At 42.9% G+C, this 144,179-nt stretch overlaps 2 protein-coding genes across 3 annotated transcripts; both read right to left on the reverse strand.

The window, feature by feature from the left end:
* Positions 1 to 16,713: 16,713 nt before the first annotated feature.
* Positions 16,714 to 51,060, reverse strand: GRK7 (G protein-coupled receptor kinase 7). The gene is made up of 4 exons (XM_060149161.1): positions 50,455 to 51,060; positions 48,910 to 49,347; positions 26,056 to 26,330; positions 16,714 to 17,050 (listed from the first exon to the last, which is right to left on the reverse strand). Exons 1-4 carry the CDS (start codon positions 51,058 to 51,060, stop codon positions 16,714 to 16,716), a joined length of 1,656 nt encoding a protein of 551 aa, XP_060005144.1.
* Positions 51,061 to 75,156: 24,096 nt separating this feature from the next.
* On the reverse strand, positions 75,157 to 81,722 carry RNF7 (ring finger protein 7). Of its 2 annotated transcripts, none has more exons than XM_060149714.1 (3): positions 81,450 to 81,708; positions 77,706 to 77,753; positions 75,157 to 76,096 (listed from the first exon to the last, which is right to left on the reverse strand). In XM_060149714.1, the coding sequence occupies exons 1-3, from the start codon at positions 81,622 to 81,624 to the stop codon at positions 75,978 to 75,980; spliced, it is 342 nt and encodes a 113-aa protein (XP_060005697.1). In that variant the 5' UTR covers positions 81,625 to 81,708; the 3' UTR covers positions 75,157 to 75,977. The 2 variants fall into 2 exon arrangements, with proteins under 2 accessions (XP_060005697.1, XP_060005698.1); XM_060149715.1 differs by having other exon boundaries at positions 76,040 to 76,096; positions 81,457 to 81,722.
* Between the last annotated feature and the right edge of the window lie 62,457 nt (positions 81,723 to 144,179).

Raw genomic sequence — 144,179 nt, forward strand, 5'->3', positions numbered from 1 at the left:
TCTTCTGGTGGCTGTCTTGTTCTTTAATGACTATGTTCTCCTTCAGAATTCTAAGTGTAGGCTAGGTCTGGAAGGGGGAAAACCGTTGAAGGGAAGGACTCTTGTTATAAGTGGGTCCTTCACCTCTGCCTTCCCTTTCTGTGAGCGCTGTGTCCATGACCTTGTTGCCAGCCTTGCAACCCTGCCCAGGTGATGTAATTCATTAGGTTTTGCCACCTTGGAAGGCGTAAGGTGGAAAGAGCTTTTAAAATTCTGCCTTGGTTTGCTCCAAAGAGACCTGGGGATTGTTTGCAGGTTACTTGCTTTCCCTGTCCAGTAATGTTTTCCCCTGCTATTGTGAGCGCTTTCATTGTTTTAAGCAAATAATAGTCCAGGAGCTGCCAGGACTTTTTCTTTTTGACAGGAAGACCCCAGGAAGAGCTGTCCATTAGTAACCATTCACAACATACAATTGCTGCGTGTCTATCGTCGTTTCCAGTGCTGCGGAAGAGCTAAAAGTTTGGACGTCCAGCTCTAACTAGATTAAGGAGGGGGAAATCACAAACATTGTCCCCTCAGATTCTACCCGGAGAGGGTTTGCTTTGAGAATAGTAGTTTCTGGGACCTCCTTGGCGGTCCAGTGGTTAGGACTTCGCCTTTCAATGCAGGGGCGGGTTTGATCCCTGGTCGCGGAGCTAAGATCCCACATGCCTCGCGGCCAAAAAACCAAAACATAAAATAGAAGCAATATTGTAACAAGCTCAATAAAGACTTTAAAAATGGTCCACATCAAAAAACTCTTGAAAAAAAGAAGGAATAGTAGTTTCTGTTATCGATCAGAAAAGAAGTTTAAGGAACATGAAGTTCCATAAAAATCCTTCCATTAGGAGGAAGTGAGCAGTGACAGGCGTGAGGGGAGGTGGAGGTATAGAATGGCAGTGACAAGATTCCAGTCACATGTGTGCTCCTGGAAAACTGGGTGGGGACCAGCCTGGCCTAAAGGAATTTAATTAATTAATTAAGTTATTTATTTATTGGCTGCATTGGGTCTTCGCTGCTGCACGCAGGCTTTCTCTATTTGCGGCGAGCGGGGGCTACTCTTTGTTGTGGTGTGCGGGCTTCTCATTGCCGTGGCTCCTCTTCTGGTGGAGCACGGGCTCTAGGCGCGCTGGCTTCAGTAGTTGTGGCATGCGGGTCAGTAGTTGTCGCTTGCGGGCTCTAGAGCCCAGGCTCCGTAGTTGTGGCGCACGGGCTTAATTCCTCCGTGGCATGTGGGATCTTCCCGAACCAGGGCTTGAACCCGTGTCCCCTGCATTGGCAGGTGGATTCTTAACCACTGAGCCACAAGGGAAGTCCCTGAAAGGAATTATTGGTTCAGTTTCCCTTCCAGGATTAAAAATAAATGATGTGCTGGTAATCCATGGTTAAATTCGGGTTTTGGACGTTATTTGTCTGGATTTGAATCTGGGATCTTCAAAGTATTTGCTGTGTGTCCTTTGTCTAGTTACTTCACCTCTTAGTGCCTTTGTTTTTTTCTTCTCTGTCGCTTTAGCTTTTATTTTTAGTAAAGTGGTACATATCCATTATTTTAAAAAGTCAAATTGTTCTACAAGGTCAATTGTGAAAAACACAGCTCTCTGGTCCCTTTCTCCCTCTATTCCTACTTCCCAAAGATAACCCATTTCATCTATTTTAGCTGCTTCTTTGAGTGTATCCATATTGCTAAATAATTTTTTTTTTTTTCGGTACGTGGGCCTCTCACTTTTGTGGCCTCTCCCATTGCGGAGCACAGGCTGCGGACGCACAGGCTCAGCGGCCATGGCTCACGGGCCCAGCTGCTTTGCGGCATGTGGGATCCTCCCAGACCTGGGCATGAACCCGTGTCCCCTGCATCGGCAGGCAGACTCTCAACCACTGTGTCACCAGGGAAGCCCTAAATAATTTATTTTTAATAAATCTTTTTTTTCTGATTGAATACCCTGTGTGAAGGATGAAGATTTCGTCCTCTTACTCGCTCCTTTAAACCACATACATACATCCCTCCCCCAGCCTCCTGTATATAATTTTTAGTTTGATCTATATTCAGTTTTTAGATTATTGTGGCTGACAAGTGCCTTCTCAAATGTAAAATGGGGAGGGACCAAATAATGAATCATGAAAAACATGGAGTAAGTGCTCAACAGATATTAGCTACTGTTATTAGGCTACATCATTGTAATAAGCCTTCTGTAGCACAGAAATTCCAGAAAGTTTTCGATTAACTGTACGACCTTGGGGCTGAATTTTCTCATCTGTAAAATTCAGAAGCTGGATCAGATAAGGCCTGAACTGACCTTAAAGATCTCAAATTACATTCTTTGCATTTTCCTAATGGAAATACTGAATCATACATCCTAGTAGTACCTGTTCCTGATACATGGCAACCTAGCAACAATCAGGCTGAGGAGGTGACTGGCCACCAAGCCTTTGATTCTAATAGTTTTCTATTATCTTATCAGAAGATCACAGCCCATGGTTCATGAGAGTGCAATCTGGTATAACATTCCTGGAAGTCAATCTGGCAATATTTATCCAAAGCCTTAAAATTATGTATACCCCCAAATTCCATTTCTAGGAGTTTATCCTAGGACAAAGATAAATAATAATTAGAGATGTTGCAAGATAGCTACAAGGATGTTCATTACAGGATTATTTATAATAAGGAAAAACTAAAAAAATAGTGATAATCAAAACAGAGGATTGGTTAAATTATGGTGCATCTATGGAATGAAATGCAGTTGTAAAAATGATTAACAAGGAATTTTTTGACACGGGAAGATGTTGATAATGCATTGTTAAATGGAAAACACATTCTCAAACAATATATATACTGTGACCCCAGAGTGGTTAAAAACCAATGTTTATCTGTCCACCACAGTCCACCAAATCTACCAAATATATAACCAGTCCGCTAAATGTATCCACCAAAATCTACCAAAATATAAATGGTTTGCTTAAGACAGTGTTTCTTTTTTGTATTTGGTTTTTTACTAATTTTATCCATTGAATATATTTTTTCTGAACTTTTAGTTTTGGAAAAATTAAAACATAAACAAAAAATAGAAAAAATTGTGATAGCCCCCCTCTTCACTATCTACCCATCACTGAATTTCAGTAATTTTTAACCCATGATCAATCTTGCTTCATCTTGTATTACTTTCTAATAGAAAAAAAAAATGTTACTTAGACTTTTTTTCAAGACTCTCACCTTATAAGAGGAATTACTGTTCATTTCACCCCAACTACAGGACAAATAATAAAGAAATTAGCTCAAGATTCATAGTGGTCCAGTGGCATTTTTAATCATATCAGGAGCAAGTAAGAGCAATTCTGCACAGACCTAGGCCGGGTCTTTACCAGGCAACCATACCAGTCAAGAGTAGCTTCTGGTACAAGTACAGAAACCCACGGCTACCAAGTGAAGTGGGAAGCAATTGGCTTTTGTGATCCCATGCGAGTGGGAGTGGGGGGCAGACAGAGGTAAAGTGTCCCTGGGGACTTAGGGAATTTCCTGGCGGTCCATTGGTTAGTGTCTCAGGAGCCTAATGCTCCTCTCATGCCTCTGACCTAAGTCACAGGAGCAGCAGCTCACAGGCTCTCAGCAAATGATAAGGGGAGTCCCGCTGCTGTCAGTCACACAACCTCGAGTGGCCTCTGTCTGGTAGGCCTTGGGTCAAGTCACTTCCCTATGACCAGAGGGCAGAGAGCCGGGGCCACACTGAGATCGTTAGAGGTTCTCACTATAATATTAACAGCAACAGCTTCTCAATGTAAAGCACCTGCTCTGTGCCAGGCACTGTCTAAACACTATGTATAGATACACTCATTGGAGCCTCACAACAACCCTAAGATGTAGGTGCTAGTATTAGCATCATTACCCTATTTTAGAGATGGGAAAAGCGAAGGCAAAAAAAAGAAAAGAAAAAATCAAGCAACTCGTCCAAGGTTGTATAACTAGTAAGTGACAGAACAGGATTCAAACCCAAGCAGCCTGGCCCTAGGTGCGGTGAGCCCCTCTGTGATTCTATCGCTTGAGATTCTGAGCACCAAAAGCATTGTGCCTCTGGCCATATATAATCCAAATCCAAATCACACTAAATTCTGAAGGAGGGTAAGAAATTAAAAAAATTTTTCCTATGACGACTATGATTTTTTTTTTTTTTTTTTGCGGTAGGCGGGCCTCTCACTGTTGTGGCCTCTCCCATTGCGGAGCACAGGCTCCTGACGCGCAGGCTCAGCGGCCATGGCTCACGGGCCCAGCCGCTCCGCGGCATGTGGGATCTTCCCGGACCGGGGCTCGAACCCGCGTCCCCTGCATCGGCAGGCGGGCTCTCAACCACTGCGCCACCAGGGAAGCCCGACGACTATGATTTTTGCTATTGCATGTTTTTCTCATGGTTCTGGTGCTGGTGCCCTAAGTAAATAACGCTTTGTCTGTCACTTGGATAACCGGCCTCAAGGTTTGGAAAGGGATTTCAGGTGGGCAGAGTGCACAGATGTAGTTCTACCAGCCAAAGTTGTGTTGGGTGTCTCCTGCCCCCCACAGGGTGTCCTCCAGTCCCCTTTGGGGACTCACTTTGGAAGCTTTGGCAGCAGCTGTAGGCCTGACAGCCCACTTTTTTTTTTTAAAGGGTGATTCAGGGAATTCCCTGGCAGTCCATTGGTTAGGACTCAGCGCTCTCACTGCTGTGGCCCGGGTTCAATCCCTGGTTGGGGAACTAAGATCCCACAAGCTGTGTGGCGTGGCAAAAGAAAAGAGGGTGATTCAAATGTTCAATGTCTTTATTGGGGTGGTGGTTACACAGTTTTATACCTAATACAAAATTCATCAAGTTGAACACTTAATGGTGAAGTTTCAACCATTTTAGATTTATTTTTTACTGAAGTGACATTGGTTTATAACACTATCCAAGTTTCATGTGTGCAACATTATATTTCTACTTCTGGATACCCTGCAGTGTACTCACCACCAAAAATTTAGCTTCCATCTGTCGTCACACAGTTGATCCCCTTTACCCATCTCACCCTCCTCCGCACCTCCTGCCCCTTCCCCTCTGGTAAGCGCTCCTCTGTTCTCTGCTTCTATGCGTTTGTTTTCTGACAGCCCACTTCTGTAAGAGCATGATATGCATTCCTCTGGATTTCCATCTATTTCCAACTTCTCTCTTGTATTCTTTAAGTGCGTTTGGCAGCAAGTAACCAGAATCTTGACTATTTGTGCAAATCTAAGCGTTAAGAGGCCTATTATCTTCTTCTGAAGTCTGAGGGTGGTAGCTTTGACAGCTCAATAGTATCATCAAGAACCCAGGCCCTGGGAATTCCCTGGTGGTCCAGTGGTTAGCACTCTGTGTTCTCAAGGTCAAGGGTCTGAGGCAAGGCTGGAAAAAAAAAAAAAAAGAAAAGAACCCAGGCTCTTCCATCTTGCCACTCTGCCTCATGTGTTAGCAGTTATCTTCAAGCTCATACACTATGGTCTCAAGATGGCCACCTAGGGCAAGGCATCATGGTCCTCTTCTAACTTAAACATTAAAAAAGAAATGGGCAGGGCTTCCCTGGTGTTGCAGTGGTTGAGAGTCCACCTGCTGATGCAGGGGATGAGGGTTCGTACCCCAGTCCGTGAAGATCCCACATGCCGTGGAGTGGTTGGGCCTGTGAGCCATGGCTGCTGAGCCTGTGTGTCCAGAGCCTGTGCACCGAAACGGGAGAGGCCACAACAGTGAGAGGCCTGCGTACCGCTAAAAAAAAAAAAAAAAAAAAGAAGTGGGCAAAAGGGCTTCTTTTTCATGTGGTTCTTTTTATTTAGAACAATGACCAAAAAATCCATCCAAAAGCATTTCAACAGGCATCTGTTTACTTCTCATTGGCCAGGAAGAGGTCACATGACTGTGCCTAGACCAATTATTGGCAAAGGGGATGCTGGGCTTAGACCAATCATGATTCATCCCCTAGGCAAGGGCATGCAGCTTCCCTGAGCGATATTTGGCATCCGTGTGCAATGAAGAAGAAGAGGTGGCTGTTGGGTAGGCTGCCATATAACCTCTTTCTCCTTCTTCTCATGTCCTTCCTCCCAAAAGTCCTAAAAAAAACCCCTGCCCTCCCCTAGGGCAGGGTCGAGGTCAGGATTGGAGAATAGGGGGCATTGTTTGCTAATTAACACAATTTATAGTTATTCCTTTGCAGAATAATTGACCTCTGTATTTTCCTAATTCTCCTAAAGCCTCAGAAAGTTCTTTAATTCCAAGGCCAGAAAAAATATGTTGTACCTTGTATTAGTTTCCTATGTCTTCTGTAACAAATTACCACAAAGTTGATGACTTAACACAAATGTATTCACTTATAGCTCTGGATTCCAGAAATCCACAATCTGTTTCACTGGGCTAAAAGTCAAGTTGTTGGCTGGACTGGTTGCTTCTTGAGAATCCAGGGAGAATCCATTTCCTTGCTTTATTCAGTTTCTGGTAGCTCAGTGCCCCTTCCGCCATCTTCAATGTGGGTAATTCCACCAATGGCATCTGCTTCCCTATATCCCACAGCCCTCTCTGACGGACTCTTGCATCCCCCTTAGAAGGAGGGTTGCAATTATTAATGCAGGATAATCTCCGTATCTAAAGATCCTTTTTTTTTTTTTTTTCCACTTTGTCTCCAAGACCTAAAACTGAAAGCCACCAGTCAGTCAGTCACGTGGTGCTGGAACTCCTGTAGCACTGGAATGGAACTGACAGCCACAGGCAGACTCGAGATTCTTAATCACATCTGCAAAGTCCCTTTTGCCATGTAAGGTTAACACTGACCAGGAATTAGGACATGAATATCTCCGGGGGCTATTAATCAGCCTACCACCCACCCTAATACCTGATCCTCCAATCTTAACAGTTTCTGAAGGGGGAACTTACTAGGCAGGAGGGAGTTCTAATGTCTTCTTAGTGACATTCAGCAGCCCAGCAGCTCATAAGTGTGGTCTTGGGGTCTATGGCTTAAGTTTGTGGCAGATGCTTGGGGTGATGTTTGTGCCTGAAGGAAAGAACTCCTAGCAGAAGGAAGTCTCTCTTGGGAACCTGTGGGGGACACTTTTAACTCTGTGCGTCTTGTATTTTTGCAGATGAATGAATCACATTTGCTTTAAGTCAGTGCACGTGGAAGAGGTGGCAGATCCCATTAACGTGAAAAAACTTCCATCAAATCACATGCCCACATTAGCTTCGTCACATTTTTAATGAACCCTTGCTGTGGAGTGATGATTCCACAGGACCTCTTAGGACGTTAAGTAAAGTTTTGTAGTGAACTTACAGACCACTTGGACCATTTTCCTCTCCCTGCCTTTCTTTCCTTTTGTTCTGGTTTTGGTGGTTGCCCCTCTTTCACGTTCTCTTACGGTCCTCTTTCAGATGTTGGTAGCCTTGCATCCAGCTTTTCCTGGCATTTCTCAGCTTCTCTGGCTGGTGAGTATCTCCCATGGGCAGTGGCTTGTGACTTTCGTTGGTTTCTCCCCTACAGCCTTGCTCACCCCCTGCAAATGGAAGCAAGTCTTGGGGCAGAACTTGTGGGGTGCCGGGCAGAGTCATAACTTAACCAGACACAGTATGTTCCAGGGACAAGTCAGTGAAAAGCTGATAATGCTTAACAACCCTCTCCCCAGAAAAAAACAAACCTGATTTGTAGGATTTGCCAATTTTCGTGACGGCAGATACACCCACTGCTGTCCAATCCAAGCTACTGAGGTCACCTAGACCGTGGAGTTGGGGAGAGATGCACACACCACGGGGCCAGTGCAGACATGTCCTCCTGACACAATATTTCAATAGTCCGCCTCTTCCGAAACAGGGAAGAACTAGTCAAACACATTCTCTCTGGAATTTTTTCTAAAGGAAACCTTCCATGCTCTCACATTCTCCCCGAGTTAGTCTTTGGTGCAAGGGTATGATTAGAAGTAAGCTTTGATGTGGAATTGCACTTTGCTTTTAGTCTTTCCCACTGTCCCTCCTTCTTCCTTGTGTCAAGGGATGCTGGCTTATAGTCACTTTTACTGGCAAGATGGTCACCATGCCAGGGAGGAAAAGGGCTAAATATAGGCGATCCAGCTCCTGTGTGTCTCACGTGGTACACACAAGAAAATTCCAACTTAATGTAAATTAAGGTGAATTAGCTGAGCTATCTTTTCATAAAAGAAAGGGGGGTGGGTGGGAGATGTGAGCAGATAGAGTACATCATTTAAGTGCTAAGAATCCAGAGACCACTTAATGGCTTTGGCCCTCTTCTTAAATTCCTGTTCCAAAATGGAACGGATTTATTTCTTTTCCTTTCTGCAGCCCTGCACACAATGGGGTAGGGCACAGTGAGTGACAAAGTGACCCCAAGTGCACGGTAGGAGGGAGAGGCAAGGTGGCCAGAGAGTCTACAAACCGCAGGTGAGTCTTAAGTGACTTAGAATTGATCAAGCACTCAACTGTGACAGGAAATGCCAACATCGTCATAAAGTAATCATAATCATGAAAACTCCACATGTCTGGGCCAAGCTCTGCCCTGCGGTATGTGCTGTGCTGTTTTATGGGCCTAGCCCGGAATACAACGAGGCAGAGGCCAGGGCCGGAGGGCACCCCGCTCCCTGGGAAGAGAGGTGCAGACAAGGGCATCCGAATGTTTGTTTGGTTGAGCTGCTGTTTCACCATTGTTCGCCTCGTTACCAGTTATGACACGTGCCAGAGCAGGCTTTGCCCCCTTCATTCCACTGGCATTTGTTAAAACAACATTCACCAAGATCTGATCCGGATGTGTCTTTTGGCCTGCCTGTAACTTTCCACTTTCAGGGAGAGGTAACGAGGAGTTTACAAGTCTTGATTTCACAGCTTTTTAAGGACAAGGATTTTAAAGCATAAACCTGGGAGAAATTTTATTTTTTATTTTTTTATTTCTTGGCCACGCCGCGCAGCATGTGGGATCTTAGTTCCCCGACCACGCATTGAACCCGTGCCCCCTGCAGTGGAAGCTCGGAGTCTTAACCACTGGACCACTAGGGAAGTCCCTGGGAGAAATTTCTTAAAGAGGAAAGGAAGAAGGGAAACTGAATTTCAGGTCTTAACTACCTACCCCCTGGGCATTGTGCTTCCGAGTCCTTGGCATCAGTTAAAGTATGATAAGAGAAGGAAGAAAAATTACTGATCGTGGGACTTTCCTGATGGTGCAGTGGTTAAGAATCCACCTGCCAACGCAAGGGACGTGGGTTCCATCCCTTGTCTGGGGAGATCCCACATGCCGCGGAGCAACTAAGTCCCTGCGCCACAACTACTGAGTCCACGCACCACGACTACTGAAGCCTGCACACATAGAGCCTGTGCTCTGCCGCAAGAGAAGCCACCACAGTGAGAAGCCTGCACACTGCAACGAAGACCCAACGCAGCCAAAAATAAATAAAAATTAAAAAATATATTGATCGATATTGCCTAATAGAGATCCAGCCAAAAGGGGACATGTTCTGGACGTGCGTGGTCTGTCTTGGGTGGTATTCCCATCTCCTACAACAAGGCCTAGCATATGGTAAGGCCTCAATTAGAATTTGTTGTATGAATGAATGTAGATGATTGTGAAGATGCAGAGAAATAAAGAAATGTAGCTTCGAAAGGATTTTGCTAAGCATCTACACCTGAGCTGTCTAGGACACAGGCCCAGAGTTAGGGTGAGGGGAATGAAAGGTCTAAGGTACAGAACTGAAGGAGGCACCCACTTCCAGTTTTATGCAAGTTTCAAGGCTGCACTTACTGGCATGATCCTGAGAGTGAGTGCCATCTTACATGTCCTAAATATTGTGCCCTACTGCCTCACTCACCTCACTCCTATCCCCGCCCTGCTAGTCCATTTAGAACTGACAAAATATATTTAAAAAAATTATTTCCCCTTTGGGCTTGGTCCGCTAGCTCTGCTCTGAAACACAGGAGATGTTTTAGGGAATAGGAACAGAGGCTGTTCTTACCTAGGAAACCAGTGACCACACAGCCAAGAGCTGTCAGGTAGACCCGGGTTTACTCAGCACTTACTGTGTACTTAGATAAGTCCGTTAACCTCCGGAGCTTTCCTTCTTCATCCATAAAATGCAGATAAGAATACCCACTTCACAGGATGATTGTGAGCATTGGGAGTAATATACAAAAAGTGCCAAGTGCAGCACCCGGCACATAGTAAGTGCTCAATAAATGGGAGTCTTTATTGTGTTACTATTGGTGGTGATGCTGGCGATGCCGCTTAGCCAACTCTTTAGGTGAAATACAGCACACATATGCACTCGTCGAAAAAGATTCAGGTGGACTTCTGAAGCTGTCTTTGGTTCTTGTGGCTCCTGGCTCTCTCCTCTCTGCTTCTTCTTCCCTGATAGCATCCCCTGCTGTATGCAGGAACTGTGGGCATGGCAGGAATGTGTGTGACAGCTGGCCATGCAGACAGGAGAGGCAGGGTGAGGAGAATAGGTTTAAAAATATAGACTAGTCAGCTGGCCCCATGCACCTCAACCAAACTCCCTGGGAAATGCTAGTGGCTTTCCGGCCTCACCACCGCTCCCACCAGCCCTCTGTTTAGGGGCTCTGCTCTCTGCTGTGTGTTTCATAAGAGAACAAAAAGACAGAGGGCTCTTGCTGAGAATTTTGCTTATGGAAGCAGAATTTTTAAAATGTGCCCCAGGTTCCATGATGGCATTGTGACATTCTGCCTTGTGTTAATGGATAATTCTCCAAAAAAAAGGGTAAAATCATGACTGTCATACAGAAATAAAAATGAAAACATGTTAAAGATTTTATTTAACTCTTTAAGGAGGAAACTGGCATTTCAACCAGTTCAGAGAAGCAATAAAACCCACAGATTTATATGGGGTAAAGGAATGTTGGAACGAACGAGCAAATGGACATAAAATTGGCTTAAGGGGAGTTATAGGCTGAATTGTGTCTCCCCAAATTCATGTGTTAAAGTCCTAACCCTCAGGTACCTCGGACTGTGACTGTATTTGCAGATAAGTTCTTTAAAGAGGTAATCAAGTTAAAATGAGGTCATTAGGGTGGGCCTTAATCCAATATGACTGTTGTCCTTATAAGGAGAAGAAATTAGGACACAGACCCACACAGAAGGAGAACCCTGAGACAGAAGGTGCCCATCTAGAAATCAAGGAAGGACAGAGGCCTCATAAGAAACCAATCCCAATGACACATTGATCTCAGACTTCTAGCCTCCAGAACTGAGATAAACTTCGGTTGTATAAACCACCCAGCACTTTGTTATCATAGCCCTAACAAACTAATTCAGTGGGGAAGCGTTATTTGAACATCTATAGACAAGAATTAATTAACATCCCAATTAGTTATCTATAATTTATAGAGTTGTAAAATAGCTCTGTTTGAATCAGATAACCCAGCCAGTTTAATAATGAGACTTATTTACAACTACAATCAGTAAACTACAGCTTGTGGGTCAAATCCAGCTCCACCACCTGTTTTTGTAAATAAAGCTTTATTGGCACACAGACAGAGTTGGTCCTTTCCCTTGTCTGTGGCTGCTTTCCCACTACAAAGGCAGAGTTAAGTAGTTGTCATCTGCAAAGTCTAAAATATTTACTATCTGGTCTTTTTCAGAAAAAGTTTGTAGATCTTCCTCTAGAAAATGCATCATTTCCCACTGAAGCACAATTTCCTTACAGTTGGAATGTCCTTCAAGGTCATCCAGTCCAGGGGGTTCCAGATTTTGAAATCTCATGCATCAGTAAAATTTCAAAAAAATACTTGAGGAATAGTCACTTGTCTTCAATTTTTACTTCTGTCAAATATCAACTACTTCATAAAAGAAGACATTTCAGCTATGTGATAAAATAAGATATTTTGAAGAGCGTAGCGCCTGAAAGACTCACTGCATTGTCCTTTCTTTTTTTTCTTTGAGGTTTGGTAAAACCTTTGCCACCAACTAGCCACAGTTCATGGTCTGGATTGTGGGACCACGAATCTGGCTCAACCTTAGACACCAACTGCTGGCTTTGTCCAGGGAGACTCTGCTGGCTCAGACCAGGAGTCCTGGACTTACTCCTGGTACCCAGGCTAGTTCATGTCTTTCGGCCAGGAAGGAGGTCCTCAGGGTCTGGTTATTGCCAGAGCCAGCCTGGGCACACATCCAGCTCCAATTATGACAGGGCCTGCCTTGCTTTAAAAAATATATTTTTTCTTTTTTTTTTTTTTTACATATTTATTGGAGTATAATTGCTTTACAATGGTGTGTTAGTTTCTACTTTATAACAAAGTGAATCAGTTATACATATACATATGTTCCTATATCTCTTCCCTCTTGCATCTCCCTCCCTCCCACCCCTTTAGGTGGTCACAAAGCACCGAGCTGATCTCCCTGTGCTATGCGGCTGCTTCCCACTAGCTATCTACCTTATGTTTGGTAGTGTATATATGTCCATGCCACTCTCTCGCTTTGTCATAGCTTCCCCTTCCCGCTCCCCATATCCTCAAGTCCATTCTCTGGTAGGTCGGTGTCTTTATTCCTGTCTTACTCCTAGGTTCTTCATGACATTTTTTAAAAAATATATATTTTTTCTTGATTTTTAAAAGAAAGATATGTTCAGTGCAGAAAACTTAGGAAAAAATGGAAAGAACAAAACTCATCTCTACCCAGAGAGATATAAAAGTTTAGTGATACACAGGGTGAACAAAAGTGCTTTCCAATCTAAAAAGTTTAAAGGGGCAAAACCCAGCATATCTCCCCGAAATGAGGCCTGGCACATGGCAGGCACCAATATTTATTGAAAGAATAATTAAACCTAAACGACTGCAATTATTTTTCCCAGATGATCCAAGAAAATTCAGTCTTTTTACTTTTTTGATGATCAAAATGGCTAATATGGTAAATCTTCCAGGTTGGCCTCCCCACCACCAAAAAAATCTTGTATCTATTTTTTTTCTTCTTAAGGCTTATAACTGCCAAGAACAATCATTTAAGAAGCAAGTATTATATATTTTCACTATTTTCATCATGTTTTACTGTCCAAAAATTAACATCAGTTAAACTGCCCTAATGATAAACACAATATAATAATAATGATCTTTAAAAATCGATGTAGTATTCTCTCTGATTTCTTTTTCTTTCTTTCTTTTTTTTTTTTGGCTGCACCGCACAACTTGTGGGATCATAGTTCCCCGACCAGGGATTGAACCCAGGCCAGTGCAGTGCCCAGTGAAAGTGCACTGGGTGAAAGTGAAAGTGAAAGTGCACATCGGTTAGAGCCCTAATCACTGGACTTCCAGGGAATTCCCTCAATGACTTCAAATGAGCAATTCCTAAGAAGCAAAGTTTAAATCATTCAATTATTTCACATTCATGCCTGGTCACCTAAATGAGAAACAGCTTGAATTTGATATTCAAAGTAAACAATTGAGAATACTTTTTAAACTCTTTATGGCTTACAATCCTAAAATTGGGGACTTCCCTGGCGGTCCAGTGGTTAGGACTCTGTGCTTCCACTGCAGGGGCATAGGTTCAATCCCTGGTGGGGGAATTAAGATTTAGCATGCCTCGCGGTGTGGCCGATAAAAGAAGAAAAATTACACCTAAAATCAATCATTCATCACTGTTTCCTGTGAAAACATCATCCATACCTCCTGCTTTGCAAGGCACTTCTAAGCCCCTTCAAGCGGTTTATTAATTCCATCTACCCCTTTAAGAAACAAACATTTCAAACAATCCCTGACAAACTGGAAGAATAAAAATGACTTCTCCTTGGTTCTTCTTGGTCTGAATAGTTCACTCATATATGTCTGTGTTTCCCCTGATGTTTCATTTTGTTTATATATAAATTTTTCTCTAAAAACATAAGCTCATTTTAACTGTTTAAAAATAAGCAAGTATCATCCCTTTTCAAAAATCACTTCTTTTCTTTGATAAAACATCTGGTTGCATCTTATTTCAGTCTTGAATCCCACCCACAATCTGAGCCAATCCCTTTGCATTGGCTTATTTCTCTCCATCTGTAACATTTAATCTCCATGCTGAGGTCTGTCCCTTACCTGCCCTGCCCTTGTGAGCCTCCTGTACTCTGACTTGGCCCAGGTGGATTCCCACCTGGCATATGATGGGCAGGAGATCTGGGATGGGCCCCCATGTCTCCACTTATTCCAATTAGATTTTTCTTTCATTGTGTGTAAAAAATTTCCTTCTCAACCACTCCCCAGGAACCAGCTCTCTTGCTTCTCTCACCTCCTCTGGAACTTTTAGTGAAGGTTCAGGTCTTAATAGTTTGTCCTTGGACCAGGAATCATTCGACCTGCTGCTACTTACTGACCGTGATCTTCAATTTAGTATGCCTTTACTATATGCAAGTCAAGCACTATGTGCTTCCTATACATTATTTCTATTCTTCACAACAACTCTGCAGAGCTGTGTGACCTTGGACAAGCTACAAAACATCTATGGGCATCAGTTTCCTCTTTTAAAATGTGAATAATAACACCCACAGGAGTCTGCATGCTACACTACACCACAGGGCCTTTCTTAGATGGTTGTCTTATTTCTCTACTGTGTCCCCAACATCACCCAGTGCAGGGCTCAATGTATAACTAGAGCTCAACACATACTTACTTGGTGACTGTTTGAATATAGGTATCTTATTCAATTATTTTCCTGAGTTACTTCTAAAACATGAAACAGATTTGCATTTAAAGTTTATCAAAAGCAGTAGGCATTCACATGAAAGAACCAATGCAAGTAGAAGTCACTTTTTAAAATGTCTGATGTTTATAAAGCTAAATCCTGAGATCTCTACTCTTGGAATGCTCTAGTTAATTGAATTTCTGTTAACTGTTGATTAGGTTTTGTTAAACAGACTTAGAAATTTTTATCAAATTTTAATCTACTTTCTTGCCTTAGGAAGAAGAATCTGCAGGACACACCTGTATTCTGCTTTGGTGATTCAGGACTCTACAGTGTCTCTAGGGTAGGGTTTGGAGCTTCAAGGAGCTCACTGAGGATGGAGGATGAGCAGGTGAGTGGCAGGTGTTCTAACCCAGGACTCAACTCCATGGAGGTTTCTTCCTCCTTGCTCCAGATATGGTTGATGTTGTCTTGTAGTTGAGGATTACTGTTAGCTGGATTCCAGTTAACCAAAAAATTTTTGGCCAGTGTTTTTTGTAATTCTTGGTACCTTTACTCAAGGGACAAAACTTTTAAAATAACTTCAGCCAGGTTTCTCATCTTTGGGCCAAGAGAGATTTCCTTAGGCACACATACATCTTAAAAAAAAAAAAAAAAAAAATATATATATATATATATATATATATACACACACACATACACACACACACACACACACATATATATATGGTCACCCCAGATGTATATTTGTGTCATATATATGTATATATATATATTTTTGGGGGGGTGCCTTAAAATTCTCACTTTGGCTGTGCTTTTGAGAAGTGCTAATTCTCCTATAAAGTGCTGGCTGGGCAGCCACCTGAAATGAGGGCCACTGTTTGTTCAAATCAGTTTCTAAGCCCATATGTCTCCTTCAGGTCTTGAAATAGTCAAGAGATCTACTTCCCAAGATATGTGTGAAGAACTAAAGTGTGCAAGGGCAAGGAAATCTACAAGATGAATACGGATTATCTTCAGTTTCATTTAACTGCAATTGCCAAAGTTATGCATTTTTTTGGGTATTTGAAAAGTTGTTGTCAAAATGTAAGACTGAGGTTTTCAGTAACCAAAACAGGGACCCATATGTAATAACATTTAAATCTGCATGACTGTGGTTCCCAAACTTTGTTGCACACCGGAATCACCCGGGGAGATTTTGAAAATCTAGATGCCCAGGTTGTACTCCAGACCAATTAAAATCTGGGAGTGGGAGTCACATGTTATTATTTTAAAAGATTTCTGGGTGATTCCAAAGTTCAGCAAAGTTTGGGAACTGATGGCATACGGAATTATACAGGTAAGCAATTTGTAGACTACTACCTAAAGAACTCAATTTACAGAATACTTTAATCCCCAGACCTCATGTGTATTTACGTTTAACATGCTTCAACATTATAATGGTAGAGTATTTCAGAAATAATGAAAAGAGACTCTATAAATTAAAAATTATTCTGTAATCTGAAATATTTCCAAAATAGTACAATCCACTCCTTTTTTGCAGGGAGGGGGAAAATCAGAAACATTTATTTCCACGTTCAAAATCCCTTTTATAAGTACAGAAGAAGGAGAAACACTGAAAGATGAAAGGATGAAAAGATATAAACAAAGAAAAACTAAAATGATTGTTTACTAAGAATTGCAAATGCTCGTTTTCTGAGCATACCACAAAGTTCCATTCTCTGTTCTTAGGACTTTGTGTAATTGTCAGGGACATGATGGCAAAGGCTCATGCTTTTAGTTTAGCAAAATAAACCTGAGGGTTCCTTTTCAACCAGGTCTCAGTGAAAACTGAGACTGTACTCTTCTTTATGAAGGAAGAAAGAAAGAATAAAGAAAGGAAGTAAGTTGGGGGGAAGGGAGGAAGGAAGGAAGGAGAGAAAATATGTCTTAGTGGTGAGCTCACCTATCCTTTGAACTGTTTTGTGGTTGAAATGCCCTTCCTGCCTGATCAGTGCTCATTCAACAGATTTTCACGTATTAGGAACATTCGAGGATTATGTCAGCTGAGACTCCTGCTGCCCGTGTGGTAGAGAGAACAACTTATAATAGCAAACATATACCAGACTTAGACGAATTACCCTCCCCGCAACCTGCGGGCCTGTTGGGGTCATTCAATTCGGCAAACAGCCCCGTTTCTATAATCTCTTCCTGCCAAGCTATAGGGACAGCACCTGTTGCAAATCTTTGGAAGAACTGCGTATCTTTATCATCGAATTCAACTCCTCGAACCTCAGAGAAATCTTCAATTTCACCAATATCTTTGGCGTAAACCACTGATGGGTCTGGCACAAATGGAGGCTCAACTAGGCCAGCTTCCAGGCGAGGAAAGTTGATGGTTTTGAAGAAATGGTGTTTCCTGGGATCATCAGACTTTTCTCTGTGAAGAAAGGAGATGGCCAGCTTGAGACACAGTAACAAACCCAAACAGGAACTGTTCTAGCAATTCAAAATATGTGGCCTTGCTTTCCTAGAATACATTTCATTTTAATTGCAGAGACAATATCACATAAAGAACAATTTAGAAAAATAACAACTTTCAAAACCACCCACAGGGAATTCCCTGACGGTCCAGTGGTTAGGACTCCATGCTTTCGCTGCCAAGGGCCTGGATTCGATCCCTAGTTGGGGAACTAAGGTCCCACGAGCCACACGTGGCCAAAAAAAAAAAATTTACCCCACACTTATACTATATGCAGATAGTCGCATTTTCATTGTTTGTAGACCACCTTCACACTTAGATGTAATTCTTTTTTTTTTTTTTCGGTATGCGGGCCTCTCACCGTTGTGGCCCCTCCCGCTGCGGAGCACAGGCTCCGGACGCGCAGGCTCAGCGGCCATGGCTCACGGACCCAGCCGCTCCGCGGCATGTGGGATCTTCCCGGACCAGGGCACGAACCCGTGTCCCCTGCATCGGCAGGCGGACTCCCAACCACCGCGCCACCAGGGAAGCCCCTGGATGTAATTTTTAAACAGCGAAGTAGTTGACATGACTTTTGTTCTTGGTGTTTCATGGAAACACCAGCAAAATTCAGTGGGGTCAGAACCTGCTTGCCTGCAGCTTCCAAGGCGCTCACTGCCTCTTGCTCTGTCCTTCAGGGTTACATAGAACAAGTGTAGCATGTCTCTTCTTACCTGACCGCCACTTACATTTTAAAAGACAGCAGTCAGATCTCCTCACTCTTCATATGACATGATTTCTAGGAGCCCCACCTACCTCCCTCAACTGCCACAGTAATCTTTGAAGACTTTTAAATAATCCATTAGCAATTTTTAGCAGCATAACTGAGCATACATTCGGTGCTCGAGACTACAGTTGTTTGTTATCAAACCCTCCTTCCCCATGCTAGAAATTATTCTAGTATTTGCCTTAGAATATGGGGGAAAAATGTGTGTTTCCAGTTAGTTGTGTAACCTTTTATATTAGTTACCTATTGCTGTGTAACAGATCGCCCCAACATTTAGTGGCTTAAAACAACAAACATTTGGGACTTTCCTGGCGGTCCAGCGGTTAAGATTCTGTGCTCCCAGTGCAGGGGGCCCGGGTTTGAGCCCTGGTCAGGGAACTAGATCCCGCATGCTACAATTAAGAAAGAGTCCACATGCTGCAAATAAGAGTTCACGTGCTGCAACTAAGAGTCCTCATGCTGCAACTAAAGATCCTTCATGCAGCAATGAAGATCCTGTGTACTGCAGCTAAGACCCAGAGCAGCTAAATAAATGAATAAATATTTTAAAAAGGCTTTATTTAAAAAAACAAAAACAAAAACATTTATTATTATCTCACAGTTTCTGTGGGGCAAGAATCTAGACTTGGGTTAACTGGGTGCCTCTGACTCAAGGTCTCTAGAGACATCACAGTAAAGCTGTTGGTCAAGGCTGTGGTCTCATCTGAAGGTTCGACTCGGGTGGGGGGTCAGGGTTGGGTTAATCTGCTTCCAGGCTCACTCATATGGTTATTGGAAAGCCTCCATCCCTCACCATGTGAGCCTCTTCACAGGGCTGCCTGATACCATTGTAACTGTCTTTCTTCAGGACAAATGGTCATAGCAAGAGAGATAGAGAAAGAGCTCAAGATATAAGACACAGTATTTTTATTACCTAATCTTGGAAATGACATCTCATTACTTCTGCCACATTCTACTTGTTAGAAGCAAGTCAGTATGTACAAGTAAGTCCAGCCCATCCTTAAGGGAAGGGGTTACTCAAGGGTGTGGATGGCAGGAGGTAGGGATCTTTGGGGACCATATTAGGGGTGGTCTACCATACACTCCTCTTGGTTCTTCTTGAGTCCAAGTTTTAAAGAAATAAAAAGAGGGCTGTTTTGTGGCATCAGGTTCAAACGATTTTTTTCTCTTTTTCATTTTTTTAAAAAGATTTATTATTTATCATTTATTTATTTAATTTATTTATTTATGGCTGCATCAGGTCTTAGTTGCGGCATGCAGGATCTTCGTTGAGGCATACGGGATCTTTCATCATGGCGCACAGGCTTCTCTCTAGTTGTGGTGTGCAGGTTTTCTCTTCTCTAGTTGTGGCATGCAGGCTGCAGGGAGTGTGGGTTCTCTAGTTGAGGTGCACGAGCTCAGTAGTTGTGGCATGCGGGCTTAGTTGCCCCACGGCATGTAGGATATTAGTTCCCTGACCAGGGATCGAACCCGTGACCCCTGCATTGTAAGGCAGATTATTTACCACTGGACCACCAGGGAAGTCCCCTCTTTTTCTTTTATATGAGTAGGTATGCTGGTCTGACTAAGAGATGTCTTCCTTTTGGAAGAAGTCAATTTCTGTCATAAATCAACCTTAATAAAGTTAATTACATTCATGGTCTTCCCTTTTTCATTTTTGTTCTAGTAATCAGAAAGCTTTTAGGAAAGGGATTGAGGGCTTCCCACATACATCCCCTTCAGAGACTCCCTACTGTGTTTGAGGATTACTGCAGCAGACTCTGTCCAATAAGATGACTAGAGTCTAAACTCAATAATCACGTTACTAATAACAAGTGGAAATGACCAACATTTATGCAGAGCTACTCTCGGCTAACACAACGTTATGCTCTTCACTTACTTTGTCACATTTAACCATCACAACAACCCTATCTGTCTTTTAACTGTATTTTAAACCTCTTTTAACCTCTTTATACTTGCTTTTGCAGTTATAAATAGCTGTGTATCTGAGAAAGCCAGCAAATATAGGTGAATTTTTCAAAGGAAAAATTGTAGTCAAATATTATTATGGAAAAGAGAAACTCAGTCGAAGGCTTCTGATGTCCAGCAATTCCCCAGTTCTTGTTTTGTGATTCAAGCCTAGCTCCATCCAGAAAGACCCATCCAGGACTCCTTGGACTTTTCCCATTATGACCCCACTGAAAAGAGAGGTATGGAAAACTGTATCATAAGATACTATAAGGTAACTCTGTTCTCCCCAAAGTCACTGAGTCTCCATGAATTGAAAGAAAGGGAAATGCAGGCTTGCCATCTATTAGAACCTACTGATCAGACTTCCCTGGTGGCACAGTGGTTAAGAATCAGCCTGTCAAAGCAGGGGACACGGGTTCGATCCTTGGTCCAGGAAGATCCCACATGCCACGGAGCAACTAATCCCGTGGCCACAACTACTGAGCCCGCACATTGCAGCTACTGAAGCCCGTGCGCCTAGAGCCCATGCTCCCCAACAAGAGAGGCCACCGCAATGAGAAGCCCGTGCACCGCAATGAAGGGTAGCCCCTGCTCGCTGCAACTAGAGAAAGTCCACGCACAGCAACGAAGACCCAATGCAGCCAAAAAAAAGGAACCTACTGACCAATGTCTGTGTGGTTTACATCCTGTAGAGTAAGAGCCTTGAGGGAGGGTTACTAAGATGAATTGAAACTTCAAGGATGGATTTTTTTTTTAAAGTCAGATCTACTGAGGTATAATTTACACAGCAACATTTTAAAGTATCAGAAAGATTTGAGGAATGGGGGTTGGTACCAGATTTTAAATGTGTCAGAACAAGGATAGAGGTAAAATTCCACCCAAGTAGATCAGGAATGAACCTCAGGCCTGTGTGTCTCAAAGAGAACAGAGGAGTTAGAATGGGACCAGGTGCCATGAGGAAGAAGCTTGTACCATCTTGATGGCCGCTGGCAGGTATGAACACACTGTACCAGAGGTCAAGAGGGCACCTTTAAAGTCACTCTGAGCAGATTTAACTTGGATAAAGGAGAGTGCCCATGGGCTCGGTGACCGTGGGGAACTTGCCATACCAGTCCTCACATCAAGATGCACAGTTCTCTTATCTAGGAAATAGACTCACAGATGTAGAGGACAGACTTGCAGTTGCCAAGGGGCAGGGGTGGATTGGGAGTTTGGGATTAGCAGATGCAAACTATTATATACAGGATGGATAAACAACAAGGTCCTGCTGTATAGCACAGGGAACTATATTCAATATCCTGTGATAAACCATAATGGAAAAGAATATGAAAAAAGAGTATATATATGTATAACTGAATCACTTTGCTGTACAGCAGAAATTAACACAACGTTGTAAATCAACTCTCCTTCAATAGAATAAACTTTTTAAAGAAGGCACCGTTCTTAACTAACATCTCAACCAGGCCCAGATGGCCTTGGCGTGTCCATTAGGGATGGCCAACTGCAGCCTTTTCGCAACTAGTCACAGAAGACTGGGGAAAAATGGGCCACATTGAGGTTTTCTTTATGTTCTGCCACATCCCCAACTAGATGCCCCTGGAGGGCGGGGCCCGTGCCTTATGCCCCTTTCCAATAAATATCTGTGGGTGCTGATGCTAACAACAAAAGACTAGGCTCTCCAACTTCTGCTCCTTTCCCTCTGCGTCCACGGGAAAGCTGATCACTTGGCTATTTTGCACTAGCCATGCTTACCTCAGTTGTGTAATTAGAGTGAAGGTTATTTGACTCCTGAGCCCTTCCCTGGCAGATTTGTTCAGGGCTCTTTTGGCCCATCATCATGCAGTGCCCTTGGGCAAATAGGGGAGACTATGGAGGGTGGCAGCACCTTTTGTAAGGGCCAAATCAGCAGCTGCAGGGAGACTTCTCCTGCTTATTGAATATATTTCAGAGCATGGACAGGGGCTATTGTGTTACCAAACCCCACACAGAGATTACAATGGATTTTCTAAGAACAGTCAATGAAGGAAAGATACCAGCTGCCCGTACACGAGGACCACGCTGTGGGGTTTGGTCTGCCAAGAACAGTGGCTATTGGCCTGAGAAGCACTTAAGTCAGAGACTTGCATGGTTATTTGCCCTTCCTTGGCTGCACTGTCTGATCAGAATAAATCCTGCAAAACACTTAAGTCTTCACCTTTTATTTTATTGGAACACACCATAGTTGACCCTATCTGGAGTCCCTGTGAGATGATCAGAAAAGCTTTTGGCTTCTCTGCAAAATTAATTCACAGACCCATAAAGGCAAAAGAGGAGATTCCCTTCAGTGATGTCTAAGGAAGGAGAAGGGGTTTTTTTTCTTTCTTTCAAATGCTCGTGAATGCAACAGGGAGGGGGCACTTGACCTCTCCGCTGTGCAACACATTGTCTAGGTATTTGCTCGGCTTTGGAGGATGCCCACGAAAGTAATCAAACATTATCTCATTTGAATGAATGTTTAAAAAATACAAAGAGTTGAAATGAAAACGTTGGAAGGTTTTCTCTTTCACTGAACAGCTGTTTTTTATATGCTTTCTCTCTAATGTTGTAAACAGTTTTTATACAAAACAGTCACAACAACAAATGCTTTCTAAAAAGGTTTTGCTTGACAGAGCAGCTTCAGGCCATGATCCAGTGCTTTAAGGTGGCGTTTTCCCGAAGAAGTTAGTCAATGTTTCATTTTACAGATTCAAAGTGTGCTTATAGACCGCCTGGAGGGGTGGGATAGGGAGGGTGGGAGGGAGGGAGACGCGAGAGGGAAGAGATATGGGAACATATATATATATGTATAACTGATTCACTTTGTTATAAAGCAGAAACTAACACACCATTGTAAAGCAATTATACTCCAATAAAGATGTAAAAAAAAAACAAAAACAAAAACAAAGTGTGCTTATAAAGTACTGAGATAGATTTTTATTCAAAGACACCAAGTGGGTTGTGCTCCCTTCAGGGAAGTCATCTAAAGAGACTGTTCACTTCTTTCACTGCCTTGGCCACTGTTGGTACATTCTCTGATTCCCCCCGCATGGGCTTGAGAGCCAAGATGGTAGAGATGGTCTGTGTTCACCATATCCAGCTCTCCTCTCCTTCCTGGACAGACAGAAAGCAGGACTAGTCAGCTCCCTTGCCCTTAGGCAGGGCTCGAGGACTCCTTCTGTCCAACAGAAGTGTATTTGAAATGACCTGTAAAGTGGGTCTGAGGCAGGACAAAGCTCCCCAGGTTCTCTGCATTCTCTCTTGTTGCCATAGCAACCGAAACCACCAGTTCCAGTGGGGCTGAAAGGTGGAAGCAGCCTGAAGCTCTGAGTCACCATTCAGAAGGGAGATGCCTGGAGAAGCCCTGGACCCATAAAGGACTTCATATGAATGAGAAATAATCCTTTAGTTTTAAGCCGCTGAGACTTTGGGATTTGCTGGTTATCACAACGTGGCCTATTTTGACCACACTAATACAACAATGTTGGAATCTACACAGGAAAATCACTTCCACATTTTACTTTCACATCAGTGAAGAGTTCCATCTCATTTCAAAATACTCATTTGTTAGTTTTGCTATCTTTGAAATGCTTTGAAAGTCATTACAAATGAATTTTGTTTCGCTATTTTAAAAAATCAGATCAAAAATAAAAAGCTTGCCTCCATACGTAAACATTGTGAGCTAAGGCAGCCCTGTTCTACAGCCTCCACTGACAACTACTCAGAAGATTTAGAGTAATTTGCCTCTTTAAGTTTTGGTGTAATATTAAAAATCAGTCATATTACTTTATGGTTGTAACTTTCTTTATGTATTTTTAAATTTTGAAAATTCAGTCCAAGTAATTTAAGACACACGAGCTCGTAGTTTAGTCAAAATATTATCTGATATCACCCTTAGAACTAATTAATAATAATTGCTATCACATTGAATGATTCCTAAGCTATGTTATATCTAACTTTGCAAGCATTATATCTAAACCTCAAAATATCCCACTGAATTAGTTAGGGTTCCTTAGAGAAACAGAACCAAAAGGGCGCTGAAGTGTCCAAAATGCACAACAGTGGCATAAAAATTATTTTGAGCTGAAGTTATTTGAGAGTCAACAGATGCAGGTTTTGAACTCCCCTTTGTCTGCCTTTAAGATAAGCAGAGCCTTGGAAAAAAACTCAACTCATAAATCTTCTCTCCGGGAATTTCAGGAGTTTTGGAACCAGGAAAGATTGACTCTTATCACCAGTGACAGAACTCAGCACCATACCTAAATAGACATTGCCACAAAGCTATCATATCTCCCATCTATTCTTCTAAGGGCCATTTATCTTTCCTAAAAGTCAACCGTTCTCCCATAAGCGCCCTTACCCCGCTATTTCAAAGAAGTCATTTGTTTTCCTGTAAGTGACCTTCTCCCCATCCCCCTCCCCTATTAAATGGAATATAAGCCCTCAATTCTAACTGCCACCTAGTAACATTTTTTTTTTTTTGCAGTACGTGGGCCTCTCACTGCCGTGGCCTCTCCCATTGCGGAGCACAGGCTCCGGGCCCTCAGGCTCAGTGGCCCTAGCTCACGGGCCTAGCCGCTCCGTGGCATGTGGGATCTTCCCGGACCGGGGCACGAACCCGTGTCCCCTGCATCGGCAGGCGGACTCTCAACCACTAGCGCCACCAGGGAAGCCCCCTAGTTACACTTTTTTGTGAACTCTTGTGTATGTACATAAATAAAAATCTGTCTTTTCTCTTGTTAATAATCTTTGGGCAGTTTAATTTTTAGGCTTCCATTCCTAAACCTAAGAGGGTAGAAGAAAAGTTCTTTCCTCTCCCCCCAGTACATGTGTATGTATGAGAGAGAGAGAGAGAGAGAGAGAGAGAGAGAGAGAGAGAGAGAGGGAGAGAGAGGGAGAGAGAGGGAGAGAGGGAGGGAGAGAGAGGGAGAGAGAGAGAGAGGGAGGGAGGGAGGGAGAGAGAGAGAGTTTATTTTAAGGAACTGGCTCAGGCAATTGTGGAGGCTGAGCAAGTTCAAATTCTGCAAGGTAGGCTGTGTGGCTGGAGACTCAGGGAAGAGTCACAGTTCAAGTTCAAAGGTGGTTTGTTGGCAGAATTCCTTCTTCTCCCAGGGAGGTCAGTCCTTTTCTATTAAGGCCTTCAACAAATCGCATGAGGCTCATCCACATAATGAAGAATAACCTGCTTTACTCAAAACCTACTCATTTATGTGTTAATCTTCCCTAAAAAATACCTGCACAGAAACATCTAGAATAGTGTTTGATCAAATATCTGAGTACTGGGGCCTAGTCAAGTTAAGACATAAAATTAACAATCACACCCACAAAAAAAACCCATTTTATATATGAGGATATTGAGACTCCAAGAAAGTAATTCAGTTGCTTGGGGTAAAATGATCAGTATGTAGCCAAGCTGGGTTGTGAGTCTATGTCTGTGACTTGAAAACCCTTGGTTTTCTCCTTACATAACACAGTTACTCACTGCCAAGGGTCTTTTCATAGATCAGGTTTTCTTATTTTTTTCTTCTAAAATATTTTGATCTTATTATTCCTTTGTAGGCAATAAAACTTGACTTTCCTCAAAACTAATTTCAACTGTACTTAACATAGCTGGCAACATCATATGTACTTAATAAATATTTGTTGACTGATTAATGATATTTTACAGAGATGTTTAAAGGGGCAAAAACTTTCACTTTAAAATACATCTTGGAGGACTTCCCTGGTAGCGCAGTGGTTAAGAATCCACCTGCCAATGCAGGGGACGCGGGTTCAAGCCCTGGTCTGCGGAGCAACTAAGCCCATGTGCCACAACTACTGAGCCCGCGTGCCACAACTACTGAAGCCCGCGTGCCTAGAGCCCATGCTCGGCAACAGGAGAAGCCACCGCAATACGAAGCCAGTGCACGGCAACGAAGAGTAGCCCCCACTCGTTGCAACTAGAGAAAACCTGCGTGCAGCAACGAAGACCCAGCACAGCCAAAAATAAATAAATAAAATAAAATTTAAAAACTGCAGTATTTATTTAAAAAAAATACATCTTGGAGATTGTTCCATATCAAGTGTTCATAGTGTTTGAAAGTGTTGAAAATACTTAACCACATAATATACAAATAATAACAGGAAAATACTACTACTACTTAATCCCAAACCTTTGTCATTAATCCAAAGTATTCTCCAAATCCCTGTGGAAATGCTGACATCACTAATCATGTCTTTATATGATAGTTACCTGCTTCCTAAGCGTTGCTCTGGTGTCTTAGCCAAGAAGAGTCTGCAAATGTCTTTTGCTTCCTCTGTGAAGTTATCGTGTTGGAATCTGACTTCCTCTTCCAGTGTTCTTTGCTTTAAATCCTCTTTACTGACTTTTTCCTTGTAATCTTTGAATGGTGTTCGTCCAGCAACCATTTCATAAATACTGCATCCCATTGCAAACCAGTCCACAGGATAGGAATAACTCGCTTTTTCCATTAGGATTTCAGGAGCCATATAACCATTGGTTCCAGCCTGTAATGCCCCAAACAAAAACAAAACAAAACAAAAACACTAATGTGAGTTGAACAGACACTGCTGACAGCCTACTCAATACCCTTTCTCCTTTTCTTTCCTTGTTGAGGGAACCCTAATTTACTTGGAGTGGCCATGTGTCTAACCTATTCTATTCCCTGCTTTCCCAGCAGCCTCTGGTGCAGTCAGGGCGGGCCATGCAATCCATTCTGGCCAATGAGACATAAAGAGGACTTGGTTGGAGTGCATTATGAAAGAGAGAGACACGGCTGATCTTGAAGTGGGAAAATCACCTAGACTCTCTTAGTCCCCTCACCTCATCTTTAAGGTAAAAAGTTCACGCGGCTGTCTCTAAGATCCCCTAAGTCCTGCTTCTGCTTTTTATTCACAGATAATAGAAAATTAGATGCATGATTTTTTTTAAGTGGAGTTCTTTATTGCTAATATTGGACGTTCACATAATATTATCTAGTCTATGATTTTTTTACTCTATTTGCTATGTAAAGATACTAATATATCAGCCATCTTTGCCTGTTTGTCTCTGCACTGAAAATTTAATACAGAAATTTTAATCCATAAAATTCCACACATGAAACTTCATTTAACACGCAAGACTATATATTGTAGGCACAATTCTACCGACAATATATACCAAATGACCATTGGGTTAATGTGTGTATATATATGTATATATATTTAAATACATGTAGCATACAATTTACCATCTTACCATTTTAAGTGTTTAGTTAAAGAGTATTAAGTACATTTATGTTGTGTAATGAATCTCCAGAACTCTTCATCTTTAAAAGCTGAAACTCTATACCCATTAAACAATTCCCCATTGGGCTTCCCTGGTGGTGCAGTGGTTAAGAATCTGCCTGCCAATGTAGGGGACATGGGTTCGAGTCCTGGTCCGGGAAGATCCCACATGCCGTGGAGCAACTAAGCCCGTGCGCCACAACTACTAAGCCTGTGCTCTACAGCCCATGAACCACAACTACTGAGCCCACGTGCCACAACTGCTGAAGAGCCTAGAGCCTGTGCTCTGCAACAAGAGAAGCCACCGCAATGAGAAGCCTGAGCACTGCAACAAAGAGTAGCCCCCGCTCGCCGCAACTAGAGAAAGCCCGCGTGAAGCAACGAAGACCCAACACAGCCAAAGAAAACAAAGCAAAACAAAAAAAACCCCCAAAAAACAATTCCCCATTACCCCAACTGCCCAGGCCCTGGCAACCACCATTCTACTTTCTGTCTCTATGAATCTGACAATTCTAGGTACCTCATATAAGTGGAATCATGCAGCATCTGTCTTTTGTAACTGAGTATAATTTCAATACGTTCATTCATTCAACAAATATTTAATGAACACCTGCAACATATCTTGTAATTATAAAGTATATATTTACATTATGTTTTCATAAAAACTAAGCTGCTTTTGATTAAAGTATAATGTATAACCTTTGCAGCACTTAAAAATGCAAAGAACACCGTAAAATGACAATAAGCTTCTATTAATATTTACATAAAAATGAGAACATAAATTATTGGCAGAGTTGTGAGAAACAGATGTGCTCTGTAATTTGACTCCGATTTTTAGGAGAGCAGTAAGACACAGAGCATAGACAATGAGATGTATCAACTGTTCCTGTTCTTCAACCAGGTCACTTGACTTTGGAGCAAGTAGCTCAAAGAATTGATTCAAAAGAAAGGGAAAGGGATCTACATCGCGATGTTCGTAGCATCATTATTCTTCACGGTTGCAAGCTGGAAACACCCAATGCCTTTCAATAAAGACAATAGACCAGGAGACTTCCCTGGCAGTCCAGTGGTTAAGACTCTGTACTCCCACTGTAGGGGGCATGCCCACGTGCCCGCCATGCGACCAAAAAAAAAAAAAAATAGACTAGAGTCTAGTGTTAATACCAAGAAGTGCATATATGTAATGGGTTTTGCATACTGATTATACTGATTATAAATGTGAATTCAGTACATCAAAAAAGGTTGGAAAGTATTTTTAGTTGTTTACTGGGTGATTATTTTTCTGTCTAGTTGCTTAAATATATGTTTTTAATGTACACAATATATGTAATACCTTAGGAACATTAAATTTCACGGATGATTTTTACATGGATAACAACAATGAAAAACATAAATGACCTAAGCACTAATGAGGAGTAATTGGCCTGAGCAAGAAAATTGTGGAAGTGACCTTGGTCTGACAGGCTGGGCATGAGTCAGCATGGCACTGCTGTTTTCGTAGGAGTGTGTATGTAATTTGGGTGACCACATGCTCCGGTTGGCCTGGGACAACAGTTTACATCTGTTGTCCTGGCATCTTGTCCAGAGTTACGTCTGCCAAAACAAAAGGGTGCTGTAGGCTCCTCTGAGGCCCAGGATACAGTCTTACTCATCTTTGTATCAAACTGGGTATTTACCCTCGAGCCTCCCTTGCTGCACGCCCAACAAAATGTTTCTTACGTAAACAATAGTGAAGATGGTAGCTAGATGTTTTCCATCCAATATCCAACAAGTATTTGTTAAGCCACACCCTGCAGTGATTTCTAGGGATACCAAGACATACTAGGCCTGGCCCCTGACCTTGAGGATTTATAGGCTGGTGGAGACAGGTCAAAAGGTTAATTCAGTAAAGGAGGGTAAATGCCTTAATGGGAGTGGAAAACAAACATAGGGAGGCCAGAGGGTGTGTGTGTGTGTGTGTGTGTGTGTGTGTGTGTGTGTGTGTGTGTGTGTGTGTGTGTCAATGTGTGTGTTGGGGATACTTTACTGAAAAGTGACAGCTGAGCTGAATTATGAGGGAAGAACCTTCTCACAAAGAGAAGGCTGTCCAGGTAACGGACATGTGTAAGAGATGGAGTCCGGAAAAATGTGGGGTGCTTGGGGAACTTTAAGTAATTTGGCATTTCTGGAGTATAAGTTCTGTGGGATGCAATGGTGGGAGGGGAGACTGGAGGGGGAGATGTAGATGAAATTGAGAAACACGGTCTGCCAAGGTGGCGAAAGTCCATTCCCAGGCTCCCTTTTCCCTTTGTCCCTTTACTATAGAGCCAGAAGGCTAAGCACTCCATCTCCCAACCTCACATGTTGCACCGAGGGTGGCCATGTGGTAATGTGATATGAGCTTCACTTGAGAGGTGTGCAAGGTGAAGGCACTGCCGGTTGGGAAAAAGCTTAAAAAATGGGGGAAATATCCAGTGAGAACACGAGTAAAACTTCAAGTAAGTCCTTCATAATGTTTAGTTTTCATGTAAGAAATACACACTCATTTTTTAAATATCTCATTTTTAAAAGCTCATTCTCTAATTTTAAGTACTTTGGAAAGGAAAAAAGTAATATTTATCAGAGGAAAAAGAAAGTTAACTAGGCCAGAAAATAAGATACATATTTATAAATTTCTTATGTCAGAGAGCATGGTATTAAAAATGTGAAGGTCAAAGCACATGTTGACCTGCAAATTTTTCATCATTGCTCTTATTATCTTACGTAACCTCACCCTGAATGACTCAGAATTTTGTGTGCTCAACAACAACAACAACAAAATGGGAGAAATACATGAAAGATATAAGATGGATTAATGGATCAACAGAGGGATGGATAGATGGATGGACATGTGATAAAGCAGGTCTAATAAAATGTCAATAATGCACAATGGAATATTGTTCAGCTATAAAAAAGAATGAAGTATCGACATATGTTATGACATGGATGAACCCTGAAAACATTATGCTAAGTGAAAGAAGCCAGTCGCCAAAGGCCACTTACTGTAGGATTCCACTGAAATGCAGTATCTAAAATTGCATGCAACCAATTTTAGTGTTGTTTAGGGTTGGCAGAAGGGGAATGGGAGTGATTGCTAATGGGTAGGAGGTTTCTTTTGGGGGTGCAGAAAATATTCTAAAATTGTGATAATGTTTGTATATCTCTGTGAATATACTAGAAACCATTGAACTGTACACTTTAAATGGGTCAATTTTATGGTATTTAAATTATATCTCAATAAAGGTGTTTAAAATGTCAAAGGTAAACTCTAGGTCATGGGTGTACAGGTGCTCGCTGTGAATTCCTTCAACTTCCCTGTATGTCTGAAAGTTTTCATAATAGAATGCACAGGGGAAAAAGGAGTAAGGGGTGGGGGGATGTGATGCCAGACGTTACCACACTGGCTGCTAGTTCATCAGGCACATGAAACTCTTCTGCAAGAGTCACAAGGAAGAACCACAGGGGAGAGCAGAGGAGGGGCATCTATGGGCCCAGCTCCCTCCCATCTCCTACTTCCATTAGTCAATAGTTAACCCCATATGATATCACTTATACGTGGAATCTAAAAAATACAACAAACTAGTGAATATAACAAAAAAGAAGCAGACTCATAGATACAGAGAACAAAGTAGTGGTTACCAGTGGGGCAAGGGAAGTGGGGAGGGGCAATACAGGGGTAGGGCTTTAAGAGGTACAAACTAACAGGTATAAACTAAGCTACAAGGATATATTGTACAACATAGGGAATATAGCCAATATTTTATAATAACTATAAATGGAGTATGACCTTTAAAAATTGTGAATCACTATACTGTACACCTATAACATATAATATCGTACAACTATATTTCAATTAAAAAAGAGAAATGTCATTTTGAATTCTCTGACATGTAAATGTTTAATCATATATTGAGATTATACATCACTAAAAATAATAAAAAATAGAATTGTTAAAGCATGAAATAAAAAAGAATTATCCCAAAGCTAGCTTGTCTCTATTTCCAGATATGTCATCCAGACCCTTAGCAGTTGCCTGGAAAACCAGGTCCCACATCATACTACAGTATAATATTTCACCCAGCTCTAAAAGTGGAAGAACAACTTGGCCTACAAGTGGTGTCAACAGGGTGTTGCCCGAGAGAGAGGAAAGGAGGCCGTAGAGAGAATGTAAGAGGGTGTGTGAGGTCTGTGGCCCAGTACACCAACTTCATGAAATTTCTCAGTGACAGGCTTTGCTGTGAGGTATTTTTCATCCCTGGTGCTGGCTACTGGCTGGTCTCTCAATCCAGAAACTAGTGGCTGTCAGTATTGGGAAATTTTCTGAAATTATTTCTTTGATCATTTTCTCCCTTTCATTTTCTTTCTTCTCTCTCCCCTCCCTGCTTTTTTTAAATCCTGAACTTATCCTTTGTGTTTCTTATTTTTGCTCCTACTTTCTATCTCTTTGTCTTCTGTTTTCTTTCTTTTTTTTTTTTCTGGGAGACTTCCTCAATTTTTCTTCTAACTCCTCTATTTTTTTAAAGTACTTTAATAATGGGAAATTTCACACATACACAAAAGAAAAGACACTAGAATAATAAACCCAGTGTACTCTATACCCAGCTTCAACAATTATCGACACATGACCAATCTTGTTTCCTGTGTCCCTACTCAAGCCCAATGTCCCCCACCCCTGCCACTAACTTAGATATCATTTGTAAGTATTTCACTATGAATCTCTAAAAGATAAGGTCACTTAAAAAAACAAGCAAATAAACACAAAGCACTGCAAACACCATTATCTCACTTTAAACATAACAATAATTCTTGAATACTATCAAATATCTGGACATATTTATACTTTCTCAATTGTCCTATACACTTGCCCCCTAAATAGTTTGTTTAAATTTAGGTCCAAGTAAGGTTCACACAGTGTGATTGATTGATATGTCTCTTAAATCTTCAGGACTATATACGTTTTTCCTCTTTCTCTCCTCATCCCCTGCAAGATTTTGTTGGGAAAAAAAAATGGTTCAACTGCAGTTTCCCACAGTCAGATTTTGCTGACTGCATTCCTGTGGTGTTATTTAACATGTTCCTCTATTCTTTGTATTTCCTGTAAGTTGAGAGCTAGATCAACTTACAGGAAATAGCTAGATCTAGAAACTTCTACTGAACTTTTCATTTCTTGCAAATATGTTTTTATTAACGTACAATTAACACAGAATAATGTGCTTATACTTCGGGTTCAGTACATTTTGATAATTGACTACACCCATGTAAATACAACCCAAACAAGATAAAGAACATTTCCATTCATTTCCTTTGTGCCCCTTCTGGTTCATTCTCCTCCCCTCTTCCCAGGCAACCACTTTCTGATTTCCGTCACCATATATTAGTTTTGTTTGCTCTTGGATTTCACATAGATGGGACTGTAGGGTAGAAACTCTTCTGTGTCTGACTTTTTTTTAACATAATGTTTTTGAGATTCATCCACGTTGTTCTGAAAACATATTTATATATTTTTAATTTCCAAATGTCCTTGTTCTTCTCTGAATGTTCTTTGTTTTACAACATCTGTCCTTGTTTCACGGATGCAGTATCTTCCCTTAAATCTCAAAAGATATTAATTGTAGGTTTTTAAAAAATTGTTCTTTTCTACTCCCTGCATTGTTCCTGTCTCCTGCAATTTCTTTCTTCTGTTTGTTTTGGCATTGTCTTTCATTTTGGAGGGTTTTTTCAAGTGACAAGTGATCTTTGACTCTCTGTTTGTATTTAAGAGTGCGACACCAAAATGCTGACAAGAAGCTGGTCAGCTGATGGGCTTCACTGTAGGGTGATGATGCCAGGCCGTGTCACTGGGGACCCTACCTGTATCTGTAGACCTTCTGTGTTAGGCTGCTCAGTTTCCCCAGAGGGAGATCCTCCAATATCCCACCTGAGAGGTGTCAGTCTGTTTGCCCTTACTGTGGGAGCTGAGATGGGAAAGGGGCTGAGGGTCTCCCTGTATGTAGTATTTCATTCTCTACAGCTCTGAGTTGGGCTATATGTTCCTGGGTCATGCTTCTCCCTGGCTCAGTCTCTTGAGCTGGGGTGGCAGAGGCATGAAGAAAGACTATAAACAACATCCCACTGCATTTCAGACGGTGGTGATTGGTAAGTTCTACTCAGCCACATTTACTGTGAGCTTGCTCCGTGTGTGGCAAGTTTCCAGCGAGCAGATTTCAGAGGCGAGTGACTTCAAGGATTAAAATTGCTAATCAGGACACTGGATAGACATCAGTCGCTCAGTAGAAGGTGTAGGGTAAAAAGTGGGCAGCATATGCCAGTCGTGAACAAAGGATTGTGAGACACACACCGGGAGAAAAGTTGGAAATAATAATGGGCAATACTTATTGAGTGTTTATTACATGCTAAATATTTTGTCAAGTGCTTAACGTGAACTTCTTGTTTAATCTTCATGATAAACCTATGAGATAGAGCCTATTTTATCCTCCATTTTGCAGATTAGAAAACTAAACCACAGAGAGGTTAAATCTTGCCTAAGGTCACCCACCCAAGATTCACGCACAGGCTTGCACTGTGAACCACTACATTACACTGCCTCTGTGGAAACAGGCGAGGTAGCCTTTTCTTATCCTTCCAAGTTCCCTTCAGGATTTCTTTTCTCCCTCTAGAGTATCCCCCTTCCCTCTCCCCATCTGCCAGGTACTAAGTCCTCATCTTGGTCCGTTCTTGCTTAAGCTGCTTCTCTTCTTTTCCCAACAAGTTCTCTGTTCTTTGCCGGCATCACTGCTCAGGCAAGCTGGCTGGCCTGCTCCACACCACAGAGGTTGCTGGTCGGTGGGCACCAGACCCTGAGCCACGCTGGGACCAACTTGGTCCCACCCCCAGGAAACAAGTGAAGAATCGCCGGCCATCTTTACGGCACTATAACCCCTTGGAATCTTGGAAAGAGCGCTAATGGCATGCAGGGTAACCTCAGATTCCTTCCAAATAATTATCAGGACTCTACCTCTTGGCCCTAAAGACAGAAAATGTCAGTGATGGAATTCTGAAGGGCACCACCTCCTTGAAGAGTGGAGGTATTTCACAGAGGAGAAGAATGGAATTAGCAGCGTACGCCAGAGTCCAAGCGCCCAAATTCCATCGCGGCCTCCAGCTGAAAAAATGAATTGCCTGCCCTTTATGCCATTTGTCTTCGGCATGTGAACTGCCTCCTCAGAGTGGGGTGGGAGGAGAGAACGGGCCAAGCAGCATGGGGCAAGGTCTAACCACGCTGACCTCTCGTGGCTCAGTTTAACTCCTGCAGTTACAAAGGGCCCCCCCGCGCGTCAGTCTCTGTGGCGTCAAAACAATGTCTTTCAGATCGTGAGACCAGGAACTGCCATTGCCAGGGCCGTAGGGATCACTCGAGCGTCAGCAGCAACAGAACTCCGTGGTGGGTTTTGTGTAGAGTCTGACTTTTTTTTTTTTTTTTGCTTCATTTTGTTTTGCTTTGGTTCTAGAGCGCCCTTTGGTGGGTCCACTCCGTCAGCACCTGGTCAGGCAACACAAAGTATGCCCAGCATTCAGGGCATCAAGCATCAGGAGGCCAGATGGGGTCCAAACCCCTTCCCCCGGTGGGCAGCAAGAAGTCCATCTACCACTGTCATCGCATGTGGGTTGCTTAGTCCCATCAGGGCCACCTGTCACCTACAGGTGTCCAGACTTTGAGGAAGGTGGATCAGAGCCAGCTCGTGGGGACCTGTGCGGACACCCCCTTCCTTGCTCTTGCTGTTGGATGCTGGCTTCCACTGACCCTGCAGCTGTTGTCACTCTCACCCCTGGGCCCATGGGAGCTAAGTGGCAGGGCCCAGGCGGGGCGGGGTCTGCACATTGGGTAGCCCAGTGTGGCTCTGGGCAGGAGCGAACTGTGACCTCATCCGCAGTGATGAGAACAGGGTGTGGCCTTTCAGTGGGGGGCTTAGAGGGCATAGTTCTCATCCGACTAGTTTTAAACGTCCATTAAGAAGTGTGCGTGTCCCCGCGCATGCTTGCGTGTGTATGTGCAGGTCCTTCAAGGTCAAGGTCACTTCCAGGTCCCAGTGAACCTGAAAAGTTGGCAACCTTAAATTCCATCATTAAAGGAAATGCCTGTATCCTGGTGCCCTTGGTGTGGCCAGGCCAGGCTGGATTTACTGAGCCGCGCGGGGAGAAAGACGCCGTCAAGGAAGCTGTTTCTGCGTTTCCCGATGGCCCAGCAAACTGGCCGGCGGAGCAAGAAACCGCCCGCGGATGCCTCTTCCCCCCAGTTCAGCACAAACCAGATCCACTCGACAGCACAATCCAAACAGAAGAGGGAATCAGAATGTACATCTTTTGTTTGCCGTGGCAGGAGAACTGTTGAGCAGAGGAAAAAAACAAGCTGAGCTTAGCGCTATCGGCTGTTTCCTGGGGCTCGCTCCTTCCTTCCTCCGAGGGGGGCCCGGCCGCTTTGTTCTCGTTCCCAGCTGCTCCTCTGCGCCTTTAAGCGGTGGCCTTTGCAGACCTCAGAGGAATGCGGCCCGGGACCCCAGGGGACTTTGCTCCAAGGCTCCGCCCTGTGTGCTCAGCCCCGGGCTGCAGCCTCCAGAGCGCGGACCTAACTTTTGCTCCTTGCCCTCCCGCCCCGTCGCTTTCTGCCAGCCGCTTCCTGGGCAGGAGAGGGAGCCTCACCAGAGGGGCTTTCCTGCTCTCCCTGACACCCCTGGGAAGAGGGGATCCAAAAGAGGGATCCCTGCAAGAACGAATTCTGCAGCTATACAGTCTGGCATCGGTCTGCTCTGGTGCAGATCTCAGCTCTACCGATTACTAGCTGGTCACCCCCAGGCCAGTTACTCAACCTCTCTGAGTGTCACAGCTCTTCCCTCATAGGACTGTGATGAAGATTAAAGCCATAAGACACACGGCTTGCCTTTCCAAAGCCTGGCACATAGCACGCCCTCAATAGGTGTTAGCCACGCTGGTCACCAAGCCAGGTTCTGGTTGTCTCAGGCAGGGCAGCTACGCAAAAAGAAAAACCCAGAAGCCTCTAAGACTCCATCAGATTGAAAGACGGGCCTGGTACATCATCAGAGATCAATAGCTGGGATTCTTCCACTGGAGTGTGTTCTTTGGCGGTTTCACATTCTGCGAATCTGTCCAGCAGCAGGCTGATGCCTATTTTCCATGGTGACTCTAAGACACTCAGAATAAAATCACAGACGAAGCTCCACGTGGCTGTGAGGAAGTGAGACAATGGCACGTGGCTGCTCGACTCAGCTTCCAGGCGAGCTGCGCCTTCATCCACTGCCCACCGGCTGCAGCCTTGGGGTCCTGCTGGCTCCTAGTGTCCCTCAGAGAACCGAGCATGGCAGCAAAGGTCCTCTGAGCAGCTACAGTGCCTTTCAGGTGAGGCAGAAACAATGCAACAGTGGGGATCGTGGCAGAGGGTCTAGCGCTGGGCTTCTTGTAAAATTATCACAGCAGTCATTTTGTGAGTGCCTACCAAGTGGCTGACCTCTGCTAGGCATTCATCTACTTTGATCTTCTCATCAAGCCTAAGAGGGGAGCAGTATCAATCAGGCTCAGAGAAGAGGCATGACTTGTCTGGGGTCACATGCAGGGCTATGGCGAGCCTAAGCGGCACATCTGGGCCAGTTAGAAGGAGGTTCTCCGCCTGGGTTTGTGGTCAGCCTGTGCGTCTGTACACAGCAGCCACAGTAAGTGGCAGAACCAGATTGGCAGACTCACTCTCCTTCCATCGTTTTGATCCCGTGGACCGTATTTCGTCAGCTGCACTCGATCTGAAAGGATGCTCTGAGCTTCCAACGTGTTTACCTCAAATCAGGTGAGGCGGCAACCATTTGTTCCCTGGATCGCATCATCGTGCATGACAGCCCTCTCCTGCCACACCCCGCGAGCCTCACGACCCTCTTTCTCTCCTCAGTGCCACAACTCAAGTGCCAGCCTGGCACTTGCCACGGAAGACGGAGGGCCGACCCATGCTCCGCGCACCGAGCCACGCGCGGCGCCCGATTCTCTTCCCTCTCCCCTCTGTTTCCTGTATCTGTGAGTCTGTTTCTGTTTTGCACATGCATTCCCTTGTACTATCTTTTACATTCTCCATGTAAGTGGTATTATACAGTCTTTGTCTTTGACTTAGTTCACTAAGCATAATATTCTCTAGGCTCATCCATGTTGCTGCATACGGCAGGATTCCATTCCTTTTTATGAAGGAGTAATATTCCATTTTACATATATATTATACCCCGTCTTCTTAAGCCAACTGTCTGTTGACGGGTGTTTCCATGTCTTGGCTATTGTAAATACTGCTGCCGTGAACATTGCACTCCTCTCCTCCTTACCCTCATCCCAGCTCCCTCTTCCTGTTGGCGCTTCCAAGGCTGATTGATTTTGACACTTTCCTGCCTGGAAACCTTCAGTGGCTCCCCAGCACCCTTGGCATTGGGTTCGAATGCCCTTGTCTGACTCCTGCAGCCTCCTAGGGCCTGACGCAGGCTCCGCTCTCGGTAGCACCTGTTGTCTCCCTCACAGCCCGTGACTCCACACTCCAGACAGCTGCAGAGTCACACTGTCCTCAGCTGAGCCCCAGCCTCTGGCCAGGGTTTTCACTGCAGCACTACGGACATGGTGGATCATTATTTGTGGGGAGGGGCTGTGGTGTGCGTTGTAAGACGTTCGCAGCATCCCTGGCCTTTACCCAGTAGATGCCAGTAGCAACTCCCCAGTCATGACCACCAAAAAGGTCTCCAGACATTGTCAAAGTGCTCTAGGGGCCAAAATCGCCCTCAGTTGAGGACCACCACCCTATGCTGATCCCTGTGCCAAGCCCACTCTCCTTTCTCTTCACCTGCTTCACTTTTTTTAACATCTTTATTGGAGTAAAACTGCTTTACAGTGTTGTGCTAGTTTCTGCTTTATAACAAAGTGAATCGGTTATACATATACATATGTTCCCATAACTCTTCCCTCTTGCATCTCCCTCCCTCCCACCCTCCCTATCCCACCCCTCCAGGTGGTCACAAACCACCGAGCTGATCTCCCTGTGCCATGCGGCTGCTTCCCACTAGCTATCTATTTTACATTTCGTAGTGTATATATGTCCATGCCACTCTCTCTCTTTGTCACAGCTTACCCTTCCCCCGCCCCAAATCCTCAAGTCCATTCTCTAGTAGGTCTGTGTCTTTATTCCTGTCTTACCCCTAGGTTCTTCATGACATTTTTTTCCCCTTAAATTCCATATACATGTGTTAGCATACGGTATTTGTCTTTCTCTTTCTGACTTGCTTCACTCTGTATGACAGACTCTAGGTCCATCTACCTCACTACAAATAACTCAGTTTCGTTTCTTTCTATGGCTGAGTAATATTCCATTGTATATATGTGCCACATCTTCTTTATCCATTCATCTGTCGATGGACACTTAGGTTGCTTCCATGTCCTGGCTCTTGTAAATAGAGCTGCAATGAACATTGTGGTACATGTCTCTTTTTGAATTATGGTTTTCTCAGGGTATATGCCCAGTAGTGGGATTGCTGGATCATACAGTAGTTCTAGTTTTAGTTTTTCAAGGAACCTCCATACTGTTCTCCGCAGTGGCTGTATCAATTTACATTCCCACCAACAGTGCAAGAGGGTTCCCTTTTCTCCACACCCTCTCCAGCATTTATGGTTTCTAGATATTTTGATGATGACCTGCCTCACTTCTGTTTGCCTTGTAAGTCTCGACTCAGCTGTCATTTCCTCCTGAAAGCCCTTCCTGACCCCATGACCCAATGTCGGGCTGGTGCCCTTCCTATGCACTCAGCTTGGACAGTCTGACTGCTGTATTGTCAGGGCCCTTTGACTTATCAGTCTCTTCCCTGTCCTCGGCTTCATGAAGGCAGGCATTTGTTTGCCTGGTATCCTGTTGTACTCAGGGCCAAGTCTGTACCTGTGACATGACTTCACCTAGTAAATCACCCTTGACAGCCCTCCCTCCCTTAGCCCATGTCCAAACTATCACTGAGGCCCAGTCATTCTGGAATCTCTTCCCAGTTCAAACACTGTGCTCTGGCTCCACCACCCCTCCTGTTGGCTGAGCTGCCATCATCTCTCACCTGGATTACAAATGACCACGATCCACCCGAATCCCTTCTGATCTGCTCTCACTTCAGATGGAGTGATACTTTTTTTTTTTTTTTTTTGCAGTACGCGGGCCTCTCACTGTTGTGGCCTCTCCCGTTGCGGAGCACAGGCTCCGGACGCGCAGGCTCAGCGGCCATGGCTCACGGGCGCAGCCGCTCCGCGGCATGTGGGATCCTCCCGGACCGGGGCACGAACCCGTGTCCCCTGCATCGGCAGGCGGACTCTCAACCACTGCGCTACCAGGGAAGCCCGGTGGTTAGGATTTTGGTAGAGACCAATATGTGACCATGAAGTAGCCAGAATGCCTGTCCTGTGTGGTTCTCAGAAGTAAATTCTCAAAGAGAAAATTTTTTGGAGCAGGGTCATAATGGTTGTGATGTATGTAGGTATTAACTTCTGATGAAACACACTCAGAGATCTTTTTAAAATCACTTATTCAGGGCTTCCCTGGTGGCACAGTGGTTAAGAATCCGCCTGCCAATGCAGGGGACACGGGTTTGGGCCCTGGCCCGGGAAGATCCCACATGCTGCAGAGCAACTAAGCCCATGCGCCACAACTACTGAGCCTGTGCTCTAGAGCCCGCGAGCCACAACTTCTGAGTCCACAAGCCACAACTACTGAAGCCCGGGTGCCCTAGAGCCCGTGCTCTGCAACAAGAGAAGCCACTGCAATGAGAAGCCCGCACACTGCAACGAAGAGTGGCCCCCGCTCGCCGCAACTAGAGAAAGCCCGCGTGCAGCAATGAAGACCCAACGCAGCCAAAAATAAAATAAATACATTTTAAAAATAAATAGACAAAATCACTTATTCAGTGTGTCACTAGCACTGTAGTTGACATGACAGAAGCTTCAAAATAAATATTATGCCCAAACTCTATGACATTATCCCTCTGAATGTGAGGAGTTGGTTAGAGGCAGGACATGGTAACCAAACATATCACAAGCTTTTGGGTCACTGCACTAACTTCATTCCAATTCCTGACACTATAGCAAGTTTTAAGGACTCACTCATGTTCCACAATATCTGAAGGTCACTGTTCTCCACATAGATGGTTGAATTTGAAAAGTCCCAGCACCAGTCCCATTGCCCAATTTTCCTGTTATATTCACCTGGCAGTTCTAAAAATGCTGAGTTAGTTTTATTGTGTGCACGTGGATGTCAGCTGAGAACAGGCAGGAGTGCTTATCACATCTATTAAAGGTGAATATGGACAGTGGCTGGGACCACGTTTAATGATATTGTGCCTGGGTGTGGGGAGGCTGACTGAGATATTAGTCACATCGTTCCCTGTAAAGGTTGGGCCAATCCTTTTCCAAAGTCTTAACTCCATTAGAGGTTCAGCTAGGCTTGAGGTTGAGATCCATATCAGACCAGACTGAGGAAGATATGCTGTGTCATCACATGCACTCATTCTGAGTTTTACTCAGTGGAGGGCCTTTCATAGCATTACAGACCAGAGGCCACATGCTGTTCCGTGTGTGAACTTGACAAGGTGGAGTCAAAACCGTAAGTGCTCTTGAACCTGGCACACCTGGGTTCATCTCACGTATGAGAGATGTGACTTTAGGGGGGTAACTTAACCTCTCTGAGTCTCAATTTCTCCATCTCTATAATACTCCCTATCTTGTAAGTCTTTATAGAAAGGCTCTAGATGCCATCATCCCTTGATTAAGAGGTCAGAACTCTTCCAAACTTTTCAAACCATTGAGATAACAGCAGTTATGAGGGGTACCCGCTGTTTTTGCTTATCTGAATTCCATTTCACCGTTCTCTTCCACCCCTCTTTTCTTTCTTTTTCTTTTGGCCACGCCACGCAGCATGTGGGATCTTAGTTCCCCCACCAGGGATCGAACCCTCGCCCCCTGCATTGGAAGGGCAGAGCCTTAACCACTGGACCACCAGGGAAGTCCCTCGATCCCTGCTTTCCATTGGAGAACACTTTCCTCTGCCCTCAGTTCCTGATATATATATATATATATATATATATATAGGACAGAACGTGTCCCTGGTCCCTGAGCACAGCAGAGATCTAGCCTGGCTAATGGACTTGGTTATGGTTGGGCATGTGACTTGAGCTGTCCATTGAGAGTCTTCCCTGGGAATTTGAAGGAACTGTTCGTAAAGAACTGTTCTCTTTCCACGGGATTGCTTGGTTGGTAGGATATGCGTGGAGCTGTCGGTGGCCCCCACTCAGGAGCCCCTGAGAGCAGGAGTGAGGCCAACGCCGAGGAGAGCGGAGCTGGGGCACGGAAGGAGAGTTTCCCGCTGATACTGCTCAGACCCTGGATCACTCTGGGCTTCTTAGTTATGTAAACCATTAGTTTCATTTTCTTAAGTAACTTCCCTTTGCCCGGTAAGAACCCTTACTGATATCCCAGTAAATCATAGTAAAACGTATGCCATGTGTTTACCTTTGGCGTTTGCGAGTCTTTTCCTACAAATAATTCAAAGACTATCTCATAGACTCATGAAATCTTAGAGATTAAGGATGTTCTGGGGCCTGCCTGAGATGCCAGACACAGTGAGTCAGCGATAAGCCAGGGTTTCTGCCTCCCAGGCCAGTGTTCTTTTTTTTGTGTGTGTGGTACGCGGGCCTCTTACTGTTGTAAGAGGTTTTTTTTTGTGTCGTACGCGGGCCTCTCCCGTTGCGGAGCACAGGCTCCGGACGCGCAGGCTCAGCGGCCATGGCTCACGGGCCCAGCCGCTCCGCGGCACGTGGGATCTTCCCGGACCGGGGCACGAACCCGTGTCCCCTGCCTCGGCAGGCGGACTCTCAACCACTGTGCCACCAGGGAAGCCCGTGGCCAGTGCTCTTAAGCCTCCCCACCTCTTGTCGTGTGTCTGCCTCAGTCTTTTTCAGACTCGAGCAGAACTACCCTCGCCTTTCCTTCCTGAGTCACTGCCCAATTACCAGCAGCCAGGGGCTCCACGGGGCAAAAGGCACCACCTTCTAGAAGTGGCTCCGTTCTCTCCACAACCCCGCCCCCTCCACTGGGGACAGCCGTGATTTAAGAGAAGTGAGTACAGACGTGGGTCTTGATGGAGACTAGGTGAAGCCAGGCAGCTGAGCTCTGGATGTAAGACTGCTCAGAGCCTTGGGCCCTACTTCAACCCTCATTACCTCATGTGGGAGTTATTACAGTAGCTCCTTACCGGCCCCCCTTTCTCCTGAACCCCAGGCTCCCTCTACTTGAATTCATCATACTTTCAGTCATCTCCTTAAAGAATCATTCTGTATACCCAGACAAAACTATAATTCAAAAAGATACATGCACCCCCATGTTCATAGCAGCACTATTTACAATAGCCAAGACATGGAAACAACCTAAATGTCCATTGACAGATGAATGCATAAAGAAGATGTGGTACATATATACAATGGAATACTACTCAGCCATAAAAAAGAATGAAATAATGCCATTTGCAGCAATATGGATGGTCTTAGAGATTATCATATTAAGTGAAGTCAGAAAGATAAAGACAAATACCATATGATATCACTTATATGTGGAATCTAAAATACGACACAAATGAACTTATCTACGAAACAGAAACAGACTCACAGACATACAGAACAGACTTGTGGTTGCCAAGGGGAAAGGGGGTGGAAGGATTGGGAGTTTAGAATTACCAGAGGCAAACTATTATATATAGGATAGATAAACAACAAGGTCCTACTGTATAGCACAGGGACCTACACTCAGTATCCTATGATAAACCATAATGGAAAAGAATATGAAAAAGAATATATATATAAAACTGAGTCACTTTGCTGTACAGCAGAAATTAACACAACGTTGTAAATCAAATATACTTCAATAAAAAAAAAAAAGAATCACTCTGGTCATGCCATTTCCTGTTGATAAACCTTCAATGGCTCCTTGCTGCCTATAAAGCAATGTCCAAAGTATTTCACCTGGTGTCCTGAAATAGCCTGACAGGGCCTGTGTCCCTCCAGGGAGGCTCAGCTCATACCTAGGGAAGGGTTACCCACTGGGAAGAATCAGTTCCAGAGTTTCAAATTCAATTAAGAGTTTCAAGTTCTATTATACGGCATACCTCGTTTTATTGTGCTTTGCTTTACTGCACTTTGCAGATATTGAATTTTTTACAAATTGAAGGTTTATGGCAACACTGCAAGTCTGTTGTACCATTCTGCCAATAGCATTATTTTTAAATTAAGGTATGTATATAGTTTTTTAGACATAATTCTATTGCATACTTCGTAGACATAACTTTTATATACACTGGGAAACCAAAAAATGTCTGGAATCAAACCCACAATATCTCTGTGGTATGTCTGTAGTAGATGGTAGGTGTACTGATCCCTGCTAGAGAAGAAAACGTCCCTCTAACAGTGTCCAGTACCTTGCTATCATCACCATTAATGTTGATGCCATTTTTCATCTTTCCGTTGGCTATCTTCCTTTATTAATGAGTTTTCTATTGGTGTGTAACAAATTACCACAAACTTAGTAGCTTAAAACAACACCCATTTATTACCTCACAGTTCTGTAGGTTTGAGCACAGCGTTGGAGGGGTTCTTTGGTCAGGATCTCACAAAGCCAAAGTCAAGATTCTGCTGGGCTGCACTCTCATCTGGAGCTCAGGACCCTCTTCCACGTTCATGTGGTTACGGCCGAATTCAGTTCACTGTGGTTGTAAGACTGAGGTCCCTGCTATGTCTGGCTGTCATTCAGAGGCAGCTCTCGGCTCTGGAGACCACCTACGTTCCTTGCCATGTGGTTCACTCCATCTTCAAAGCCAGCAATGGTGTGTTGAAGCCCTCTCACGCTTTCAGTTTCTGAGTTCTGCTGTCTCTGACCTCTATACCCATATTTAAAGGACTCACGTGATTAGGTCAGTCCCACTTGGTTAATTTCTCTTTTGAGTAACTCAGAGTCAACTGATTAGTAACCATAAATGCATCTTCAAAATCCATTTTGCCTTATAATGTAATACAATCATGGGAGTGATGGCTCACCATGTTCACAGGTCTTGCCCACAAGTCAATGGGAAAAAAATTATACAGGGGCAAGGGTCATTGGAGGTCATCTTAGAATCTACCTACCACACCATTGTAACAATTATTTGCGAATTTTAATGCCTGTGTGAGTTAAAAACTGAACCAGATTTCCTCATCTTTTTCAATATTCTTTTCCTGGGGGCTGGTGACAGATGCTGTCAGCTCATCCAACACTTGATCTCACTCCCCATCTCCCTTATCATCCCCTGCAATAAAGGCTGGACAATGAAAAACTATTTTTCAGGCTCCCTTACAGCTAGAGGTGAACAGGTGGCATGGTCCTGGCCAACGGGGTGTAAGCAGAGTCTGTTAACATTCTCCTTTCTCCTCCTTTCTTCCATCCTGGAAGGTGGACTTGATGTTTGGAGCTGCAAAAGCCATCTTGTGACAGGAGGAAAAGGCCGGGAGATTTTCACAGAGACCTTGGCACTGAAATTGTTGAGAATCTGGCATTCTTTCATATGTAGCAGAAAGCAATGCTAGCTTACAAAAGACTGAATGAGTAGCTGAATGAGAGGCAGCTAGCCATGTCTCCAAAGCCACGATGCCTTAACTTTTCTGGAAGGATTGCACAGAGTTCAGGCAGGTATCAACCTTCATAATCAGGGTGATTTTTCCTTCACACCTTCTTCATAATGTTCACAGTACTTCTTTATACAGTATCTTGACATCAAAACAATGTTAGTGGTTACAGAAGCCCTGTAAATATGTTCCTTTTCATTTCTTCTGTGAAATGTTGTGAGTATAATGACCTTAAAATCCACTTGGGGGCCCAGTTACATGTGTGGGAGCTACAGTACATAGGAAACCGAGGGGCTCTACTTAGCTATGTGGAGGGATAAACGGTGAAAGAGGGATGCTTTCCTTTTTTCTGTTTTTTTTTTTTTTTTTTTTTGCGGTACACGGGCCTCTTTCTGTTGTGGCCTCTCCCGCTGCGGAGCACAGGCTCTGGACGTGCAGGCTCAGCGGCCATGGCTCACGGGCCCAGCTGCTCCGTGGCATGTGGGATCTTCCCGGACCGGGGCATGAACCCGCGACCCCTGCATCAGCAGGCAGACTCTCAACCACTGCGCCACCTGGGAAGCCCTGTCTTTCTTTTTATGGCTTCTAAACTTTCTCTCTGACTCTTCCCCTCCCCACCCTGCACCCTTCCTGAGGGTCCCCTGTGATTTGGAGGCAGGTCTGAGGACTGGGGCAAGTGGTCTAAACCCAGAAATTTGGTCTCATGGGACAAAGAGGGACTCAGGAAAGGCAAAAGGGCGAGAGGTCTTCAGTGAGTAAACTTCTCCACCAACTGCGTTCGTTATAGTGGACAATACTGAGGAGGCACGGAAAGCTTCCTCCAGTTTCCAAAAGAGTCAGGCAGCTGGACTCAGGAGCCACTGAAGGAACTGTCCTTAAATAGTCTCTTGGCCCATGAATAGAGCTGGAGGAAGACTGAGAAAGGATTTACAAGAGGCAGAGCTATGTGTCTCCTCAACCTTCAGCAAGGTGGAGATGTACCACCGATTAGCATGATACATGCCTATGAGATACTCAGAAGGAACACGTCTCCACTGCATAAGTGACAATGCGAATTCATTGTCACTTATGACACTAAGTGAAGAAATACACTTTGGTTTTTCCATGCATAGACAGACATGGATTCACGATGTTTCCGTTTTTTTTTTTAATTTTTATTTTTATTTGTTTATTTTTGGTTGCGTTGGGTCTTCGTTGCTGCGTGCGGCTTTCTCTAGTTGCAGCGAGCGTGGGCTACTCGTTGTGGTGCGCGGGCTTCTCACTGCGGTGGCTTCTCTTGTTGCGGAGCACAGGCTCTAGGCGCGTGGGCTTCAGTAGTTGTGGCTCGCGGGTTCTAGAGCTCAGGTTCAGTAGTTGTGGCACACGGGCTTAGTTGCTCCGCAGCGTGTGGGATCTTCCCGGACCAAGGCTCGAACCCGTGTCCCCTGCACTGGCAGGCAGATTCTTAACCACTGCGCCACCAGGGAAGTCCCACGGCATTTCTGTTTTCATAGCAAAGTCCCACGGAGGTGAACACTCTGCTTCCCCGCCATCTTCCCGCTTCTTCCACCCCAACTTAGGAGACAGTGATATGGAAGTCCTCCATCCCATCCCCACCTCTTCCTCGGTTTCTCCACCCTCATTCAGCCTCTCCTTCCTACAGAACCAGCACTTTCTCTCCTGATTCTTGTCTCAGCAACTAAATCTCCCCTCCTTAAAACTCCATCCTCCTCCCTGTGTCCTCCTGTAGTGACCAGTCTCCCTCCTTCCTTTGTCTCACTTTCTACTCCCAGGTCAATGCAACCTCCACAGTCTGAGTTCTGACCTTGAACATCACTCTTCCTGAGGACACTGTGGTTTCCTGACTGTCAAATCCCCTGCTGACCTCTTGGCAGCACTCGACAGTGCTGATCACTCTCCTCCCTTAAATCCTCTTCTCCTTTGGCTCCTGTGGAGGAGGCTGCCAGTTACCTGCTCCATATCCTGCGTTTCTCATTCCAAAAAAAAAAAAAAAAGTCATTTATCAGCTTCCCCTACGGGCGGGGTGGCCAGATAATAGTTCTAGCCAATGAGATTTAAATGGAAGCTGTCAGCTGGGCCTTCCAAGGAAGTTCATATTTGGAGACATATTCGGTCGGTGCGTGCATGCCTATTTACTCCTGACCTTTCCTCCTTTCTCCTGCCTGGAACATGGACCTGATGGCTGGGGCTAGGGCAGCCATCTTGCACACGTCAAAAAGGCCAAAATGACAGAGATGTCGATCCCGTTATCCTGGAGCTGTGGAACTAATACCAACCACACTTATCGCCACACTACTTGTTACATAAGAAAAATAACCCCCTCTCTTGTTTAATCCACTATTATTTGGGTTTTCTATGATATGCTGCTGAAATCAACCCTTAACTGATACAGCTCCCATGACTCTGTCACTCTCGTCCTACTTCTTTAACCTCTTCAAGGCCCCTTTGCTTCAACACCCCCTACATGTTGATGTTCCTTAGCTACCATCCCTGGTCCTCTTCCTCCACTGTTTCCCAAACAACCCAGTGGTGTCTGCTGCTTCCCAAGTCATGATGACTCCAAATCCCAATGTCTAGCTCTGACCTCTCATCAGAGCACCAGATCTTTATCTAAATGTCTACCTGCCTGTCACATAGGAGCCTCATACACACTACACTCCCAATTAAACCAGCTTTCCCATAACTCTGTTCCTCCTTCTAGTCACTGGAGCTAGAGACCTTCTGCATCACTTACCCTCATACCCAGCTGGTCCTCAAGTCCCATCAGGTCTCTTTCCAACAGCTCCACTTTATTCCCACTTCTTCAATCCTACTGTCTTATACAGGCCTCATCATCTCTTCCTGAGCCACCACATATGCCTCCTAACTAGCTCCTCTGCCTCTCATCTACAATCCAAATTGGTGTTTAAAAACATGCAAATCTAGGGCTTCCCTGGTGGCGCAGTGGTTGAGAGTCTGCCTGCCGACGCAGGGGACACAGGTTCGTGCCCCGGTCCTGGAAGATCCCACGTGCCACGGAGCGGCTGGGCCCGTGAGCCATGGCCGCTGAGCCTGCGCGTCCGGAGCCTGTGCTCTGCAACGGGAGAGGCCACAACAGAAAGAGGCCCGTGTACCGCAAAAAAAAAAAAAATGCAAATCTAATCACACCATTCCCTTTCTTAAAACCCTTCAATGGCTTCTGGTCCCTCACAAGAAAGAATTCCAATGCCTTTGCATGATCTGAGCCCTACACATCTTGTCAACATTCCTTACATTACAGCCACATAAATTCACCTGTGGTTTCCCAAACTTGCCATGATTTTTCTCACTTCCTTGCCTGACTGTCCTCTCTGACCTGTAAGCTGGAAACTGTGCAAAAACAAAGTTTTAAGTGGATATTTAGGAACCTGACGGACGCTTATCTTCCTGGGAATTCTCCCACCTTTGTGCACAGAAACTCAGTGGTAAAGAACTGTCAGAATCGGAGAGATTTTTGTATTGTTCACTTAATATAATTGCTTAATTATAATTCCTTTTTTAATCAAAGAATTCTCTGCCATCACCTTGAACCAAATTGATCAAAATAAACATCAATTGCCTTTGTTGTCTTGTATATGTATCTTCATTTAAAATTTCACCTTTGTCCAATGTAAAACATTCCCCCAGTGCGCACTCAACAGAAAAGGAGATATTTACTTTAATGTGCTAAATGCTGGGGTTTCTTCTATTTCTTATCCTATTAAATTTTACCTCCTAGAATCCTGAAATTTTAGGGTCCAGCCCCTAAAAATTTCCGGAAAAGGAAACCAAGGCTCTATTGACTCAGGAACATGGCACCAGGGAGGTGGTTATTGGTGGGACATACCTAGATCCTGGCTAGGGCTTCAGCTCTTACCATCTCACGGTGAAGGCACAGATCATCTCCAACTCACAAAGAAGGCTCCCCTCTGCTTCCAGTGAGAGGAAAGTAAGAGCTAATCCTCTTATACCACTCCACTTAAGGCAAGATGACAGCATAAGGGCTTTAAGAACAAGGAAATTAAAAGCATTAAGTCCAAGGTTCTGCTTGTCCTGGGAATAGAACGGCCCTCTCCCCTCCTCTCTGACTCTATGCCCCACCTTTGGGCCCACGAAGAGCCACTCACCCTCTGGGTGATGGGCTTGCCATCCCGGATCTCCACAGCCAGCCCCAGGTCGGACAGTCTGCAGTTGCCAAGGTCGTCCAGAAGCACATTCTCGGGCTTCAGGTCCCGGTAGACGATGCTGAGGGAGTGGAGGTGCAACACGCCGCAGGTCATCTGGGCCGAGTAGAAGACCACCCTGCTCATGTCCAGGCCCCGCTCGCCCACGCTGTAAATGTGGAACTTGAGGTCTCCCCCATTCATCAGGCTCATAACCAGGCAGAGATGGGACTTGCTCTCAAAGGCATAGGCCAGAGAGACAATGAAAGGGCTGCTGACCCTCTCCAAGATTTCCTTTTCCAAGAGAGCCATTTTCTCACCATTTTTCTTCTTCAGCCGCTTCTTGTCCAGTTTCTTACAGGCATACATCTTGCCGGTGTTTTTCACCTGGACAGCACATACCTTAAGGAGAGAAAGAAAGGGAGAGGAAGAAGTAGACAGTACTGGAGACAGGAAGGGGAAGGGGGATACAGAGGGTGGAGGAGCAGAAAACAACCAAGGTGGAAAGATGGCAGGCTTCTGAGAAAAGAGAAGCTGTGAGTGAGAAGGATTCTTTGAGATAGAGCTGGGACCACAGTGAGGTATCACTTCACCCCCACTATGTGAGCCATAATTAAAAAAAAAAAACAAACGAAAAATAACAAGTGCTGGCAAGGATGTGGAGAAATTGAAACCTTCACGTGTTGCTGGTGGGAACTTAAAACTTGTAAGAGTTTGGTGATTTCTCAAAACGTTAAACATGGAATTGCCCTAAGACCTAGCAATTCCACTCCTAGACATATACGAAAGCTCAAATACCGTATGACTCCATTGCTAGGACACACCAGAATCGGCAAATCCATAGAGACAGAAAGCAGCTCAGTGGTCGCCAGGGGCTGGGTGGGTTGGGGGAGGGGGGGAAATGGGTAGTAATTGTTAATGGGCACAGGGGTGACGAAAATATCTTGGAACTAGATAGAGATGATAGTTATACAAGATTGTAATGTACCAAATGCTATTAAATTGTACACTCTAAAATGGTTAATGGCTAATGTGACTTTTACCTTAAAGAATTTTTTTCAACTTAAGAAAAAGAAAGATGAGCACAGCATTGGTGCAAAAGGAATTCCAGGCTTTAATTCAAGATGAGTGTTTTCTTAGCTCTCTGAAGTTTTTCTCAAATTACCTCCATTACCACAATTAAGGGGAAAGGGGGATCCCCCATTGTTTGTTGCTATCATTCACCAGAGGGGCATTTCAGTGTGTGCCTGCCTGTTGTAGACCCCAGGATAAAGATTCTTGGCCAGTTCCACATTTTGTTAGTTTTTCCTATGCCATTCTCATTTTATTTCACGCGGTGACCGGAAAGAAGACGTGAGAGCAAGTTAGGAATTCTTTCTCCACATGTGGCACTGAGATTAGTTCTAAGTTCCCTTGAGATCAAAAAGGAAAAAAAAAAAAACGAGGTGAAATAAAACTCTATTATGCTGTCTATTTCGTCTTTCAACCTGGCTATTCTGAAACACTTACCTCCCCAAAACCACCTTTCCCCAGCACCCGGAACTCTTCGAAGTACTTGTCTGACACGGGTTGCATCTCAAAGACTTTCCACTGCAGAAACTTGTCATAGAAGGGGCTGGCCAGGAACTCTAGGAAGGGCTGGTCCTGCAAGAAGGCCATGGCCTCAGCCTTGGCCAGCTCCACCAGGGATGCTCGCTCTTCCTCCGTGGTGGCTGCTTGGCACTTGGTGACCAGAGCTGGGCTGAGGAAGGGGTGTGGGTGCCCCGGGGAGGCCGCACAAGTGGCCACCAGCCCCTGCAGCGTGCTGCCCTTGGCGGGACCCTCTTCGGCCAGCTCCCAGCTCTGTACCTCCTCCAGGAAGCCCACGGCCTCCTGGTACGCGGGCACCGTGGCTAGGAAGTCCCGGAAGAGGCGGCGGCCGATGGGCTGCTGCTCGCACAGGCTGTGGAAGTCTTTGGGCGGGGCCTGGCGGAGCTGCTCGCAGCTCTGCGGCCCGGGCAGCATCAGGGTCCGGCGTCGGCGCTGCAGTTCCTTGCTGTCGGCGTCCGAGGACTTCCGCGCCTGCAGGTAGGCCGAGTTGGCGATCAGGTTGTCCAGGCCCCCTATGTCGACCATGGCGGAGCACCAATCGTGCTCCCTCGGCACAGAAAAGGAAGGATGGAGGGCTGTGGCGGGGACGCCGTCAGTCCCGGGCCAGCTGGCTGCTGTCCGGTCCAAGGTGCAGTGACTTCTGCGGGATTTACAGCGAAGCTTCGGGTCTGAGGGTGGGACTGATGGAGGATGAGGAAAGAGGTTTCTCTTGTAAGAAGCTTTGCTGGCTATGTATAGCCGGCCAGGGAAGGGCGCCTCACAGGTCACCCACCGAGGGGAAAGCAGTCTGTGACACCTGCAGGGTCTACTGTTCATCATGGGGCCTTTCTCATCTACACCTGCTCCCTGAATCCCCAGCTACCAATTTCCAAAGGAAAGGTGGTGTGTTATTTGTTGATGACAGCAGTGTTTTCAACTGTGTCTGATTTTACGTATTTCCCAGCAGGTGCAAGGTAAATAAACTCCTAGGAATGACAGGTCAGGAAGACGAGCTGTGGGAAGCTGGAGAGGTTGTCTTCCTTGTGTCTAGCAGCGTGATCCAGAGCAGGTTACAGAAGGGGATGCTCTGAGCTGTGAGTCACGAGACATGTTCCCAGAGGCCCTTGGGAACCCGGGTCGTGGCCCTCAGAGTGGGCTGTGGCTCTCCCATAGCCGGCGACACCCTCTACAGCCTACAGAGATCCTCCAGCCATGGCTTTCTTAGTTCTGAGGAGTCTGTGACCTACAGTACCCAGTTAAAAAGGGGAGGGTCACCTTGACACAAAACATCCCATGAAATGACATCAGCAGGAAAATCACACCACTTCACATCATGTGGTCCAGACTATTCCAAGGGGACAAGCCTAAAAGGGGAATCTGAAGGTGAAGGAGCTGTGTGTGGAGACCCCGAGCCGTGAAGTTCCAGGCGTGGCCCTTCGACACCTCGGCCCAGGCTCCCTCATGAAGCCAGGAAGCTTCCCTCCACAGAGATCACTCAGAGCCGCCCCAGACCACGACCTCACAAAGAACAGAAATTGGTTTAGACAGAGATCAGGCTAAGAATCTCTGCTCCAAAAATAACACTTGTGTCCTACAGGGAAAGAACACTCAGGCTTTTTCTTCACAAAGCAAGGCTAAGGCAGCTTAAAAACAAAGTCATTCAGTATTATGCCAGAGTGTTTAAAAGGGGAAAAAAAAAGAGAGAGAGAGAGAGGAAGGAGAAAGGGGAGGAAAAATACCTGGTGAGTCTTTTTCCAAACAAACAACCTGTAGCACACTCTGTCAAAACATCATCGTGACGGCCGTGGTCTGCCTGACAGAGCCTGCTGACCGTCCCCCAGAGCAGATACGCACTTGGCCACATGCTACCAAGAATTATGTAATGAACTCGTGGGTGCCCTTTGGCTTTGCACTGCTGTGCTGTAAACCCTCAGCCCAATGGCAGAGGCGGGGGATCTGCACGAGGGACCACCGCTCGGAACGATGCCATCTGCTTTGCAACCCACGCTAGAAATGTTGGGACATTTTTTGTTGTTGGTATGTCATTCCAGGCCCACATTTCTGAGTAGTGAAAAATCAGTCTGAGACTCTCTCCTAAGGAGGAAATGCCTTTTCCTGGGGTTCTTATGAATACAGCGGCAACAGGGCAGAACTTTGAGAAAATGGTAGAATTGTCATCACATGACTACTTCACCTTATCGCTGAAAAAAGAACGTTTTTCACGGATGACCATATCCGCTATGAGCTGCTTGATCCCACTCTCACTGATACTGTCTTTTATCCCCGAGTAATCACTTCACCCAGCACTGTCCAATAGATAAATGCAAAGCCACATACGGAATTTCAGATTTTCTAGCAACCACATTAAAAAAAGTAAAAAGAAACATGTGAAGTTAGCTTTAAAATATATTTTACTTGGCCCAGTATATGGAAAATATTATCATTTCAATATATAATTGATATAAAAATTGCTAATGGAATATTTTGCATCTTTTTTGTGTCCTGAGTTTTCAGAATATGCTTTGCATTTTACACTTACCAGTTCTAGCCACACACATTTGAAATGCTCAGTAGTCACATGTGGCCAGTGTCTACCTTTTTGGACAGCACAGACAAACCTTTTGGATGTAGCTTTGTCACTCATAAATAAGAGAAAGTTTTTCTCGTGGTTTTTTTTTTTCTAATCAGAATACCATAGACCATCTGGGTTAAAAAAAAAAACTCTCTTAGTAATTAAAAATGATGTGACTGATGAGAACAGAATTTAAATAATATCTGACACAAAGTTTAGAAGTTATAAAATGGTTATACATTGACCACCGGCCATTTTAAGCAGAGTACCATTATTTTCAAAGTTTTACCCACCTGAAAAAAAAAAAAGTCTATTTAAAATGGAACACTCTATGTGATTACTAACAGTTAGGGTCCAGGGCTTCTCCCAACTTGATGAAACAGTAATTTTAGGTCCAATTAAAGAACAGCACTGAATACTTAGCTTAGAAGCACAGCCAAGTGCTGGGCACATTCAGGATACCCTGCGCCAAAGGGGGAAAATATCAGAAATCTTGGATTGGAGATGTGGCCCTATGGTTACAAGCACTAACTCCAGCACTGCTTGGGAGAGCTGAGTCCTGGCTCTAGCGAGTCCTAGCTGTGTGACCTTCTGCAAGTTACTTAACTTCTCTGAGTCTCAGTCTCATTATGTGAAAACAGAGCTAATGTTGATTCTTCTTTTTTTTTCAATTATAGTTTGTGTACAATATTACATGTTACAGGTGTATAATATAGTGATTCACAATTTTTAAAAGTTATACTTCATTTATATCAGTGTTGAGTTTTGAGTAAGTTCTTGAGAGAATTAAATGCCAAATAGTGCCTGGCACAAAGAAGTGATCAAAAAATATTTGATAAAATACTTTTTATCAAAGTATAAAAGTATCACTTTTATTTTATTTATTTTAAAATAAATTTATTTATTTATTTTAAAATAAATAAATAAATTTATTTATTTTTGGCTGCGTTAGGTCTTCGTTGCTGCGCACGGGCTTTCTCTAGTTGCAGTGAGCAGGGCCTACTCTTTGTTGTGGTGCAAGGGCTTCTCATTGCGGTGGCTTCTCTTGCTGTGGAACACAGGCTCTAGGCGCGCGGGCTTCAGTAGTTGTGGCTCCCGGGCTCTAGAGAGCAGGCTCAGTAGTTGTGGCACACGGGCTTAGTTGCTCCACGGCATGTGGGATCTTTCCTGACCAGGGATTGAACCCGTGTCCCCTGAATTGGCAGGTGGATTCTTAACCACTTTGCCACCAGGGAAGTCCCTCACTTTTAAATAATGACTATCAATCATCAAAACCTGATCCAGAATTATGCTTTTCTGATATGCAGATTGGAGACAGGAGATACCTAAGCAATGTGGAAGAAGGTGGGTTCCGTGCCCATCTAGCATAAAGCTGCCAACTCAGGGTCTCACATGACCTTGGAAAGCTGTGGGGACCCGTGGAGCAGGAAGACAGGGAGATCGGATTCATTAAGTGACATGAAAGACTTAGAACAACAAACTATTGCAACTAAGTGATTTACTATGTTCTGCCATAAAAAGGAAGACTAAACTCTGTCATGTGAAAAGAGGAGATATTTCAGTTTGAAAGAAAAAACAACTTTGATGCTAGGAAGAAAAACAATGAAAATATTTTAGTATCTTTTATGTCTAATTTTGTAACCTAAAGAAAAGGAAAAAATGCTCTTTACCCATCCAGGTCTTCCATTACATTTTGTATCATGTGGTTTAAAGCATTATTTATGACATGTATGTTCTTACATTTTAAAATGCTCTGATGTCATACAACATCTGAAACACAAAGAACATTTTTTAGGAAGTTTAGGTTAATGGTTAGTAATAGGGTGTGCTTGGTTTGCTTCTCTTTCTGAGGATTTTTAATTTTGAAAATACACCCTAGGTTGAGGAAAATGTAAAGCTAGGTTTCTAGGAAGAACATGACCATCCTTTACAACGCACAATTCTCTGCATGGTCCAATAGCACATATTTGAGGTTCAAGAATTATGAAATTATAGAGTTTGGTATTATGTGGTCTCAGAACCAGAAGGTATTTTGAGCAGTGTTAAGTTCTGAAGCAGATGAATATGTTAGCATTAGGACACCCAAAGAACCCAGGTTGTTCTTCAACTTCTGATTGAAATCCTTCCATAGTAAAGATTTTTGCTTTTTTTGTTCAGTAGCAGCCCTCTACTGGAAGAAAAAGCAAAAGGGTCTTATCCTTCCAACCACAGCTGACCACACTTCACATTTACTAATTTGAAGAAATCAAGGATACCCCTTGCTTGTTAAAATTCACAGATACTAAACAGAGAAGAGGTGGAGCTAGATAAACTTTATTGTTTCAATGTAGTCACAGAATTTTCACACAGAAATTTAGTTTTCAAGCACCTTGTCTTTTAGATTGAAATATTGAATAGTAAGACCAGTGGTAGGCCTACTGAATTGCCTTCAACAGAGTTCTACAGACAATTGAGGTTTTCTTAGTGAAGTAAGAAAGGAGTCATACACAAGATATTTTCATAGAACTAAGTGTAAAAATTCTATAAGGGATAAATCACCATTTTATCACACCATTTTTAGAGATCTTTTTGTTTTGGAAAATCTCAAATGTGCATAAAAGTGGTGAGAATAGTAAAAGAAACTCCCATATGCTCAGCATTCAACTTTATCATCAGCATTATTAGCATTGTCCCAATATTCTTTCACTTTCATCTAACACCCCCTTGTTTTGTTTTAAATACTTAAATTTTTTAGAGCAGTTTTAGATTCATAGCAAAATGGAGAAGAAGGTACAGAGTTCCCACATGTCCCCACACATGCATAGCCTCCCCCATTATCAACATCCCACCACCAGAGTGGTACTCTTCTTATGATTCATGAACCTACATTGACACATCATAATCCTCCAAAGTCCACAGCTTACATTAGGATTCTCCCCAGCCCTTTTTTTTGCTGGAGTATTTTAAAGAAAATCCCATGTCACTGTATCTGTAAATACTTTGGTATATATAATATACATTTATATAGGTACATACGCATACATATATATTATGTATTTTGTGTAATATAAACAAACAGGGTTTGGTGAAGCAGCTCAGAGATTAGCTCTAACAGAAGGCTGGTTCCACCCCTAGGGCTGGAGGAGGTGTGTTCTCAGAGCCTAGGGCCACAAACACCCAATGGGCCATGGAACCATGAGGGGAACTATAGTGGATTGAACGATATGTTCAAGTCCTGAAACCCAATACTTGTGAATGTGACCTTATTAGGCAATAGGGAGCTTGCAAATGCAGTCAAGTCAAGATGAGGTCATACTAGATTAGGGTTGACCCTAAATCTGATGACTGGTATCTTTATTTAAAAAAAAAGAAAAAAAGAGAGAGAGAAAGAGATTTGGATGCAGAGACACAGAGGAGACACATGGAGAAGAGGCCATGTGAAGACAGAGGCAGAGGTTGGAGTAATGCATCTACAAGCCAAGGAACATTGCTGACAACCACCAGAAGTTAGGAGAGAAGCACAGCACAGAGGCTTCAGAAAGAACCAACTCTGCTGACACCTTGATTTTGGACTTCCGGTCTCCGGAAAGGTGAGAGAATAAATTTCAGCTGTTTAAGCCACTCATTCTGTGGTATTTTGTTAGCAGTCCTAGCAGGTTGTTACAACAAGGGAGGCTGGGAGGTGAGCCCCCTGAGATGCAGATTCAGAGAAGGGCAAAGTCAGAGGACATATCTGAGAACAAACATGTCGATGGTCAGCATGACTATTATGCCATTGTCCCCCCAACACAGTTCCCAATAGTTCCTTGATACAATGTCATATCCAGAAATAAACTTTTATGTGTTAATTGTTGAGATTTGGGGGTTTCTTTATTACCCAGCCCAATTTAGCTTATCCTAAAATTGTTTATCAGCCTGTATGTATTACTGCTTGCTCCTAGTCAACTGCTATTCTAAAACATTTGTGCCTGCATTCATTTGTTCAGAACACTGACTAATGTTCACCTACTGTGAACATTATTGTGAATTGTACTGAATAAGCACCTACCGTGTGTCAGAACTCACAGCCAGTTTGTAGGGGTACCATGACGAATAAGGTCCCTGCCACCTGCCTTCTTCCTCCCTCCAGCATGTCTTTATTGGGGTCTCCCATGTGCCTGGCATTGTGCTGGGGCTGTGGCCACAGTGAAGAGCCAAGGCAGATGTGGTCCCTGCCCCCATGGAACTTACCGTCTAGTGAGGAAGGTGAAATTTACCACGTGATTTTCCATTTGTGTGAAGTGATCCAGTGATCTTCTGGACTGGAGGAAACTAGGATTTCACACAGAAATGATCCTTGTGCTTTGTTTCCTGCCAAAATGGCAGCTTTTCTAGTTCTCAGGCTTACATGGTGTCATGGTATAACACCAAGCATTTAGTTCAGCTCTACTGCAATTGATAGTGAAACAGTCACTGTGCATCTGAAGGAAAAAATCCTTTCATCAACGGGAATCCTGATCTTCTTTAAAAGCCATACCAAGAAATCTTGCTTTTGAGGCTACTTAGGATAGAAGAAGTTGCAAAAGGCCCAAAGAATCTGTAGGCCTTGTTTAAGGTCTCTTGTTTTTATCATAAATTAAATTCATAAATATTGAACCTTAGGATCCGTAATCTGGTATAACATAAATATCTTCCTCTCGAAACAAGAATCTGATTGTTCTAATAATGACTACACACCCATAACAGAGTATATGATTCTTAAACAAAGAGCCATAATAGCTGAGAGAGAAAATTAAGTAACTGGTATATTTGGTGGAAATAGAAAATACTTCCCGATGGAGGTTCGATTTGGAAATGGATCATGGCAGATGCACAAAAGAAAATGAACTGTATATGTTTACACAATGAAATTTTAAACATCTATAAACAACTTTCCAGAGAGTGAGAGATTTTTATTAAAGAAGACTAAGAGATTATTAGAGAAGACCAAACAATATAATGTTAACAAAGAAAAAGCAAAATAAAATCCACTAAACATATATTTGGTAAGTGAGGGAAATGTGGGAAACAGCAAGAAAAAGTTCTTGTGGTTATAAAGAGTGAAACAAGGGAGTAAAAGTCAAAGTTATTTTTAGTAGAACATAAAAGACTTATTGTGGAAGTGCAAACTATCAGGTATAAAATTAGCTTCAAGGATATATTGTACAACACTGGAAATATAGCCAATATTTTATAATGACTACAAATGGAATATAACCTTTAAACATTGTGAATCACTCTATTGTACACCTGTAACTTATACAATATTGTATAATAGATCACCTATATATCTGTGTATTCATTCATCCTACAGGTAGAGAGAGAGAGAGAGGGAGAAGATAGGTAAATAGATAGATAGGACATATGTCAAGTATTGTTCTAGGCACTAGGTATGTAGCAGTAAACAAAATAGACAGAGTGTCTATTAAGACATTACATATTATTAATGTCCATAAAGACATTACATTTTAGTGGATGAGAATGTCAATAAACAAAATAAGTAAAATATATAATATATTAAATGGTGGTGTTACAAACTACCCAAAAACTTCATAGCCTAAAATAATGACTTAGAACTTCTCAGGGTTCTGTGCTTTGACTGGCAGCTCTTTGCTGGTCTCACTCAGTGGCTGAATTCAGCTGGTGGGTTGGCAGACAGCTGAGCTCAGGTGGGAGAGCTGGAAGCCACTGGAAGTTTTCAGCAGAGGAATGCTATGGTGGATGGACGTTTTAACAGGATCACAGGCTGAAGTGGGCAAGGGTAAAAACAAAATCAATTTGGAGTCTACAGCAGTAGCTCTGATGAGAGGTCAGTTGAGGCCGTAAGAGGGTTTGTTCCTGAGTTGAATGTGGGGTGTGGCAGAAAGACAGAGGACAGGGTGAACTCTGGGGTTTTGGGCCTGAGTAACTGGAAGGATGAATTTCCCCTAAACTCAGCTGAAAATCCTCTGGAGGGGCAGGTTTCAGGGAAGATGAAGAACTCAGTCTTGTACCTGTTCAATCTGAACTGCCTATGGGGCATCCGAATGGAGATCTTAATCTGCTGGATCTATGGGTCTGGAGTGCAGGGGAGAGGCCTGGGCTGGAGATATTCATTGTCACCCTGCATATAAAGGGCATGTAAAGCCGTGGGACTGGATGCAACACACTGGGGTGATAGCAGAGAAGAAGGCTGAGGACTGAGCCCTAGAGGTGGGGGGGGGAGGGGGAGAGGGCAGTGGGGAAGAAGGAAAGCCGGCAGAGGATGCTAACCTAGGAACCACGTGCAGAAAGGCTGTCCCGGAAGAGAGTGATCAGCTGTGACAAATGCTGCTGGTAGGCCAAGCGAGATAAGGATTGAAGAACTAACTGACTGTTGTTGACAGTTTTATTTATTGGTTTCTTTGTGAAGCTGAAAAGGAATATTAAATGGGATGAAAGATACTGATTTTACTTATAAAAGTGGGTACTTAAAAATGAGAAGTTATGCTATGTATAAAGGAAAACCAACCAACCAACCAACCAACCAACTGACCTAGTAGTATTGTCAGCTGGGTGGCACACCAGCATTGATTCTTTGGGCAGATAAATGAATTCTGTTCAAGAGCTTTAATTCAGAATTTTTCCAAGGTCTAGTTTTTACTAGCAGATTTGACTTTGAAATATTTCTGTTGCTTATCACGATCAAGGATATTTGAAATCACTACTGTGTTGTGCTACATCTTCTGGCGGCGGGCCGGGGGTGGTGGCGAGGGAGACAAAGTTAATACAGTTCTGATTAATAGCAATTAAATATGCTATTTTAATAAAATACTGAAACAAAATATGTTGCAATTTAAAGGTCACTAGGGAGCTTGGCAAGAGCAGTTTCAATGGAGTGATGTGATGAAACCCTTATTAGAGTCAGTTCAATAGGGAATGGAAGGAGATAAATTGGAAGCTGGCAGCATAAGCTTCTCTTTTGAGGAGTTTTACTCTGGTGTGACCACTGGAGTGAGAAGCCAAGGTAGGGGTGGAGAGCACACGATCACTGGAGGAGAGGAGGTCAGGGGGTTGAGAAACCAGGGTATTACAAGCATCATTCATGTGAATGATGAGATCACCAAGAATTATCCAAAGAGCAGTGATGGAGAGACTGACAGAGAGCCAGGAGCTAGCATCTTCATCCAACAAAGGGGAGTGACAGTGTGAGGCCATTAGTGAGCAGTGGAGTCTAATGACATGAGAGTGCAAGCTGGGTGGTTTTAGGGAGGGAAGCAGCAACAGAGAGAAATGAAGACATCTCCCACATTGCCAGGTCCAGCGGTATGAGGGACCAGGAGGGTTACCGAAGGAGCAGTGTTCTCGGGGGAGAAGCAGGTTTAAGCGAGAATAAGAAAGTGAAAGGAACTTTTGGAGAAGGATGAGGATGGAGGATGTTTTTGGTGTGAATATCAGAGGGCACAGAGGAAGAGTTTCAGAAGTTGGGGAGGGGTGGGAGACGAAGGAATAAAAGGGAATTTAAAGAACTACTTCGGGGGCTTTGGTGGCGCAGTGGTTGAGAGTCCGCCTGCTGATGCAGGGGACACGGGTTTGTGCCCCGGTCCGGGAAGATCCCACATTCTGCGGAGCGGCTGGGCCCGTGAGCCATGGCCGCTGAGCCTGCGCGTCCGGAGCCTGTGCTCTGCAACGGGAGAAGCCACAACAGTGAGAGGCCCGCGTACTGCAATAAAAGAACTACTTCGGATTAGATTTCAGAGAATGCGAGGTGACTGGGAAAGCCTGGGTTTCTTGCGCTGACTAGGGATGAAGAGCAGGGTGAGATTGACCGTCTCAAAGCAGATGATGGTGGTGGTCAGACTCTTGAGTTTCCCAGGCAGGGAGGGGTGCATGCAGGGTGCTAGAGCTGGAGCTCCCACTGGACCACTGTGGCCAGAGTTGAGAGAGGTCTCATTTGGAGACCTTGGGCCCCTCCCACCTGGCCCACGGAGGAGGAGCTGGCAGGGGGTTGGTCTGACCTGAGTTGGGAGGGCCTGGAGTATTCACATGGTTAGACGATGGGTTTGAGGGCTGCGTGTGGAGACCTCATAAGGACTTTAAGAGGAAACTCCTTTGACTTTGCATCTGCCTAAAGGACCTAACAGCAGGGCTGTGGAGGAGTTGGGGGGACTTCAGCATTCCTAAGGTTTATTAGGTATCTGTAGGCACTCATAAAACCTCAATTCTGGGCCATCTGTCCAACAGAAACCCAAAACTACAGCCTCAGGGCTGTCAAGGGCTATTTTAACCATAAGGTCTGGGAAAGATGCACATCCATATCTTTATCCCTAAGAAGACCTAAGCCTGTTAGAAAAGTTCAGAGTTAGTGTTGTTCAGTTTAGGGTTCAGTGAAGCATTTCAGGCTACCCTAAAATTTCCATCTTATAATGGGGGCAGCTCTAAGATTTTGTACATTTAAAACCCTGAGAAACATTCTAGAAGAGAGTTGGAAAGAATAAAACGTTTGCTCTTTAAAAAAATCACTTCTTGCTTTACTTATTTCTTCTGCATTTTGCTAAACTTCTTGAAAATGTAGCCCTTCTAATGAACTCCAAGGAGCTTTCTCAGATTACCTCCACAGGGGACCAGAACAAGATGAGAAAACACAATTATTTTGATTTGACTGCTTTCTTGAAGAGTTGAACAATAAGACAAATGGAACAACCATTAATGCATTTTCCACTTAGTAGCAAATGTAAAAGGGTGTTGGCTGTGATCTTAAATAATAATATCCCTTTCTCTTTTCTAAATTTATTTATTTATTTATTGGCTGTGTTTTGGTCTTCGTTGCTGCACGCGGGCTTTCTTTAGTTGTGGCGAGCGAGAGCTACTCTTCGTTGCGGTGCTCGGTCTTCTCATTGTGGTGGCTTCTCTTTTTGCAGAGCACGGGCTCTAGGTGCACAGGCTTCAGTAGCTGCGGCATGTGGGCTCAGTAGTTGTGGCTCGTGGGCTCTAGAGTGCAGGCTCAGTAGTTGTGGCGCACGGGCTTAGTTGCTCCGTGGCATGTGGGATTTTCCCGGACCAGGGCTCGAACCCATGTCCCCTGCATTGGCGGGTGGATTCCTAATCACTGTGCCACCAGGGAAGTCCCCATTTCTCTTTTTACATGTGGGTTTATTTTACATAGAGTAAAATGTATAGATCTTAAATGTACAGTTTGAAGAGTTTTGACAAATGTATAAACTCACGTAACCATCACCCAAGTCAACTTATAGAACATTTCTATCACCACTGAAAATTTTCTTATGCCTTTTCCAGTCAATAGCCCCGCTGAGAAGCTACCATTCTTCTGATTTCTAACACTGCAGTTTAGTTTTGCCTGTTCTTGAACTTTGTAGAAACAGAATCACGTAGTTAAGTACCCTTTTATGACTGGATTCTTTTGCTCAACACAATGTTTTGACATTCATCCATATTGTAGCATGTATCAGTTTTTCCTTTTTTTTTCCTGCTATTCAATTCATTCTATGAATAGCACATTATTCTTCTGTTGATGGACATTTGGGTTGTTTCCAGTTTGGCGCTAGTATAAGTATGAAAAAAGCTCCTTTAATTCATCTATGTCTTTTTGTGGACAAATGTTTTCATTTTTCTTGGGCAAATACCTAGGAGTAGAATTGCTGGGTCGTAGGATAGATGCATACTTAACTTTTTATGATACTGCTTTCTGTTTTCCAAAATGGCTGTTCCATGTTTCATTCCCACCAGCAATGGAGGAGAATTTCAGAGCCTTCACATCTTCACCAAGACATGGTGTTATCAGTCTTTTAAACTTGAGCTGTTCTACAGGGTGCGTAGAGGTATTTCATGGCAATTTTAACTTGCATTTCTGATGAGGAATGTTAGGTATATTTTCATGTGCTGACTGCCTATTTGTATATCTTCTTTTTCGAAGTATCTTTTCAATTATTTTGCCCAATATCCAGCTCCTTAATTAAGCTTTTGTTGGTAATATGGCCTCATCAGGCAGTATTCTGTTGACCGATCATGTTCTTTAGTAGAGAAGCTGAATGTTCTGCAGGAAGGCAGTGAAGGCAGAAATAAGATAGCTAGGTAAGAGCATCAGATTTATATCTTTCCAAACACTTTAAATTTCTCAGGATGACTGTAGAAGTAACCGTTTTTATTTGTAAAAGATTCCATGTGCTATTTCAGTTCAAAGTTTCAAAATACAAAGACCAATTACTCTATAATCTCTGCATAAAATTAGAGTTAGGGAAAATATATAAAAGTGGTGTTACAGCCTGTATAAAATGATTTTTTTATAGAGTTATATTTTTGAGACATACAATTTTATTAGACTATCCAAATTTGTGTCATAATGGACATGTACTAAAGTCTCATTAAATTTTTTTGCTTTACAAGTCAGCATATCTAAAAACATAAACACACGGGCTTCCCTGGTGGCGCAGTGGTTAAGAATCCACCTGCCAATGCAGGGGACACAGGTTCGAGCCCTGGTCCGGGGAGATCCCACATGCTGCAGAGCAACTAAGCCTGTGCGCCACAACTACTGAGCCTGTGCTCTAGAGTCCATGAGCCACAACTACTGAGCCCACAAGCCACAACTACTGAAGCCCGCCCGCCTAGAGCCTGTGCTCCTCAACAAGAGAAGCCACTGCAATTAGAAGCCCGTGCACTGCAACGAAGAGCAGCCCCCGCTCGCCACAACTAGAGAAAACCCTGTGTGCAGCAACGAAGACCCAACACAGCCAAAAATAAATAAATTTATAAACAAGATGACAACAACAAAAACATAAACACAAAGATGTCATTTCAGAGAGAAAATGATCTCTAAGATCCTTTCCAATTCTAAGAGTCTATGAGAACAAGTCTCAGATCTGCCTCCCTGAAGGCGAGGGACTTGAGATATTTATGGGATAAATGAGCAGAGTGGTCTTAGGCATGGAGAAAGGTGACTGGAGGTAGAGAAACAGTGAGGTAATCAGTGTTCTGTGCAGGTATATCTGGGTTACATGCTTCTTTGTGGGATGCATGATCAAAAATGGAGGTGCTTAGCATGGTCTGAGGGTGGAGTTTTTGGCCCTCTAACATCAAAAGGTCATTTATGGGACACCCGTGCAGGCCCAGTTTTGAGATCGGTGATCTCAATCAGTCTTATCTGGCTCAAATTGGACAAGAGCTGACTCCAATTTCCTAAAAAACAACTTAAGCCCCCGTTACTAGCAACCCATAGGTCAGAGGTGTTATCTATAGGGGTGGTTAATGACTCTTGTGATAGATTACCTAGGCTGTGTGAAGCTTGGAGGGTAGGCAATTAAGGAAAAAAAACTAAAGCGTGCTTAACCAGTAAAGGCAGGTTACAAGCAGAGGGGTTTTTAACAAGCTGTTCCCTTGTTTGTTGTTCTGTAAGACAAGCTCAAGAATTTCTGTTAGTCCCCAGCTTCTGTGAACCCTATGGGGCATGGTTTCACATGTAGCAGCAACTCCCCATCTATAAACAATTGTTAAGTTATTTGCTAACATGAATCGTGGCAGATAATATGGGTTGATTCATTCAACACCTATTCCCAATTACTTTTCCTCTTTTATCCCTCTACTGTAACAGCTGGAAAGCCAAACTTCATCTCTCTTTCCCTTTGCGTCTAGAAGGGGCTGTGTGACATAATTCTGGCCAATGAGTAATAGAGTAAAGACACTAGGAAGGACAGCCCTTCCCTAGTAGAAGTCAAAGTCTTGCTAAAGAAAAAATATCCTTTTCCCCCTCACATTTCTCCAAAAATATGAATACGAGGCATACAAAACAGCAGCCATCCTGGGACTGTGAAGGAGAGGGCATGAGAATGAGATTTTTTTGGTACGCGGGCCTCTCACTGTTGTGGCTTCTCTCGCTGCGGAGCACAGGCTCCGGACGCGCAGGCCTAGCGGCCATGGCTCACGGGCCCAGCCGCTCCGCGGCATGTGGGATCCTCCCGGACCGGGGCACGAACCCGCGTTCCCTGCATCGGCAGGCGGACTCTCAACCACTGTGCCACCAGGGAAGCCCGAGAATGAGATTTTAAGATGAAGATGTCAAGAGCAGAAAGGAGAGAGTCTGGTTCCTGATGGCACTGCCGACCATTCTACTAGCCCTGGACTTCCTACCCCAGGCTTCTTATTGTGTGAGACAATTGTCCTCTATCTTTTTAAGCCGGTGTGGTCAGTTTTTCTGTTATTTGCTGCCAAATGTATTGCCAGCTGATTCACTAGTGTTTAAAAGAGGATACCAGACCAAACATGAAATTAATTCTTTATATTTTGCACCATTATCTGTTTATGGAACCTGCCTTTATTAAGGACGTAAGCTTTTCAAGGAACTCCAAGTATTGAGACATAATTATACTTCTACATGAACAGAAGGGCTTAACATTTTTCACCATGTTATTTACTATGGGAACCAAATTTTAAAACATTGATAAATCTAGTAATAACCTGCTTCAGTATTGTTTGAGCATTCATGAAAAATGTACCAAACACTTTAATACATTATTTTTTTTAACCAATGATCTTGTCATATGCACCTACTCTTTTATTTATTTATTCATTCATTTATTTTTGGCTGCATTGGGTCTTTGCTGCTGTGTGCGGGCTTTCTCTAGTTGCAGCACGTGGGCTTCTCATTGTGGTGGCTTCTCTTGTTGAGGAGCGTGGGCTCTAGGTGCGTGGGCTTCAGTAGTTGTGGCACATGGGCTCAGTAGTTGTGGCTCACAAGCTCTAGCGCGCAGGCTCAGTAGTTGTGGCGCACGGGCTTAGTTGCTCCATGGCATGTGGGGTCTTCCCAGAGCAGGGCTCGAATCCGTGTCCCCTTCATTGGCAGGCGGATTCTTAACCACTGCACCACCAGGGAAGTCCGTGATTCACAATTTTTTTGTTTGTTTTTGTTTTGCGTACGCGGGACTCTCACTGTTGTGGCCTCTCCCGTTGCGGAGCACAGGCTCCGGACGCGCAGGCTCAGCGGCCATGGCTCACGGGCCCAGCCGCTCCGCGGCATGTGGGATCTTCCCGGACCGGGGCATGAACCTGTATCCCCTGCATCGGCAGGCGGACTCTCAACCACTGCGCCACCAGAGAAGCCCCGTGATTCACAATTTTTAAAGGTCATACTCCAGTTATAGTTATTATAAAATATTGGCTATATTCCCTGCATTGTACAATATATCTTTGCAACTTATTTTATGCATAATAGTTGTACCTCTTTTGAATGTTTGAATTTAGATCAGATATTACAGCAGTATACTAGAGCACAGTAAAATGATACAGAGCACAATAAAATGGTATAGAACATTATGAAATGGTACAGAACACAATGAAATGGCTTGGCCAGTACTTGAAAACACAGAATATACAGCTCTAAACTACAGCTATGAAAAAAGACGTATGCGTGTGTCTTCACAGAACTGAAAACGGAAATATGTGAACAAACTTTACAAAAGCAATTTTGGAGAAAAATATATTCAAATGAAGTATTCTTTTGAGACAATATAAGCTAGTGGTGAAACACAAATTCTAGAACTAGTCTGCCTGGATTCACATCCTGCTTTTCATTTACTAGTGTTGTAAAGTTAGGCAGGTGTTTTAGCTTGGACTGCCTTAACAAAATACCATAGACTGGGTGGCTTAAACAACAGAAATTTATTTTCTCACAGTTCTGGAGGCTGGAAAGTCTAAGATCAAGGTGACATCAGGGTCAGTGTCTGGTGAGGGCTCTCGCTGGTTCGCAGATGGCTACATTGCTGTGTGTGCACGTGGTCTTTTCTTGGTGCATGTGGGGTGCCAGGATGGAAGGAGACACAGAGAGAGAGAAAGAGAGATCTCTTTCTTTTCCTACAAGACCATCAATCCCATATGACTAGGACATGTAAATTAATTTTTTGGGGGGGACACCATTTAGTCCATAGCAGCGGGTTACTTAGCCTCTTGTGTTTATGTTCCCTTAGCTGTAAAAAGAGTTAATGATAATGGAAAAGAGTTTTTGTGAGGATGAAATGAATTAATACATGTAAAGCTCTTAGAAGAGAATTTGGTGCATAGTGCTGTGCAAGTTTTATCATTGTGATTGACCATATTTCAGTAAGTTTCTAATAGGGAATTCCAACTTCTCAAAAATATTATAAAAATGTATATAAATTAGCATTAACCAGGATTTCTCAACTTCAGCGCTATTGACATTTGGGGCCCCATAATCCTTTGCTGTGGGAGACTGTCCTGTGCACCGTAGGATGTTTAGCACCATCCCTTGCTTCCACCCACTAGATTCCAGTAGCACCCCGTCTCTAGTTGTGACAACCACAAATGTCTGGAGACAAATGTCTCCAGACATTGCCAAATGTCCCTTACAGTGAAAAATCACCCTTGGTTGATTGGTTGCTATAAATCTGTCAAGGACACAAAAGCAGCTACATGAATTTATAGTTTAAAATATTGTAATTTTGAAAGTATAAGAAACTCTTACAAAACTTAAAGAACAGGAAACTGTCAACAATCTTTTTTATACTTAATACTGGGGTGTTTCAAATAATTTTGAAGTTCTGTATTTGGGTCTTTCCCCCCTAGGTACAATAAATTGACCAGCTAAAGGTTTAAAAATGTTTAATTCTTGGCCATCATCAAAAAAGTCTACAAAAAACAAATGCTGGAGAGAGTGTGGAGAAAAGGGAACCCTCCTGCACTGTTGGTGGGAATGTAAGTTGGTGCGGCCACTACGGAGAACAGTATGGAAGTTCCTCAAAAAAACTAAAAATAGAGTTGCCATAAGATCCTGCAATCTCACTCCTGGGCATATATCTGGAGAAAACTATAATGTGAAAAGATACATGCACCCCAATGTTCATTGCAGCACTATTCACAATAGTCAACACATGGAAACAACCTAAATGTCCGTCAACAGATGAATGGTTAGGGGCTTTCCTGGTGGTGCAGTGGTTAAGAATCCGCCTGCCAATGCAGGGGACATGGGTTCGAGCCCTGGTTCGGGAAGATACCACATACCGTGGAGTAGCTAAGCCCATGTGCCACAACTACTGAGCCTGTGTTCTGGAGCCCACGAGCCACAACTACTGAAGCCCATGCGCCTAGAGCCCGTGCTCTGCAACAAGAGAAGCCACCGCAATGAGAAGCCCATGCACCTCAACGAAGAACAGCCCCCGCTCACCGCAACTAGAGGAAGCCTGCATGCAGCAATGAAGACCCAACGCAGCCAAAAATAAAATAAATGAAATAAATAAATTTATTAAAAAAACACAGATGAATGGTTAAAGAAGATGTGGTACATATATACAATGGAATACTACTCAGCCACAAAAAATAATGAAATAATGCCATTTACAGCAACATGGATGGACCTAGATATTATCATATAAGTGAACAAAGTCAGAAAGAGAAAGATAAATACCATATGATATCACTTATGTGTGGAATCTAAAATATGACACAAACGAACTTTTCTATGAAACAGAAACAGACTCACAGACATACAGAACAGTCTTGTGGTTGCCAAGGGGGAGGTAGGATGGGTGAGGGATGGAGTGGGAGTTTGGGGTTAGCAGATGCAAGTTATTATATACAGAATGGATAAACAACAAGGTCCTACTGTATAGCACAGGGAATGATACTGAATATCCTGTGATAAACTATAATGGAAAAGAATATGTATATATATAAATATTTCATATTTTCTATATATATGACTGAATCACTTTACTGTACAGTAGAAATTAACATAACACAGTAAATCAACTATACTTCAATAAAATAAATTAAAAACAATGTTTAATTCTTTCTTTGTCAAGGATAAGATTTAGTTAGTAAAATAAGGTTCATGTTCAGCATTCTAGTTTCCAGAGATAATCTTTTTTTTTTTTTTTTGCGGTACGCGGGCCTCTCACTGTTGTGGCCTCTCCCGTTGCGGAGCACAGGCTCCAGATGTGCAGGCTCAGCAGCCATGGCTCACGGGCCCAGCCGCTCCGTGGCACGTGGGATCTTCCCAGACTGGGGCACGAACCCGTGTCCCCTGCATCGGCAGGCGGACTCTCAACCACTGCGCCACCAGGGAAGCCCCAGAGATTATCTTTTAAAGGGAAGGTGGAAGGTCACTTAAAACGGAGTTTGATATGCCTGAAGCTCCCATTATTCCTTAATTCTGATAGAAATACCTCATAACTGGATGATCTACACCTGCACTGTCCAACAGAACTTTCTCCCATGAGGGAAATGTTCTGTGTGATATCCAATATGGAAGCCACCATCCACATGTGATGGGCACTTGAAATGTGGCTAGCATAACTAAAGGACTGAATTTTAAATTTTAGTTTAATTAATTTAAATTTATTGGCTAGTGGCTACACTCTTCAATAACACGGATCTACACCCTTCAAGAAAGAAATGATTTTACACGTTATTTTCTTCCTTAAGGGAGTATTTTTGTCAATGGGCAGGCCCCTTTCTCCCATTGCCCTACCTAGAAGGGTACCACCAGGCAAACATGAGGGTGTGTGGGGTGTTGATAGAACTGACGGCAAGGTTGGTAGGCAAGGATGTGGCGGCAATGTGAACAACTACTTTAAGGGGCCGCTTGTTCTTGCCCCAGAAATGCTAGGGAGCTCATACATATCATATACTGTTAAATAAAAGAGAAATGTGTTTTCATGATCCACACAAGAAATGATCCTCATAGGCATACGCAGTCATCCCTCAGTATCTGTTGGGGATTGGTTCCAGGACCCTCGCCTGATACCAAAATCTGAGGATGCTGGTGTGGTATTTGCATAGAATCTACACACATTCTCCTCATACTTAAAATCAACTCTAGATTACTTATGCTACCTAACACAATGTGAATGCTTTGTAAATAACTACCAGTGCATGACAAATTTGTTTTGCTTTTTTGGAACTTTCTGTAACCTTTTTTTTTTTTTTTTTGAGAATACTTTTGACCTGGATGGTTGAATCCTCGACGTAGAAGCCGCAGATACAGAGGGCTGACTGTACTGTATACGTTGCAGGAGACTGTGTTTTGTCCCTTCTACTTCCCAGAGCACTGCATGTCTCTTAGAAGGCTCACTACATTCCACTCCACAATTCCATTGTAAATCGAACATTCCCTAACAGGCCCTGTCGTATCTGAAGACAGCAAACTCCTTTGTATTCAAATTCCTTCTATTGTTATGGCAAGCAATAAATAATCCCATTTTACTATCAATATGTAATGTCATATATATATATATATAATGTTTATAAAAGTAGAAAAAGCAGAGCAGGGGTTAGCACTGCAGGGGTTAATTTACAAGGAGGGTCTAAGAATCGCTACAATTCTTAGATGACTGTATACCAACCATGCAAAGCTTGTTCTATGCTATGTAGTATTTGGATTTATAAAGTCACAGCCCTGGTGGTCTGGCAAGAATTCTGATTATTCTATTACACTAAAATTTTGGTAGAGAGAATTTAGTTACATATTCGATATGAGTTCCAATAAATTTAGATAGTTAGTAGGCTTCTCCTTAGAGTCTAGGATAAAATGCAACTGGCATAGAACATTTCGTCTGTGCTAAAATAGTTCCAAGTTTTTTACCTGAGATTTTCATCTGGGCAGTTGTTTCTAACTCTCCTCCCTGCCCGTTTGCTATACACACACTTTTTTGGGAATCTTTGTGGGAGGGCCCGTTGTTACTGATGGAAATGTGCTTTTCGGATGTGTTGAGGTGGATTAAAAAAAAAAAAAGAAAGAAAGAAAGGTTGAAAACCTTTCTCCTAAAAACCCATCTTGACAGTTCTTTACAGGTTATAGGTGCACACAAACATCAGGATTCTTACAAGAAGCATCACTGCAAGCAATATACCTTTCTGAAAGGCCATTCTCTAATTAAGCCAGAGATCGGCAGTGGCAGTAGTGATCTATAATGATGGCTACCATTTATTGAGTGCCTACGCTGTTTCAGGCATCACTCTAGGCAGTTAACATGCACTAATTCATTTAATCTTCATGGCAGCTCTATAAGGTAGATACTATTATGATTCCATTTTAGTTGAGGAAATAGGCACAGAGAAGTTAAGGACCTTGTGCAATATCACACAGATGGAGCTGAGATTCCAAGCCAGGCTGAGTGGCTCCAGAATTGCCATCTTACTACTGTGCTACATGGCAGCTGTAGTCACTTAGGACAGCTTGCTTGCCGCCAACCTAGGAAAAGCGGGGTGAGTTCCAGCCACGGACTCAGGTTTATCCAGTGCGTAGACAAGAGAAAGCAGGAGATTGATTGTAAAGCTTATTCCTGCTTTGAAAGTCTTTCAAGATAAAAACCGAGGGCTGTCAAAAAGACTGATTTGCTAAACATGTGGATATCTCCAAAATCAAGTGGTCAAAAAATGTACTGCTTGATATAAAGAACAGACTTGTGGTTGCCGTGGGGGAGGGATGAACTGGGAGTTTGGGATTAGCAGACGCAAACTATTATATATAGAATGGATAAACAACAAGGTCCTACTGTATAGCATAGGGAACTTTATACATATATATATATATATATATAAAACTGAATCACTGCTGTACAGCAGAAATTAACACAACATTGTAAATCAACTATTCTTCAATAAAATTTTTAAAAATGTACTGCTATATTCATATCTGCAAGGTCTGATGAAATATTTCTACTAAGATGGGACACCTAAAATTAAAAATAGAGCTCAACATTTACAGACCTTTTCTTAATATAAAATCTGGAAATCATGTTGACTGAATGATTAGAAAAAAATGTAACAGGCAAGTCATGAAGGCCTCATTACCATCCTCCACAAAATCTCATAGCGCTACAAGTAATCTAACATGTTTACAACAATTAACTTTTTCTTACAAAACTTTTGTTGAGCACAGTTAGGAGTGCTTTACCCCATAACTAAAAACACATTATTTTTAAAGTGCCACTTCTATTAGAGGAGCTTCCAAAAATGACTAAAATGAAGTAACAACAGTAGCACTTACTACGTGCCAGAAACTGTTGCCAGTTTTACGCGTGTATTAATCCATTTCATCTTCAATCCTCAAAATGATCTAGTAAGGTAGGTATTATTATTATTATCTACACTGTACATGAGGAAACTTAGGTAAAGAGAGGCCAAGTAACTTCAAGGTCACACAAATAAATGGTGGCACTGGGATGCAAATCCAGGTATCCTGGCACTAGAGTTTCAGCTCTCAGCCTTTAAACTGAGTAGCAAAATGCAGAAAAAATACTTTTCCTGTAAGACATATTTTGTTGAACAAAATCTAACCGTGGTAGAAATGGAATGACATAAAGATGGCAAAAGAGGGATGGTCCAGCGGTTAAGACTCTGCACTTCTATTGCAGGGGGCACAGGTTCCATCCCTGGTCGGGGAACAAAGATCTCACATGCCGCGTGGCATGGCCAAAAAAAAAAGATGGCAAAAGAGGAACGATCATGTAAACATTTCTCATGTATTTTGTTACATCATTCAGACATCCAATATAAAATAGCTTAAATTTTATTTGTACTTTAATTCCAATTTCCTTACATCCAAATCAGTAACGTTTTAAGTATTTTTTAAAACAAGGGCTTACTAAAGTAAACATGGAAATCTTCTCATTTTCTTTTCAGAGCATTACCCAAAGTTAGCCCTTGGCAATTTTCTAAAAAAGCAACAAAGCATTGTTTTAACAGTTACCTTTCTTATCAGATGTCTACCAAACCTCTAAAGGAACAATTAAAAAAATGTTTTTTCTGATCGTAAAGCCTCCTACATTAGCTTCAGTTCTATGAAACAATTTTAGGCTTCTTCTTTAAGCCTAAAGTGAGTATTCACCATCATATGTGTGTCCTAGGTATTAAACGCTAATTTAATAGCTGTTCACACCTCTAGAGAAGAGGGCACAGATCTGTAAGATTTGGCTCTATGAACTCTTCGTTTTAGGATAGCAGTTATTCAAAATTCTGAAACCTTTACACTTAAAAAAAATTATTGTGTGTGTCATATTAGGATTAGGACAGTGGCAGCAAAGTATGTAATTGCCTGTACAAGCACTTAAACCGTTGCTCCCCAAACAGCCTATGCTACCTCTAAAAGGGATGTTTCGGAAATGTTCTCTTTGGATGGCACAAAGATTGATGGTACCACTGGTGTTTGGTGGGTAGAGGCCAGGGAGTTCTGGTGTCTTGTAACGTGTGAGACAGTCTCACATGAAGAAACATGGTTCAGCACCCTGAGCGACTTTCGAAGGTTCATTCATGTAGTAGAAAATCTGTTTATTATTATCTGAGCCTAGAACCTAACTTCTTTTTCCATAAAAACACAAAGTACATTTCTGCATCGCTTTAAAATCCATTGAGGTTTCCAAATATGCAACTAAATTGCAAATCAAGATTGTAAATTTGTGTTGTTCAGAACTTTACTAGCACAGTTCACCATTTTGGGGGAAAAAAAGTCTTATCAATGGAAATGTTCCTCATGTTTCTGAGTCACAATAGTCTACATTGTTGCTGTCTTCGTGTAGTGATTACACACACTACACACACACACACACACACACATGCATGCATTCATCAGCCTACTTCATTATGTCTTCTGGTGTAACTGTGCTCAAGCATTTACATACTGAAAAAGAAATGAATTATAAATTACTTTCCTTTTATTTCTACTTTATATTACAATTATTATTGTATACATTTTAATTAGTGTGGAGATATATTTATGAATTTCACTTCAGGATAGTAAATGGGACTTTTTTTTATAAAAAGGAAGTAGTGGGTTTGGTAGGGTGAGATTTACTTAGATGTCAGCTGTTAATACAAGAATGCAACTTGCATAGATGGAAAGTTATACAGCCAAAGATGACAAATGTGTTTCCAATACACTAGTGAAGTAAAATTCAACATTGTTTAATCAAATGGAAAGAAAAACCTGTTCAATGCTTTGCATTGGAATTCATAAATGTCACAGCATGTTCCTTCTGATGAAACAACGTGTACTGAACTTTCAGATGGCTATGCAAATGAGCTGATATCATCCCAGGTTGGGTATAGGATCAGTGCTGCTTTGTCCCAGTCCCTCCTCTTCTACCCTCAGATGCTGATGTGTAATAGAAACAGAGCTTTGTTAGACGGTGGACCTGCAGTTTTGCGGTGTGGAAAATCAACTTATTACCACCATCCTTTACATTTCATTTACATACTGTCATACTGACAGAAATAACTCAACATTCTATTTCTCTCCATTGCAAAGCCAAATATTTAGTTCACATTTTATAGACACAACCTTTTAAAAAGATTAAAGAGCTGCTAAAACAGCTTACTGCACAAGAAACACATTCAAATGGTCCAAACATATTTGTATACTGTGATTAATTCTTTCAGTAGATAATTGTGAAAAAAAGATAATAAAGCAAAATCTACAAGAAATAAATAGGCAAGGTGAAGGCATACAGAATTCTAGTTTTTATTTTAATTTTATATATATATATATATATATATATATATTTTGGCGGTACGCGGGCCTCTCACTGTTGTGGCCTCTCCCGTTGCGGAGCACAGGCTCCGGACGCGCAGGCTCAGCGTCCATGGCTCACGGGCCCAGCCGCTCCGCGGCATGTGGGATCTTCTCGGAGCGGGGCACGAACCCGTGTCCCCTGCATCGGCAGGCGGACTCTCAACCACTGCGCCACCAGGGAAGCCCTAATTATTATATTTTTAATATTCTTTTATGTATTCACATTCCTTAGATTCAAAGAGATTCAGATTGGCAAATTCTGAAACTGCAGAAGTGAATGGTTAAGATTTTGGTTTTTTAAATGCATAGCAGTAGCCTCTATTATGGAAAAATTCATGGGTTCATAAATTGTGGCTCACAAATTGTTCCTTGATAACTTCCACTGAATGTGAGTTGGTTTGATAAAATTTAAGTATTTTCTTACACTTATGTTTCTAGGTAATAAAGTTAAAATTTTATTACCACCAATGAAAGAGCAAATGAATATTTTTTCAAATTAAACAAAAGCATTCACTTGACAAATTAGCTTATTAAGTTGAAGGTTGTGCATAAAATTGCAATAATGACAATTCAAATGAGGTAAACAGAATAAACCGTTTATTAAAACATCGTGTGATAAAATAAACTTTTTGATCCAATGCTACAATGGTAAACATTTTCCCCTCATTAACGTTCCACCTAAAACACAGTTAAATTACAACGCAATATGACTAGATCTTGAAAATACTTCTGTCCTTTACCACTCAGTAATTGAACAGTGAGGTGAGTGCAGATCTAGGTTTTCTTGATGAGTCAGAGACAGAGGATGATAATGTAGAACACCACTGAAATCTCATACAACCAAAGGTTAAATTTTATTTACCCTGTTCACTGGTCCAAACTTTAAATTCTCATAATATCAAATAAAGATTTCATGAATCATCCCCCTCCCTGCCAAAAATAAATATTAGGAACAGATTAAGGATAAGAGTTGGGTTTTAAACTGCACTTTGTTACTATAACATTGTGGTTTTTTTTTAAACTGATCAACCATAAGCATGCAAAAAGTTCTCTTCTGAACGGAACTGCTTCCATAGCTCCTTGGATATCAGTAGGTAAATTATAAACGTTGTTCAACTTATAGTTCTCTCCTTTATAGCACTTATAAGCAGTGTGTGAGACACATACCACAGAGGTAGGAAAGACCATCTTTAATAAATTATCTTCTTAATTGTAGAGAATTTCTGCAAATAAAACTGAAAAAGGCTAACCCATGCCTCTGATGAGTCCCAAAAGACCGCAGATCCAGCGCCTCCGATTCAAAGAATTAGCCCCCTGGAGAGTACTAGCCTTTGTAGGGCACCTGATAACAAGATCCACCAGGGCTCCGAACAACTGCACAAAGAACACCTTCCACTGCTCTCATTTGCCGATTCTTTGGACCACCCAGTCCTGCTGGCAGAGAGGGCAGCGATTGTTCTGTTTCACCCACAGGGACATGCAGCAGTTATGGAAGGAATGATTACATTCTCCCCAGACGACTGAAAGAAAAAAAAGAATATGTGACATTACATATTTCAATTTAAATTACCGAGCTCAAAATTCTAGCTTATTTTAGATTATGTAATAATTAGGGTTCATAATCTTGAATAAAGATGGTTAACTGGTCAAAATAATTTTTTCTAGCTATAAAGAAATGGAACCTTACATATGTAAATTACACTTAAGAAATGAGATACACCACTGTGCTTGGGAACTTTCCAACACTGCTTAGAATCTGTGGGTGCTGTGGTGGCCCCCAGTTCCTACATAGCTCCACATGGTGTCTTTCTCAAGTTAGGAGATTAAAAGGCTTTAGCCTTCTTTAGATCCCAGACTACCTCAGTCAGGCACTGACCCTGGAGACCTGTGGGTCTTTATTTTACTGAAAAATGTTCTCCTGATTTTTATTTAGCAAGATATAATGAATTTTAAATGTTTTTAGCTCATAGCAGGCTATTATAAACAGGTGACAGGCTTCTAAACATTATTAGTTGTACCTCTAATGAGTTGTTTTCTGGAAGTGGTGAGGATCTGTGTCAAGTCATCCACAGGCAGTGCAATTCCTCACGTGACAAACAGAATGGAATTTTCAAAGTGGCTGGCTTTGAAAGAGAGGTCTCTTTCAAGAAAAGGGTCTCTCTATGATCAAATAAGGCTGGCCTACACCTCACAATTCCCAAATGAAAATTTTTAAAACAAACAGAATCAAAGAAAAAATTTTAACCAAGGGAAATCACCCATAATCTGGGATACAATCTCAAACATGGGCTTCATTTATCCCTTGCTTGACCAACTGAGCTATAACAGAACAATAAAAGAAATAGGAAAAAAAAACAGGAAACAAACCTTTTTGTGAAAATTGGTTGTAGGAGTAGGAAGCTAGGGGACTCATTCTAAGTCTTTTGGGAGGAAGAAACAGGATTTTATCAAAACTACATAAATCATTAAGAAGCTGTATGTAAACCACACAAACACAAAGGTAACCTTTCATTTCAGGAAAATCCTTAAACACTTTTATAAGCAATCTAGAAGTGATGACCTCCAGAACTGGGACATAAAAACCTTTGAGTTGCTTAAATATTTGGCCTAAGACAACTTCTGTAGTCCCAGATGTAAATAAAATTTAACAAACTTTCTATAAACTACATCCAAAAAAATCTTGAGATTTAGAATTGTTTTTACCTCAGTAGAAAAGTTAAATACCGGATCATAAAAGAATATTGAATACTGAAATGCTCTGTTAGAATAAAATCCTGACTGACCAAAACTAACCTGTAACATACTCAAAACTTGAAGGATGTTTTGGCAAGTTCCTTATTTTATACTCTTCTTAATAGAAAAGAATTATTTTTTTTTGATTATCAAAATGTTTACCATGCCCATGTCTAGAATATATAACCAATTCTCTTCAATTAAAGCAACTGAAGGACTTACAGATTAATTCCATTAAGACCATTTGAGAACCAACACATTTTATATTAATAATGGATCACTGCTTTACAGTTTATTTTTGTGTATTGATAAAGTCAATCTTAATTGCAAATTCAAACATCCCCACTGAGAGAAAACCTTCAGTTGAAAAAGCAAGAGAACAAAATTACAACATACCAACACAATCCTCTTGTTTGTTTTCAGCTTGACATCTAAGACAGGCATCTAAAAGTAAACAAATAGCAATTCTCATTCTGATGCTCAGAATGCAATTTTTAAAACCCATACACTTCAAAGTCAAATAAAGGCCCAAAGGGTTAGAGATGTAGATTAAAAGACTCATACTATTAATTTCTCATCTGAACATAACTGCTTAAAGATGAATAAAGTACAAGGCACTCTACTAATTTACTTATGACCATGAGCAATTTCACAAGGGTTACTGACCCTCTATTTTTACAAGCTCTGATGAAAAGACCTTGGATGTAACCACCAGAGAAAAATATGCTATACTCCACTATACTAGGAGTTATAAGCTCACTGGGCATGTTCACACAGATCAACCTTATGAGCAGTTTATTTTCAAGACATCCTTTTAAATAAGCCATGCATATATATTGTATTTGCTTACACACAGATAGAAACTCTAGAATGATATCCAAGAAACTAATAATAAAGTTTACCTGGGAGGGGATGGAACGGGAAGGAGTTTTCACTGTGTACTTTCTCAAGTTTTTAAGTTATGTGACTGTATAATCTCTATAAAAATTAAATGTAAAAAACTCCTAAATACTAGGTTCTCTTTTTTTCTTTTTAAGGAAATGCTCCCTCTGAGCCCAAAGCATTTACCCGACAACAGTAAAATATTTTAATAAATTACCTGGGAGAAAACATGAGGAATGGGAACCAAAAGGGTATACTAGAAGTTTTCAAAATTGAATCCGTACTACTATTTGTTTGATGAAGGAGGTAATATAGAATATTTTAGGAACCAATGAAATGGACTCATTCACTAGCTGAAAGGAGTCAAAGTTGGGTAAAAGGAAGTTCAAACCAACAGAAAAAAATAGTTTTTAACATAAATTGGAGGAAAATAATTCTGTAAAAATAGAAACACGGTGGAGCTGAAGCCTGCTTCTCTTCTTACACTGGATTATGCTCAGGCATTTGTTTGCTCCTCTCTGCGTGCTCTCACCCTTAAGAAAACACACCACCCTGGCCTCTTCAGTGTGGATTAAAAACAACCACCGCCTCCTGAGGCCTTCTTCAATTCCACAATTACTGAGTATCTACTCTGGGCAAAGAGTAATACACTGCCGACACCAAAATGACCAAGTCTGGGTCCCTGGTCTCACCAGTAAATGGCGAGGTAGATAGGCAAACAACTAAATATCATAAGGATCATGATATAAGGGTGAAGACATGGCTCTGGTTCTGTGTAATCACAGAATTAGAGTTCATGGTCCCAACTGTCTCTTTTACAAATTAGGAAAACAAGGCTCCAAAAAGTTAGCTCAAACGTCCACGTTAACATACAGCTGTGGAAGGTTACTCTGGCTCTTCATAACTTGACAGCACTAGCAAACCTGGTCGCCTCTTCCTCACCAGTGCTTGCTCGCTGTGCCATCTGCTCCTTTCAGAATGAAGGGGGGAGAGTGGAAACCCAGGAAGAGAGTGTTAACTACATCAGAGTGGGCTGGCAGGCAAATCTTAGATCCAGAAGTCATAACCAATCATTTAGGCGTGTGAGATGAATTCCAAATATAAAGGACATGGGATTAAGTGGGCTCTTTGTATAATCTAGAAGTCTCTGAATTATGCTTATAGCTTGGATTTAGATTCATTATCAAAAACTGACCTAAATGGCTAAAAATGACTAACGTTGCAGATAAAGGAAAACATTTTCTTTTGATGATGTTCCTAATATCTAAAACAGCACATTTCTAAAGAGTATAGTAACACCTTTCAGAATGATGCTAAAAAACAAACTTCCTTCTGCTGTCACCTGACCACTAAGTGGATTTTAACACCTCATAAACAAAATACAGAGGTCTAGTCCAGAAAACTTTCCTGAACCCAAAGCACAGCTGTTGTAAATCTGTAACATTAATCCACAGTAGCAGAATACTTGCTATAATTAGAAAGTTAATGTGAACCCTGAGTCATTTACAGCCCATACTTTGACTTACTTTAAATATCCCAGGAAAGTTTATTTCTTGCAAAATTGCAACCATTATTTTAAATTTTGCATTTCTGTTTACTATTTTAAAATTTTTCTTTAGGGAGAAAAATAAAATGTTCTTTTAGGAAATTCTTTTTTTTAAACTAAAGGAAATTTAGGGGATAAAATTTTTAACAGTTTGTCGTACAAAAGAACAAAAATCGCCCGGATAAGTGAAAAATGTCACTCAAACTGGAAATTATGATTCTAGTTTTTAAGAAAGGGGAAGGACAAGGGAGCTGTATTGCAGGCCAATAAACTAGGTACTTTTAAAACACACAAATATAAGCGGATCACATCTGAAATCAAGCTCTTTTAAAAGTAAAAAATGTTTGAATCCCATGGTTGTAAATTCTCTTTAAAACAAATCCTTATGAATAAAAAACATAAGAGCATACTACAGAGACAGTAAATTGAGAAATCGCTTGATTCTGATAGGTTTCAATTTTCATTCCTCAAGAAGGGAGAGCAATTTTTAAGTTATTTTCTCCAATTCTCTCATTTTTCAGTGCAAGACACAAAGATTTCAAACTATAGAAACCTCAGTGTTCTCCAACTACCTTCAAGAAACAACATTTAAGGGCTTCTCTGGTGGCGCAGTGGTTGAGAGTCCGTCTGCCGATGCAGGGGACATGGGTTCGTGCCCCGGTCCGGGAAAATCCCACATGCCGCGGAGCGGCTGGGCCCGTGAGCCATGGCCGCTGAGCCTGCGCGTCTGGAGCCTGTGCTCCGCAACGGGAGATGCTCTTAAATGCAGGAGTTTTAAATGCCCTATTTAAAAACATAACGTGCATTTCAAGAGCACCTCTTCTTCAAGGTGGTCGGAGATCTTAAAACATAAACCATATAAAACATAACGAGATGAAGCTGTTCTAAAAGGTTTCACTTGGTTCAATATTTTTATTAAAAATATCATAGAAAGAAGTAACAGTTATTTGTAAAAGAGGGTTTTCCATAAAGGTCTGACTTCAGGGCACTGTCTTCTCCAAGAAATGGCATCCTATGATAGGAAGGGACCAGGAAGGAGATGAAGTTTTATGTTTCTGAATAAAAGGGCTTACATCCTTCCCGTTCAAGCCAAGCGAGTGCTATCTGACCAGTCTCGAATCATCCAGCTTTAAAAGCCAGCAGAACAGTAGCCCATCCAGAAAGGCAACGGCTAGGAACATTTTTCTTCCCTGCGCCTCCTCAGAGCACGACTAGGGGTCGTTTTTGTGGAAGATGACTCCAGAGCATCACTTTGTTGTGTGTGACCAGAACCACTTTAGTGACCCGCTGACTCAGGGCCTTGACCCTGACCTCTCTGCGATCTTTTTGAAAAGGGTGCCGTAGCTGGCCACACAAACCGAAGTGGTTCCTCCCAGCTCCCATCAAATCGCCTACTTTTATTGTTGTGATCACACCCATCATTACCTGAAATTACCTTGTTTAACTGCACTGCTTACCACCCATTTCTCTCCCCAGAATACCAGTCCCCAGCGCTAGGCGCCTGCTGAACGACCCCACGGCCCCTGGCAGCGGCCGCAGCCCTCTGACCGGCGACAGCTCGGGCGTGGCCCGCGGTCCCCGGGCACCGGGGCAGGGCGACCCCGCCCCCACTCCTCCAGGAACAGTCTCTCCGAGGCTCGGTCTGTCCCCTACGCCCGGAGCCGGGCCCGCGGAGGCCGCAGCGCGGCCCGGGCCTCGCGTGCAGCGCTTACCCATCACCTGGACCCTACAGATGGCGCACGTATCGCACTCTACGTCCCAGCTCCACATGGCCACGGCGTTCCACTTCTTGAGAGAGAACATTTTGTCGCCTCCCGACTTGGATCCTGCGCTCCCGGAGTGAGAGGACAGGGCGCAGGGTTCCTCGCCGTCTTCCACGTCGGCCATGGCGGCGGCGCGAGGCCGGCGGCGGAGACGTTGGGTCGCGGGAGGCGGGAGGCTATGGCGGCTCCGCGGGGCCGCCCGACGGGCCACAGCGCCTCCCGCAGGCCGCGGGCCACCGCAGGCCCAGGACTAGGGCCGCCCGCGATTGGCTGGCGCGGCCGAGTGACGTCACGGTACGTCAGCGCCCGCGGCTTCCCGGTGCCTGGGTGTCTCGGTGTCCCGGGGTATCAGCGACCCCGCGCCTGGCCAGCTCAGGGGCGTGAGGGGCCCGGGGCCGACTCAGCACAATGGAGGGTTCCACTGCGCATGAAACACGTGTCCTGCTTTATGCCTTCATGACACTTACCGCTCTCAGAAGTTGTCTTGATATATTCGTTTGCCTCCTCCCTCCCAAATGTAAACGGCATCGGAGCGGGCTCCACGTCTTGATCACCACCATCTCCTCGGTATGTAAAAAATGCAGCCTCAGGAGGGGCAGTTATTTGTTGAGTGAATGAATGACGGTCTAGGAATCTGGTTCAACGGTTCTGAAACTTTATGGTCTCGCGACCTCTTTACACTTAAAAATTATTAGGACATTAAAGAACTTTTGTTTTTGTAGGATGGATGTATACATATACACAATCATACGTATATATTTCCTTTTTAAGAAAACAGGAAAAAATTTAAATGTATTCATTTAAAAATAACAGTAAGAAACCCATTACAAGTTATCCTTAGAACAAGAATATCGTGCACTCACAAGAAAGAGTGAAGAGAAATAGCTGTGAATATTGTTATCCAAATAGTTTTGACCTTGTTGGTCCCCTGAAAGGATCCCAGGAACCCTGGGGACTATACTCGGAGAACCTCTGATCTAGTTTAACCTCCTTTTATACGTAGGAATAATGAGGTCCAGAAAAGTGAGTAACTTAAAGAGCACACTGCCCTTCCGTGAAGGTGACAGTTTGGAAACCAGCGTTCTTCTGTTGCTAGCCCAGGGTCTTATTATTATGTTGTGCCAAGCAAAGCAGATAACATCTCTGTTTAAAAGATAAGAGATAAGAAATCTGAGGCACAGAGAGCGGAAGAAGATGCTTGATTACCACTACCACCTAGTGGTGGACACCTGCTGTGTCAGGTTTGGGACTCAGCCTCCCACCTCTTCTTACTGGGCCTAATCATCCCTTCATCTCCTGATGTCAGGCCTTGTGCCTGGGCCAGGACTACCCAAACTCCAGAAATCTGGCAGAGGAACAGGGATGCTTATGCATTTACATAGTTATATATGTAAAAATATAAATGTGGACACATGGTCACATTTGGCTAGATGCTAATGTGTGCTGTTCATTGAGTGGTGCAGTTAGGTGCTGTGAGGGACAGAAACATTCCTCAGGATGGATGTAGTGAGGGAAAGCCTCATGGAAGAGGTGAAGTTTGAACTGGGCGGAGATGGGAGGCCTTGGAGACCAGGAAGTGAATGGAGAAAGGAGACCTCTGCGAGGCTGTCAGCTTGAACAGAGCAGTAATAGTGGTGGCAGATGTAAATCTGACCACAGTAACTTCATGAGCCAGACAAAAATACCTGTAAACAAACCTAGATGAACCATCCAAAACACATTTCATTCAATTAAGCTATCACACATCTGACTAGAGATGGCTATAAATGCTAGATAGTTAAATGAAGGCTGGAACCAGATGAGGATAAAATGCCCCCCGTTGGTGGGAACTGGGCAGTCTGAAAGAGAAAAGGAGGGACCTCAGATGAAAGGCTAGAGGATGATTAAGAAGGAGAAATGGCAAATGCCCATGCTGAATCTGAACCTCATCACCCTGCCCCTGGATTACTGTGGCCTGACTTCCTTCCTGTCTCTCCTCCCCACTCTAGCATTCAATCTAAAGTGCCTGTTTAATTTTCCTCTGTCCACTTTTCCACTTGGCACTCTGCTGCTCAAAATGTTCCGTGGCCCTGCATTATCACTAGAACAAAATCTAAATGTGCCAGTTGGTCCCTTAAATCCTGCCACCATATGGCCCCAGTCTACTTTTCCAGTAGTCATCCCTAAGCACTCCTCACTGAGACTGTCATCAGATTAGTCGTCTCAGTCATCCAAACACACCCTGGACTGTCGGGGTTTTTTGCCCCTCACATTGTAACATCTCTGAAATTGGTCAGAACGTCTCCCTTCCTGCTCCGGCTACATTGCTTCTGAAATGAGGAAAAATTCACTTATCTTTGTGTCCGTACTGACCACTCTTTGCCACTATTTATTCATTCCTCCCAGAAAAACCATAGCGCTTAATTCACTCTTTTGGCATCAGGTCGCATAACAACCCAAAAGTGCTGTTACTGATGTTCATCAAACAATTTTAAGGTTTTTAAATTGACAGCTCATAAATGATAAAAACCTTAAAATAGGAAAATGAGTATCCAATGGAAAAAAAAGCAAGTACTGTTAATGGACTCTCCAGAAATTGCTACGTATGTACTGCAGACACATGACACATCAACTCATTTAAAAACTTTTTAACTGTGGTAAAATACACATAACATAAAGTTTACCATCATAACCATTTTTAAGTGTACAGTTCAGTAGTATTAAGTACATTCACATTGTTATCAACCAATGTCCAGAACTTTTTTATCTTCCAAAACTGAAACTCTATACCCATTAAACAACTCACCATTTCCCCCTTCTCCCTCTGGCAGCCACCATTCTCCTTTCTGTTTCTAAGTTTGAGTAATCTAGGTACCTCATATAATTGGAATTATATAGTATTTGTCTTTTTGTAACTGGTTTACTTAGCATAATGTCCTCCAGGTTCATACATGTTGTAGCATGTGTCAAAATTTCCTTCCCTTCTAAGATTGAATAATATTCCATTGTATGTATTTGCCACATTTTGCTTATCTATTCATCCATCAGTGGACACATGGGTTGCTTCCATCATTTGATTATTGTGGATAATGCTTTTATGAACATAGGTGTACAGTTATCTCTTCCTGATCCTGCTTTCAGTTCTTTTGGATATAAACCCAAGACAGGAAGTGGGTAGGGCACAACCTTTAAAAGAATGACATAGGGCTTCCCTGGTGGCGCAGTAGTGGAGAGTCTGCCGATGCAGGGGACACGGGTTCGTGCCCCGGTCCGGGAAGATCCCACATGCTGCGGAGCGGCTGGGCCCGTGAGCCATGGCCGCTGGGCCTGTGCGTCCGGAGCCTGTGCTCCGCAACGGGAGAGGCCACAACAGTGAGAGGCCCGTTTACCGCAAAAAAAAAAAAAAAAAAAAAAGAATGACATAGCCCAAGGGCACGACATAAACTGATTAGAACCAAATAGGTCCAAGATGGCTGAGTCGAGTTCTACTTGACCTTGAGCATCAGTATATGCTCATTGTAGCACATCAGCACACTAAATGACACACCCCAACTTCCATGGCAGTTACAAGGACGACCACAAAAGGTCAAAAAGTGAGCAGTGGCCCAGTTACTGGAAATCCTCACCCCTTCCTCAAAATGGCTAGAATAATCTCCCACTCATTAGCCTATGAAATTACCCACCCCAATAAAAACTGACAGCCCCAAACCCTCTTGCCTTCCGAGATGCCACACTCTGTCTGTGGAGTGTGTATCTCCCTGAATAAACCTTCTTTCACTTTACTATGGCTCACTCTTTAATTCTTTCCTGTGTGAAGCCAAGAACCCACACTTGGCGGCCATCCCAGGGACTCACCTGAGACCTGGGATGGGACCCTCCTCTCGCACCCTACTCTCTTTTCTGCAGCAAACTCAGAAGTGAAGTTGCTGACTCATATTAATTCATTGCTAATGTGAAATTGTCACATTTTATTCTCCAGGCTGCTCTTTTTGTTCAGTAGTATGACTAGGGCATGTCTCCATATAAGCACTTTCATATCCACATTATTCTTCTTCATGGCTGCATAGAATTCCACTATATACATTTCCTGTGATTTATTTCTCTGAGAACCAGTTGAGAGACATTTAGTTGTTTCCAATGTATAATTAGCAGTGCTGCAGTGAACATCTTTATACATATTTCCTTGCACATATGTGAGAATATATATATATATATATATATAGTACATTTCTAGAAGTAGTATGCCTGAGTTAAGGCCATGTATTTTTCATTTTGATAGACATTGCCAAAAGACCCCTAAATAAGCACAGATTTTACACTCCCAACCAGTGGATGTCGGTGGCAAATCTTTAAAAAGTTATTATTATTATTTTTTTGAGTGGAAACAATTTCTCAGGAAGCCTCATACATTGGATATATAAGTTCTAGAGATTTGTCAAATTGATGTCACTACCCTATAGACTTCCTTACCCTGACTAATGATTTATACTGTTTCAACTCATGCTCTAATGTTTACTTTTAATGTATGAGGATCTTCTCTTCCTTGCTAGATGCTAAGATCCTCAAGAGCAGACATAATTTACTGTACTCATCCTCACCTCTACAATTAGTTTGGTGCCTGGAACTTGCCAGCAATTGTTACATTGTACATAGAATGAATGACAGTTTTTGTTTTTAACTTCAAAATGAAGAGATCTTAAGTGTTTTTTTTTCTATTGTTCTTGTGTAGCTATTCTAAATGAAATAACTGGAATCATCAATTCTAACAACACTAATACCAGCCATTAATATTTATTTTTGAAAACATACTATGAAACAGGTATTGTCCTAAAATACTTGAGATGTGTTACCTCATTCAATGCTCACCAAATGAAATAGGTGCTATTCTTATCTGTATCTTACATAAGGAGAAACTGAGGCACAGTGAGGTTAACTGACCTGCCCAAAGTCACCTGTAAAGCAGCAGGTTTCCACAGAGAATTCTCGTTCATCTAGTTGCCCAATCTGTGCTTTTTATCCCTGCATCGTGTACAGTTTAACAAATCCAATTTATCATCCATACATTGATCAATGACACCTCTTGCATTTCCCGTGGAGCTGTCTGAAATTGTAATGAGGGTAGGGGGTAGAGTGAGCAGAAGTTTCCTCATTTGGGAGAAGATCCCCATTTTTAGGGATGTTGTCTTTTAGAAAATGGTTATTATTTCCCCAAATTCCTATTGTTCCCAACCATAGATATATTTATGAAAGAAGAGTCTTTCTTTCTTAAAGATCATGACTTCCTTCAAATTATAAATTTCACATGCACAAGAGAAGAATCCCACTTATTTTTACTAAGGCATACTTGTGAAACCCACATTTTAGAAAATGACAAGCGTGACAGAACTAACACTACTTTAAACGTTCATAAAACAGTCTTATCAAATTTTAGAACTTGAAAGGGGTTTGGTTACAGTGAAAAATATTATAGAACAAGCAATATATTTCCAGGCATGTCTAGTTGGCCATGGAAATAGATAGAATCCATATGGTTATATGGTGTCCATATTCAGTTTTTAGCCTGTGAAAAAATGAACAGGAAATCATAAATAGAAAAAAAGAAAAAAGGAAGTTCAACTTTATATAGTAGAGAGTAAGCATATATAAACAATTACCCCCCCTAAGAGGTAGCACAGCTTCATAAAGAGTTTAGGTAGGGTTTCCCTGGTGGTGCAGTGGTTGAGAGTCTGCCTGCGGATGCAGGGGACACGGGTTCGTGCCCCGGTCCGGGAAGATCCCACATGCCATGGAGCAGCTGGGCCCGTGAGCCATGGCCGCTAAGCCTGCACGTCCGGAGCCTGTGCTCCGCAACGGGGGAGGCCACAACAGTGAGAGGCCCGCGTACCGCAAAAAAAAAAAAAAAAAAAAGATAGTAATTAGATATTGAGATGGAGTTACAGAACAATGAATGGCATGGTGAGAAAGCTATGCACGTTTCGATTCCCTAAAAATATTTCGATCAAAACAATGCATACACATAGCTAAACAATTAAATAGGGATTAAAAAGTTTATAATGAAAATCAGCAGACCCTCCCCCTCCCACCTCAGCATCCGCAGCACTCTTCTCTAAGAGACAACCACTTTCAACTCATTCAGCTGTTTTTCATGTTTACTGCCTTACTTCAAAGTACTTCTATATTATTTATCAATATTTCCATTTAAATTTTTACATATTTACTATTGTCACTTTCAGCAAACCTTTCAATAGAGATACATCACAAGTTTTAGTTAAATCAACACATTAGATTCATTGGTGTGATCATACATATTTTGTTCACAGTGTTTCTTTTTCTTATATAACTTTCTTTTGCCTGATTTAATAGTTGCTCTTTTTTTCATTTGCATAGTTTTTTTATGTACCTATTAGAAATATTTCCCCCAATTTCTTTTATTTCTCACATACATATCGTCATTTCTTTCAAAATACTTAAGCATTTCCAATGCTTTATTAATTCCGTTTTTAATGCAATACTCCCCATTTCCAGAGTCCTCCATTTTTCTGACCCGTCTGGACTAGGCCTGACCCTCAACCATCTCTTGGGACTCCCTTTTCTACTTCTCTGTATCGATTCTCCTGATTTCTGGATTCTGCATTCTTTGTCTTTGTGATTTATTCCCTCATTTTGCTCAAGCATCTTCTCTGGAAGCCTCCTGAGAATGGATATAGAGGACGTACGGAGTTTGAGTCCTTGCGAGCTGAAAACATCTTTAGTTTAAGCTCACGCTTGGTGAGGAGTTGGGAATGTGCAGAGTTCTCACAGAGCTGCCATAGCCGTGCTCCTTGCCTCTAGCTTTCAGTTAGGAAGCCTGAGGTCCTTCTGACACCCAGTCCTTTGTGTGCAATCTTCTTTCCTTTCCTATGTTGTTAGGATCTCCCCTTTATTCCTAGCATTCTGGAATGCCATGATTATCATGCACTGTGCTGAAGACTTAGGGGGCTCTTTCAGTGTGCAGATTTATGTCCCTTGGTTCTGGGAATGTTCTCCATTTATTCTTTTGATAATTCCCTTTTGTCACTTTTCTCTGTTCTCTCTTTCTGAAACTACGAGTTAGATACTGGTGCTCTTAGACTGATCCTGTTGCTCATATTTTCTCACCAGTTTTTCATCTCCCTATCTTTTTTTTTTCTTTTTTGTGGTACGCGGGCCTCTCACTGTCGTGGCCTCTCCCGTTGTGGAGCACAGGCTCCGGATGCGCAGGCTCAGTGGCCATGGCTCACGGGCCCAGCCACTCGGCGGCATGGAATCTTCCCGGACCAGGGCACGAACCCATGTCCCCTGCATCGGCAGGCGGACTCTCAACCACTGCGCCACCAAGGAAGCCCCATCTCCCTATCTTTTGTTCTACTTTCTGAAGACTTTCTTGACTTCATTTTTCAACATTTGTTTTGAAGTTTTTATTTTAGCTATCATTTTCACTTTCTAAGAACTTAAAAATTTTTTTCTAATCTTTTTTCATAGCAGCCTGTTCTTATTTTATAGATACATTATCTTCTGTTTTACTGAGGGTGTTATAACTAATTTCTTTTTAAAATTTTCTGCATTGTCTGTATATCTTCAGGGTTCTTTCGTTCTCTTTGTTTCAGGTGTGGTTTCCTGTGTTGGAGAATTGCCTCACGTGTCTGGAGATTCTCAAATTTCTGTTCACGGTGAACCACGAGGATTCCAAAGGCTGACAGGAAGCTCCTGTGTATGTGCAGGGCTTGCTTACCTGCTAGGCTTCTTTGAATGGTGAGGGAGTGTCCAGCTGTTAGCATCTGGAATTCCTTTCTCTGGGGCTATTCAGTTTCTCAAAGAATACCCCAGTCCTCTACATGGCTATCAGCCTTCTGGAAGCAAGGCAGACAAAGAAGGCTTGGGTGAAGGGAAAGGCTGAATCCCAAATGTGTAGAATTTTCCTTACTCCTCCTCTCTCCAGCTTCTCGCCTCACCCTCATTGCTGGTTGTCCTGCGTCTGCTGAAAGGCTGTTTAATCTTTCCAGAGAAAAGTCCCTAATTGGTCTCCCTGCTTCTGCCCTTGCCTCCCCTCCAGTCTGTTTTCAACTTAGAGGCTGGAATGGTCCTGTTAAAATGTGGGTCAGATCAGGTCATTCCTCTGCTTAAAATTCTCCGATGCTTTTCCGTCTCAACAGAGTTAAAAACTAAAGGTCCCCTGCCCTCCATGCTTACTTCTTGTCTTATTACTTTCCCGTTTTCTCTCACCCCATTCCAGCCATGCTGGCCGCCTTACTGTCACTAGAACACACCAGGTAGGCTCCAGCCTTACAGCCTCTGCACTTGCTGTTCCATTTACATGGAATGTGCATTCACAGATATTTACATGGCTTGCTCCCTCGCTCCTTTGGGTCTTCACTCAAATGTCCCTTCTTAATACAGCTTTCCCTGGCAGCCCTAACTAAAATTGCAGCCCCCAGCCTCCAACATACACACACTATCTCCTTATTTTGCTTTACTTTTCCCTTAAGTATAATCCCCATCTGATACACAATAGTATATATTTTCCTTCTTTTTGAAGTTGTTAGTTTACCATCTGTCTATTGTTGGTTTGCTGTTACTGTCTGTCTGTCTTCCACTAGGAAGTAACCCCCACGAAGGCAGGAATTCATTGCTCAATTCACCAACATCTAGAACAGGGCCTGGCACCCAAGAGGCATTTAATAAATGTATGTAAAAGAAATAAATAAGAATAACTAAATGAAGTAATCCTGAAGTATTGTTTTGTTTGCTTTAAAAATATTAGTTGAAAAACAACCCTGTAAGATGTGGATAGCAGTTTGTCTTTTTATTAACTTTTTGTTAAACAAGTGAGGTTCCTGATGTTTCTGAGGAAGGTTTCATTGTGTGTATTCCATCGTTAAAAGTAGGTCATTAAGAACTCCTTAGTAGGCTAATATAATAACCTTAGGGTGTTAATTTGGATTTCATGAGAGAAGTAGAATTAGAAATTAGCTTGATAACTTGCTAATGATAAGAACACAGAAGCAATCAGAAGAACATTAGTTCTATAATCAGTGATATTACTAATTGCTTTTAATGTTTAAAATGATGTCATTGGGGCTAAATGGCAAGATATTTTCCCTATGAAATCCAACCAGGTAACCCTATTTGAAGAGTCTTTCTTGGTGTTCAAAGCAACAATCTGATTGAACTGCTCCATCAGAAATATCTCAATTATTTTGGGTCAAAATATGGATGCATTAAAACTACGCATATATACTACCACATTTGGGAAAAAACTGACTTCTTGAACTAGAAATTACATTTTAATGTTTTTTAGATGAGTATTTTCAGTTGGTATTTCATGATCATCTTCCTATATGTGCAAATTGAACCATTTACTAAGCAAGCACAATGTTTTGCAGCTCCAAATACATACTCAGTGATAATTATTTTCCATCAAACCATCTGAGACCACCCATCATTAGCACCCACTACAGAGATGGTCAGTAGACTGCCTGCAGCTTTATAATGTCTTCTAGTGCAGTGTATAATGAAAAAGTTGCTGCAGTGCCAAGAAAAACCAAAAGAAATCATTAACCTGCCATCAGTTTATTGAGCGTAAATTAGACTTAAATTAGAATTCATTTTAACAGAATAATTCTGTTGAGTTTGAATTCAACTCAAATGGACTACAAAGTAGCTGTTCTGTTTCTCTAAAAATAGAGGGATAATCTTAAAATCTTGGAATCATTTGATTGGCTGTTAAGAAATGGCAATACAGTAGTTTTAGTTTAAAAGTGGCAATGAAGTAGATGGTAATATAATTCTCTCTAGAACTGCCAGTGTTAAAAAACTGCAATCTAGAAGTATGTCATGCCTCTAAAACTGTTTTATTATAGAAATGATAAAAGACTGGATGCTTGTATCACTTAATTCTCTCCACATAACCTACCAGATAGTGCACCAAGATTTCTCCCTGCTTTTGTTAACGCTGAATTTGGACTTTCAACTGTGTTTATGATGTCTTTCATTAGGCTTTATTTAAAATGACGTTTCCTCATCTCTCCGTCAGCAGTGAGATTGGCTATTGTTAATTCTGGTCATGCGTATTGTGAAGGACAGGACAGGCGTGGCCAACGCTAAACAGCTTGTTCCATATGTGATTCTCTCATTTTCAAAGGATTACATGATCATAAAACACCGTTAATGCTGTCTCTGTGCCAATCACACTTTAACCATTCTTTGATTATCCAGGAAGCACATCAGAATCTTACGAGGGCTGGTGCTTGAGTTTTCCAGTTGATACCTGGAGAAATCTTTGCAGGTCAGGTTGCGGGGAAGAATAGAGAATGGGAGAGAATTCCTCAGAGAATAGGTGAGGATGAGAGAAGAGGGAGAAAAGAAAGAGCAACAGAGAAATTTTCACTTCAACAGTATTCATTACCTAGATCAAAGACTACATATGACATCCTAAGAGTTCTTGAACTTTGTGCAAATCACAGGGCACATCGACACAATGGTGGCCGCCTGTGACAGTGATCCTGGTCATCGCTTAGCTCAAGCCACTTATTTAATGGAAGAAGTGGAGCAAGTTGTAAGTAGCGCTGCATTTGGGAAGCAGTAGACTTGGACAGGTGGAGGGGAACACAAACTGAAAATGCCCTACCTGTCTTTCTGGCTCTCAGTGCTTCAGGTATGTCAGCAGCAGCCATTTCTCCCAGGACATTGTTTTCAAGGTCAGTCTCCCTTAAGTGGGCAGAGTATTTGATCAGGCTGACCAGAGAAAATGACAAAACAAAATAGTGCTGTGTCAAGTGTGGTAACTCAAAGAAACACAGTCCAGTTTCGGAGTATGCTCTTTTCCTTAGGTGCTCTCCACCCTCCCCCACCTCCCTCCCAAAGATGCGGCACTGACCCAATTTGGAGACATCTGGAATCCAGTTTTTTCCCAATTTAATCTCTCTATACTCTGGGTGCCTCTCCTAAGTGCGTCGGTAGGATAAGGATTTTTAGTTGCCTTAAATCTACCACTCATTTATTTATTCAAAGGATATGGTGTGTTATTGTGCAGAGCTTCTCAGTCTTTTAGATTTTACCTACCAGTAAAATGTCAAATAAGTTGTGGGAACAGGCAAATGTCAGCTTGGCACCTTTTAGTATGTCTAATAACTCTCACCTGGCAACACTATAAAAGAACAAATATTTTTATATAAAATTAGGAAGGGCACAGTCTCAAAATAAAGGATAGCTTTTTAAATCAAGATTATCTTTACGAAAAGGAACACTCTACCTGTCTTTATTTTTCTGATCTCTTTGAGGACTATTGAAAATTCTTTCTTGTCCTGGTCTTGGCCTGCCAGGTGGACTGGGAATCTCTGGCATTGTGAGTGAGCATGGAATCTGGGTGAAGGCCTGTGTTGCTGGTCAGCTTTTACCTCTTGTCAACCCTGTGATCATGGGCAGGCCATGTGCCTGCCCTCTTGGGTCTTACCTTCCTCATCTGTAAATTTGGCCTCAAAAGGGCAGTTCTACTTATTTCATAAGGTTGTGGAAAAACAGAATGAAGCAGTTTCTATGAAAGCATCTTGCAAAACGCAATATCAGTGATGCTATTAATTCTGAGTTCATACTTACTAAATGCATATTAAGTGCCTAACATTGCAGGGATTAAAAGGAATTTAACACGTGGCCTCTGCACTGAAAGAAATTATCCTATGACCATCAATAAAAGAATTTTGAGCCCTTACCATGTGCTGGGGATATGAAATTTCAGTTAGGGTCAGTAGTGTATACAAGGCCATTCTCTTGCCTCCCGTACACATTTTCTATTGATTGAGCAGCCAGAATTCGAGGCTGGGGCTGAATGGTCCTGCCAGACTCTGCCTCTCGAAGGTCTTGCTCCCAAGGAAACAGTGTGTCTAATCAGCACTGGACAGGCTTTGGCTTCCTGAGCTGCCTGACTATGTCCAATTCCTTCAGACAAGATGAGGGAGAGCAGGGATGCTTCAAGGAGGAGATGGAGAAAGGGGAAGGACAGAAGGAGAGTGGAGAGTGTTGAAGACAAACTTTACAACTCAACAATTCTATATCTAGTCTGAGTCCAGAGGCCATGGATTTTTTTCCCCTTTTCTGTCCATGACCCCAAAGAGGTCATGGATTTAACCACTATGCTACACAGGCCTCACAAGAGCTATGGTTTTATGGAGCATTCACTATACATCAGATGTGATCATGGCCACCCACATGCTTAAGCAGTTGTGCTTGGCACAAAGGGGCCTTCCAAGGGTGTGAGTGGGGCTGGCAGCCAGCCAAGCTCTGTTTGCCAAGTCCAGGGCATGAAGCATAGACCTGGAAGGGGTAACTTCCTCTGACTCATTGGTGAGAGGTAGTGCCTTTTAATTCATCTGCCCAGAGGGGCTCTTTTTCTAATTCGTATAAAGGTGCTAGCTGGAGCCTTAGGCACTATATTTAACACTTTACATATATGATCTCATTTACCCTGTAACAATCTCTTGATTTAGACGCTATTATTATCCCATTTTTACAAATGAGGGACTGAAATACAGAGAAGTTATTTAGCTTGCCTGAGATTAAATCATGGAGCAGGGATGTGAACTCAGGCAGTCTGTTTGAAAATAACCACGAAGCATGATTCAAATAAACCAAGAAAATGTTTTAATTTTCAGTAGTTCTCAATATTTAAACTTTAAAAAAGAGAACAAAAGGATTTAAGTATTTAGCGTCAGAACTAAAAAAAAAAAACACGCGCAAGGAATTCTGGCACTGGTGCACCTTGTTAGTGGTATACATCCCTGTTCCACACAGCCAGCGTTGCACAGGGCCCCAAACCCAGAAGGGCTCCTCACTTGGTTTAGTGCTCTATCATCATCATCTTGAAATTCTTAATAATATTTGAACAAGGACCCATGAGTTTCCATTTGCATTGGGTCCCAACAAATTCTGTAGCCAGTTCCTGCTATCATGTTTAGTGTGGTCAGAGCAGAAAGCAAAATCTAACAAATGGTCAGCTTTAAGTAATCGTCAGCCCTATAGACCACTGTTCGGTGAATTGTGGTCAGAGGGAGGCCTCGTTCATGAGGGGAGAACCAGCAGGGTTCTGCACCCAAACTAGCATTTGGTTCCTGCCTTAAAATCAAAGAAGCCATCGATACTGCCTTTAGGGATAGACTTAAGCAGCAGAGCTAGGTAAAGCCTCATCACAAAGAAAAGGCATGATATCCTTGACCCTGGACCAGCTAATCTGAAGGTGATGCTAGACCCATGTGGTACCAAGGGTGAATAGTGCCAGTAGGCAGACAGGTGTTTAGTGCCCCATAATCTCCATCACCAAATCTTACCCCAACATAAATGCATAAGCATAAGCCACCCCAAGTAAATATTCAATTAAGCAGATCCCTGGAGCTGACTTTGCTAGCAGGCCCCCTGACAAGTCCCTTGCCTCCCCATTCATTCACTGAGCTCCTCCTTTGTAGATACTAGGACCCTCAATGATAAAAGGTGAGAAACCATAAATCTGTTCCTCAAAGTGCTCCTGGAGCCTTTTTTTTTTTTTTTTTTTTTTTTTGCAGTACGCGGGCCTCTCACTGTTGTGGCCTCTCCCGCCGCGGAGCACAGGCTCCGGATGCGCAGGCTCAGCGGCCATGGCTCACGGGCCCAGCCCCTCCGCGGCATGTGGGATCTTCCCGGACCGGGGCACGAACCCGTGTCCCCTGCATCGGCAGGCGGACTCTCAACCACTGCGCCACCAGGGAAGCCCCCAAGTGGATTTTTTTTAAAAGGTCTCAACTATATGCTGTCTACAAAAAACCCAATTTGTACATAATAATATAGATAGGTTAAAAGTAAAAGGATAGAGACAGATATATCACGCTAATATTAATCAAAAGAATATTAATAATTAATCAAAAGACTATATTAATATTAGTCAAAGTAGATTTCAGAGAAGGGAATAATACCAGAGATAAGAGAGAAATATTACTAAGGATTTCATAATGATAATGAGGGTCAATTCTTCAAGAGACTTAACAATCCTAAATCTTTATGCACCTCATAACAGAGCTTCAAAATTCCTGCAGCAAAACTGATTAAACTGCAAGGAGATATAAACAAAGTCACAATTATCTCTCTCTCTCAATAATTGATAGAGCAAGTTAACAGAAAATTTGTAAAGATACAGCAGACTTGAACAACACTTCTGACCAACTTGACCTAGCTTACATTTATGGAACATTTCCTCCAATAACAGCAGAATACACATTCTTTTCAAGTGCACATGGAAGATTTACTAAGACTGATTGTAGTCTGGGCCATAAAACAATTGTGTTCTCCACCCACAGCAGAATTTACGTAGAAATCAACCAAAGAAAACTATCGAAAAATTTAAAAAATATGTGGAAACTAAACAGCACTCTTCTAAATAACCCATAGGTCAAAGAAGAAATCAAAAGGGAACTTAGAAAATAGCTTGAGTTGAATGACAATAAAGATACAACATATCAAAATTTGTAGGATGCAATGAAAGAGTGCTTAGTGTTAATATAAGCATTTATATTTGAAATAAAAAGGTTTAAAATCAATAACTTAAGCTTCGCTTCTACCTTAGTAAACTAGAAAGAGAAGAGCATATTATACCCAAGGTAAGCAGAATAAAAGAAATAATAAAGATAAAAGAAAAAAATCAATGAAATTGAAAAAAGAAAAACATTAGAGAAAACCAAAAACTGGTTCTTTGAGAAGATTAATAAAATTGATAAATTTCCAATCAGATTAATTGGAAAAGAGAAAACAAATTATCCGTTTCAAACTTGGAAGAGGAGACATTGCTACAGATCCTACATGAAAAAGGTTAGAAGGGAATATATGAATAACTTTATGCCAATAAATTTGAAAACTTACATGACATGAACAAATTTCTTAAAAAGATACAAACTAACAAAGCTTTACCCAAGAAACAAATGACCAGAATAGCCCTCTATCTATTAAAAAATTGAATTTGTAGTTTTAAAATCTTCCCGTAAAGAAAACTCCAGGTCCAGATGTCTTCGAAGACTAGTGAATTCTATCAAATATTTAGAGTTGAAATAATGACAATTCTACACAAATTATTTCATAAAATAGAAGAGGAGGGAACACTTCCTAACTCATTCTGTGAGGCCAGAATTACCCTGATCCCCAATACCATCTGAAGACATTACAAGAAACGTATGGACTAATATCTTTCATGAACATAGATGCAAAAATTCTTAACAAAATGTTAGCAATATACTAAAAGGACAGCACATCAGCAATATATTAGATCTAGTGCTATATTAAAAGTTTAATAAAATGAAGTTTATTAATATATTATAAAAATCACAGCAAAGCTATCCAAATTGTAAATCTTCCCAACCTTTCTGAATAAGGAAGTATATTAGAGAAGGAATCTTTTTCTTCTAAAATAATAAACAGTCTTCAGTCAAGCCCTCAATCCTCAGACCTTGGCTATGTTCTGTTGCCCTTGATTGCCCCAAGGTGCTGTAAGTACTGAGGTCCTAAGATGGTGTAGCCTAGAGACAATCCAGAAAGCTTTCTTGCAGTGCTGCAGATGCTCACTTGTGGCTTGGCCTACTGGGTATGTGGATTCAGAAAAGTGGAGACGTTCAAGGTTGTGAAGATAAACGTGACAAGGAAATACTCTGTTTTCCAGAAGCTTTTGAGAATAGCTCTTTCTCCCTAAGGAGGTTGGGATGACTTTGTAATCATATACAAAGGAGTGTTCCCTCTTGAGTAGGCTGCCTTTCTTCCTCAGGTCACTTGCTTACATTTTACATTGTAAAATTTACATATCTTGACCTTAGGGAAGAAAAATCTGGAAGTCATACCTCTTGCCTTTCCTTAGTTGCCAACTTCTTGAAATGGGGCTTCTAGTGAGGTCTTTGAGACCCCTTTGCGGGCTTACATACAACTGTCTGCCATGCCATTTTTATGATTTCAGGCCTTCCCATAAAATCACATACGAAGACCAAAATGGGTCACTCCTTCCCTCTCAGCTGAAAAATCTCACTTGGCACTGTTAACAAGATGCAGTTAAATCACTGTCCCCATGATTAACCCAAGCACCTCATTTTGGAAGGTGAACAAATAAAGCCTCTTAATTTTCTGCTCACCTTGTTACAATTTGTTCCAGCAAATCATTTGCTCCTTCTTTTCCTTTTCCATCTATGCCATTATCTGCCAAATACAACTTCACTAAACAAGGAGCAGCTTCAGTCAAATCTTTAATTTTTTTCTTGATTCCTATAAAAAGATAAGAGTATTTGATTATTTTTAGACAATAGTTCCCCTATTCGACCAGCTAAGTTGATTTTATTTTTTAAGATTATACTGATTTTACTTGTGTGAGTGGATGCATTTGGCAATATAGTCAAGGAAATACATATAATTTAAGAAGTCCTTTTTAAAATACCCAGTACATTTTTTTTTTTTTTTTTTTGCGGTACGCGGGCCTCTCACTGTTGCGGCCTCTCCCGCCGCGGAGCACAGGCGCCGGACGCGCAGGCTCAGCGGCCATGGCTCACGGGCCCAGCCACTCCCCGGCATGTGGGATCTTCCCGGACCGGGGCACGAACCCGCGTCCCCTGCATCGGCAGGCGGACTCTCAACCACTGCGCCACCAGGGAAGCCCCCAGTACATCCTTTATTCTTTACAACAGCAAGCCCAAAATTGCTCTGTATGAAAGAAAATCTCATTTAAGATTTAAATTGTTGCCTTTACTTTGAGAAAGAGAAAATCGATGTCTCCAGAAGTTCTCGGTAGAAGCTGAATGCATTGTCTGCTGATCCCGGGGAGACGATAGCCCTCTTACAGGGATTCACCCCTCTGAAAGAGCCTGCAAAGTTGTCATATTTTTTGAGCTCTAGAAGGACAAATGTGGAGGAAGAACTGTCCTGCCTTCGTAGACTTCATGACTGAGTTCAGTGGTCCTGGAGTCTGGTACATCCGTGTTCTATCCAGCTTTCACAAAATTCAGGGTCAGTGCTGTGGGGTGGCATCATGTTCACACTTGATTTACAAGTTTAGGAGTTTGGTAAAGAAAAAAACAAGGGGATGGAGAAAAGAGCCGTGGACATAACGCTGGCTTATCCACTTATAAGTGTGAGATGGGAGAGCTGAACCTCCAGTCATTCTCAAAGCCTATCACTTCCCGCGGGCCTCCAAGCGTTTGAGGGTAGACGCTTTGTGTGCAACATGACCCTCGGAACCCCAGCCAACTACAGCATGCGGGGGCCCGACTGAAAACCAGTGATCTGTTCCAAAGTCGGGGAAGAAAATGCAGGGAACTTAAAGATAATATATCTATATGTTGTCTCGTGCAGGCAGTTTAAGGGATTTTAAAGGCTTATGTAGAGAACAAACATATGGACACCAAGGAGGGGAAAGCAGGGGGCGGGGGTGGTGGTGGTGGGATGAATTGGGAGATTGGGATTGACGTGTATACACTAATATGTATAAAATAGATAACTAATAAGAACCTGCTATATAAAAAAATAAAATTAAAAAAAAAGGCTCATTTAGGGAATTCCCTGGTCGTCCAGTTGTTAGGACTCGGCACTTTCACTGCCGTGGCGCGGGTTCAATCCCTGGTCAGGGCACTAAGATCCTGCGAGCCGTGTGGCCAAAAAAAAAAAGGGTCCTTTAGTTACACAATAATTTTGCCTGACATGCTGACTTGAGAGCCTAACCCCAGGGCTAAATGGGACTCTTCTGTACTTGAATTCATTCAGCATTAAACAAGTATTTTTGAGCTCCTGTTATGTGCCAGGCACAGTTCTAGCTGTTGGGAATCCAACAGGGAACAAAAGAGACAAAACTTCCTGCCTTCATAAAGCTGAGAGTGAACGTTAACTAGTGTGTGGGAAGAGAGGAGAGTGGATGATAACTCAGGGGATGTTTTCAAGTCATGAAAGAGAACAGAGTTTTTAGGGAAAGGTGACAAATTTGACATTGGATCATTCTACTCTGCCAGTAAAGAAAAAAAAAAAAAAGCATGCTTTCAAAAGATTCAGGGACTTCCCTGGTGGCGCAGTGGTTTAGAGTCCGCCTGCCGATGCAGGGGACACGGGTTCGTGCCCCGGTCCGGGAGGATCCCACATGCCGCGGAGCGGCTGGACCCGTGAGCCATGGCCGCTGAGCCTTGCGCGTCCAGAGCCCGCAACGGGAGAGGCCACAACAGTGAGAGGCCCGCGTGCCGGAAAAAAAAAAAAGATTCAGTTGGTTTATTTGGATATGAATCTAATCTGCTGAGTTATTGAAGGAAATGGGCAGGATTGATTTTCCTTCGAAACATAGTTGGAGGGGTGAAAACGAGCCCATCCTTTAGTTTTACTGGGGATAAGCCAAACTTGTCCAAATCTCATTTGTCCTTACATTCAGGGTATGGGAATGATAGCAAATGACAGCCATTATGAATAATATAACAGTGCTAGTATACTAGCACAGTATCTGGCGCACCGTAGGTAACTGTTGAATGAATGAGTGAATTAATGAATAACAGTGTAATCATATTGTGGAAAATTTTATCTCACCATTCATTGTTTTTCCAAGCATAGCGTGGTTAATAATGCCCTGAGACAACTCATGAACACGAATAAAATATGATTTTTCTATTTTTGAAATCTCTTCACAAATATAAACACCTGTGAAGAGTTGACTGCCCAGGATGATTAACCATGTAGATCCTAATTGCATGTGGCACTCATTTCTTTTTGCCCCCTTCTTGCATGCCAGAAAGCAGCAGTGATGAAGCATGAGGCCAAGGGGGCCAAGGCCAAAGGCCAGAGGCCAAATTCCTTTGCAGCCACTCAGCTTTGCAGGGAAAGAAACAAAATGGTCTCAGCCAGTCTGCACCCCGACCCGAGCCAGCGTGGCATAAATGTGTGCCATTGGAGAGGAAGGGAGCTTCCAAGCCTGTGACTGGCCTGGTCCAGCTTGCATCCCTATGGGAAAAAACAATCCAAATCTCCCTCCAGTTGGTGGTAAGAGGGGTAACAATGTCATCTGGGCCCATGAAAAATAAGCAATTTGGAAAATGCTAGTCCAAGGCACGCTCCAGAATTTAGACCTCTAGTTAGTCCCAGTGCCCTGTTAGAGGGTAGGAAGGCTGATGCTGCTTTAGCACAGGGATTTCCTGCTGCAGGCCTCTACCTAAAGTTCAAGCAGAACCACATTCTTTTCTCTGGATGGGAAACAAATTCCTTGGAGTAAGGGTAAGTACATGCTCAGCTCTGGTAATACTTGATCCACCCCAGCTGTATTCACTCCAAAATATTTTTACCTAATCTTACAATTCCTTTACTTTAAAACAAAAACGAGTTCACCAACAATGACCACTTTAATTTATGCTCCTCTGTCTCAGAGAATCTAGCAATGATATAGTGATGCCAGTTGTGCCTGAGACAGGGTGGTGTACTGAAATGAGCAGAATCCCCAGGTTTAAAACCTCTCTGAAAAATGCTGTGTGACGCCCCAGAAAGTCACTTAACTTCTCTGAACCTAAATATCCTCATTGCTGACATATAGATCATAATACTCACCTCCTAGAGGTATTGTGAAGATTGACTGGGAAGCATGGTGAAACAGTGGTTGTAGAGGCATGTAGTACACAGCAAATATTACTGCCTAGCTTTCCAGCTGCACGTCTGGACTTCACGTCATTGAAACCCTAGAATGGGTGCAACCTGATGGAGAACCTCCGTGTGTAAGATGTCCCCCTTCTGCCACTGCCTGAGGATCAGATACATATTTACGACAACTGCATACCTCCCTTAGGAGCCACACCACAGATCCAGTGTGGACTTGCCCTACCTTGAACTTTGTCCCATTTTCTCTTTGGCTAATTGCCAGGATTCCCCATTGTCCCTGATTTCAGAATCTTTCTTACCACCCTCATTGCACTGGCTACTGGGTCCTGTCAATGCTCCTTCCTAAATATATCTAGATTCTACCTTTCCATCACTGCAGGCTCAGTTCTGCACTTTATCTTCTACTGTAAAAACCTCCAAACTCATCTCCCGTCATCCAGATGTCCCTATCTCTAAAACAAGTTCTGTAAGGCTGCTGGAGGTTTTTTGTAAAAATCCAGTTCTTATTATGTCAGTGTCTTGCTGCAAAAGCATCACGGCTCCCCCTTTGCTCACAGGAGAAAGCCCTATTCCTTAACAGCATTCATGGCTTTTGGCCATGTGGGCTCCACTGGCCTTTCCAGCTACATCTCCAGCCCTCTACCAATGACCTGACCACTCTGTGGTGAATGTCACACTTCCCATATGCTGAACACTCTAGGCGCTTTCATCCCCTGAGCCTCTTCTCACGTGGTTCCCTTTTCCTAGAATGCCCTCTCTTTCCCAGTTGATGAACCTCTTCTCATTCCTTCCAGAGAGAGCTCTGTTTCCCATATGGGCCAACTCCCAAAGGTCAAGTGTAAATTATCATGGAACCAGAAGTTCCCCAGAGGGGGTCCTCATCTAGCCGTTTCTGAGACCAACAGGTGGGCATCACATGTTCCTGTGGGCATCAGACTGTGAACCAGTACTCAAATTTGTTAATTTGTTCATCTGTGGATGCCAGGTCCTGGTAGGACCTTCTTCTTGACGTTGATTTTTTTTTTAACTTATTAAAACAGCTTCTTTCCATCAACAGGGAGCATACGTGATTTTCTGTGTAATTACCAGAGGTCTATCAGTCAGAAAATAAATTCTATTGATTGCAGGACTTAAGGAAGCAAAGTGTAATTAGTGTTGGATGATTCACACCTTGGACTTTGGAACCTGTCCACAACGGTTTCCATTGTTTAGCTATCACTCACGATGAAATCCTGAGTAAAATAATTTCTGGATTATAACCAGTAACTTCCTGACTTGGAACTAATAAAGCTGTTTTGAAGATTTCATCTTGACTTTTGAACTTGACCTTGCATTCCTTAATGCCACTAAGCATCCCTATGGTCTGTGCCGTTGATATAAGCAATACTGCTTTATTTGGGGAAGTGAATTTGCCACCTGGGTGGCATTAGTGCTGTAGTTAGGGTCTGATCAATCCCAAGCTTGGGGACTGAACGGGGCACAGGGAAGCTGCCCTATCTGCAGATGACTCTTCCTGATGACCTTTCGGTGACTTTCAGTCTTCAGCCATCTTCTGGCTCTTTATGAACCTGACAAGCCTGTGACTAGGATAAGTCAAGCCAGACATCACCCGAGTGAGTGCTGATCACCCACCAGGCCCAGGGTCGCCAGTTCTTGTAAACGCTTGGTACAGAGCCATGGGGCTCAGAGGTGGCCAGACTGGGTCTAGAAGAGACAAAGAAGCCGGAACAGAAACAGGTCTGGGCCCTGTTTGTTCTGTGCTTTCCATGGCAAAGAAGAGGCATCTAGGAGCCTCACTCTGCCTTCTGATTTTCTTTACTCAGCAAAATAAATCAAGAGGAGGCAATCTGATTCTCTTCACGTCTAAAACAGTGGTTCTCAAATGTGGGCCCTGGACGAACGGCGTCAGCATCACCTGAGAACGTAATAGAAATGCAAATTCTCCAACTTCATCTCCGACCTACTGATTCAGGTCCTTGGCGGGGGGGGGGGTGGGGGGTGGGGGGGTGGGGGGCAGGATCCAGCAATCTGTGTTTTAACAAGGCCTCCAGGTGTCTCTAATGCGGCTCAAGTTTGAGAAACACTGATCTAATAATTTTTCATATTCAGTGATGCTTTGAGGCAAGACTGGCTTGGACAAACAGACATCTACCTTCTGCAAGCATAGAAATGGAATACTTTGCCTCTTCTATCAACTTGCGGATGGCTGCTAAATGTAAAGTTGTCACGTTCTCGTAGTCATGCATTTGGAAGGAAAATAAAGGGTGTCGGGCTTCTGAATGGGGGTTTTGACTCATACAATATTGTGAGTTCAACTTTCCAAGCAGCAGGCCAAAAGCCTCTTGTCCACAAAGGGGCGAGCACAAAAATAGTTTGGCTGTTTCCAATTGGAACCAAATGGAAACCATCTGGACTCCTTACCCAGGAAGTTGATGTAAATCAGCTCAATCTGACCCTTTATTTTGAAACAAGTAAAACTCTTCTACCAAAGACCAAACTCATCACCAGACGAATAAACACCTTATGACTATGAAAGTAATTATCCAATATGGGAAGCTGATTTTTAATTTGTTTTGTGAATTCTGGATAGCATGAAAATGCTCTACTTTGACAAGAGTTATAAAGTAAATACATCTTAGATACAAAGTTGTTTCTATTGATTTGAGGCACAGGATTCCTTGGGAGACCAAAGACTTTAATGGCTCCCATTGTCCATTGGATTAAGTCCAAACTCGTGGCCTGACATGCAAAGTCCTCCTTAATGTGACCCACACCGTCTTGCCAGGTCCATCCTCCTGCACCCTTTTGTTCCAGCTAAACTTGTATGTTTGTGGCTTGCATTGTTTTTTAGTTAAAAAAATTTTTTATTGAGATAACATTGGCTTATAACATTATATGTTTCATATATACAACATGATATTTCTACTTCTATATACACTACAGTGTGCTCGCCACCAAAAATTTAGTTTCCACCCATCACCATATAATTGATCCCTTTTACCCATTTCACCCTCCACCCCAATGCCCTTCCCTTCTGGTCACCACTACTCTGTTCTCTGTGTCTATGTGTTTGTTTTGATTCAGTTTGTTCATTTATTTTGGTTTTTGTTTGTTTGTTTATATTCCATATATGAGTGAAATCATATGGTATTTGTCTTTCTGTCTGATTTATTTCACTTAGTATAATCTCAAGATCCATCCATGTTGTTGCAAATGGCAAGATTTCTTTTTTTATAAAATGGTTGTGTAATATTCCATTGTATATACACCACAACTTCTTTATCCATTCATCCATTGATGGGCACATAGGTTGTTTCTATATCTTGGCTATTGTAAATAATGTTGCAATGAACGTAGAGGTGCATATATCTTTTTTGAATTAGTGTTTTTGCGTTCTTCTTGATAAATACCCAGAAGTGGGATAACTGGATCATATGGTAGTTTTATTTTTAATTTTTGAGGAATCTCCACTGTACCAATTTACATTCCCACTGACAGTGTTTGAGGCTTCCCTTTTCTCCACATCTTCACCACCACTTGTTTTTCTTTCCTTTTTGATAATAGCCATTCTAACAGGTGTGAGGTGATATCTCATTGTGGTTTTGATGTGCATTTCCCTAATAATTAGTGATGTTGAGCATCTTTTCATGTGCCTGTTGGCCATCTGTATGTCTTCTTTGGAAAAATGTCTATTCAGCTCCTCTGTGGCTTGCATTCAGGCCTTTCTTCCTCACTTAAGTCTTTCTCCATATAAGTGCTTTCTTTCCACATCATGTTAGCTCCTAGCTCGTTCACAAAGCCTTCTCTCCAATTCCATCTCTGGGGAGAATGCCCTCTGAACCCAGTGTCCATATTTGGCCCTTGGCAAGATGCTGCCTTGTGTGGTTTTTCATTTCCTAGGTGTATATCCTGTCTCAAAACTACATTCTGAGTCCTTTTGTTATGAATTGAATTGTGTCTCTTCCCCAAATTCATATGCTGAAGTCCTAACCCCAAGTTCCTCAGAAAGTGACCTTATTTGGAAATAGGGTCATGGCGGATATAATTAGTTGAGATGAGGTCATACTAGAGTACAGTGGGCCCCTAATCCAGTATGACTGATGTCCTTATAAAAAGGAGAAATTTGGACACAGATACACACAGGGAGAACGCCAAGGGAACGTGAGGCAAAGACTGGGGTGATGCATCTACAAGCCAGGGAACACCAAAGATGGCCATTAATCCAGCAGAAGCCATGAGAGAGGCATGGAACAGGTTCTCCCTCAAAGCCTCCAGAAGGAACCAACTCTGCCAACATCTTGATCTTGATTTTCAGGCTCCAGAACTGTGAGATACTACATTTCTGTTGTTTTAGCCACCCAGTCTGTGGTACTTTGCTATGGCAGCCCTGGGAAACTAATACACCCCTAAAAGGCAAGAGCACACCTTGTGCCCCACACAGAGTTGGCACCTGATAACCATCTTCTGTTGAGACAGCTGCAGTGACCGGAAGATAGTTCCCTGGGGCAGAGACCGGGGATCTCTCTTGCTACATCCCTCACATACCAGCCCAAAATGGCCCTGAGGACATTTAATTCCATTAGTGTTGACTGAAAGAATGACATAGAGCCTGGAAAACTGTAAGATACTGGACTCCCCAGGGGGCCTGGCAGGAGACTGTATACAGCTAGTTCATGAAGGTCAGAAGAAGCAAGTTTGGTACTTTCGGGTCAGGTTTTAGTAACTGAAAGGTTGCTATTGTGACCTGGGCCTTAACATAGCTATTATTTAAAAGCTAAAGGATAACTAATAGTATTGCTTTAAAAAAAAAACTTTTTCCTCAAACTATTCACCTTCCGTAAGGGTTTAACATCTCAGGGCCTACTTAAGGGTGGCGGTCTGGGGGGCTCGAGTGAGGGCTGGTGCACAGGAGGTGTCACATTCATGAAGGACTCACATTCAGACCCTGGTGTCATCGCCTAATGAGGTCAGGCAGGTATTCTCTGTGTTTGTATGTGTGTTAGAAGAGTTTGCTTGTTAAATATAAAGACTTCAAACATTATGCATTTTTAAACCTTTGCTATTAATTAACTGAAAAAATAATTTTAGCTCAAGTAGCTCAACAAATGGAAGTGCTCAGAGACTCTCTCCAACCTTGGGAAGCCTTGAAGTTCCCAGATAGATTTTGTCCTTTTGGTCTTTCTGCAGTGCCAACTTGACTGCACAGCATGACGCATATGCCTCGTCTTTGTCCCTGCTACCACCTTCTGTAAAGTCTAGATGCAGAGTTAGAATGAGTGGCCCAGCAGTCCTCTCCCCTCACATGTCATCTGGTGCAGTGTAAGGACTGTCCTCTCTATGGCTACCTGTCTTGGAGACACTGATTCTCCTTGTCCCCAGAGGAACCCCAACCAACTCCTCTGAAAGCATCCTTGGTTGAAAATATTCCCGGATGGTAACTGTCTAACACAAATGATGACCTAGCATGGTGCTCCCCCCCCCACAACCTTCCTCCTTCTCCCTTTAGTAGATTTTCCAAAATCTACTAGCACTATCCAGCAGAAAGACTATATTTACATCAGACAACAGAGCCAGGGTCTGATAAATGTTCTCACTTTACCTTTTCATCTGGCTTTTTATTTTTATTTTTATTTTTTTTTGCGGTACGCGGGCCTCTCACTGTTGTGGCCTCTCCCGTTGCAGAGCACAGGCTCCGGATGCACAGGCTCAGTGGCCACGGCTCACGGGCCCAGCTGCTCCGTGGCATGTGGGATCTTCCCAGACTGGGGCACGAACCCGCGTCCCCTGCATTGGCAGGCGGACTCTCAACCACTGCGCCACCAGGGAAGCCCCATCTGGCTTTTTAGATCATAAAATTGTAGTTTTTGAATTCAGTGAGATTTCACGGAAAAGATGCAAGGATAATTCAAGGACAGAAAAAAGACCACACAAGAACAGATGAAAATTGAGGAAGAGAAAGCCAAAGGGTGAAGAGCTTCATTATAAGGGCCTGTTGCCTTCCACAAACTATTAAAAACAAAACAAAAATGAAAGAAACCAACAAGAACACCAGAACGAAACAAACAAACAAACCGAAGTGGACTAAAACAGAATAACAGAAATTTAGGTTAGCTTCCACAAGGAGTTTCCCAAAGACTGTGCTGCTGACACACTCAGTGACTGATCATCTTGTGCTGTCTCTTCATAACTTCAGAATGTTAAAGCTGGAGTGGAATTTAGGAAGCTGTGAGCACAAGTGCTGGACTTGCAGAACAGGATGCTGAAACCGAGGCATCAGGGCAAGTGCTGGGAACAGAATCCCGGTTCCCTACAAAACTTTAACACTTGGACAGCTTCTCACTTAGTTTAATCCTGCTCAGAGGTCATGGAGCTGGTGACTTCTTAAAGTTCCCTCTGAATGACTCCATTTCTGCTTCTACGGAATAAGCATAGGAGAAAAGTTTCCAAGCTGAATTTATCAGGTCCTGCTGGCTGTTTATTGCAGAGATGTTTCCATCATTGTTTTCTGGCCCTGTTGAATGTGCCAAAGATGTATTCTTCTGGTGGATATGGCTAAGCTGTTCTATATTTGGTTTATATGAAGCCGTCAGATGAGTCTTCTTTTTCTCCCCTTGAGTTTTTCTCTCTGTTTGGGGTAATTTCTTTAGTAAGGGGAACACACAGCCTATGAAAGGAGGAAGTGATTTACAAGATGAAGGAAGTGGGAGGAATAGTTGAAACAATCACAAAAATACCTTTTTTTCTCTTCTTTTTCCCTGAAGTAGTTTTCACTGTTACAGCTCCAGATGACTCTGTAATCTGATTCAAGGTTGTACTTCCTCTCTGTCTGGCTGTATGGAAAAATAAAAAAGATTTAAAAAAGCTAATTCAAAGTTGCATGAATGGATTTTTTTTTTGTTTGTTTTCAGCTGCACTGTGCAGCATGCGATCTTAGTTCCCCAACCAGGGATCGAACCCGTGCCCCCTGTAGTGGAAGTGCAGAGTCTCAACCGCTGGACCGCCAGGGAAGTCCGCATGAATGGATTTTTGACACACTTTAATATAGGTTATTGCCTTCACTTTATGTACACTTTGGACAGAGGTATTTCTCATAAAAGAGAATTATCTGACCCACTGACTTCACTTCAGTCCTGTCTTTTTCATGTTTCTCCTCTAAAAGGCTTGAGGAGACTATGCAACCAAGCAGGGCTCCAAGAATCATCCTGCAGGGCCTTGTGTAAATTCTTCTTTCTGCTCCACAGCTGCCCTCTATAAAAGTGGCTCCAATCTCGAGAATTAGTAAGAACGTAGCAGAGGGGAACACATTTTTGGCATGTTTAAAAATACATATTGGTGCGTTATCGCCCTGGAGTCTTTCTGGACCCTTCTTCTCCTTTCTCTTGCACCCCACATCCCATCCATCAGGACACAGTGTAGATGGAGAACCTCCTCTGCTGCTGCCCTAGTCTCACCTGGGTGGAAGCCTCTCACCTCTCACCACCACCTCTCATCTGGATGACAACGGCCTCCCAAAAGATCTCTGTGCCTTCCACCCACACCCAATCTGTTTGCTACACAGATTGAGGGTCCTTCTCAAACCTAGGTGCCAACTAAGTCCTGATTCCTCTGCGCCTTCCTAGCTAACAAGGCCCCTGTTATTGGCCAGGCACCTGCTGCTCCTTGTGCAAAGCCCTGGGGCATTCCTGGAATGCTCCCCATTTATCCGCAGGCTCACTCCCTCACCTTCTGTGGCACAAATGCCACCCAAACATCTATTTAAAGTCATTCTAAATTTACATGCCTTTTGGCCCTATAATTCCACTTCTAAGAATTTTCAGTATCGGTTACATTTGCTCATGAAAGTGTGTGTGTGTGTGTGTGTGTGTGTGTGTGTGTGTTAATAAGAAAGTTAGCAAACAAGAAAGCTATTTGGATTTGGGGGAAAAATAAAATAAAATAAGTTCACACCACAACCATCTTTTCCTACACCAGATTCCCAAACGTGCTTATCTTGCTTGATTTTTTTCATTTTTCCATAGCAGTTATCATCTTCTAATAAACTATAGTGGCTCTATATTTCTTATGCCTTTTAAAAATTGTCTGATTCCCCCGTCCTTGACACACATCTAGGCACACACATACACGGCATTCCCAGCCCCTCCTCGGGCAGGGATCGTAGTTTTATGCTCTAATGTGTGTAAGGAAAGACACAGGTGCACACACACACGTATGAAGGAAGGAAGGAAGGAAAGAGCATTGCTACCGATTGCATTTTACACATTATAATGAGCGATTAAGGAAACAGACTTGTCGTTGGCCTCTTTGACTGTGGGCAACAGAAGGCTTCTGTGCCCACCTCTGGCAAGGAAAAGTTACTAGGAGGCCTGGGGCAGCTCACAGAACAGAGAGGAAACCAAACATCTGGGCCTTATGGAGCATTGGCCTCAGAACATTTTTGCCCTCATAACACCCTAGAGGAATATGGAAAAGCTATGTACAGTCTCGTGCATTTTTAGTCTGGTATCTGAACTTGTTCATCGTAAGTTTTAAAATTTCAAACAGTGAAATTTCTAGCATGTAGAAAATGTTGACGTTTAAAAGTAAAATCTGGGAAGGGGGGAGGAGTTTGGGATTAACATATACACACTACTATATATAAATAGATAACCAACAAGGACCTACTGTATAGCACAGGGAGCTCTACTCAATACTTTGTAATAACCTATAAGGGAAAAGAATCTGAAAAAAATAGGTATATATGTATATGTAACTGAATCACTTTGTTGTACACCTGAAACTAACACAACATTGTAAATCAACTCTACTTCAATAAAATAAAATAAATAAATTTAAAACAATAAAAATGAAGTCTGTTATACCATTCTTTTAAGTATATCAGATGGAATCTGAATTCCAAGCACTTTGATACCCATCATCATGCATTAAAAAATCCCAAACAGCTCAAAACATGAGCAGTTCTCTTTGAGTGATTGAAAGTTTTACATGATTCCTTTTTTTTCCTGTGTTTTTACTGTTATTTCCATTTTACTAACTCTGCAGAATTTTATATTTGAAAGTCATTTATAGGCCATCCTGTAATACTTCTCTGTAATAAAAATGCTTCATTTACAAATATTTAAATTTGAAAAATGTCTTGGGCTCGTAAACCTCTAAAGTATTAAAAATTCTTCTATAGTTATTAATCTTTAGAAGTATGCAACTGATTAATACAACATATGTATTTTATATATTTTGATAAATCCTAATTAAATACAAAACTAAAATTTTGTTGACTGCCTTGCCCAAAGAGATGGATAGTGCTGTTTTATTTATTTGTTTTTATAATTAATTCATGTATTCATCAAAGAATATTACTGCTAAAATGAGGCAGGATTCAGCATCAATGTTTTTTCTATTTTTCATTGTTATAGTTGGAACTGCTGAGAAATCTTGTTCAGGCGGATGGCAATGGAATAATGCCAGACCTAATCTCCTTCGTCCCCCAAATACAGGACACCCAGTTCAATTTAATGTCAGATAAACAAGAATAATCATTTTAAGTGTATCCTAAACATTGCATGGAACATACTTATAATACATTATTTGTTTCTCATCTAAAATTCAAATAAATCCTAGAAGGAGTTTTATCACAGCAGTATTATTCAATTCTTTGAACTCCTGAGTTACAGGCTAAAAATTAATATAGTTGTTGATCAAAAAAATCTTTTTTAATAATCTGTTGGTTGATAACTTAAGTCCTCCTTCAATTTTGTTAAAAGCAAAAATTGGAAGCCACACGATGTGTAAAAATTGATTTGTCACTGAGTTATTAGAGCCATTCATTTTCTTAAAGCTTATATTCATATTTTGAATTGTCTCTTTGTTTTTGCTCCCTAGAGGAGATATTCTGATCAGATACTGGATGGGAGAGAAGCATACCTTTGTTTGCCAAATAGAATGATGATTGTGACCAAGGATATTAACCACAGGCACTGGGTCATTATGGAAGGTGAGAATCTGGACATTTAAAAAAACCATCCACACCCCCTCAAACATAGCCACTGGGAAGTTTGTGTGTACTCTTTTTCTTAGTGTGTTTGGGCTGCTATAACAAGACACAATAGACTGGGTGGCTTATAAACAACAAACATTTATTCCTCATAGTTCTGGAGGCTGGGAAGTCCAAAATCCAGGTACCAGCAGATTCAGTGTCTGGTGAGAGCCCACTTCCTGGTTCATAGATGGCCGTCTTCTTGCTATAACCCTACATGGTGGAAGGGGCAAGGGAACTCTCTGGGGTCTCTTTTATAAGGGCACTAATCCCATTCATGAGGGCTCCTCCTTCATGATCTAATCACCTTCCAAAGGCCTCCGCCTCCTAATATCATCACTTTGGGGGTGAAGACTTCAACCTATGAATTTGGCAGGGGGGGTGGGGATGACACAAACGTTCACTCCATAACGGTAACATACACACCAGCACAGAGTAAAAGTGCCTTCTGTTTCAGAACTGGATTGATAGACCTCTGCTCAGGCAAATTAGTTTTCCCATCTTGATTTCACTTCTATGCCAGCAGGATTAGCCATAAATGAAAAGAAGAGGCATATGAGGCAATAAAAATGATTACGGTATCTTGCCAGCCCTCACCTGGCCCCAGGGAGTGTGGGACCAAAGCCCCACCAGTTGGACTTTGCCACCCTCAAATGTGCTTCTTGAGCCAAGAAATCCAGCACTGACCCCCGGCCACCCATGATGTAGCGCATCCTGCCAGACCCCTGGAGCTCACTGGTCCCTGACCTTTACAACTCTGCCTTGAAACAAACTGGGTTGAACCCCCCGTATGGCTGTATTTGGAGATGGGGCCTCTACGGAGGTACTTAAGATTAAATGAGATCGTAAGGGTGGGGCCCTGATCAGCTAGGATAGTGTTCTTATTAGACACCAGAGAGCTCACTCTCTCTATCTGGGTGCATACAGCTAGGAAAGGCCATGTGAGGATACAGCAAAAGGGTCGGAGAATAATTGTATTTCAGTAATTTTCACTGAGATCTAATTGACATATAACATTTGTTTCAGGTGTACAACGTAATGATTCGATATTTGTATCTATTGTGAAACGATCACTACAATAAGTCTAGTTAACATCCATCACCATACATAGTCACAGATATTTTTTTCCCCCATGATGAGAACTTTTAAGATCTACTCTCTTAACAACTTTCAAATATGCACTAGAGCATTGTTAACTATGGTCACCATGCTGTATGCTATACTTAGCTGTTTATCTCCACTTTTTTCCAGCAAGTAGAGTGGTTGTGTTCACCAATATGCTTCAAGCTGGGAAAGGGTTGTTTTTGCTGTAATGGTAACGATGAGAGTGATGATGATAATTAACATCCCTCAAGGACTTACTGTGTGTAAGGCATGTGCTAACTGCTTTACATTATATCATTTAATCTGCACTAAACACCAGGGGGGTAGTTATCATTATGTTTATTTTGTAGCTGAATAAACTGAAGTTAGATCAATTTGACAATTTGCCCAGAGTCACACACAGCTGGAGTAGGATTTGAACCCAGGTCTGACTCTAAGTCTATGCTACTAACTTGCTACAATTTACTGTTACCAATGATTAAAAGTAGTCAGCTTTAGGGCTTCCCTGGTGGCGCTGTGGTTGAGAGTCTGCCTGCCGATGCAGGGGACGCGGGTTCATGCCCCGGTCCAGGAAGATCCCACATGCCGTGGAGCGGCTGGGCCCGTGAGCCATGGCCGCTGAGCCTGCGCGTCCGGAGCCTGTGCTCCGCAACGGGAGAGGCCCCAACAGTGAGAGGCCCGCGTACCACAAAAAAATAGTAGTCAGCTTTAAAATGTGTCATGAATATGTGTACTTGGGATCTATTAACACAAATGATAACCCTTTTATGGGGAAGTAAGCAGCTGTTGTTCTTGTCTGTCCTGCATTGTCCTCTTCATCTGTCTACTTCTTTGAGGGGGACTGCCACTTCCCCGCTGGAAATCCTGTGATTCTGGTAGTGCTGCCCATCACAGTGTTTCACCCCACCCCCATGGGGTGTGTGATCAGTCCTGGCCAGTCATGGTTTACCATGACCTGTACTGTAGGGATTGGTCCAAGAGGTAGATATGTGACCCAAGGAGAGCCAATTAGAGCCTTCCAATGGGATTTGACCCACAGTTACTGGAAGAAAGAGGTTCACACTTTCTGGGTGATTACAAGTAATGATGATATAGCTCTGGGACTGCTGGCGGACATGTCAACGGCTGTTCCTGCTTGGAGGAAGCCTGTCTGCCCTGGGAGAGAAGGCCAACCCTGGGAAGGGAAGTAGAGTCACGAGCAGCAAACTCGGGGTTTCCTGATGACATGGTTTGAGCTCCTGAATTCAGCCATCTCTGAGACAGCTCCACCTGTGGACGTCTCAGTTATGTGAGCCAATAAATCCCTATTTATCTTTAGTTCTGTTTGAGTTGCTTTCACTTTTAACTGAAAGAGTGCTGATTAACATGCTGTACTAGTTTCCTATTGCTGTAGTAACAAGTGACCACAAACTCAGTGGCTTAAAACAATACAAGTGTATTACCTTACAGTTCTGGGGGTCAGAGTCTGAAATGGGTCTTATAGGCAAAAGTGAAGGCATCAGTGGACCTGCGTTCCTTTTGGAGGCTCTGGGGAAGAATTCGTTTCCTTGACCTTTCCAGCTCCTAGAGGCTGCCTACATTCCTTGGCTTATGGCCCCTTCCCCACTTCACTCCAACGTCTCCTTCCACTGTCCCATCTCCTTCTCTCTGACTCTGACCCTCCGGCCTCCCTCTTATAACAATCCTTTTGCCATGTGAGGTAACATAGTCACAGGGTCTGAAGATTAGGACAAAGACATCTTTGGGGGTCTTTTATTCTGCTCCCACACATTCTCAGGAAGAGGAATCTCCACTGATCACTGGAGAGGTCACTTTTAATTGCAAAGCAAATGTTCCTTCTTTCAGATGGCCCCAACAGAGTTTAGCACCAAGTTCCCACTGCTTACCTTGGAGCACCTGAGGGGGATTCCTGGGGTCTGGTGAGGAAGTTGTTGGCTGGTCTTTCCCCTGCATCTCTGCATACTCTGCTAGGGGTCAGAGGAGACCCAGAGCTCCAGAACACTGCAAGTGATTGCCATTAAGGTGCAGCTCACTGGGGAAGGGGTGAAATACACTGTTCATTTGCTGTTCTTTCCACTTTCTCAAACTGGGATTTGGGTCTTCACCTCATAAAATAATAGACCTAGTTACAAAATAATAAATAATCATAATAATAGACCACGTCATAAAAAATGGACCTAGTAGCCACATCAACTGGCCAAAATATGCATTTAGCATGACATCCTTGATTCTCAAATGTAACTAAAGGACCTTTCTATAATAATTAAGAAAAGGAGAACAAAATAACTGGAGGGGAAGAAGATGATTAAAAACATCATAACAAAAAAGTCAAAGGAACTCATGGGCTAGTAGGCTCTGTAAGTAACTAGTTATATAAGTCAAGACAGAACAGTGCCAAGTTGTAGGAGGGGGAGCAGGGGACCCGCTCACCAAATGGCACTCTGGCATATGACGGAGCCCAGCCTCGACCTGCTCTGTGGCCCTAGACCACAGTAGCACAGACTAAGGCCTTGGAGCCTTTGATTGTTCTCCAGGCCTGAGAAAATACTCTCAATTTCTTCATTTCCAAATCTAAAAAAAAAAAAAAATGATAGGAGCAAGTAAGTAACTTTTAAAACTATGTCACCATTAGATTATTAATTTTAAGGCACTCCCCAGGGCAGTTAGAGGCACTTTTGCTGGTCCTCAGTTTGGGATTCCAGGGCTGGGGGGTGGGGTGGGCTGGGATGATTTGCGGGGGTAGCCTGTGTGTGGAGGAGGGGGAACCAGAGTCTACCTCCCGGGCAAAGCGAGTGGAGGACTGTTTGAAGTACCCATTCAGGGAGCAGATAGAGAGCAAGCTGTGAATCCTGAAGACAGGAGAGGTGGCCCAGCTGGCAGGGACCAAGGAGGCGGGGAAGACCCAGTGATACTAGGACCCTGTAAGGAGAAGTCTTTTAAGCCATGTCCAGGGTAGGTTCAAGAAAGTTCAACCTCTTGGCTCTCCTTGGCCCTGAGGTGCTCCTTGCCTTGTATTGCACAGTCACTAGAGTCTGCAAAGTGAACACCCGTCAGCTCATTCATGCCGGCAACAGCCTCTAGGGGTAGGTAGGTATTAGGTCAATAAATTGAGGACCAATGAGGTAACGGGACATCTTCAGGGAATTTGGAATGTCAAGGCTTGAACTTTAAAATGAAGTGAGTAGTATTAACAGAAATAACTTTGAAAATTTATTAATTCATTCAGTGAGTAATTATTGTGGGCCAGCTACCATGGCGGCTGTGGGGATGCAGCTGTGTATGAGAAGGAGGGGTATCCTGCCTGCTGGACTTCACAGCCTATCAGGGAAGACAGTGAGGAAGGAACTCCGATCCCCAGAGGCTGGTAACCTGCAATCTGACCAGTGTTGAGGTCCCGGTGCTGACCCCACCTACTCAACCCTGACAAATCTAGGCGTCTTAGCAGCAGCAGGATTTCCACTGACGGTTAAAGTAAGCTGTTTCCTGAAGATGGAAATTGCTTCTTTCTTCTCCCCAGTGCAGATCTTTGGGTCCAGCACAGGAACTGGAGTCTAGAGGGGTCTGTTAGCAGTGGGGCTGGGTCTGCCTGGCCCAGGTGGGGAGCTGGGGAGACCCCGTGGCCAATGCTGCATCACTGCATGGTATCCCAAGGAGCCTGACCTTCTGCGGCCCTGTGTTAGGAGACCCTGACTATGGCTCCTCCCAGCAATTCAGAAAGCTGGAGAACCTCCAGAGAACACTGGCTCCCCCCAGCTCTTGCTGATGGACTTGTCCACTGTCCCCCCGGCTCTTGCTGATGGACTTGTCCACTGTCACCACCAGGGCCCTAATAAGATCCTAGTCCTTTAATGCGGCCTTGGTGTCATTGTGATACCACTTCTCAGGCATGACTCATCTCTTGCACTTCACAGCCCACTGGCCTTCTGAGTACAAGGCATCACCTGACTCCATGGGAAGAATCAGAGAATCATAGACTTAGGAAGTGGAAGAGATCATCTCATTATAGATCAGAGAAGTCGCGTGACCTACCCCAGGTCACACAAGCAGTTTGAAATTATTTATGGATGGTAAATTATAGACCCCAGCAATCTAGTAGCATGGATCAGAGGTGGGCTCTGATTCAGACATCTGAGTTCACATCTAGGCTCCATCCCTAAGAGCTGAATGGCCTTGAACAAACCAATTAATCCCCCTGAGTCTTTCCTCAGCTATACTCAAGGGTTAGAAATGGTACATATCTATCATTATGTATCATACATCTCTACGTAATGGTAAACATCTCTTTGTTGTTGGGAGAAGAAATGAGAAAATCCATGCACTGTGCTTGGCACACAGTAAGCACTCAATAACCACTAGCTGTTATTGTTATTATTGTTATTATCACTACCCTTCCTCCCACCTCCTCTCCTGGTGAATACTGACCCATCACCTAGGGAATCGTGGTTTCCCTTATCCAAACTACCACTAAAATGTATATGGACATATTTTGTGATATTCAGACTTTCTTCCTTGCACTATACATAATCAAGAGCACGTCTCCCCCCTCTACTATACCGAGGACTCCCTTGGACAGTGGCACTGCCTTAAATATATTTATATGTTCCTTAGCAACAAGCACCGTGCCTTGTACAAACTGGCCTTCAACAAATATTTGTTGAAGGAATAAATGAATGACTAGAGACTCTTTTTTTTTTTTTTTTCGGTACGCGGGCCTCTCACTGTTGTGGCCTCTCCCGTCGCGGAGCACAGGCTCCAGACGCACAGGCTCAGCGGCCATGGCTCACGGGCCCAGCCGCTCCGTGGCATGTGGGATCTTCCTGGACCAGGGCACGAACCCGTGTCCCCTGCACCGGCAGGCAGACTCTCAACCACTGCGCCACCAGGGAAGCCCTAGCGACTCTTTTTGAGAACCCTAACATTTACTCAGGGACATGAACTCTAAGGACGCTTCACAGTGTCCCCTTTCAGCGATGACTTGATGAAGCACAAGGAACCAGGACATTTCCGTCCCCTGCCTTTGCCTCCCCCTGCTGACAGCAGGAAGGGCCTTGAAGGAACTCCGCGTTCCACCTTACTTGCAGTAATCGAGCACAAGAAAATGCACCTGCTGAACTGCAGAGCCCTCCCAAGTCTCCCCAGAGACCACGGATCCATCTTGCAATCAATGAGTTTGACGGTGGTAAACGGGCAGGGGTTGCGCCTCTTCGATTCCAGAAGCAAAGCCTGAGAACGCAGGATGAAAAGTGCTGACACGACGAAGATAAATATGCTCTGTGTTTTTATAAGTTACTTCAAAGTCACTCATGTTAATTACCTCAACATTTTGGCTCCTAAGATAACTTTCTAATTACCCAAGGAGAAAGTGGCATGAACACAAAATCATTTCCCTTTAAAATGAAGACTCATTGAAAAATTGTACGGGAAACGTCAAGCTTTATGATGAGAGAAGATATATTGTAGCACAATATGAGCACAAGCCTAAGGCAAGGTCATTTCTTGCGATAACAAAGGATCGCAATGACAGTTAAATCCCTACCTGATAGCAGAGAGTATCAAATCAGGAAGGCCACCTTTTAGCAATTAGAATCACCACAACCTGAGAATTCCCTCAGTTCAGAATTTAAGCCTGAAAGTGATTTTGGTGGGGTTTGGAGGATTTAGGGTTTTGTGAGGTAATGACATGTTGGTCAGAGATAGGATTCCACTCTTGCGCTGCTGGTGGGAAAGTGAATGGGTACAGCCACTATGGAGAACAGTATGGAGGTTCCTTAAAAAACTACAAATAGAACTACCATATGACCCAGCAATCCCACTACTGGGCATATACCCTGAGGAAACCATAATTCAAAAAGAGTCATGTACCAAAATGTTCATTGCAGCTCTATTTACAACAGCCCGGAGATGGAAACAACCTAAGTGTCCATCATCGGATGAATGGATAAAGAAGATGTGGCACATATATATACAATGGAATATTACTCAGCCATAAAAAGAAACGAAATTGAGCTATTTGTAATGAGGTGGATAGACCTAGAGTCTGTGAGACAGAGTGAAGTAAGTCAGAAAGAGAAAGACAAATACTGTATGCTAACACATATATATGGAATTTAAGAAAAAAAATGTCGTGAAGAAACTAGGGGTAAGACAGGAATAAAGACACAGACCTACTAGAGAATGGACTTGAGGATATGGGGAGGGGGAAGGGTAAGCTGTGACAAAGTGAGAGAGTGGCATGGACATATATACACTACCAAACGTAAAATAGATAGCTAGTGGGAAGCAGCCGCATAGCACAGGGAGATCAGCTCGGTGCTTTGTGACCACCTAGAGGGGTGGGATAGGGAAGGTGGGAGGGAGGGAGACGCAAGAGGGAAGAGATATGGGAACATATGTATATGTATAACTGATTCACTTTGTTATAAAGCAGAAACTAACACACCATTGGAAAGCAATTATACGCCAATAAAGATGTAAAAAAAAAAAGCTACCCAGAAAAGCTGAATCAATTTAAATTCTCTGCAAATAGCTTAGAGTGGTATCAGCTCTCTTAGTTTTAGAAAAAAGGAAACTTTATGGGTGAAAATAACTGCTGTATTAAAATACATTTTAATTTGTATTTCTTTGGTTAGTAGTAAAGTTAATAATTTTCTTAAACTTATTTATGCTTGTATTTCTTTCTTTCTTCCTTTCTTTCTCTTGGTTTTCTTTTCATTAATTGCCCATTTGTATTCTTTGCACATTTTTCTGTTTTTCTTATATTCTAGGTACTGAATAAGGATCTAAATCTTCTAAACGTCATTTATTTTGCAAAAAATATTCCGTCTGCTTTGTTTTGTTGTGCCTTTGCATTTTGTTTTTTTAATTTGTGAATTGCTTTATGTGGAAGTATTTTTCATAATGCTGTCAAATTTAACTTTCCTTTTGTAGATTCTGCCTTTTATTGAATAATCCACTCTTACCCAACTGATTTAGTACCTTTATTAGGTGTTAGTTTTGTTTGTCTGTTTGCTTTATAGTCATTAGGTATGTTTATGAACTTTCTGTTCTGTTTTACTGATGTGTTGGTTTCCATTGTCAATAAAATGCTGCATTAGTCATCTTAAAAAAAAAACCAACGGATTCCAAATTATACCTCAGTTGAGCATAAACAAGCCCTTGCAACTTCAACTACGGAGCTGGTGCCTGAGGCCTCTTTAATGAGAGAAAGTCTAGTTTGAGCGCTGGATCAGATTTCTGAAGCTGTGTTTCTGACAGAGGAGGCCATGTGACACATCACTGCTGATGCTAACATTGGTCTGTGCAAAACAAACTCTGGACCAAGTCCTGAAGATCTCAGCCAGTGGTTTGCAGTGTCCCCCCGCTGGGGCACCAGCACTTCTCCCTGGGGCACCCGCACTGCTGTGGGCAAGACCACGGCCATCTCGGATAGAATTCCTCAGCAGCCTCCAGGTTACCGAGAAGGGTACATTTTAAGGAACTGCTAAGGATCACTGTGAACATTCAAGGACAGCTTTCTGTTTCCAGCTTGGATGGATTGGGTACCCTGACTAACCATCTGAATAAAAACAACCAAAAATTCTGGTTATATATTTAAAATATCTTTTTAAAATTTTATTTTTAAGTTGTGGTCAAATACATATAAAATTTACCATCTTAATCATTTCTAAGGGTAAAGTTCACTGGCATTAAGTATATTCACATTATTGTGCAAGCCTCACCACCATCCACCTCCAGAACTTTTTTCATCTTGCAAGACTGAAACTCTGTACCCATTAAACAAAAGCTCCCTTTCTCCCATCCCTGCAGCCCCTGGTAACTGCCATTCTACTTCCTGTCTCTATGAATTTGGCTACTCTGGGTACCTCATATAAGTGAAATGATACAATACCCTTTTGTTTCTGACTTATTTCACTTAGCATGAGTTCTTCAAGGTTCATCCATGTTGTAGCATGTATCAGAATTTCCTTTCTGTTTAAGGCTGAATAATATTCTCGTATATACCATACTTTGTTTACCCATTGGTCTGGCAATAGATATTTGGGTTGCCTCCATCTTTGGCTTTTGTGCATAATGCTGCTATGAACATGAATGTACAAATATCTCTTTGAGACCCTTGTTTGAATTCTTTTGGGTATGTACCCAGATGATACATAGTGATGATAGGGTAGTTCTCTTTTTAATTTTCTGAGGAACCGCCATACTATTTTCCATAGTGGCTGCACCATTTTACATTTCCACCAATAGTGCACAAGGGTTCCAATTCATCTACGTCTTTATCAACATATTATTTTCTGCTTTTTTGGATAGTAACCCTCCTAGCTGACATGAGATGGTATCTCATTGTGGTTTTGATTTGCATTTCTCTAATGATTAATGATATTGAACATCTTTTCATGCGCTTATTGGTCATTTGTATATCTTCTTTGGAGAATGTCTATTCAAGTCCTTTGACCATTTTAAATCAGGTTGCTTTTTTTGTTGTTGTTGAGTTATATGAGTTAAAGAACTCATATATTCTGGATATCAGCCCTTATCAGATATATGATTTGCAATTATTTTCTCCCTTTTCACTCGGTTGATTGTGTCTTTTGAAGCAGAGAAGTTTTTCATTTTGATATAGTCCAATGCGTCTAGTTTTTCTTTTGTTGCCTGTGCTCTTAGTGTCATATCCAAGAAATCATTGCCAAATCCAATATCATGAAGCTTTTCCACATGCGTTCTTCTAAGAGTTTTAAAAATATCTTTTTAAAATGTGTTCATTGACTGGCAGGTTAGTGAGGAATACACAAAGGTCAATGAATGAGAGAAAGTAGGACCCTAGAGGGCACTGAGGCCAGGTTTCCTTTTGAGAGCATCACTAAAACAGCAGATTTGAGCTTTGATTGTAATGGATCATACAGTCCAGGGGATAGGAGATTAGGCCCAAGGTGAGGAGTCCAACAGGAAATCCTACATAGAGGTGCGGCCCAAAACATAAAGTGGATTATAGTGCTATGTCCTTAGAGCAAGGATGAACTAGAAATAAACCCAACTCTCCCTTCCTCAAAGGATCCCAGGGAAAATGGCCCATCTCAAACTGATACTGAGTATATGGAAAAAAACACAACCCCTGAGAATTCACAAACTAGCCTTAGCACAGGTTTGCACCCTGAATTAACATCACTTGGATGGCTCAAAGAAACCTCAGGTCAAGAATTTAATTTCATGTAGCTCTGAGTATGTGGCAGAAACAACTATAAATCCTCTCTGGAGAAAGCTATCTGCAAATCAGAGCTCAAGGACTTGCTACAACTATTTTTTTTTCATGAAATATGAATTTACTGTCAAAAAGAACTGACAAAAACATACAAAGAAATGTCACCATAAGTAAGAGCCAGAAGAAGCAAGAGTCAGCAATATCAGACTCTAAAATAATTCAGATTATTGAAACTATTAGACAGATTATAAAATAAAATAAGGGATTTTCAAAAAGGCAAAAGACTAGAAAAATTAGTGCTTTTTGGGTCCTGTTTGAGAAGTTTTTCTCAACCCCAGAGTCATGATGGTATTGTCCTATATTACCTTCTAGAAACTTTATTGTTTTGCCTTAAATTTATAATCCATCTGGAATTGATTCTGGGGTATGATGTGAAGTAGGAATCAAGCTGCTTTATATCCCATATTGTGTATTGTAGCTTCTTGTTGCCCTCAGCAAAAGGATTGATCTGAATTATCTGATTTGCTCTTTCCAGAAGTAAAGTCCTATCCATGACTTCTCAGTCACAATAATGGAAGTTCAATTTAAAAAATAATAGTATTTAATCTATTAAGTGTATATCCAGCAAAACTGTCATTCAGGAATGAAGATTATGTGTGATATGATAACAGTCAAAAGTAATAAGCATGGAGAAATCTTGACAACATAAGTAAAAGAGTAAGCCACAAAATCATACACATCATACAATTCCATGTATGTAAGTAAAAACACACATGCATATGTCAAAAAAGTATAAAAACATGCACGGGGTTGATACACATCAACTCTAGGCTAGTGGTACCTCTGGGAAGTAGATGAGGGAAAGGAAGTAAGATGACACTTTAGCTATTATATGCAATTTTCATTCCCTAAAAAGTATATTACATGACGGTGAGTACATAGATGTCAGTTCTATTATTTTTTACACTTTTATATGTTTGAAATATTTCATTAAAAATACTTGTTTTTTTTTCCAAAACAACCAAATAAATTATAGCTGGAACACATGATGTAATATGCTTATATTCAACTTTAAGGTTAACTGCAGAGCTATTTTTAAAACGCATGACTCAAGAGTCTGGTGATCTCTGGGTTGCTCAGCTGAAAGCCGCAGATGCAGATCTCTCTCCCCAGCATGTAACACTCATCCTGGGCTGTCATGAGCAAAGGTTCCAAGGAAGTTGGTAGGATGCTTGGCGGGGAGTCATCAGGTCTTACAAGTATAAACTAGAATGTAAGAAAAAAGCTACAGGTGGGCACCATAAAGAGAGGTCTTAAAATACGTGGAGAAAGAATATTGTCATTAGACAACACCATAAGAACATTTAAAATAGTTATTATCTGTGGATCAAGTGTGCATTGGGGTGATAATTCAACACAAACTTAGGGTGTTCCTGCCATATGCAAAGCTCCATGAAAAGTCCCACAGGGCAGAGATTTTTCCAGCATGTTACTGTCCCTCTTTGGGTCGGGATATCAATTTAGTGGATTGTAACCACCTTTTTTTTTTTTCTTTCTTTAATGAAATAGAAAAGAAGGGAGATGATCTGAGTGTATACTATGCTGTAAGGAATAATTGTCTCATGAGACCTTTATTTTAGTGATATTCAAAATCAAAATGGAGACCCAACCAAAGCAACCCACTCAACATAAATAGCTCTTATGGTCATACTGATTCACTCCAGTACTTATATACTGGGTCATGATGTTAATTATATTTCTGATGGTGATTGTAATTTAAAATGTTTGGAAAACATTGCTGACGAGGTTATAAACTTGAACAAGATTTATGACGAACCCTTATGATTAAGTAGTGCAGCCTAGTTATAAAAACTACATAGGAAAAAAATGAATTAGTAATTATTTTACCACAAAAAGGATGACTCTGGGAAGCTCCTCCATTGGGATGAGCTGGGAGATGTGTGTGTGCAGGGGGAGCCCAGAGAAGCAACTGCAAAAGAAGGAATTAGAAAGACCTAGGAGGGCAGGTGGGGAACAGGAGAGTAGAAGAGGTGGAGAGGGAGAGACCAAAGGGACCAGAGGAGAGAGGGAGGAGGGCAGCTGCCCTGGGAAGTGGGAGTTCAGGCAAAAGAGAGAGATGGTAGAGAGGAAGTCCAGGAGGGTCTCTTTGTGTGGGGTGCAATGTGATCACCCTTCCACACCCAAACACATTCAGGAAAAATATGGGTGTAATGGATTTGTGTGAAAGTCACGTTAAAGCAATGATTTATTTTATTTTATTTATTTATTTTTGGCTGCGTTGGGTTCTTCGTTGCTGAGGACGGGCTTTCTCTTGTTGCGGCGAGCGGGGGCTCTCTTCAGCATGGTGCATGGGCTTCTCATTGAGGTGGCTTCTCTTGTTGTGGAGCACGGGCTCTAAGCGGGCAGGCTTCAGTAGTTGTGGCACATGGGCTCAGTAGTTGTGGCTCGTGGGCTCTAGAGCCCAGGTTCAGTAGTTGTGGCTCAGGGTCTTAGCTGCTCCGCAGCATGTGGGATCTTCCCGGACCAGGGCTCGAACCCATGTACCCTGCATTGGCAGGCGGATTCTTAACCACTGTGCCACCAGGGAAAGTCCAAAGCAATGATTTTTAAAAGCACCTGTCTCTATCTAATTATTTTGTTTAATTTGTTGTCTTGTTTAACGCAGCATTTTAGGAAATCAGTAGGTATGTGATTATTAAAACACAGACTGTCTTTCTGGGCTGGTGATAGAAAAGTTGTAAAGCTGGACAGTCTGTCTTTGGGTGCCAGTCTCCTCCTTCCGGTCTGTCAGGTACTCCGTCCCAAGAGTTGACCACTTAGCTTCACTGCTGGCCTCTCTTCTTTTCCCCTTATACCCAATCCCTAGATTTAATCTCAGCAAAGATAAGACATCAGATTTTTTTCTGAAATCCAAATGATGTGCTTGCTGCTCTCACTCCAAGTGAGAATGGAGGCGTGGGTGTGTGCAAGTCTGACCTGATGGCCTGGACACGCCAGCTGTCAAGGCAAGGAGACATTCTTTTGGAGGGGTCAGGAGTGCTGGGGAGGGAGGTCCTGCAATGATGACAGAAGTGGTGTTTTTGAGCTGGGTTCTCCAGACGTGGAATGGGAGGAGGGGTGGGTTGTCCGTTCCAGAGGTGAAATGGTGTGAGACAAGGCAGACCTGCTGGAAGGACGGGGATGGGCAGATTGGGAGAGAGGAGGGGGATGGTAGGAGAAGTGCTGAGCAGACCTTGGTGCCAGAGTCAGGCTTCGGACAGCACGCAGCAGGAACGCAGAGGGGGTGACACCACCAGTTCTGGGCTTGAGGGGATTAAGGACCCGTGTTCCTTGGGAGGAAACCCTCATCAATTCATTTCAGGAAAGAATAAGGGAAGGAGAGGACACACTCACCTTCCTGAGAATCCGTTCATGGTTGATGCTGGTTTTCAAGTCCCTTTTGATGGCTGGACACACGGACGTCTGAGTCTGTGCACAGTGCTTCTCATATGTTTTCAGAAACTTCTGAAGAGTTGGAACAATGGGTAGGGGTGCTCCTTTAGTTTTTCGTTTTCCTTCCTTTTCTCTTGGCATTGTTTCATAGTGTTAGATTCCACTTGGATTCTGAAAACAGTAACTTGCCCTGAAACCCAACACACAGATGTCTTTTTAAGGAGCAGATCACACTTTCCCCACTAAAAGTTAGCAAATATTGCTGCATACCCTTCTCTGAAAATCATAAAGTGCTTCACTAATCTTTTTTTCTTTTTTAAAGAGTCTTTTGAGCGCAGATTTTTTTTTTGCAGATATACATGTGTACATTAGAAAGTTTCCTACTTTTATTTATTTATTTATTTATTTTATTTGGTTGTGTTGGGTCTTAGTTGCAGCAGGTGGGCTTCTTAGTTGCAGCAGGTGGGCTCCTTAGTTGCGGCTCACCAGCTCCTTAGTTGCGGTACTTGGGCTCCTTAGTTGTGGCATGTGAACTCTTAGTTGCGGCATGCATGTGGGATCTAGTTCCCTGACTAGGGATTGAACCCGGGCCCCCTGCATTGGGAGCACAGAGTCTTAACCACTGTGCCACCAGGGAAGTCCCAGTGCTTCACTAATCTTAAAATGGGAGTGGGGAATCTAAAGAGAGCAGAAAATGTCAATTTGCAAGGTCTATACTCATGGGACCAGGTTCTTTCTTTTAGGTTGTTTAAAATGTGGGCAGTATGCATGGAACTCAATTATTAAGGAACACGATTAACATTAATAGTGGATACTAAATATTTCCAAGGACACATTGATTTAAAAGTGTCATAATCCTCTTCATAGACATAATTCTTGCCAGGCAGTAATTACAGTGGTTAAGAATGTGGGCTTTGGAGGGGAGCAGACCTGGATTTTAGTTTTGTCTCCACCACTTGATTCACTGGGAGGCCTCAGATAAGTTATAAACACTCTTCTTCAAGCCTCCATTTCCCCATCTGTAAAATGGATTATGGTTGTCATAAGGGTTAAATGAGATAAGTTTATAAAGCACTGCACAATGCCTGGCACATAGTGGAAGCACTTTTTTATTATTATTGATGTTATTATTATTCTGCTGGCCACAAGAATCAGTACTGATTTTGTCAGTGGACTGCTGGATCATATGGTAACACTATTTTTAGTTTTTTAAGGAACCTCCATACTGTTCTCCATAGTGGCTGTATCAATTTACATTCCCACCAACAGTGTAGGAGGGTTCCCTTTTCTCCACACCCTCTCTAGCATTTATTATTTGTAGCATACATTTTTGTCTTATATATTTTAAAGCTATGTTACTAGGTACCTACAAATTTAGAACTGATAAATTTTCCTAGGGGATATACCCTTTTGACATTATTTAATATCCCTCTTTGTCTCTAGAAATGCTTCATGTCTCAGAGTCACAGATCCCAAACTGTGTACTGGGGTGCATGGAAGCACCGCAAACTTACAGGGCACTTTGGGATATTTTAAATTTTCAAGAGAAAGCTAGCAACATCTGTTAGATGCCATGTGAGCTACCGGGGGTAGTTCACACTTTCAAATGAGGTCACACTTGCATTAGTATCCTATTGCTGCATAACAAATCAACCCATCACGAGTGAAAAACATTCTGGAAAGGGACAGTGAACCCAGAAGAATGTAGAGACACAGGTACTGGGGTAAGGGAAAATCACATCATTAATAGCTCTGGTTGGGAGTTTATAGGTTGTCTAATCCATCTAAGCCATCAGTAGGATGACCAACTGTCCCAGGACTCTGAGTGCTGAAACCAGGAAAATGCTGGGCAAACCAAGATGATTATTCACCCTACCAGCCCCCCGACCCATGGCTACCACCCAGCTATAGCCCCAGAATTCTGCTCACAGCTATGTGCTCCAGCAGCTGCTGCAGAACAACCAGACTTGGCAGCTACCCAAACCTATCTGCCATCTTGGGCCTGGTCTAACTTCTTGTTTTACGTGGAACCAAAATGAGACCTGGAAAGGGAAAGAAGGGGTTTGCTCTGGCTGGAAACAGAACTGAGCTTACTGACTCTCAAGACCATTTCTGGAAAGCATCTTGGGCGATGCTTATCATCAGGCAATTGGCAAACACCGCATGGCATCATGAGAGGCTGTGTGGGTGAGAAGTGGTCGTCCCAGGCTTTGGGTCAAGCAGAACTGGTTTGAATCCTGTGTCTGTCAGTTATTAGTGGGGTGATTGTGGGTAATCAACTTCACTTCCCCGAACCTCATTTTCTTCCTCTGTAAAAATGGTGGGAATATTACCTCTTTGACATTTGTGAGGATTAAATGAGATAACAAATGTAAAGTTCTTTTCATCAGTAACCTGGAAATGATGGTGACAGAGAATTGTTGTGAGGAATAATAAGTTAGTACATGACAAGTGCTAAGAACAGATCCTGGCACATAGTAAATGCTCAGGAGGGAAACTGAGGCATAGTGAGGTTAAGTGATTTGTCTAAGGGCAGACACTGGTAAGTGCTGGGGTTGGGATTCAAATTCAGACAGTCTGGCTCCACAGCCCAAATCGGTAACCACTCTAAGGTACCACCTATTAGATACCTTTATGGATCGAATATTTGCACCCCCCAAAATTCATTATGTTGAAGCCCTAATCTCCAGTGTGACGGTATGGGGCCCTTGGGAGGTAATTAGTGTTAAATGAGGTCATGAGGATGAGGCCCTAATGATAGGATTAGTGCCCTTATACGAAGAGATACCAGAGGGATTACCCCCCCCTCACCCCCCACTCCTAAGCTGTTGAATTGGCCATCACCTGCAAACCAAGAGAAAAGGCTTCAAAATAAAACCTACCTTACTGGTATCTTGAGCTTGGATTTCCAGCCTCCAGAAGTGTGAAAAACAGATTTCTGTCGTCTTTGGTATTTTATTATGACAGCCCAAGCTGACTAAGACAGGTGCTATACAATATTACTGTTCACAATATCAAGTATTTCTCATCAGCTTTTTCTGGGTATTTATAGAAGCACAAAGTATACACACATACATTCTATTAAAACCCTCTTAAAGCCATTAAGACCCTCTTAAAGCTTGAGTTTTTCACTTAATATTTTATCATGAGCATTTATTTCTGTCATTTCCATAAATGTGTAAACGTGTGGCCCAGATTAGCAGCTACCTAAGTACTCAAGGCCAGCACTGATTGGCTGGTAAGTTAATGAATATTTGTTGGGGGCCTAAGGAGTAGATACCTCACCCCATGATAGGTTTTCTCATCTTGTCTGGCTGTGACACTCCTGGAGGTGGGACGGTGGGGATGGAGGCTGAGGGGGTGAGAGTTTGGGCCGAGGGCCCTGCCCCCTGTCCCGAGGAAGATGGGGAAAAAGATCCCCCGTTCTGAGTCCCCTGCCAGCCCAGCTCCAACAGCGGCTGGCTCTCAGGGGACAAGGAGAGGGAGGGCAAGGAGGGGCTGCTTTGGGTGCCTTCTTCAAGACCCCAGACCTGCGCCTCTGCACGCAACAATTTCAACAGATTCCGGAAAGAATCCTCACTACCCACCGAGGCCGGAAATTCCTACCCTGGGGATGTCCGGGTGGGGAGGGCCGGTGTTGCTGGGGCAGAGGAGGCGCAGAAGCACAACCTCCACGGAGCCCAGGTCCCAGCCGGTCTGGAGCATCTAACCAGGGGCCTCCCAGTTCGGGGAGCCGGAGCAACCTCGCGCTCATCCTGCACGCTCCCGGCCACTGGCCTGCGGCCACTGACCCTCACTCGGACGCCCGGTCCCTGCTTCCCTTAAGGTCGGGTGGCTTTGAGCGTACGGTGTGCGCCATGGGGACTGTTGCCAGGGGCGGTCGCAGCGAGGGGCGGAGGCTGGAGGGCGTCTGTGACCCGCGAGGGGCCAGAGCTGGAGGGAGAAGAGCTGGAGGGAGAAGATTCGGAGGCAGGAGTAGGGCGTGGAAGCAGGAAATGTCGTTCCAGGGTTCGTCCAGGCTCGGCCCGGACCTGGAGAACTCCAGGTGCCCTCGCTGCGGGTCAAGGTCGTCGCAGCCAATGGCGCTGCGAGGGACGGGATCTAGGAGGGGAAAGAAGCTGGGGACCCGTGTGTCCCTGGTCATCAGTGGGGCACTGGGGACGAGGAGCAGAGGTCTCCAAGAGATAGACGCCTCTGCCCGTTACCCGCCAGCGCGATGTCAGCTGCGGACCTCACCTGAGCCCCTAACATGGTTTCCCAAAGAAACCGAGTTATAAGTAGTGGTTACAGCCCACACCAACAAGCAGAAACCAGTGTGAGGGGACTCTCCTGCCCACTAGAGAGGTTTCCTTTTGTGACTTTTTGACTCCCCATTCCCAGGATGGAGGGGGTGCCAGGATAAAGGAAGCAACTCAGGGGCTGGGCCTGGGGGTTTGTCTGGGGAATATGGAGGAAAGAGATGCAAAAGCAGTTGGAGCTTTGGGAAGAAGTGGATGGGAGAGGAAAAGTGATTTTAAGAAAATTTGCTCTGGGCAGTGGCTTTGGGGCTTGTAGATTTAAGGATTTGGGGGCCCCCAAAGATACCTTTGCCCCAATCCTGGGAACCTGTGAATATGTAACCTTATATGGCAAAAAGGACTTTGCAGATGTGGTTAAAGTTACAGACCTTGAGATGAGGCTGTTTTTCTTGATTATCTGGGTGGGGCCCAATCTACACCTGAGTCTGAGAACAGGAAGCTGGGAAACTGTCCCTGCTGTGCTCCGAGAGAGATGAGTGATGAAAAGAAAGGTCAGAGAGATGCAATGAGAAGAACTCAACTGGCTGTTGCTGGCTTCAAAGATGGCAGAAAGGGACAGGAGCCAAGGAGTATGGGCAGCCTCTAGGGGCTGGTGAAGGTGTGGAAATGGATTCTCTCAAAGGAACCCAGCCCTGCTGACACCTTGATTTTAGTCCAGTGACATCCATGTGGGACTTCTGACCTCCAGATCTGTCAGATAATAAATTATCTATATCTACCTGTCTGTCTCTCTCTCTTAGGGTGTAGAAGAGGCTCTTAGTGAATGTTTAATGAAAGAATGAATAAGGAAAGAAATTGGACTAAATTCACAGTAAACTGCAAACGGAAAATAGTCCCATAACTCCTCCACACTGGCTGTAGTTTTTTGGCTACAAATGGCTCTAATTTGGCACAAAGTGAATTGAAGCTGTGGGGAAGGTCAAGGAGGGCAAGGAAGGATCCTCCATTTGGACAGACATGGCTTTGCAGTGAGCGTGCCCCCATGAGTCGGCACCCCTGGGTTATTTCTGCTTTGTGCAGCCACTCTCCTTCCTCTGCGGGGCCCTAGTCCAGCCTTCCTAAGAGGTAACCAGAAGGGCAGTGAGGGAGGAGAAGTCTGGAGTGGGGTGAGAGAGTACACTTACAGGTCACAGACTAGGTCTCAAAGCAGATTCTTAGGGAGCAGAGAATGATCAGGAAGACCAGCCCCCAAGAGGACAGGGACAGGGCAAGGGTCAGAAACTAGACAGGCCATCAGAGAGGAGAGGAGGAGTCCCTATGCACAGTGGGCAGTTTCATAAAAAGAAATGTAACACTAGGATTAGGGGCAGCTGCGAGTGTCAGAAACCCATTAACACTGGTTAGAAAAATATAGAAGTTCATTTCCCTTTCATGTTAATGAAATTGAGGGATAAGCAGTCCAGAGCTGCTACAGAAGGCCCAAGATCATGAGGAATGCAGGCTTCTTCTACTTTTATTATTTTTGGCTGCGTTGGGTCTTCATTGCTGCGCACAGGCTTTTCTCTAGTTGCGGCGAGCGGGGGCTACTCTTCGTTGTGGTGCACGGGCTTCTCATTGCGGTGGCTTCTCTTGTTGCGGAGCACAGCCTTTAGAGCGCAGGCTGTGACACTCAGTAGTTGTGGCTCGTGGCTCAGTAGTTGTGGCTCGTGGACTCTAGAGCGCAGGCTCAGTAGTTGTGGCACGCAGGCTCAGTAGTTGTGGCGCTCAGGCTTAGTTGCTCCACGGCATGTAGGATCTTCCCGGACCAGGGATAGAACCCGTGTCCCCTGCATTGGCAGGTGGATTGTTAACCACTGCGCCACCAGGGAAGTCCCTCCTTCTACTTTATTACTCTGCCATCCTCAGTGTGCGACTTTAACCTCACGGCCCAAAATGGGTGCTGAGCTCCAGCCATTTTGTTCCCATTTCAGATAGAAGGACGGAGAACTGGACAAAGAAGGGCATGTTCTCTCCCTTTAAGGACATTTCCCAGAAATCACCGTATAACACTTCTACTTACATTCCATTAGCCAGACCTACAGACATGATCATACCTAGTGGCAAAGGAGGCTGGGAAAGATGGTCTTTATTCCAGACAGACACGAGCCCAGTGAAAAATGGGAACTTTTGTTATTTACAGAAGACGGGAAAGATGGATATCGGGAGATAACTAGTAACCTGGGCTGCAGCAGCTACTAGCTGCCAGGCCCCCAGGGATGGCCAGTACAGTGGGTGGGATGGGCACCAGTTTGAAAGTACTATAGGGATTCTTCATACATTCCTCAAGCATTTGTGAGTCAGAGCAGCCTGGAGCTCAATTTCATAGTTGTTATCATTTTAGGTGTGACTCATCCACCAGGGCTGAATTACTGGCGAGGCTAAGCAGGTATTTTGAGCTCCTGCAAAGCTGGGAGACAAAACAACAATGACAAATGCAGAGGAAGAATCTGATATTTCATATTTCAAGAAAAACCCTAGAACAATAGTTTTGAGAAAAGTCAGAAGTTTTGTTGAACTTCATTATCTGTCTTTGGCAGCGTAGTGTTGTTTTGTTTTTTGAGTTATACATAGGAGGAGGGTGGAGGTTCCATGATCTTTTTGGTCCTCAGAACCCTGATCAGACCCTCAGAATCAACACCGGTATCAGCCCACCCCATCCTCATGCCTTGTTCCTTGCTGACTTTCAGCCACCAGAATCTTAGAAGAGCTTTGAGGGGAGTTTGGCTTTTGGGGGAAGGAGGCTGTTCTGCTACCGGATACGTAGGAAATCACATGCCAGAGGGTAGGAAACCCAGGAGAACTCATGACAGAGAAGAAAAAGGAAGAGGGAACAGAAAGAGGGAGAGTGAGGCAAGGAGGGAAGAGATATAAAGGAGAGTGTGAGGTCAGAGGGGTCAGAATAGCTCAGGGGCAGTCCACCCAGGAGGAAGTGGTTTTTAAATGTCTTCACAAATACATCCATTCCTCCTGCAAAAGGCAGACGCTAATCGCTCTTTCCTTGAGTGTGGGTTGGACTTAGTGACTCACTTCTAACGAATAAAATATGATGGAAGAGATGGTGTGTGACCAGGTCATAAGAGGCATCATGACATCCTCCTTGTCTCCTTGGATCACTGGCTCTGGGAGAAGCCAGCCACCACTTGGTGAGGACACCCAAGCAGCCCTGGGAAAGGCCCAGGGGGTGAGGAACTGAGACGTCCAGCCAAGGGCTATGTGAGTGAGACATCCTGGAAGTGGATCCTTTAAGCCCATTTAAGCCTTCAAGTCCTGCAGCCTCATGAGAAACCCTGCGCCAGGACCACCCGGCTAAGCCGCTCCCAGAATCCCGACTCTCAGAAATTGTGTACGATCATAAGCGCTTGTTGTATTTAGCCGTTAAGTTTTGGAGTAATTTGTTCCACCTCCAATATATAACTAACATACCTAGGAAACTTCTTTCTCAGTAAGGGAAGATTTGCAGGGACCTAAGGGGTGCATGACTCAGATGCTGGCGGCCCTCCGGATATCCATTCTCCACTTCTACCTCCCTGAGGGAACTCAATTTTGGCACGTGGTTCTGTAAGCCAGGCTAGGAAAACATCCCCCGGTGTTCCTTGCGTTGGGATAACCACGTGACATCGTGCAGGAAGATGAGACAGAAGCTGAAGTTGATAGATGCCGGCTTCCCAGAAAGCTCTTTAAAGAGGCAGAGCCAGGTAGCATGAGTTTTTGTCTTCTGTTCTTACATTTCTTCTCTCTCAGAATGCAGTCATCGTGCTAAAGGTGAAGCTGCCATCCTGTACGTCATCCCCAGACATCAACCGCGACCCGGATGGCTGAGAGGATGGATGCAAAGATTCACGTCTCTGATAGCATAATGGAGCTGCTGAACTCACCCGGGCTGCCCTCCTGTGGGTTCTCAATACATAAGGAAAGAAACACCCCTGTTTATTTAGGGCAAAGCTGTTCAGATTTCTGTTACCCACAGCAGAACGGGCGTTTCTGGAAACAGGAACTCCTTGACGGATGCATCTTCAGATAATGTGCAGACGTTCAATTACACAGTGAAAAAAGGATGCGGTGAGCAGGTTTCACAGTTTTGATTGGGATCATTTTATTTAGAATTTTTATTGTTGACCCATCTCTGAAGGCACTAGTCAATGTTGTGAAGAGAACAGGGATTGCTGAGGCAGGAAATGATGACACAATCTCTTTGGGTTCTCAAGAAGAACACGGGGTTTTGAACCGAAAATGTGAAAGCCGGCCCTGCTGGCAGCCAGGCCGTTGGTTTCCCAATCTGCACGGAAGCGATGTTCAGGCAAGCCCCTCACCCTCGGAAACATTTGGAAGGAGAGACAGAACAAGGCCATTCTCCAAACACAAAAGTGACTCACGGACTCCCTCTTCTGATGAATCTGAGTGACTGTTCTCCCTTCACCAGTTAACAGCCAACTCTAGTGCCCCTGTTTTCTAGATAACATTAGATGTCCAATTACCAAAATACTCTGTTCTTCTTCACAGCATCCAGTCTAGGGTTGCCCCCCACCTTCCCAATCCCTCCTGAGAATCACCCAGCACTGGGCAGGTCCTGTGAGAAGCCCCTGCCAGCTGCCTCTCCTGAGCCTCTGGGGCCATCCTCTCCTGCTGCAGCAAGTTCAGTAAACCTAACATCTTTTTTTCTTAGACTGCAGGTGAGTGTCTGGTAATCTTTGGTCAGCGGGCTTTAAGAGAACATCCCAAAGCCAGAGTTTTAAGCCCCTCCCACCTCTAGTGATCCAAATAGAGGTTCAGGAATGGATGCCAGGAGCTCCTGGCAGACCACAGCATCTTGGGGACTGGAACTGTCGCTAATTCACTCATCCTTGCCCTCAAATAACTTGTTCTCCACACCTGTCTGTCTGTCCTTCCAGCAATGACTGGAGGGGTAAGAAAAAGGACAGTGGACCCTGAGACAGCTGTCACTACCATGCCCACATCCCCTACCAGAGTTCTTGGGGAGCTCCCCTCTCCTGTTTGCTCTCTGTGTAGTCATCATGCAGTCCTGACTGGGTCCATGTGGAAAAAAGAGGTAAACTCTACAGGGAGGAAACAGTGAGACCCTTGCATCAGGCAGGGAAGGAGGGAGTTTCTTCTAGGGTGTGCTTAGAGGGAAGGTTGGGCAGGCCTGAGATTCATTGGCACTAGATGTAGGGGGTTCCTTGAGCACTGGCCCTGCAATCATTTGCAGGTGTTTTGGAAACATGTTCTGATCAGAAAAGACATCCCAAATGAAGATTATAACTAAAAGGGTCAAGGGATGTTTTCCAATGAGAGAGTCTATGGAGTAGGATGTCTGAAAACAAGCTTCAAATAGTTTTTGAAGGTGAACAGGATGACGATAAAAAACTGAGTCTTCAGTGTGGGCTATATCAGTGCTTCTCAACCCGACTACATATTAGAATCAGCTGGGAGAGTTCAAAGAATGCCTGTGCCTGAGACCCTACTCCAGTCCAATCATATTAGAATTTTTCAACCAAGGAGATAATAAAAAGCCTCAGGAAGCTCCTTTTATGCCACTTTCCCTGTATGTGCCAACTCTTCTGCCCATCAGCTCTAAGGATCTTCACTCTCAGGCAGTCTGAACATGGGGGTAACAAACCTCTCCTCAAAGCCTGAGACCAGCCATTCCCCCCTTCCTGGGCCGGATGCCACCAGGCTCTCTTAGGCCAAGTCTGGTCACGTCTCACTTCACCCAATGGAGATGAACAAACACCGATTTTGAGATCGTAAGTTTTGCCTACCAAATTAGCAGTGATTTTTAAAGAAAGCTATTACTCAGTGACTCAGTATTGAGAAGGTTGTGGTGAGAATGTGTCTCACATATGCTGATGGGAGTGTAAATTGGAACTCTTCTGGAGCGAGATTTGTCTGTATATATCAATAATCTAAAGCTAGAAATTCCACACCTGGGATCCTATTCTAGGAAATCATTTAGATTTATATGTAGGAGTTAGAATGCTTTCAGCTGCCCGCGGCAGAAAACTCAAGTAATGTAACAGCAGTAATCAGATATTCATCGCTCATGTAACAAGAAGTCTGGTGGTGAGACATCCTGGAATTGGTTTGGTGTATCCATGATATAATGAAGGACCTCAGACCTTTCTTTTCCCATTCTGCCGTCCACAGTTTGTTGTCTCCCCTGGTGGTGGTGCCGTTGCAACTCAAAGTGTCCTGTCCTTATGTGACAGTGGCCAAGCGGAAGAGAAGAAGAGAAAGGGCAAAACAGACCTTCCTCAAGAAATGCTTTCCCAGATGCCTCTGCATCACTTCCCTTCTCATTTCATTGTTCAAAACGGGACCACGTGCACACCCTGTAAGGGACTGTGGTGGCCACGATGGACGCAGCTGCGTCTGGTTGGTTGTGAAGGCAGCAAACCCTACTGGCCTGCTACTTTTCTCAGGCTACTTGCCTTCTAGAACTGTACTGTCCTCCTCCCCACTTTTAGTTTTTCTATCAGAGAACAGAAGGCGGTGTCGAGGGAAAGCTGGACGCCAGTTTAGTCATTTTGTTAATTAATAGGTTTGGCTATAGGTTTGATGGGAAAGAAAAATTGCTACCTTTCTTTGGCACTGTGATGTGGTTAGATACGAAGTATCTAAAATCTAGACAGATCTCAAAATTCACAACGTATTTTCCTCTCAAAGCCATGCTTATGTTTACTCAGAATAACCACAACATTTTTCTTGGGCTTTGCAAACGCCGTCACAAGCTCCCTCTGTTTGCTTTGTAATAAGGGTGCACAGTGAGACCTGCAGTCTGACAGGCTGGGGGAATCTCACCACCTTGAGGATGGATGGACCCACACTGGCCATGGTTGCTTGACCATTTCACGCTCCTACCACAATCTCATTTATTTCAGAGATTCGGTTTTCCATTTAGAGGTGCTGCGCTGGGGTGGGGGGGGGGTGGCTTGAAAAACAACGACGAGGACAACAACAGCAATCACTTTGCCTCCAGCCTAACAGCAGAATTGGGCGCGTGGCATGGACACACCCGTGAGAGCAGTCAGTGCTCTTGCGCTCTTCCTCTCCTCGGGCTCTTGTGCCACGGCTCCCCGCCTCCCCCGACACCCCCGCCCCACTTCGGAAATCTAGTCTCGCTGATCTGGGTGCTTCTTTCTCTCTGGAAAACTCCCACTCATTCTCCAAGGCTCCACTCAAAGTTTCCTTCCTTCCATAGGGCCTCCCCAGGTCTCCCAGGCAGAACTGATGTCTCTCTCTTGGTTCTCATGGTGCATGAATACCCACCCACCTTGTATGGGGATGGTTTGGTTTTCTGCTTTCTTGACTATATTTCAAGTCTTCCAGAGTGAAGATAGTGTCTTTATTTCGTTTTCGTAGCCTGATTTAAAAATTATGGAATATTTCCTACATACAGTAGAACATGTACATATGTGTATATGATAGAATATATATGTAAAACACATATAAGGTCATAATAATAATTATAATAAAAACATTTGTGTATGTAGCCAACCTTCGTTTAAGTACAGAGAATGGGACGCCCTCCCGTGTGTCCCCTCCCTTCATCCCACTTTTCTGAAGTAACCCCCATCCTCAGGTATGTATTATTCCCTTGTTTTGCTTTATCAATTTACAACATATGTATACATCTTGTAAAAGAATGCCTGTCCCCAACTGTTGGATTGGGGATTTAAAATTTTGCCAATCTAGTGAGTGGAAAGCCATATTTCACTGTAATTTTAATTTGCATTTCCACAATTATTGATGAATTAATAACTATTAATGAGTTGAGGCATGGTTAAATGTGTTTATTGGTCATTTGGGTCTCCTTTTCTAGTGAAAATCTGTTCTTGTCTTTCTTCTATTTTGCTACAGTGTTGTTTTCTTTTTCTTATTAATTTGTGGGGATTCTTTTTATATTTAGATACTAATCCCTTGTCAGTTATTTGTATTGAGAACATGCTTTCCTAGCTTATCGTTTGCCTTTTCAGTTTCTTCATGGCTTTTTCAGATGAACTCAACTTCCTGATTTTAGTGTGATTTAATTTGTCAATTATTTCCTTTTTTGTATGACATTTTTGTGTCATGTTTAAAAATCCTTTCCCCCATGGTCTTAAAGATATTCTGTATTTTCTTTTAAAACCATTAAACTTTAACCTTTCACATTTAACTGTTTGTCAAGAAAAATAATAAATAAAACAATAAAAACAATAATGTGGACAAAAGACCCCTAACTGATCCCAGCCCTATTCACTGGAAAGTCAGTCCTTTCCTTGCAGACCTGTGGTTCCCCTATCATGTATCACTCACAGGTATGGGGCTCTGCTTATGGGAATTTTTTCCTTTTTAATACGTTTATTCTTTTTTTTAATTAATTTTTATTGGAGTATAGTTGCTTTAAAATGTCGTGTTGGTTTCTGCTGTACAGTAACGTGAATCAGTTATGCGTATACATATATCCACTGCTTATGGGCTTTTGTTTCTGGTCCTTTGGTGTATTTTTCTGTCCTTGGACCAGTACCATACCATTTAAATGACCAGAGCTTTATATCAATAGTAAGTTATATTTCTTGACAAGGCAGTTCCCCCCCCACCCCGCCCCCATTCAGGAAAATTTTGGCTAGTTTTGGCCATTTCCTCTTTCAAATACATTTTAAAATCAGCTGTTCAAGTTCCATGAAAAGCTCCATTAGAATTTTGGCTGACATTGAATTGAATCTCAAAGTCAACTTGGGCATAATTAATGCTTTTGTGATATTGAGTCTTCCTATCAATAAACATTTATTTTGGTCTTGTCTCATGTCTATGGCTGAGAACTGCCTGGTGGTTCACGGAGCCCAATTCCCTTTTCTTCAGCTCACAGCAGGACTACATTTCCCAGCTTCCCGGGAAGTGTGGCGTGGCCCCGGGTGGGTGGGTTCTGAACAGTGGAAGGAGAGCAGACGTTTCCTCGGTGGCACACTCCCGGGCCTGGCCCTCCTCTGGGACCCTGTTCCCTCTGACTATTCCCCTTACTGTAGATGGATGCAGGGGATCATGAAGAGGATTCTGAGACCCCAAGAAATGAGGAGGCCACAGATTAGAAGAATCTGGTCCCCCAGTCCCTGTGTGAAGTCTTCCCACTGAATACCCACATTGAACTGTTGGGAGAGAAAGGAAAAAAACCTTCTATTGTGTTCTACCATTGAGAATTTGGACTTTGTTAGAATTGTTAGTTTATACTAATGAACCTCTCAATAACATTTCACAGTTTGTTTCCATAAATCTGTCTTTTGTTAGATTTCCTCTTAGGTATATTACCTGTTTTATTGCAGTTTTATATGGTATTTTGTAAAAAAAAAAACAACTTTTTTTTTCACTGTTACTGGTATGTAGAAACACAATTAGGGTTTGTATGTGACCTATGTCCTACAATCTTGATCTTATTAATTCTATTAACTTGGCTGTAGAGTCTTGTGGTTTTCTATAAAGACTATTACATGATTTAATGTCAGTTTAGTTTTTTCCTTTCCAGCCATTCCATCTTTTATTTCTTATTCTTTTTTTTTTTTTTTTTTTTTTTTTTTTTTGCGTTACGCGGGCCTCTCACTGCCGCGGCCTCTCCCGTTGCGGAGCGCAGGCTCTGGACGCGCAGGCTCAGCGGCTCACGGGCCCAGCCGCTCCGCGGCATGTGGGATCTTCCTGGACCGGGGCACGAACCCGCGTCCCCTGCATCGGCAGACGGACTCTCAACCACTGTGCCACCAGGGAAGCCCTATTTCTTATTCTTTTATTATTTGTACAAGTGAGGACCTATCAAACAATGATCAGTTATGAGAACAAGCGTTTTCATGTTGTTCCATTTCTTAAGCTTTCAGTGTTTCATCATTGAGAATGGTATCTGCCATAGTGTTTTAGGGATAGCCTTCATCTGGTTCCTAGTTTTTTACAGTTTTGTTTAATCATTATTCAATGCTTTTTCTGTCTCTGTTGAGATGATCATATTACCTTTCTTCTTTACTGTTCACATGGTCAATAGCATTAATAGATTTTCTGATGTTGAAAACAAGACACCAGGCCCCAAATGCAGTTGGTCACGCTAAGCCCTATGTCACCAAACCGAGACTTAATTACAGTTTCTGGCTTTCCCAGAAATGGAATCTTAAACCAGTCAGTCAGGGATCGCCTGATCAGCACTGGTTAGGTCATCGGCCTGACAGACCCCTGCCATCCCCTAAAGAAAAGGAACCTTGCAATAACCACCTTGCTTTTTGACTAGTATGATTACCTTGTTCCTGCTCCCTTCTGCCTACAAAAGTCTCTCATTTTGTACAGCTCCTTGGTGCTCCTTTCCATCTGCTAATGGGATGCTGCCTGATTCATGAATTGTTGAATAAAGCCAATAATATCTTCAAAATTTACTCAGTTGAATTTTGGTTTTGGACACTAATATTTAGCCAGACTGATCTGAGATAAACCCAACTTAGTCATGTTGTATTATATTTGCTGCTACTCTGTTTAGGATTTTGCATGTATGTTCATGAGCAAGATGTTCTCTGAGTTCTTTTCTCGCTTTTTTTCTGGTTATCAAAGTGATGTTAACTTTATATAATGAGTTGGAAAGTTAAGGCTTCCAGGGCATCTTTCTGGCCCTTCTCCTCAGAGTCAAGGCCACTTTGGCAAGTTTTCTTGCTACCTCCCTTTGTGGGATAGATGTTTCCCTGGGTTACTGCTTCATTAAGGGTCTTTTTAAAGGCCCATCTTTACTTGAGACTATGAGTGCTGACTCCCTCCTTCCCGGGCCTCAGGCAGTATTTCTGTCCTTCTCCCTGAGACTTGAACACCAAGTTCTTCTCTCCAGGGATTTACAGATGCCTTAGTGCAATCATGCTTTAGCGTTTGTTGGCTCTCCCAGTTTTGTGCTCTCTCTTTAATTCTGACTTCTGAGGATTTCTCTTAATTTCATGTCAGCTTAGCCATGAATTTAAAAATATTTTTAAAAAAATTTTTTCCCAGGGTTTTAGGTGTGTTATAGTGGGGCAGTTTGGGGATATCTAGTCTACCATATTACTGTATGTGGGAGGTTTATGGTTTTTTGATTAATTTTTTTTTTTTTTGCGGTACACGGGCCTCTCACTGTTGTGGCCTCTCCCGTTGCGGAGCTCGGGCTCCGGACGTGCAGGCTCAGCGGCCATGGCTCACGGGCGCAGTCACTCCGCAGCATGTGGGATCTTCCCGGACCGGGGCACGAATCCATGTCCCCTGCATCGGCAGGCGGACTCTCAACCACTGCGCCACCAGGGAAGCCCTATACATTTTTGAGACAAAGAAATTATGTATCATATTGACAGGTTAGCGTTGTGTACTCAGTTCATCAAAGTTTTTTTTATTTTGTCAAATATGCATGTATAGAAATGCAACCCCTTGTATGAGATGAAAAAGAAATATATTAATCATAGAATTATAATGCTGTCATCTGAAGAAAGGGGCCAACTTTTTCTCAAAGGTTGATTTCATCCTCCTGCTTTGAGGAGGACTGGTTACTGTATAATGTAAATGCACATTGCACGTTGGGAAAGGCCTGCCACAAAGGGGGCATGTCATTTGTTTTTCTGTTTTTGTGTTTTTTTTTCCCTTTCTGTCTTAGTTTGATTATCCTGCCATAGACAATTTATGATTTTCTTTATCAAGTTTTTTTTTTTAATTTATTTATTTTGGCTGCGTTGGGTCTTCGTTGCTGTGCGTGGGCTTTCTCTAGTTCCGGCGAGCAGGGGCTACTCTGACATTGCTGTCTGTGGGCTTCTTATCGCGGTGGCTTCTCTTGTTGTGGAGCATGGGCTCTAGGCACACAGGCTTCAGTAGTTGTGGCTCGTGGGCTCAGTAGTTGTGGCTCGCAGGCTCTAGAGCACAGACTCAGTAGTTGTGGTGCACAGGCTTAGTTGTTCCGCCACATGTGGGACCTTCCCGGACCAGGGATAGAACCCTTGTCCCCTGCATTAGCAGGTGGATTCTTAACCACTTAACTTAACCACCAGGGAAGTCCTCAAGTTTTAATTTGTATATTTTATTACATGTGAGATTAAGCATTTCCTCATATGTATAAAGCCATATTTCCCTTTCTGTGAACGTACTGTACATATCTTTTGCTTATATATTTTTGAAACTTTTTTCTTATTTTGGTGTTTATATTGATTTCTAGAAGCTCATTACATATCAGGGGAGACAGAATTTTTTTTTTTGTGGTACACAGGCCTCTCACCGCTGTGGCCTCTCCCGTCATGGAGCACAGGCTCCGGATGCGCAGGCTCAGCGGCCATGGCTCACGGGCTCAGCCGCTCTGCGGCATGTGGGATCCTCCCGGACTGGGGCACGAACCCATGTCCCCTGCATCGGCAGGCGGACTCTCAACCACTTGCGCCACGAGAGAAGCCCGAGACAGGATATTTTTATTCTGAGTAATTAGTAAATGCACTGGCAGATACCACCTACTCCCCAAAAAGCTCCTAATTTTTCAAAGTAATTACTCTTGTACTGATTGGGGTCAAATATAACGTGTCATTCGTTTTTTTTCCTCTGCAAAGTGAATGATATGGTACGTTTTAGGAAAATCTAAAACATACCAACAGACAAATCCACCATTCCTGAGCATTTCATAAAATACATGTTTCATAGGCATAGGGGCATGCCTGTGAGGCTGTATAATAGTAAAAGTGTGTGAATCACTGGGGAAATTACTACATCAAACAAAGGACTGTTATGGGTGTCATAGTCGGGCTTTCCTATTGTAGAAGGCAAACCCAGGGCAGCAAGCGTGAGGGAAAAGGCCTACAGGGATAAAGAGCGGATGCAGAATGGTGCCGTCCTGAGCGGCTGCAGTCATGCAGATGTTGATGGCCAAGCACCGAACCTCAGAACAGTCAGAGAGGAGCCAGGATAATTCATTTGTCAGCTCCCTCCTGTCTCTCGTGGATCAATTTTCAGTCCCCTGCACTTCCAGGTTGTGGCCCTCAGGGCAGCCACTGGGGAAGCAGGTCCCAGGCTCTGAAGCAAGTAAGTCCTCTGAGCCTACAGCGGGTGGAGCAAGTACCTCATCTGGCATCGTGGGCTGAGCAAGGCCAAACTGGAGCACAGCCTGCATGAGAGGAGGTAGAGATGAGGTGACACCAGCGTGGGTGGGGTCTTTATTGAGAAAGCAACTGAGGGCCTAGGAGGCGGGTGGGAGGCATGGATTTCATAGATACCTGGCCACTGGTGTATTAGTGGGTGGGTTTGGAGCTTCAGTCCAAGTTGACCCACCATCATCCCCAGGGAAAGCTCCTACAGCAGGAGTTGGCAAACTTTTTCTGTAAAAAGTCAGACAGTAAATATTTTAGGATTTCAGGTCATATAGTCTCTGTTGAAACTACTCAGTTCCGCCGTTAGAGTGTGAAAGCAACAGCCACAGGTAATATGTAAATGAACAAACATGGACGTGTTCCAAGAAAACTTTATTCATGGACACTGAAATTCAATTGTTATGTCGTGAAATATTATTTTTCCTTTGATTTTTTTTCAACCATTTAAAAATGTGTAGGAAAGCTACTATCAACAAAAACAGAAAATATGTGCTGGCAAAGATATGGAAAAATGTAAAACTTTGTGTGCTGCTGGTGAGACTGTAAATTGGTGCAGCCACTGTGGAAAACAGCATGGAGCTTCCTCAAAAAATTAAAAATAGAGCTACCATATAATCCAGTAATCAACTTCTGGGTTTTATCTAAAAAAATGAAAACACTAACTCAAAAAGATATATGCACCCCCATGTTCATTGAAGCATTATTTACAATAGTCAAGACATGGAAATAATCTAAGTGTCCACTGATGGATGAATGGATGAAGAAAATGTGGTATATGTACATACAATAGAATAATATTCAGCTATAAAAAGAATGAGATCTTGCTATTTGCAACAACATGAATGAAACTTGAGGGCATTATGCTAAATGAAACAAGTCAAACAGAGAAAGACAAATATTGATCTCACATACATGGGGAATCTAAAAGAAAAAAGAACAAATCCAAGTTCATAGAGAACAAATTGGTGGTTACCAGAAGCAGGAGGTGAGAGGTGGGAGAAATGGGAAAAGGGGGTCAAAATGCACACACTTCCAGTTATGAAATAAAGAAGCCCTGGGGATGTCATATACAGCATGGTGACTACAGTGGATAATACTGTACTGCATATTTGACAGCTGCTAATAGATCTGAAGTTTCTCATCGTAGGAAAACAATTTTTAACTATGTATGGTGATAGATGTTAGCTAGATTTATTGTGATGATCATTTTGCAGTGTATACAGGTAACAAATCGTTATGGTATACACCTGAAACTAAATAATGTTATATGTCAATTATATTTCAATAAAAATAAATAAATAAAATGGTGAGCCACTGTGGAAAACAATATGGTGGTTCCTCAAAAAATTAAAAATAGGATTGCCATATAATCCAGCAATTCCACTCTTATCCAGAAGAATTGAAAACAAGAACTTGAAGAAATGATTTATACACCTGTGTTCATAGCAGCATAATTCACAATAGCCAAAAGGTGGAAACAACTGAGGCATCCACCAACAGATGAATGGATAGACAAAGTGTGGTATATGCACACAATGGAATTTTATTCAGCCTTAAAAAGGAAGGAAACTGTCACACATGCTACAACATGGATGAACCTTGAGGATATTATGTTAAGCAAAACATGCCAGTCACAAAAAGACGAATACTGCATGATTCCACTCATATTAAGTAGTCAAATTCATAGAGACAGAACGTAGAATGGTGGTTGCCAAGGGCTGGAGAGAGGCGGGAATGGGGAGTTGTTATTTAATGGATACTGAGTTCCAGTATTGCAAGATGAAAAGAGTTCTGGACATGGAGTTCCAGATGGTGGTGAAGGTTGAACAACAACGTATTTAATGTCACTGAATGGTACACTCAAAAAATGTTTAAGATAGTAAATGATGTTATGTGTACTTTATCACAATTTTAAAAAAATGTAGAAACCATTCTTAGCTCATG

The sequence above is a fragment of the Lagenorhynchus albirostris genome, chromosome 5, assembly GCF_949774975.1.
Source record: "Lagenorhynchus albirostris chromosome 5, mLagAlb1.1, whole genome shotgun sequence".
NCBI lineage: Eukaryota > Metazoa > Chordata > Mammalia > Artiodactyla > Delphinidae > Lagenorhynchus > Lagenorhynchus albirostris.

Coding starts and splice junctions, on each gene's coding strand:
- GRK7 (XM_060149161.1), bottom strand. CDS start 51,060: ATGGTCGACATAGGGGGCCTGGACAACCTGATCGCCAACTCGGCCTAC. Junction 49,348..50,454: donor GGAAAGGTGGTTTTGGGGAG/GTAAGTGTTTCA, acceptor TCTCTCCTTAAG/GTATGTGCTGTCCAGGTGAA. Junction 26,331..48,909: donor GCAAGCCCATCACCCAGAGG/GTGAGTGGCTCT, acceptor GGGGCATTACAG/GCTGGAACCAATGGTTATAT.
- RNF7 (XM_060149714.1), bottom strand. CDS start 81,624: ATGGCCGACGTGGAAGACGGCGAGGAACCCTGCGCCCTGTCCTCTCAC. Junction 77,754..81,449: donor CTGTAGGGTCCAGGTGATGG/GTAAGCGCTGCA, acceptor GTTTACTTTTAG/ATGCCTGTCTTAGATGTCAA. Junction 76,097..77,705: donor CAAACAAGAGGATTGTGTTG/GTATGTTGTAAT, acceptor TTTTTCTTTCAG/TCGTCTGGGGAGAATGTAAT.